At 33.6% G+C, this 144179-nt stretch overlaps 7 protein-coding genes across 7 annotated transcripts; 3 read left to right on the top strand and 4 right to left on the bottom strand.

The window, feature by feature from the left end:
• The first annotated feature begins 27266 nt into the window (after positions 1-27266).
• On the top strand, positions 27267-60596 carry LOC126775472 (ras-like protein family member 10B). The gene is made up of 3 exons (XM_050497444.1): positions 27267-27370; positions 49234-49382; positions 59972-60596. Exons 1-3 carry the CDS (start codon positions 27286-27288, stop codon positions 60593-60595), a joined length of 858 nt encoding a protein of 285 aa, XP_050353401.1. The 5' UTR covers positions 27267-27285; the 3' UTR covers position 60596.
• Positions 60597-73823: 13227 nt separating this feature from the next.
• On the bottom strand, positions 73824-76848 carry LOC126775692 (esterase FE4-like). Its single transcript, XM_050497754.1, has 3 exons — positions 76672-76848; positions 74483-75771; positions 73824-74147 (listed from the first exon to the last, which is right to left on the bottom strand). The coding sequence occupies exons 1-3, from the start codon at positions 76846-76848 to the stop codon at positions 73964-73966; spliced, it is 1650 nt and encodes a 549-aa protein (XP_050353711.1). The 3' UTR covers positions 73824-73963.
• Positions 76849-79835: 2987 nt separating this feature from the next.
• Positions 79836-91810, top strand: LOC126775476 (aquaporin-like). The gene is made up of 2 exons (XM_050497452.1): positions 79836-80791; positions 91755-91810. The coding sequence occupies exon 1, from the start codon at positions 79971-79973 to the stop codon at positions 80784-80786; it is 816 nt and encodes a 271-aa protein (XP_050353409.1). The 5' UTR covers positions 79836-79970; the 3' UTR covers positions 80787-80791; positions 91755-91810.
• A 1707-nt stretch (positions 91811-93517) lies between these two features.
• Positions 93518-96989, top strand: LOC126775436 (venom carboxylesterase-6-like). Its single transcript, XM_050497390.1, has 4 exons — positions 93518-93771; positions 94329-94512; positions 95106-96373; positions 96675-96989. The coding sequence occupies exons 2-4, from the start codon at positions 94336-94338 to the stop codon at positions 96856-96858; spliced, it is 1629 nt and encodes a 542-aa protein (XP_050353347.1). The 5' UTR covers positions 93518-93771; positions 94329-94335; the 3' UTR covers positions 96859-96989.
• Positions 96990-104241: 7252 nt separating this feature from the next.
• LOC126775477 (aquaporin-like) lies at positions 104242-105667 on the bottom strand. Its single transcript, XM_050497453.1, has one exon. It carries the CDS (start codon positions 105555-105557, stop codon positions 104751-104753), a length of 807 nt encoding a protein of 268 aa, XP_050353410.1. The 5' UTR covers positions 105558-105667; the 3' UTR covers positions 104242-104750.
• Positions 105668-112947: 7280 nt separating this feature from the next.
• Positions 112948-123626, bottom strand: LOC126775445 (odorant receptor coreceptor). Its single transcript, XM_050497402.1, has 11 exons — positions 123475-123626; positions 123290-123389; positions 122968-123178; positions 117616-117752; positions 117240-117400; positions 116798-116984; positions 116410-116626; positions 116007-116106; positions 114897-115001; positions 114408-114563; positions 112948-113017 (listed from the first exon to the last, which is right to left on the bottom strand). The coding sequence occupies exons 2-11, from the start codon at positions 123387-123389 to the stop codon at positions 112967-112969; spliced, it is 1425 nt and encodes a 474-aa protein (XP_050353359.1). The 5' UTR covers positions 123475-123626; the 3' UTR covers positions 112948-112966.
• Positions 123627-130284: 6658 nt separating this feature from the next.
• Positions 130285-131456, bottom strand: LOC126775478 (3-oxoacyl-[acyl-carrier-protein] reductase FabG-like). The gene has a single exon (XM_050497454.1). The coding sequence runs from the start codon at positions 131406-131408 to the stop codon at positions 130614-130616; it is 795 nt and encodes a 264-aa protein (XP_050353411.1). The 5' UTR covers positions 131409-131456; the 3' UTR covers positions 130285-130613.
• Between the last annotated feature and the right edge of the window lie 12723 nt (positions 131457-144179).

Raw genomic sequence — 144179 nt, 5'->3', positions numbered from 1 at the left:
AAATACTTAGTTTATTTTTAATGTTATTATAACTTACAATTCAATTTGATAATAACTGTTAAAGGCTTAAGTTTTGGGTATAATATAGTAAGTTGTGATAGCTTTTGTGCAACTTTTTGAATATTAAAATATAATGTACCGAGATGTAGTGATCTTACTGTGATAGTATACAAGCATCCTTGTCAGTTGAATTGAATAACTCTCTTTGAAGTACAAACTTTGTGATGAAACAGTTATTATCTAACCACCGTCTTTATAAAACTACGTTAAAACAAAAGAGCTAAACTAAACTTCTTAATGATTATTAAGTCCGTAAATACTTAAAGCCTTAACATGTCTATAAATTTCGAAAAGTGGTGTCAAGTGATTTATTAATGGAATATTTGTGACTGACTCATTTGGCCGGTATATGGTGGAAGATCTCGTGATAATGAATAACCTTCATTTTTTCGTATTATTAATTGGGGTTTTTTGTCAATTTATTCACAGTGGCAGCTCGGCATTAGGAAGTTGGCATTGTTCAGCGCCGTGGCATAGAAAGTATGTAAAACAGTTGGTTTTACGCCTGATCTAGTCGTAGATGGACTATGTAATTCAGGGATAGAGAGTGCGTCTTTGTTCACGCAAAACATTATACGCATTTAATATATTATAATGTGTACTAATAATATAATGACACAGGTTGGCAACCTGTTCGAAATTGGCTACCAATCTTGGGCCTGAATATTCAATCTACCCCGCTTTTAGTTTTTGAAAATGGTGAATGGACGAAATTTGGTCAGAAGTATATTTCATTTTCCTACATAAGTAAGAAGCCTATATAGCCTAAGCTAATACCCCACTGCTGGACAGAGACCCCCTGATCCCCCCTTTAGAAAGTGTGTGGATATACATGTGGTTGATTTTCAGGTTTCCTCATTCTCTACCATTTTATATAGTAAATTATATATATATATATTTTTTTTTATTAATAAAATCTTAATAATTTAAAAAGTGTCTGCGTCCCATATTTTCGATCGTGAGATTCACAAACGACGCTCGGTAGCCTTGTTATCTCCTAATTGCAAAACCAACCCTTATCCTTTGCTTTACAAAATATCCCATTACGCGAATCCGCTATATTTAATTAATATTATCTTGATTATGATTTATTAGCGTTTCTTTAGTATTTCGCAAATATACATTTGAAATATTCATAATCCATAATCAATCAACTAACTTTGAATAATCACCTCAATCAACAGCCAATCATTGTCCACTGCTGAACATAGGCCTCTCCCAAGGTGCGCCAAAGCTCCCTGTCCTCCGTCTTCTGCATCCAGTTGGTGCCGCTACCTTTTTAAGGGCATCGGTCTACCTGGCTGGAGGGCGCCCTACGCTGCGCTTGCCGATTCGCGGTCTCCACTCTAGGACTCGTCTGCTCCAACGGCCATCGGTCCTACGACATACGTGACCAGCCCACTGCCACTTCAGCCTGCTAATTTTGCAAGCTATGTCGGTGACTCCGGTTTTTTTCCGGATAATCTCATTTCTGATCTTATCCCGCTCCAAAGCACGCTGGGCGACTTTGAATTTGTGGACTAGTCCCGCAGTTAGTGTCCACGTTTCGGCACCGTATGTCATGGCAGGTAAGACGCATTGGTTAAAGACTTTCGTCATCAAACATTGCGGTATAGACGACTTGAGGACTTGACGAAGGTTGCCAAATGCTGCCCATCCTAAGCGAATTCTTCGATCGGCTTCCTTCTCGAAGTTGTTCCTACCGACTTGTATTATCTGTCCTAGGTAGGTATATTCACTAACAACTTCGAGAGGTTTCCCCTCGACGTATATCGGTCCCGGCACGACATGCCTATTGAACATGACCTTGGTCTTGTCCAAGTTCATACCGAGACCGACACACCGGGAAGACTCGCCTAGGCTACGCAGCATTTCGGTGAGTTGTTCCAGCGACTCTGCTATGATGACGATATCGTCGGCAAATCGAAGGTGTGAGATGTACTCGCCGTTTACATTGACTCCATACCTAGTCCAATCCAGCGTTTTGAAAACGTCTTCCAACGCGTCGGTGAACAGTTTCGGGGATTTTACATCCCCCTGTCTCACCCCTCTGCGCAGTTGGATCGCCTTCGTCTTACAGTCCTGGATGTGGACAGTCATTGTAGCGGCGTTGTACAGACATCTCAGTACCTCGATATATCTCCAATCGATATGACATCTCTGCAATGAGTCGAGCACTGCCCAGGTTTCGATGGAGTTGAAGGCTTTCTCGTAGTCCACAAATGCCATACACAGCGGCTGATTGTACTCTTCGGTCTTCTGCACAATCTGCCGAACAGTATGGATGTGGTCCACGGTGTTGTAGCCTGATCGAAAGCCGGCTTGCTCTGGGGGCTGGAACTCGTGAAGTCGTCTGGCGAGACGGTTCGTGACGACTCTTGAGAACAGCTTATACACGTGACTCAGGAGGGAGATTAGTCTATAGTTTTTCAAGAGGGTTTCAAAAAAGGTAATAACACCTTTCTTGAAAAACAGTACCACCTCACTCCCGCTCCACGTTTCCGGGGTCTTGTCATGTTGGATGACGGAATTAAAGAGGCTTACTAGCTCTTTCAGGACCGGAGTCCCGCCTGCCTTAATCAACTCTGTTGGGATTCCCACATCTCCCGGAGCTTTGTTGTTTTTAAGCTGTTCTAGAGCCACCCTAATCTCACCTTGGTCAACGACCGGGAGCTCCTCGGAGTAATGGCGCGTAAGATGGGCGCGCTGGTCATCAATACTGATTCCCACGGGTTTATCCGATCTTGAAGAGAATATCTCATAATATAATCTAGAAGTAACGACCCCACCATTTTCAGTTTTAAGTTTTGTCAGATGCGGCCTCCAAAACTTGCGAGCGAACACTTTCGATCCCCGATTTTGCTCAATCGCAGCCTTGATGGCACGGGTATTGGAGCGTTGGAGATCGCGTCGCGTCAGCGTTTTTATTGTTCGGTTTAAGGTCTTATCTGACAAAAACGATGGTAGCTCTCGTCGTTTTCTCATGAGCTCGAGTGTCTCAGCAGAGAGTTTTGGTGCGTTGTCTCTTCTCTGTGGCGGAAAACACTTGCGGGATGTGTTTTGCAGTATTTTGACAAGCATGTCAGTTTTCTCATCAATGCTGCTTACGGTTTCCAACGCGGTGAATTGATTTTGAAGTTCCATTTGGAACTTTTCGGAGCCTTGAGCAGCTTGGAGCATGGTAGGTCGGAGAGTAGACCTCATCATTCTCGATCTTTCGGATTTGAAGTCGATATTTAGAGTGCCTCGAACCAAGCGGTGATCACTTCCGGTATTAAACCTGTTGATCACTGAAACATCTCTAAATATGTGCTTATCATCTTTTATTCGAAATGATAAAGTCTATCTCGTTCCTTGTCACGTTATCGGGGCTTCGCCAGGTCCACCTCCTCTGAGGCTTCTTTTGAAAGAAAGAATTCATCAAAAAGAGCCCCTGCGCTTCGAGAAAGTTTACCCGCATTTGCCCCCTGTGATTTCTGCAGCCCAAGCCGTAAGGTCCGACTTTCGATTCACCGCTATCTTGTACTCCCACTTTAGCATTAAAGTCTCCCATAACAACATTGTAGTGGGCCTTCGAGGTGTCGTTGAGGGCCTTTGCGATGTCCTCGTACATCGCTTCGACCACATCATCAGAGTATGTCGAAGTTAGCGCATATAACTGTACGACCTTCAGGCAGTACCTGTCGGAAAGTTTTAGGACAAGGTACGCTACCCGGTTCGACACACTGTTTTCACAATGCTGCTATGAGATCCTTTTTGACTAGAAAACCGACACCAACCTGGGAGAGGTTATCACCTTCGCGGAAGTAGAGTAAGTTACCGGACTTTAGAGTTATCGTGTCCTCCCCCTGTCTTCGGACTTCAGATAACCCCAGTATATGCCAGTTTATATGACTTAACTCTACTTCTAATTCGGCGAGGTGATGGTCCAGCCTCATCGAGCGTCCATTATACGTTGCCATGTGCAGTCGTTTTATATGGTAGCCTGCCGTGAACCGGTGATTCTTAGCACCCCTTGCCCTGCCGATACCGCGACCGCTACCTTGGTCGGGCCTAGCGGGCTTGCCGGTAACTGGGGGCCTTTTTTTGGGCGCATCTGCCATTAAGAAGGGTTTGCCCATACTCGCCGCGCTGGGCAGGCGTGTTGGCGAGCGCAGTAGGGGGTAAGATGTTTATGGGGGGGGGGGGACGCTGCTGCCCATCTCCCCTTTTCCCCGTCCCTCAGTCGCCTCTTACGACACCCACGGGATGAGATTGGGGGAGTACTATTCTAAGCCGGTACTCCATAGCATATAATAATCACCTATCAATGTTTAATTAAATGTAAAATTATTAGTGGTTCGGGATGAAGGTTCCGCCTAGAAAAACTGTCAAAAACTTAATAATATCAGCAAGGAACAATGGATCACTTGTTTTATATAAAAGTTATTTTATTTCAATAATGTTAAAAAAACAACGTAAATAAATAAGAGGTTAAATTTCATGTAAATAGTAATAATTCGTCACAAATAAGAAGCCTCTCAGCTTATATTGTCCAATTGTAAGCCTATATATCATTTATGTACATCTGCCTCTTGACTTCAGTGCAATCCTCATAATAATGGACGAAAGGACATTATGGATAACTTTAAGTAATTATAAAATATTTATTATTTGAAGAGAAATATTTTTTTATTTTACTTATGTCATTAATTGTTCTCCTTAAAATTATTTTGTGTACGCTCGTACTTGCTAGTGATGAATTCACACAGAAGGAAATTATTGTACGCATAGTTATCTAAAGTTGGTGCGCAATTTATTAAATTATTATATTACTGTAGGTAGGGCTTTGTGCAAGCTCGTCTGGGCAGGTACCATCCACTCATCAGATATTCTACCGCCAAACAGCAGTACTTGGTATTATTGTGTGCCGGTTTGAAGGGTGAGAGAGCCAGTGTAATTACAGGCATAAGAGACACAACATCTTAGTTTCCAAGGTTGGTGGCGCATTGGCAATTTAAGCGATGGTTAATATTTGTGACCATCTTACTATCAGATGGCCCATATGCCCGTCCACCTATCTATTCAATAAAAAAAATATGTTAAAGATTTAATAAGTAATTTATTAAAGATTCAATAAGTATAAACTAATGAGTTTGTGGCTGTTTGGTGCCAAAAAATTACCTCAAGTTTAAATAGGGTGGAAAAGCCATGGAAAATACTCTGGACATTATATATATATAGCAAGTCATGTAAATAACCACTGAAACTCACGCAGAAGAATTTAGGCTTTGAGTTATAACGTATTTAATGTTTACTAATACCTAAATCTATCGTTATAGTGATTATTATATTCTGGTTTTTATTAATTAAATAACTAAATAAAAATATCTGTTGAATCTTAATAGTTTGAAATTTCGGTGATGTTCAAATATGTTTGAAAGAACGCTTAAGGAAAACTGGCGTAAGGTATGACGTACTAACTGGTACAGGCTGGCTGGCTGAGCGTGGTATTAAATCTTAAATCATTATTTAAAGTAAGACCAGCTAACTAATATGTATATGTTCATATATACAAAGTTATCTGCAGTGCGATCTGTTTCGCTCAGGGGTTGGAAATCTTGTTAGTAATATACATGAAGCGTTGAGCGCAGCCAAGCTGAAAAATAGCTCGCTTGGGATATCAATTTTGAATATAATATATATTCTGACATTTGTATTACGGAATGCAATATACAAATGTCTGAAAATGTATTTTTGATTGAGTATAATTTTATAATACATCTCGTGTAGCGATAGAACAATATTGTGAGGATGTGCCGGTTGAACTTCTGCCACATGTGAATCTACCAAACGGCGTTTAAGTAATGTGATGAAATAAGCTGCTTCTCAAGGACGAGGAGGAGGAGGTGAATCTTTGTTCAGCAGTGGAATATTTACTGGCTGGTAATCTGATTACACCTAAGAGAACGGGTATCGTTTAACAATTTCTCCAAAATAAGGTGTCATTTGAAAAAGATCTCCGAAAAGTTATTTCGAGAAATGAATACGAAAACTTATAACGAGATATAATTAATTTAAATAAAACCATTTAAAATTATTACGAGATAAAATTCTAACCTCCGATGCAAATTTGTTATAGCTTGAATGTGTGTATATCTCTTTGTGCATCGTACTCGTGGCTCTTAAGCGGATGAACCGACTTTCATTCAATATTTTTTTTATTTGAAAGGTGACTTGATCGAGAGTGCTTTAGCTATGATTAAAAAATTAAATGAATAAACAGTTGAAATATGTTTAGCTGTTTGAAGAATACTAACTCTTTTCTAGTTAATAATAATAATAAAAAATAAAGGGACGTGAGTAACTCCTACTGGTATGATCGAATTCAATTTATAATTCCGTGAAATCAATATTATTACAATAAAATGGTAAACATCATCATCATGATACCCAACTCCTCACCAATTTGTAAATGTATCATTCGTGCGCTCATTGGAATGGTTCCACTTAATTACCTTATACATTATATATGTATGTATTGAGACTTTTTTAATTTTTATTATTAGTTTTTTATCCTAAGTCAAGATGGGCAGTTAATATTGTCATAATGTAAAACATAACGCTGCAAATTGCTTGATATTTCAATAGCAATATAATAAAATCATTTGAGCGTTCAAAATAGAAATTTCAAATTTCCTTACAATTTTTCATTAAGCCAGCGGTGGGTGAGGAAATGAGTGCTTAATTGTCTTTGCGAGCTGGATGTCGCCGTAATTGCTCGCTATTGTAGTTTACTGTAGAATGTTCTATAAAAGTTTTTACCTATTGTTGGTCGAAAATATAAAATAATTCGACTCGAAGAAAGGTCTTATTAAATAATAATGATCAAAGAGAACATAAGACGCAGTGACCGATATTAGAAGATTTTATTACACCGAAGCAAATAAAGATAAGGACAACGGTTAAGGTGAGTTTTTAACTTTTAGGCAATAGGCTTTAACTTTTTCTGACATAGCAAAACTATAAACGTTATAAATATTCTAAATGACCAAAGAGATCTCAAGTAAGGAGTTCTGCCAAAATGGCAATAATGATCATGTTGAATTTATGGTTATTTATGCATTTATATTAACAACAATTAAACAAATATGTGGATTTAAAGTCCAATATAATAATTGTGCGTATTGTGCAATGGTGTTGATGAAAAACTTTTAAACTAAAATAATCAGATAAGAAAGAAAAGATTTCCGTTGACTTTACTGAATATTTTTAAAAAGTTATATAACAGTTTATATTATTTGCTCATGTCCACCTTTGAACCTGTAGCGGATTCCTTTTGAAAACGACGATAATCGTAGAGGCAGACAGACATCCAAGGCCCTTACTTTTGTATTAATCTTTTTAATATTAATCTCAAAGCTTAGATTATTATTTAAAAATAAATCAAAAGATGTGCACGCCTAAATTGTTCGATTATTGAAATTGTGGAAGAGCACAGTATAGTAATAGTATAAGTGTAAGGTCGCCGCGTATATTTTGGTCATAAGTTAATCAAAAAATCGAAAATTACTTTTTGATAATTATGAAGAATGTAGTTTATCTCGCTTACATGCATCTGTATTAATTAATTTAATTGAAGAACTAACAACTAATATCTATTTGAGATAAGAAATCATTTAATTAATTATGATATAATAATAGAAAAACAAATCTTGCCTGTTGCAAAAAAAAAAACTTATTGGTCTTGTCCGTTGAATACACAAATATATATTAAATACGCCTCGACTTCTTTTTCATAGGTAACCGGGCGAGATCATTTTAACCGAAGAAAAACTCCATCAATCGATAGTAAATAGTATTAAGGAAAATATCAGGATGAAGGTATTACTGCAAGGATACACATCTGTGGCTAAGCGACTGTGAAATTTGTTGTAGAATTATCTCGCATGATTACGTAGATGTGGTCGTAGCGTCATGATTACGTAGATGTGGTCGTAGCGTCACTTAGTTGCTTTCTATGTTCGAACAATAATGGTGCCCTCATACCGGTAGTTATGTTAGAAGAGCCGAGATGTCCTAATGGTTAGAACGCGTGAATCTTAACTGATGATTACAGATTCAAGACCAGGAAAGCATAACTGAAATTACAACGGCAATTAATTTGTGTATGTAATTAATCTCGTGCTCAATGGTGAAGAAAAATATTGTGAGGAACCCTGCATGTTTCTAGTTTCACTGAAATTCTCCTACGTGTTTATCAACCAACCCGCATTAGAGCAACGTGGAGGATAAGCTCCAATAACCTTCTCCTCTAAGAGAGAGGGAGGCCTTAGACTAGCTGTGGGGCCTTTTGATCCATGCAAAATCAATTTTATGATTTAGTACCCACTCAAAATTTCAATTTTCACATGCGACATATTAAGCATCTAAAGCTTGTTACCGTCATAAAAACAATTCGAAAGATTTTTACAAAAACCCTAATGACAGCCCTAGGTTATTTATAAATATAATTAATTATCCAGTTTTTGTCTCCACAATATCTATGATATTGATTGATTATATATTATATATGATTGTTGATTATATATCAAAACAATGTCAAGCTTAAAGATTTAATCTTATATTACAAATTGTTTATATAATAAATTAATATATACAAAGTAGTTTAGAAGATTTCGTGACTTTTTCTATCAAGTTTTTTTTTCTTTATTTATATATTTATTTTACCTTATTGTATTAAGTATTATATAACATGTAACTAAAACCAAAACAGGATAACACAATTAGTTTATGCATTTATTGAATTACTAACTAAAAAGACGGTAAGTAAAATAAATTTATTAAGAGATGAGAATCTTTGAATGACTGTGAGTGCGTGTGTGTATAACATGCAAATAATATTTTATATTTAACTTTGAAGTCTAACTACTTGGGTAGTTAGACTTCAAAGTCAAATAAAAAAAGTCATTTTGCTGTTTACACTCGTAATATACACGTGTTCAATCTTCACCTATGTCTTGGCTTTTCTAGTGATATTTTAAATGTTTATTATAACGACTTTCTTTGTCCTATTAAGTTCCCATTTCCGTGGCTCTCGGTCCTCAGGCTTGACAAAAGAATTCATTACAACGTAGAATATATTAGATTGCAAGAATGGATAAAGAATAATTACTTTTAAACATATTTTGCTATTCTTACAATAAGCAAGAATGTCTAAGCGATGTTGATTATAATTTGAAAGTTTTTCATTTATTTATAAAATATATTTTAATAATTGAAATAAAAAACAACAAAACAGATATCTTAAAGTGTAATTATTTTTAAGATTTTAATATCAATTCTTCTTTTTTTGAGAAAATGCCTTAGAGCATATTCAATGACGCTAATGCAACGGGATTCAGCAGAAAATCATCCGGCACATAATACGAAATAAATATAAATATAGTATCTCTCATGAAGTTTTTAAACAACGAGTGCGAAATGATTTAAAAATACAAACTAGTTTTCTCACTTGACTTTGCTTGTATGTTTTTCAAGTGTTTGGTATAAAAAATCTATGCCCTTCAAGCTCACTTGATACCATTCATAATCTGTTCAGTTATTTAGCGGTAGAATAGACAGACAGACAGACATACAGAGTAACTTTGGCATTTATAATATTAATAAAGCATATATAAATTCAGTGGTACTTTCAATATATAACTTGTTTAATTGTTTGGTGATATTAGAAGTAAATTTAAGGTTCTACGTGGCTAATTAAAAATTTCTGTAATTCCCCTCCGGCGAACGTATGCAACTGAAACGTGAGACTATAATTAACTTTATTAATAATTTTAATTTTTCTCGTGAAATATACGTTCAGAATTTTATAATGCACGCTAGATTAACATATAAATTGCTTTTTCAACGGCTTAATTACGAAATAAGGTGATAACAGATTAGTTATTAGTAAAACTTTTCGGAATTTACAATATTATTTGCTACTTAATATGCTTTATTGTTGTGTTCCCGTTTGATTGTTGAAGAGCCAGTGTGACAGTCGGTGTTTACCAACCTTATTATTGGAATAATATTAATTATTGGACCGCAATAAGAATCTTTTATTGATTTCGAATTAATAAAAGATACTTATTGGACCGGCTTTAAAACAAACATTTGACCGGATTGCGATAAGCTATATATAATATAAGCTATATCCACTTGTTTCCTCCATTAAGTTGTCATGGCATAGAATTATGGTTATGTGAAGACATTATCTGCTGCATAAATTTCATGCACATACACATATACATACAGATATATGCAAACAAACGCGCGCGATCTCTTCTATATTACGGTGGTAGGTGGTAAGTGGTGGTGGTAGGTGGTAATGCAAAAACTATTTTTATAATCGTAAAACCCCTTTGTCAAATAAACGTTATAAATATATATACTAGGTATTGTAAAATGTGGTCGCAGAAAATTCCTTTCGTACAGAACATGCGATATCAAGGGAGAATGGGATTTACGAATGAATGAATGGCTGCCGATTTATCATTCAGGTTAATGCTTAGCACTGTTGCAAACTTCTCTGATTTATAACTTCTCTATCTATTATTATTTTTAGATTTTAAATCTTTAGTGGTTCGGGATGTAAGCCTTTAAAAGCATTCTACTTTCAGCAACCGAAAGATTACTTTTATAATAGAGAAACGTCCACGATCAATCAAAATCATAACCCTTGCTATATTACTTTGGCGTTTTCCTTCAAGTGAAATTTGTTTAATAATAGAGACCTTTAGCGGTTTGCCTTTGAAACATAATAATGTGAAAACGTTTTCGGAATATTGTATCAGTAAAATTATAATAGATCAGCTATTATAACAGCTTTTGTAAATACTGGCTTGATTTATTATTTAAGGGTCTACATAGAACGTTTATATTGAGGGAGAGATATATAAATAAAAGGGTAGAAACCTTTGCAGGCGTACGCAGAATAACTCACCAAAGTTTTATCACAATCGGATCAAGGGTTTAGGAACACATAGAAGACAAACATAATTTCAAGATACGCAATTATTTCTGAACGTTGTAATTTATTTACAACTATGAAAAATATTAATAGGTAGGTCACTTAAAATTTAAATAAATAAAAAGATAAATAACATTGTATCTAGAGTAAAAAAAAAAAATGTCCTAAGTGGCTAATTCTGAAATATAGTTATTTTGAAATGTCGCTTATATCCTTTTCAAAAGGAGAAAGAGACCTGAGCCTAGCAGTGGGATATTTACACAAGATGAATTTTAAGCATTATTAAATTTGCAAGTACATTAAAATTCAGTGGGCCACCTTGATGTAAGTATGATACCTCCAAATTGAAACTATCCCACTGAGGCTAAATATTACTAATTTATAACGGTTTCGATACGTTTCTTCAAGAGAACTACTGGTGGTAGGGCTTTGTACAAGCTCGTCTGGATAGGTACCCACTCGTCAGATATTCTACCACAAAACAGCAGTACTTGGTATTGTTGCGTTCCGGTTTGAAGGGTGAGTGAGCCAGTTTAATTACATCGGACGATCGTTGTGTTAGTAAAATAGACTAAAGGGTAACGATTACATGCGATTCAAATGCGATAGTGATTTTTATTCAAAAAAATATTGTTTTTGTTGTTTGTTGTGAATTGATCTCTTGATCTGATGATTAACAGTTATGAGCATATTGAAATCAGAAATTCATGAAAAGCTCATTCTAACATCAGACATATTAACTGTCAAATTACCGTCAGTTTACCTGTCTGCTTTTCAACAGAAAATATCAAAAATACATGATACTCTCTATAAAATAGCTTGCTCTTCAAATAATTTAATTAAAATGTCTACTGCTATATCCAATCCCACGGAAGAAAGATAAGTTGGCAAGACCTTGAAAATATTATCGGCGCTGTCAGTTAATTTTGTTAAAACGTTCTAAAGCTAAAATTCCATCTTAAAACAAAAGCTTTAATATTTTAAGTTAAATTATTATTTTTCTTATAATATCAAGGGTTCAAAGTAAAATAGTTCGGCAAAACCGACTAATTTATCATGTTATTAATTTGTTTTATAATTAAGTAGTTTTCACCCGTGGATTCAGGGCAGGTGAAGAGATGTTAGGTGCAAAAAAGTAGCCTTTGATGAAGGTTTTTTTTTTTTTTTTTATATCGCCGGGAGGGCAAATGACTCTACTCCACCTGATGGTAAGTGGTAGTAGAGTCCAAACGCGACGACGGCCAGTACAGACGGGAAAAACGTTCTGCACTAGCCGCCTTCGCCTTGCCGGCCCGCAAGATGCCTCTTCATGCCTCGTTTGAAGGAACCCGGGTTGTAAGAGGAGGGGAATACGTGAGCTGGTAAGGAATTCCATTTTTTGGAAGTGCGACAAAGAAAGGAGTTGCCAAATTTCTTTGTTCGCGATGGAATTGATGTCACAGTTAGGCGGTGACATCGAGAACCAGCTTGCGTGGACTTAAGAAGGAAGGGGGAAGCAGGAATTAGAGAGAATAATTCCTCAGAGCACTCGCCGTGATACAGTCGATAGAAAGCGCTCAGTGCTGCTATCTCACGACGCAATTGTAAAGGTTCAAGGGTGTTTGTGACCTTTACGTCGCCAATAATGCGTACGGCACGTCGCTGCAACCGGTCCAAGGCCTCAAGTAGGTACTTAGCGGAGCCATCCCAAAGGTGCGAGCAATATTCCACGCAAGACCGTACCTGTGTTTTGTACAGCAGGCACAGTTGTTGTGGCGTGAAAAAGCGCCGCACCTTGTTCAGAACTCCGAGTTTCCGTGAAGCTGTTTTTATAACAGCCTCAATGTAATCCCTTGGACTAAGGTCGCAGCGAACGTCAATCCCCAGCATGGCGATTTTGCTTTGCATCACCAGCGGAGTACCACAGAGGGAGGGAAGAGGGGAAAATGTTGACTTTTTCGCCGTGAGAGCGCATACCTGTGTTTTCTTGGCATTAAACTCAACAAGATTATCAGAGCCCCATTTGGCGATGAGATCTAACGTCCTATCGAGTTCAATGACAAGATTCTCCCGCCTCTCCTCAGTTTCCACCCGCCCAGCCACTGCGCGTCCGTGGTATCCACCATGCACTGTACTATCATCTGCATAGCAATGTATGTTCCCAAGGGAGAGCATATCATTGATATGCAAAAGAAAGAGTGTGGGAGATAGCACAGATCCCTGGGGGACCCCAGCATTCACTACATAGAATTGTGAAGCGCAACCATCTTCTAAAACACGAAGGCTACGCTTGTATAGGAAGCTGGCAATCCAGGTGCATAGCTGAGCAGGCAGACCATATGCCGGTAGCTTGGAGAGAAGACTTCTGTGCCAGACCCTGTCGAAAGCCTTGGAGATATCGAGGCTGACAGCCAACGATTCTCCATGCTTGTCGATAGCTTCACCCCAGAGGTGTGTTACGTACGCTAGAAGATCACCTGTGGACCGTTTTGGTCGAAACCCGTACTGACGATCATTAATTGGACAGTGATCTTCTAGGTAATGGATCAGTTGGTTGTTTAAAATCCGTTCCATCACCTTACAAAGTACTGAGGTGATAGCTATTGGCCGATAATTTGCCGGGTCAGACCGATCCCCTTTTTTGGGAACCGCTTGCACATTAGCTCTTCTCCAAGCCTCCGGCACACTTCCCGAAGAGAGAGAAAGTTGGAACAGGCGCGTTAACACAGGAGACAGCTCCGCTGCGCACTTCTTCAGCACTATGGCTGGTATTCCATCGGGACCGCTAGCTTTCCGTACATCAAGTGATTGCAGCTCCGCACGCACATCACGTTGCCTGATTTTAATGTCAGGCATCGTATGGCCACATGCAGGTATTGTAGGTGGCAGTGCACTACAATCATCGATGACGGAATTGTCGGCAAAGAGTTTAGCCAGGAGATCAGCTTGCTCTTGCGGACTGTGAGCTAGCGATCCGTCCGGATTTCTGAGCGGTGGCAGCAGCAGGTATGATGTGTGCATCCCCTTTTTTACAAATTTAAAGCGTTGACAATTCCACATGAGCAAATCATAAAGAAATTTGTTCACCAGCTCTCTAGCCATTTGAGATATAGTTCATCCACCCATCAAAACTGACTTATATAAACATATCAGTTCGATTTAAAATATATACCTTAGTTTTTCATTATATTCTATTTATTATAAGATGAAATGATCTCACAACAATACGTCGAAAACGTTTTCAGTTTGCTTTCAGCGTGAAAAAAGGATTGCCCGAAAAAAATAGATTGATTGAATGGCGCTCTTTTATCCTGACGGGTTTTGTTGGGTTAATCCATTTTCATTTGCTTTGTCGTTGTTGCGAGATTTTTTATCGTTGCCAGTAAAAATGTTTTCCTGCTGATGGCAGGTAATTTCTGCTGAAACATGTGCCTCCTTTTTTATAACTCGTTTCGAACTAGTACATTTTGTTCGTGTTTTATCGTGAGACTCCAATGTTGTTAAGTGTTAAGAGGATTGCTTTGACGACAAAGAAACATGAAAATAACTATTGTCTTTAAGGTTTTCAAGTATTTCATGTAATACAAAGAAAAATTATTTTCTGTCAAACATTTTTTTTAATGCAATAATTACGTGGGTAAATGGGATGGATGTTAAGTGGTCAGCAACGCCATAGACATTAGCGATGTAAGAAATATTAACCATTCCTTACAACTGAATATACATAAATATATATCCTTAATAATCGCAGACTCAAGATAACGTTGGTAGCTATCCTGTACGTATTCAATGAGCTGGCAAAGATTATAATAGTTGATGCCACTATTTATGCTAATACCATTACGTCGTCTGTCAACTTGTCTAATATCTAATAATAACAAAACAAGTATATATATCCAACAAAACCAGTATATATAATAGTATCAATAGAGTTATCTTATAATAAAATATTATCTTTATTAAAATCTTATCATCATTTTATTATAATTCTCTTGAGAATACCCGATTTAATATATATTTTTTGCCGATCAGCTCGTCAACCTTCAGTGTTTATCGTTGAATTCTTTTGAGTAATAGAACGTTTTTATAAGGTCTTCCATTTTACTTAAGTGACTGTAAAAAGCAGTGGTATAATCAGTTGTAAAAAACACACGACTTGGATATTTGGCATATATTTAATTTATTAAAGATTTTGTAATTTAATTTAATCTATATATTGAAACGGAAAACCATATATTTTTAATAGCCGTAGATAATAAAAGTAAAATTTCGTTCGAAAATTCCCAAAAACGTCTAAAATTTGCATACCCTAAATTTAAAAACGGTTAATTAATCTTTATTTAGTTCGAAAAACAGCTAGAAATTGTAGGTAAATTAATGAAATAAGCCGGTAAAGGTGTTGTTTTAAGTTGTCATTGTTAAAATTTAATTTAAAATACTATCACAATAAAATAAAGACAAAATATATATAAGCAGTATGGACTGCACTCAAAGAACATCGCAAAATTTTAACCATTTCATATAAAAGGAAATCTAAAAGCGCTTTTTAAAGGCGCAGTTAAAGCTCTTTGTTCCGGTTAAGTCAATTTTCACGTTGTACTCTCAGTACATGCTATAACAAACCTAATGTTGTAAGCGCTTGGAATTAAAATCGTATATCACATTAAGTCCATTGTAAGTTATACGGCGATCCTTGACATGATTATATAGCATTGTACTCTTTATTTTTAGTGTTAAAAATAAAGTTCTCGAGAATACACCGTTTATTTCATCAACATTAAGGTTTGCTGAGAGTAATAATTATTAATTACAACGATGTTAAATTCACGCTTGTTACGTCAATAGTCTAAATTTAAAGCGGGTAAAACTGCAAAGCACAGCTACTTATATATTAACAATATATATTAATACCTTCTCCGAAACGCGTTCCAAATGATATATTTTATGTATTTTGTTTTAGTAGTACTTCTTATCTAACTAAATTTTTCTTTTCATTTATTAGTGTACAGCTTATATATTTTTAATATGTATAAAGTTAATTTTTAATAATAGACTACTTAGCCTAACAGTCTGATAAGTATCACTATCACACACTATCTTTAGTAACAGGTAAAACTACGTGCGAAGTTTCTCTCAGAATAATTATTATTTCGGAGTCGAATGAAAGAAGAATAGCTACAATGGTAATGTTATAATAAAATTATTTTTAAATTTAAATTATGCAATAAATTAATCAAATAAAACATTCTAAGTGTTTATCTTTCAACTTGGCTGTGCGAGTTGAACCTTTGTCTCCTCACAAATGACGTTTTTAAAAAAACGTGCACTATAACATGTTAATATAATGTCAGATTTGACAAATGATATATCAAATCGGGCCTAATGAAAAATACTGACTACCTTCTCTATAATTATTTTATTGATCTATCTATTTTAGGCATAAATAATTAATACTCTCATTTTTAACACCAAGTGCCAAAAATATTAAAGGAAATGTGATAAAAATAATGATAAAATATTTTATAAGTGATTTTAGTTCTATTTTTAAACGAACTAGCAAACCCAACTATATAGAAAAGGAAGTTAAACAAATGATGGTTTCGCTACAATAACAGACTACATATTTTGGTCGCTGAACAAAATACTTTGTCTTGGTACCAATCCTCAATAGAAAGTTCGGTTCTTCTTTGACATCTAAGTTGATTATGGCATTGAACAGGATTTAGAATACTTCTTTATTTTGTTTTAGCTTCTATCTTGTTTTAACGAAAAAAAAGTTTTTAATAGGCAGCCATATTTTTGTTAAGTAAACATCACAAGTTTAGATTTTTTTAATCGCTATTTTTTATATGTTTGCATGTTTTTTTTTTATCCATTCAGCATTTAAAAATATTATCATATATTATAATATCAGAATCGAAATCTATGTAACCTCTTTATCATTACCCATGCAAATCTGAAAGGTTGGTTAGTAAGAAATTCGCTGACCTCAAAACTTTTCAAATTGTTAGGTTAAAGGTTACTTCACTGCAGATCTTGTAAAGATAATATCATGTATAAGAAATACCTCAGTGACGGTGCGAATGAGATAGCAAATATAAATAACCATCAGTTAGAGTAGGATGAATTGATGATGATTTAATAAACTTCGCCTGCTATCTTGTAGAAATTCATAAGATAAAATACTGAAGTCTTGAAAGCCCTTGACTGAGGTGTCTTGATACTTGATTCGATAACCTCTCAACATAAGAGCTTATTATATTCAGAATACACCTGTATAAATATTGATTATATGCTTTTTTGTCTACGGTAGCTAAAGGTTATATCAACGTTGGTGTTAAGGGTTAGGCTCATTGTAATCGTAATTTTAAGGCCGTCAACGCACCTGCAAATCCTCGGGTTTTGGTAATCACTATCCATCGGGTGAGCCTCCTGCTCGTTTGCCTCCTCTTACATAAAAAAATGTATTATATTATGGAAAATATCTATTAGCATGCCTTCGAGATGAGAATATCTCGTGAGCTGTGACAGCAAACGGCTTGGCGCTCTCTTACGACGCCATGCCACCTCTCTGCCGCCGCACTTATCTCCTTTGTGTGCGTAGCGTGTATACAATATACTTCGTTGCTATATATAATTATATTAATAATAAAAATATATTTATAAACGAAACTCTTTGTTTTTATTTCTTTTTATTAATTTTTATGATTGACATACACATTTTTTTAGTTATGAGGCTGTTAATTACATATCCATTTATATATGTAAAACGTGTACAATTTATATATTCATTCAAACATTATTTTTTAGATGTGTGGTAATAATAAATCTCTCCAATATTAGCAATTAATGCATGTCGATCGATCGATCTATCTCATACTAACATCAGCTACGTACCGAATCATTTGTAAAATTACGATTCGAATTATTGCTTGAAAGCCTAAATATTAGTTGAGTGACTTATAATGATCTAGTGGCTTGATGTAAGGCCGCAGACGCGGAGGTTCTGGGTTCAATTCCGTTAAATAAACGTTATTGGGTTTTTCTGTCAGAAAATTCTCAGTAGCAGCCCGGAGTCTGGAAGTTGGAAGTGTGTACACTCCCGTGCCTCGGAAAGCATGTAAAGCCGTTGGTCCTGCGCTTGAACTCTTTCCGGTCGTGTCGGATTGCCGTCCCATCGGATTATGAGAGTCAGGGAATAGAGAGTGCACCTGTGTTTACGCACTTTTGCACATTTACTTGTGCACTATAATATCTATCTATAATATTTAGTTGACTAATCTCTCTTGAAATTGGTCGCCGTGGCCGAAATCGATCTGGAGGACATTATTATTATTATTATTAAATACTGAGGACATTATTATTATTAATAACTTTGAAATTGACAAATGCCTTTTTAATATGAACACCTGTAACTTTATGAGTCGTTTATTTGTTTTGGCAATAAATTATCCTGGAGATAAGAGGACTTAATAAACGCGAAGATGAAAATTGAGCTTTTCGAACCTATTTGGTTCCAATTTTTTTCTTAATTTAGATTATTACGTATTAAATTAATATTAAAATAAAAGGATCCTTCACAAGTCTCTAGGTATTATAGTTTATACTGGACGTTGATTGCTGTCAGTCAGCAGTCAGGATAAATACATTTTAACCTGTGTAGTATAATTAATTATTATATTAAAAGCGTTGGCTAATTAAACATTCATTGAAAATTCAATAGGATGCAAGATACTAACTAATTTGATTATATTAACCGTACTTCGTTTCATAGTTCTGTAATTAAATTAAATCTGTAATATATAAATATAGTAGCCGCTTCTTTCTTAAAAAAACTTATTTCCCTTAAATCAGTGTTATTCATCCTCTTCAGTTTCGTTGTCCCCTGCCAAAAACATTTAATAACTTTGGTTTATGAGTCCTTCGTTAGTTTGAGACGTATTGGGGCCGTGCCAAGACCGAAGGTGTCTCGAGGCAACTCGGCAATTTTGTTTCGTCCAAATTTGCCGATTTCATCGTATATTTTATTAATAAATTTCTCAAGCAAAGTCATTACGAACTGACGTAACTTGGGAAATAGTAATTGAATATGAATAGCTTTAATGAATGTATACAAATACTTTACAATTACTCTCGTAGTCTTACATATTATAGATGTTATCATAGTTTATCGATATTATAAGGCTTTATTTCACTAAAAAAGTATCATCAGTGCACCTTGCTTCTATTGATTTTTGTGATTTAAATCTAAAATATGTCAGATAATTCCGATTTCAAAAACGGTCTCTTGTCGCCAAAATCCAACATAGGGGATGTCATCTTATAAAAACGATTATAAATTGAACGCATTTTTTTATCTACGTTACTATTACTGCTGAACTGAGTGGCTAGCTTATAATATTGCAGACCCTGATATCCTGGGTTCAATATTCAGTTTGGGTTTATAAATTGTTTCTGGAAAGAAATTCAGTAGTAGCTCGAAGTTAAAAACCCGTGCCTCGGAGAACACGTGAAGTTGTTGGTCTTGTGTCTCGATTCACTCCAGTTGTATCTGATTGATTGAAATAATACATTAGTTCGCTTGCAGACTTGTACACTTTCAGCGATATTATTATTTTTTATTTAGAAAACTTTTAATTTAAACTCTCTACTTATGAATGAATGCGGAGAGGGAATCGTGAAAAGTTGATATATGCACTACTGAGCACTGGATTAAAAATTCAACAGACAAGTATTTATGTTTTCATAATATTTGCTACTCAGCATATTATCTGAGAAATTTTATCTCGTTCAGTCGTGATGAATTTTAACATGCTATTTTTAAGTAAAAAGTTATGAATTTTTAAAGCGCATTAATGTATGTTTATAATGGAAAAATTAAGTGCTCATTAGAGTTTTAATTTAGATGGAGATTTTTATTACCTACTACCGTTACTATTAGTATTATCTATGTTTTTTATTTACGTTTTTATTTAAGCGAAGTCGTTGACTAAATAATATGGTTAGACCCTACGTTATTGAATGCCACGCTTCGATATTTATATAGATTTTTTTTGAGATATTTTCATCGTCGAGCACTGAATAATAATTGATCAATCTTTCTGTATTGTTCAGTTCAAATCGCACTATTCCTTTATTTCATTTATATACTTTATTATTATTGACTCCATAACTCGAGTCTCTATTTTTTTGTGAGCCAATATTTTCGCTTTAACATTTCATGTGGAGAATTGGAGGTACTGTTGTTTATAATTCCGTAGAAAATTGTTAATTTTCCAATAAAAATATTTTAATTAAATTAAAGAACCAACAACGTAATAAGTTGTCACTATTTATAACAATAAATGTAACAACATCATGTTTATAGTTTTTTGTTTGTTGATGTTATGTCCCTTAGTTTTGGTAGTTACACTGAATCACTCACCCTTCAAACCGAAACACAATAATACTGAGTATTGCAGTTTGGCAATAGAATATCTGATGAGTGGGTGGTTCCTTCCTAGATTGGCTTGCACACAATCTTACCATCAATCTATATTCAAACAGTCAAAGGTTTTTTTTTTCAAATAATACGTGGCATTATCCTTTTTTTATATTTACAGATAGATAAAAGGAAGACAGATTTAAAAAGAAATAAATCGTAATAACAGAGATGTAATCTCGCTCCTCATAAAGCCTTTTATATTAATCCCCAACGGCCTCTCAAGGGCTCATAATCACAAAAAGAAGAAACTACGTTGATAAAGATAAAAGAATTATTCCAAAGACGGTAATAATATAATATTTTTTCTTTATTTCTGACACACAATATATAATTCTATTTGATGAATATTTTGTGAAGCGATATTTATTCAGCAATTGATGTAATTACTTTAAATATAAATAGAGGCTTTGGTGTAAAATAATATACGCACTTGCAGATACAATTAAGATCAACTATTCTCCTGTAAAATGTTCTTCATATACAAAAAAAAAAATCTAAAATAAGCTGTTATTTAAAATACATTGTTATAAATAAAACAAGTAAACCGCTATAATGGTTATTTTGTATGAATATATGTTTTTCTTTTTCTGGCATCACACGCCGCTCGATGATTATGTTTGACGGAGTTTTTAAGCAAATGGCAGGTGGGGTGATGAATTTATTGTGTAGTATTTTTAATATAGTAAATAAATTGTACGTTTTTTGCAGAGCTATTCTGTAAGTGCCGTGGAGTACCGGCTTAGAGTGCCGTGGAGTACCGGCTTAGAATAGTACTCCCCCAATCTCATCCCGTGGGTGTCGTAAGAGGCGACTGAGGGACGGGGAAAAGGGGGGATGGGCAGCAGCGTCCCCCCTCCCATAAACATCTTACCCCCTACTGCGCTTGCCAACACGCCTGCCCAGCGCGGCGAGTATGGGCAAACCCCTCCCTTAATGGCAGATGCGCCCAAAAAAAGGCCCCCAGTTACCGGCAAGCCCGCTAGGCCCGACCAAGGTAGCGGTCGCGGTATCGGCAGGGCAGGGGGTGCTAAGAATCACCGGTTCACGGCAGGCTACCGTATAAAGCGACTGAAAATGGCAACGTATAATGGACGCTCGATGAGGCTGGACCATCACCTCGCCGAATTAGAAGTAGAGTTAAGTCATATAAACTGGCATATACTGGGGTTATCTGAAGTCCGAAGACAGGGGGAGGACACGATAACTCTAGAGTCCGGTAACTTACTCTACTTCCGCGAAGGTGATAACCTCTCCCAGGGTGGTGTCGGTTTTCTAGTCAAAAAGGATCTCATTAGCAGCATTGTGGAAATCAGTAGTGTGTCGAACCGGGTAGCGTACCTTGTCCTAAAACTTTCCGACAGGTACTCCCTGAAGGTTGTACAGGTATATGCGCCAACTTCGACATACTCTGATGATGTGGTCGAAGCGATGTACGAGGACATCGCAAAGGCCCTCAACGACACCTCGAGGGCCCACTACAATGTTGTTATGGGAGACTTTAATGCTAAAGTGGGAGTACAAGATAGCGGTGAATCGAAAGTCGGACCTTACGGCTTGGGCTGCAGAAATCACAGGGGGCAAATGCTGGTAAACTTTCTCGAAGCGCAGGGGCTTTTTTTGATGAATTCTTTCTTTCAAAAGAAGCCTCAGAGGAGGTGGACCTGGCGAATCCCCGATAACGTGACAAGGAACGAGATAGACTTTATCATTTCGAATAAAAGGCACATATTTAGAGATGTTTCAGTGATCAACAGGTTTAATACCGGAAGTGATCACCGCTTGGTTCGAGGCACTCTAAATATCAACTTAAAAGCCGAAAGATCGAGAATGATAAGGTCTACTCTCCGACCTACCATGCTCCAAGCTGCTCAAGGCTCCGAAAAGTTCCAAATGGAACTTCAAAATCAATTCACCGCGTTGGAAACCATAAGCAGCATTGATGAGAGAACCGACACGCTGGTCAAAATACTGCAAAACACATCCCGCAAGTGTTTTCCGCCACAGAGAAGAGACAACGCACCAAAACTCTCTGCTGAGACACTCGAGCTCATGAGAAAACGACGAGAACTACCATCGTTTTTGTCAGATAAGGCCTTAAACCGAACAATAAAAACGCTGACGCGACGCGATCTCCGACGCTCCAATACCCGTGCCATCAAGGCTGCGATTGAGCAAAATCGGGGATCGAAAGTGTTCGCTCGCAAGTTTGGGAGGCCGCGTCTGACAAAACTTAAAACTGAAAATGGTGGGGTCGTTACCTCTAGGCCTGAGATTATCGGAGAAGTAGAGAGGTTTTATGGGCAGTTGTTCTCTTCAAGATCGGATAAACCCGTGGGAATCAGTATTGATGACCAGCGCGCCCCTCTTATGCGCCATTACTCCGAGGAGCTCCCGGTCGTTGACCAAGGAGAGATTAGGGCGGCTCTAGAACAGCTTAAAAACAACAAAGCTCCGGGAGATGAGGGAATCACAACAGAGTTGCTTAAGGCAGGCGGGACTCCGGTCCTGAAAGAGCTAGCAAGCCTCTTTAATTCCGTCATCCAACATGGCAAGACCCCGGAAACGTGGAGCGGGAGTGAGGTGGTACTGTTTTTCAAGAAAGGTGATAAAACCCTCTTGAAAAACTACAGACCAATCTCCCTCCTGAGTCACGTGTATAAGCTGTTCTCAAGAGTCGTCACGAACCGTCTCGCCAGACGACTTGACGAGTTCCAGCCCCCAGAGCAAGCCGGCTTTCGATCAGGCTACAGCACCGTGGACCACATCCATACTGTTCGGCAGATTGTGCAGAAGACCGAAGAGTACAATCAGCCGCTGTGTATGGCATTTGTGGACTACGAGAAAGCCTTCGACTCCATCGAAACCTGGGCAGTGCTCGACTCATTGCAGAGATGTCATATCGATTGGAGATATATCGAGGTACTGAGATGTCTGTACAACGCCGCTACAATGACTGTCCACATCCAGGACTGTAAGACGAAGGCGATCCAACTGCGCAGAGGGGTGAGACAGGGGGATGTAATATCCCCGAAACTGTTCACCAACGCGTTGGAAGACGTTTTCAAAACGCTGGATTGGACTAGGTATGGAGTCAATGTAAACGGCGAGTACATCTCACACCTTCGATTTGCCGACGATATCGTCATCATAGCAGAGTCGCTGGAACAACTCACCGAAATGTTGCGTAGCCTAGGCGAGTCTTCCCGGTGTGTCGGTCTCGGTATGAACTTGGACAAGACCAAGGTCATGTTCAATAGGCATGTCGTGCCGGGACCGATATACGTCGAGGGGAAACCTCTCGAAGTTGTTAGTGAATATACCTACCTAGGACAGATAATACAAGTCGGTAGGAACAACTTCGAGAAGGAAGCCGATCGAAGAATTCGCTTGGGATGGGCAGCATTTGGCAACCTTCGTCAAGTCCTCAAGTCGTCTATACCGCAATGTTTGAAGACGAAAGTCTTCAACCAATGCGTCTTACCTGCCATGACATACGGTGCCGAAACGTGGACACTAACTGCGGGACTAGTCCACAAATTCAAAGTCGCTCAGCGTGCTATGGAGCGAGCTATGCTCGGAGTATCTTTGAAGGATAAGATCAGAAATGAGATTATCCGGAAAAGAACCGGAGTCACCGACATAGCTTGCAAAATTAGCAGGCTGAAGTGGCAGTGGGCTGGTCACGTATGTCGTAGGACCGATGGCCGTTGGAGCAGACGAGTCCTAGAGTGGAGACCGCGAATCGGCAAGCGCAGCGTAGGGCGCCCTCCAGCCAGGTGGACCGACGACCTTAAGAAGGTGGCGGGCACCAACTGGATGCGGAAGGCGGAGGACAGGGAGCTTTGGCGCACCTTGGGAGAGGCCTATGTTCAGCAGTGGACAACGATTGGCTGTTGATTGATTGATTGATTGATTCTGTAAGAACAAAATCGAAACTCACCATAGAACATTATCGTGAAACGTCAGAAAGTTATAATATGTGGTTTTGACGATCATAATTATAACATTTAAAGTATATATGTATCACGAAAGCGTATCACTGTAGCCGGTTTTCAATATTTCACGAATGAGATACTACGTGAATCCTTAAAAATAGGACTGCTGTTCCTCACAGCAGTGACTAAGCATAGCTGACTGTAACACCCATCGTCTCATGGATACTTTATTCCAATGGCAGGCTAAGTATACATAAACGAACCTTAGATTTAGGAGTACAAACATATATATTCCATGCGATTTTCACACAGATCGACTATATTATGCACTACGAACAGTTCTTGATAATATATTTTCATTTATAATAAACAATCTTCTATTTAACTATTTATTTTTACTGCTTAAGTTCAAACAAGAACTACACCGAAATTCGAATCGCTTATCCAGTACACAGTACAGTACAGTAACAGCCTGTTAATGTCCCATTGCTGGGCTAAGGCCTCCTCTCCCTTTTTGAGGAGAAGGTTTGGAGCTTATTCCACCACGCTGCTCCAATGCAGGTTGGTAGAATACACATGTGGCAGAATTTCAATGAAATTAGACACATGCAGGTTTCCTCACGATGTTTTCCTTCACCGTTAAGCACGAGATGAATTATAAACACAAATTAAGCACATGAAAATTCAGTGGTGCTTGCCCGGGTTTGAACCCACGATCATCGGTTAAGATTCACGCGTTCTTACCACTAGGCCATCTCGGCTTTTTATCGCTTATCCACGAATTCATAATGAATATCATAGTTATTTGTTATCTTTATCAAATTTAATTAAATTCAGGATCAGTAAATAGTAACAGTAACAGCGTGTGAATGTCCCACTGCTGGGCTAAGGCCTCCTCTCCCTTTTTTGAGGAGAAGGTTTGGAGCTTATTCCACCACGCTGCTCCGATGCGCTGAGACGGCCCAGTGGTAAGAACAAGTGTATCTTAATCGATGATCGTGGGTTCAAGCCCGGGCGAGCACCACTGAATTTTCATGTGCTTAATTTGTGATTATAATTCATCTCGTGCTTGACGGTTAAGGAAAATATCCTGAGGAAACCTGCATGTGTCTAATTTCATTGAAATTCTGCCACATGTGTATTCTACCAACCCGCAATTCAAGGTCAACATCGTTTATTTATCTTTAATGCTCTATTGGAATCGACTATACATAAGTGGTACGTTTTAAAAATGTAAAATTAGATTCTGTTCACACTATAAAGTGATATGCTATTTCGACAATAATAATTATAGCATTTAAATGATATACGCATTAAAATGGCGTATCACAAATTATTATTTTGATTAATATCCTGTTGAATAATATCCTGTCCTATATATTATCTGCAATGCTAATACTACATGCCCAAATTAAATTTCATATTTCCATAAGCGAATATGTAGTTCAAAATTAACTTCTAAAATAGCTGAAATATACAAACCACTTCATTAGTAACCGCTATTTATATTAGATTAACCACCAGTTTTAAACATGTTGCCTTTGAACTATGTTGCAAACGGGCTTCGAAAGTTAAATTAGTTTTAATGCGCAAACATTATTTTTGCGAATAGTGGATTTAATAAAAAGTAAAGTCTCTCTAAATGTCTCACTGTATAACCATGTAATATATTATACATATTCGTATATAATTATTGAAACGTATGGTATATATATGTAAATATAATAACTATTATATACATACATCTCGTTCACGCATACACATAGTTAAAAATACTACGTATATATCAGTATTAAAATAACAATTATTAATTTTCTTAAAAAACCTTAATTAGTCGTAGTTAACTGTTAGATATTATTATGTTTGTTAAGAGCATTGACTTCTATAATACAGACTATAATCTAGTTTAAAAGTCAGACTGTATATTTGTTGTACATATTTCTTTTTTCGGACAGAAATTCTTAAACTTTTCTAAGTTACAAATTGACTAAATGGTATCTGTGCATCACCGACTTACCAATTATTCCATCGCCATACAACGAATACAATTTTTATTGTTATTTCGATTTGATAGGTGAGTGAGCCAGTATAATAAAGGGCATAACATCTTCACCAATCAGCTTTTTACCCTATCAATTTCTATGGAAAGTGCTGGACTACTACTAGGAAAACGACAACATACGCAATAATAAATAAAATATGTATATTATGTACATACAAATACGTCACCCTCAGTATAAATTTTTTGTATTGTATGTACATACATTCTCCCAATATAAGTGGAAGATAGATTGCTTTCACCTCAACATCTTGACAATCTATATTTATGTCTTAATACGTATGCAGTAAAGGCGAATATAGAATGACGTATTTATCCCGAACTTCCCTGATCCCGTGAGATGTCCAATTTAGTACAGGCACGTTAGTAGGTGAACTCTTCTCTCGGAGGACGGACGTTATTTTCACGATGAAATTTGCCGCCAAATTTACGAGGGTAAATGGAAATATTTTGAAAATAGAAGCGAGTTTTTAAAATAATTTTAGTGTGGCTTAGTTTTGCTGTTCAGTGTAAATAAATTACATATAAAAAAAAACAATTTAATCATTAATTAAAACAAAAGATAAAAAGTTTATTATGAATAAAATTATATCGGTGTTTTTGGAGAAATATTGATGACATAAATGTGGATTTCAGTGTGTTATAAGATTTTAATTCAATTGTATAATCAAGGATAAAAAATAACTACGTGTGAAATAAATATATATATATATTAATTTAGAATTATGTTTATATATAAATACGTGTGGAGTGAAGATTTATGTGATCAATTGAAATGAATAGATTGGATAGTTCGTCGAAACAGGATAAGGATGATGACAATGTCCGCGGGAACTGTACGAAACAGAACAAAATACTGGGTATGTTGGAATGTATGGCATTTTAATAAACACTAGCCGCACATTGGTCGAAATTGGACCTTATTTCATCGGTAAGAGTGAGACGACATCATAGAAGTAAAAGATACATTGTTTTCAATTCTAATGGATTATATTTCGTTTTTGGTTAAGTAATTCAAAAAATTTTGGAGGGTGTCTGTTGACTCTTTAAATATTTTTCTACGCAATCATTTAAATTTCTTTTGAAAAATACGAATGATAAAAAAATAAGGTTTAAAAGGATAAAAATTTAAAAGTCAAAAAATACGTTTTGGTTTACGTATTACGTATGAAAATTTAATATGAATGTTTCATTTTATTTTATATATTTTATATGATACATTATACATATAACACATAAATTTAAGCTTTTAGCACTCATACACATGAACTATGAAAAATTGAACACTCCTCCGTGCCCGCAATAATCTTTAAAAGGGGTATAAAGTTTTCTCTTCACGAATTAACATCTTTAATGAGATTTCATTAAAAAAAATAATAACTTTACAAATACTTACGACGGGTAAAATTTGAGGGGTCTGAAGTCTTCTATATAAATGGACGAGGACAAAACATTTCATTTACTTTTTCTTTTCTGTTTGTCAATTGATTTCGATTTATTGTATTAACTCTTAAGCCGAGATGGCCCAGTGGTTAGAACGCGTGAATCTTAACCGATGATCGTGGGTTCAAGCCCGGGCAAGCACCGCTGAATTTTCATGTGCTTAATTTGTGATTATAATTCATCTCGTGCTTAACGGTGAAGGAAAACATCGTGAGGAAACCTGCATGTGTCTAATTTCATTGAAATTCTGCCACATGTGTATTCTACCAACCCGCATTGCAGCAGCGTGGTGGAATAAGCTCCAAAACCTTCTCCTCAAAAGGGAGAGGAGGCATTAGCCCAGCAGTGGGACATTAACAAGCTGTTACTGTATTAACTCTTAACGATTTTTAGTAATACGAAAATAAGAATAAGTAAATTTGGAAATAGGAGTAGTAAAAAACTGACTGAATAATCTCAAATTTTCAATATATTATTAAAGAGTATAAAAAGCGAGGAACCGGGAGTTTGGTGCACCTTTATTAGGAAAGGCGTATGTCCAGCAGTGGACAACGATTGACTACATGACGACGATAAAAACTTTTGACTTTATTGTTACGTTTAAATTTAAAAAGGATAGAAAACCTTCACGTATTCTTTTTTTCGTGGAATAACCTTCTGGTCACACTGCTCCGGAATATTAGGATTCGTGTTTAGTTCATGTTGCGTTGTCGTTGTTTTGTTGTCGTTTCGTATGATTATTTTGAGTTTTTTCATTAATTTCATTAATGGATTGATAAAATTGAATAATTTGTGGCTTTAGGTTGCAATTATTAACTCGATTGTATTTTTGTTCTATTTTTATATTTTAATTTGTTGATAATTACTCTTTACATTTAAAGTTACCCATTCCTTAGTTGTAGAGTTTAATAAAGTTTGCATTAAATTGTTTAGTTTTATTATTAATAACAGTTTATTTTAATTAGAAAGTTTTGTTACTTTTTTTCTATAACTTTTTATTACATCTTTTATTTTTATCATTAGTTATAAACTAATCTTTTAGTTTTGAGTTTTCATTAATATTTTGCTTACATAAATTATAGATTTTATTAAAATTTACATTAAGTTGTTCATTTTTAACCTCATTTATAGTTTTATTAGATTAGAAGGGTTGTAATTTTTATCTATTACTTGCTGCTGCTTTACCCTCGTGTAAGACATGCTAATGATATCGTTGACCTATCAAATGGAAATACTACTCCTGATATAGTATATAAGGATAATACCTCCTAGCAAATCAAATAATAATTTAGCAAATCCATTTTTCTTTAAATACTACAATAAGAATGACACTCATCAATCATATCATAAATACGAAAGGTTGTATGTTGTATATATGACGCATTGTTGTTTTTCAAGTTTATCACGGCAAAAATATGACATATTTAACATATTTTGGCTGTTTAACTGGAATCTTGATTATGTCGCGGGCAAAGCCGCGGCTGAATCGCTTGTAATAACATCGAGACGCCGTCGCTGGTAATGTTAAAAATAATCATCTAAACGGCTTTTATTTTCTAGTCTATATATAAGGCACGCTGTTTGCTCCCGAAGTATTATTGGGGGATCAAATTTTGAATTAATCAATGAAAGTGCTTTCCTTCGCTTATTAATCTAATTAATTTGATCGAATTCGCAATTTAAATAACTCAGTAAGAAACATCTAGCTTGCGCAAATCAGGAAATAAATAGCGTCTTCTATCTGTACTTTGCAACGGAGGCAAATATTCTATATCTAAAAAACTTATCGATTCGTAGTCACTACTGATAATATTACTAAAAGAAACGAAGGTTCTTATAAGTTTGTCGCTTATGTCTGTGTATCGCTCTGTCTGTGATTTCATAGCTTCCAAACTGAGCCTAAATGAATTGAAGTTATTTGATGAACTAATTAGGATGGTTCTTTGTTATTGTGTAAGTGTCCGTATAATATACATTTGAAAGCCATGGAAGCATTTCATTAAATGAATCATGTAGATTGACTCGAATGCAAAATCAAAATATTCTTTATTCAAGTAGACCTGTTTTTAAAAGTTAATACTTTACATTAACTTTTAAATAACATGATATTTTATATAAGAAGGGGGCCTCTCAGATTAAAAAAAATTGAATGTAAACGGTTCAGAATCGGCAAGAAAGTCGTAAAACATCGTTCTGATTTATTATATGTCGTCCTTGAATGCATAAATTTATCGTTTGATTTTATATATTCTGTATTGATAAGTACGATCTCAACGCTTCTTATGACATACACGTGAAAAGCCTCCGCCCTGGCTTTTAGAATAAGAGGACATAGAACATACCATAAGATTTAATTTAATTAATAGGCAAGTTTGGTTCAATCAATCAATCAATCAACAGCCAATCGTTGTCCACTGCTGAACATAGGCCTCTCCCAAGGTGCGCCAAAGCTCCCTGTCCTCCGCCTTCCGCATCCAGTTGGTGCCCGCCACCTTCTTAAGGTCGTCGGTCCACCTGGCTGGAGGGCGCCCTACGCTGCGCTTGCCGATTCGCGGTCTCCACTCTAGGACTCGTCTGCTCCAACGGCCATCGGTCCTACGACATACGTGACCAGCCCACTGCCACTTCAGCCTGCTAATTTTGCAAGCTATGTCGGTGACTCCGGTTCTTTTCCGGATAATCTCATTTCTGATCTTATCCTTCAAAGATACTCCAAAGATAAGTTTGGTTGATGAATAAAAAAAAAATCAAATTGATTATCACGTCCTTCTATTTCATATTATTACACCTGACAAGCCTACGGGGTTGCCATTGGGAAATCAATTTTCATATAACTATTGAATGACATTATTACGTAGCGGCTCAATTTGTTTAAGTATTGCAGTGTAAGTGTGTTCTGCACTAAGTTACAATGATTTGTTCAGATTTCTGTTACACAAGCTTGTGCCTAACTTAGAAGCCACATATACCCCATATGTGGCCGTTACGAGACATAGAAATTGTAATTGTAATTTCATTAATACATAGGTAATATTAAAAAAAAAAAACAATAAATATAATATAATTCTCGCTATTATAATAGCTTATAGTAACGAAGGATAAATAGTATACGCGCCACGTAAACACAAGGGAGCAGAAAGTGGGGCCGTAGAGGAGGTATGTAATGGCGGTATGAGAGAGCGTCATGAAGTTTAACGCCATTTTATACGAAATGTTCATACCGCCGAGACGCGTTATTAGATGTTTTACATCAAAAACATTTCAAAATCAAACATTAATAATCATTTATATTATATTAGTGATGGCTAGTTTATTATAATATATATAATTGATGAATAATTTGGCAACAGATTTCATAAGTTTCTCTAAATATTAAATTTAACATTTGTTTCGATATTAAAATGGTAATGATAAGAATAAAATTGTAAAGATACGTCACATTTACGAACACTTCGTTACATGAGAGAGAAAAAACATATGACTTAAAAGTAAAGAGAAAGAGAGCTATATATTCCACGGTAGTTATCGATTCCCTTTTGCTCCACGCAAGTGACGGCGTATACTTAACGATACAAAGCGGTAGAATAAGATAGTGTGGCGCATGCGTGCGTTGATGTCCTTTATACGCCTGAGACGCTACATAAGAGTTACCGCGCAGGCGTTGTGTTATTTTTTAAGAAATTTCATTTCTATCACTTAACGGTGGTTTACGAGTACTTTTTTACATCTTTTTTATCACGTCTAAATAATATCTAATAGATAGATCACTAGTTCATATAATATACTTGCATTTATTATTAAATTCGCTTTCAAATTTGTAATCGCCTAAAGGCTGACAAGTATTTTAATACTCTATAATATTTATTTTATTAAATATTTGATGAAATTTTGTATGATGTAACCTTATGCCCCTATATATGCTACTTTTTTAAACTTTAATCTCTAACAGGAGGGCGAAGCCACGGGTGAAACATAGTTTAATGTAAATAGCAAAATGTTAAAGTTTTATTCCTTAAGATTTAATGCAATTTTCAACATCTTATCGCTCTAATGCTGTAATCTAATTACTCACAAGGAAGTTTCCTAAGTGCTTTTAAGCGTACCCTTCTAAGAGACAAGAATTACAATTAGTGTTACGTCTTTACGTGTATATGTTTATTTCCAGACGCTGGCGATTTTTTCATTGTAATTTTCATTGTCAGTAGCGTAAAGCAATCGAAGCGTAAGCACCAAATGACATACATTTTTTATTCGTTGTGAATACAGCATGCGTCCTTTCTGATGTACAAAATTTTACATAATACGATTAAATTGGAATAAATTGTATATATGTATTCTCACTTAACATATATATTTTTAATATATATTTGTAGAAAATCGTTGCTGAATACGATTGGGAAATGTTAGGAATGACAGACATCAGAATGGCGTATCATTGTAAGTCGTTTTCATCACGAGTGAGAAACTGAATGAAAAAAGAAATACTGTTGATGTGAGAAATGTACTAATGTTAATTTGGATTAAGGGCTGTGAGTTATTACGAGATAACATAAAACAAACGACATCAAAGAGTGCCGCTTCAAATATAAACTAATAATAGATAATTTGTATTCTATTTGTTACTTATATATATTTTAATTACTTAATTTTTACTAATTATGTGAGAACTGACTTCTTTTTTGTCAATATTATTAAATAAAATATATAATATAAATTCCCAATTTGTGTTCGTTTAGTTTTGGATTATATATACTTGTCAATTATTATATATAATATTTTAGTTATAATCTGTTTTGTGAAACATATATATATATATAAATAAAATATTAACAATGTCCCGAACAAATGAAATTGAGATGGAACAACCTTGGATCTAAGCCGAACCCAACGCAAAAAAATTAATCATCAAAACCGCTACATAAACAAAAAAGACCGTATATACCGACGGCATGAGATCTCGGATAAAAACAAATGAAACGTGGCTTAAATATTATTCCGATAACAAACGCGGTTTTAATTTTAATTGTGCCTGTCAATTTTTCTTTTTCTGTTTTCATGATTATTTTATTGAAAATTTTAACGCGTCATATAGTACTTACGCGAGCGTTTGTTTCTGTTGATTATTGTGAGATAAATTATGACAATATTTCACGTAGTTTTTTCTTAGGTAATACATATTTTATGGGTGAAGGGCAAGCTCTTTGCGCTAAGGATTAATATTGAGACACGACGTGAAGCGTAATCGGCCTTTAAAGACCGACCTAAAATGACTATAATCCACGTGCGTCTACTTCTGTACTAAGCGTACCTGCACCGTAAACTTGAACAATACAACTTATGTCGTTTTCGTAAAGAATTATCGCTTGATTCGTTGAATTCTAATATTATAAATGGGAAAGTGAGTTTATTTTATTTTGTTTGTTAGGCTTTCCCGTCTTAACAATACAACCGAAAAGTTATAAAGTACCTAATGTCTTCCTCCACTTAACAAGTGGTTGAAGCTACGGACGGAAACTGGTTTATTATACATATATATATGTTGATTATTATGAGATAAGTTGTATCATGTACATGATGATGGTAGTGGAATAAAACTTTGTGTACACCGTCCACTCACCAATTAATTTACTAGTAATCTTTAATATTGATTACACAAGGTTGGTTCTTCCCGAAGCAATGTTTTCATTTGAATAACAAATTTCGTAAACATTGATTTAATTTTGTTGTTGATCAACTAAATATAACTATATAAACGTTATACCGGTACATATACCGCCAAAGTTTATGTATACAGCCTAGGCCGTGGTGAACTATTTTTCACTACTACAAAAATATTATGGGATTGAAAATGTTACTATAAATTTTGTGTGGTTTTACCAAACATTTTACCTTTTATTTATACATGCATTTGAGCTGAAGTCCAGTAGTTTCATCTGCAGAATATATTAAAAAAAATCATATTTTAGTAAGCTTCCAATCCAATCATTTAATCTTTTTGTCAATAAGATAGGCTGTATAATTGCGGAGAAGGCTTGGAGCTTGTTTCACGACGTTTATCTAATACGGATTAGTGAATAAACATGTGACTGAAGTTTATCCGACACATACAGGTTTTTTCATGATTTTTTCCTTCACCGCTACGCACGAGATAAATTATGAACACAATGAACATGAAAATAAGCACATGAAAATTAATCAGTGCTTGCTCGGGCTTGAAACCGCAATCATGAACTAATTCACGTTGTCTAACCTCTTGGCATTTTAAATAATTGCTTAAACTTTTCACTATGTGGTAGGGCTTTGTACAAACCCGTTTGGGCAGGTACCCCCAACTTATCAGATTTTCTACCGCAAAACAGCAATACTTAGCATTGTTGCGTTCCGGTTTGAAGGATGAGTGAGCCAGTGTAACTACAGGTACAAGGGACATAACATCTTCGTTCCTAAGATTGGTGGTGCATTGGCGATGTAAGAAATAGTTAATACTTCTTATATCGCCTATGTCTATGGGCGGTGGTGATCACTTAACATCAGGTAGCCCATTTGCCTGCCCGCCTACCTACAACATTAAAAAAAATCCCTAAAATATATATTAAAAAATGGCGATAAGTAAGTAAAAGTTTTTCTTCTCAATCGATTTGTTGACTTCTTTAATAATAATAATATCCTGGGACATTTTACACACGACCATCTGATCCCGAATTAAGGTTGTACCGAGCTTGTACTATGGTAACCCGACAACTGATATACTACATATACTATTTTTCTTTTGTAAATACATACTTATATGGATAATTACACCCAGACTCAGGACAAACAGACATGTTCATGCACACAAATATCTGTCCTGGGTGGGAATCGAACCCACAACCTTCGGCGTGAAAGGCAAGTATCCATCAACCACGCCAACCGGCTCGTTGTTGTATTTATATGTACATTGAATATGTACTCCTCTTCAAATGGAGAACAGTCATTTGCTCAATCTCAGGATACTTATTAGCTGTAAGCACACCAATTGTTAGATATATAGCAAACGTTTCGGAATTTTCCGATCTATTTAAATTTCCTTACAATATTTTCCTTTGTAGAGGACGTGAAATGGAAATTGTGCTCTTGAAAACTCATCGACATCTATTTGAATTTGATTCGAATTTACGAACTTTCCTTTTTATATTATGCAAATTATTAATACTTGGTGGTAGTACCTCTCACAATCATATTCTAGTGACAAACAATATGTAATATCGTTGTGTTCCAGTTCAAAGGCAAAGGCCAGTGATGGGCGATGGTGGTTATCTACTATCAAGTGTCCCATTTGCCAGACAGTTAAAATATTTTTTGTGAGGCTCAAAATTAAAAACAAACAAAACTTACAAAAGCAAAATCTTTTAGACATGAATTGGTTAATGTTCTGTTACAATATTTAAGAAACGATTTGTTTTTTTTTACGGATGATAGAATTGTCAACGAAGCGTAATTCAAAAGCCTAGAAAGAGGTTTCACAAATTTCTAAGTGGCGCATAAAACGACTCTAATGGTTAATAAGTTAATCAAAAACGATACATTTCTAATATACAATAAGTTAAAAAAGGGAGCGGACGTTTATAACCACAAAAGGGCGTAAAACAAACTTTTTTTTTTAAATATAATTAATAATCACTAATGAGAACAAGTTATCGAATAAAAACCACGTGATGAAGTTAAGCGAAAGTCAAGTTTAATTACAATTTCGATTTATTCAACGCAAATGATATACGCAGTGCAAATTTTAACTAAAGAGACGGTCCCATAGTTATTAAACCAGAGCTGCTTTAAAAAACTTAAGCAAGATAAAACCAGGTATGTGTCTTGGATGAAGAGGGCGGTTGACAAATTACATACAAGTTTATTACTTACATTTTATAGGGTTGAAATATGTACTTGTGAAATTAAAAAAAGACAATATGATATATTCAGCTCAGTCTCACAGACAATAAACACACGTGCTAAACTATAAAATAAAAAGTCTATAAATGTTCTTGAGACAGAAAATATTGAAGCGCATCCCGCCAAAGCAACAGAATTCTGCTCGATAAATATTACCGAGCACGAGATGTGTATAAACACAAAGTCAGTGGTTGCCCGGGTATGAACCTGTAATCTTTAAAGACTAACATGTTCTTGCTATTGGTCCAACTTGGCTCCAAATTACAAAGATATGTAGCTTACAAAGATATATAGAATATATATTGTAATAACGAAAGTTAAGTTTTCCTTGTCGTGTTAAATTTTCATGGTTCAATTGATTCGATACATTTGGCAGGTTTTTGAGCCTGGCCGCTGCGCAATTGGCTGCCTTGGCCGTAATTCTTTAATAACATACGTAATTCGATCAAATACATTTCCGAGATGGCCCAGTGGGTTCAAACCCAGGCATCACTGAATTTTCATGTGCTCAATTAGTGTCTTAAGAGTACTTCGTCTCGTTTCCAACGTTTGAATTTGCTGCTGATTGTTTGACAATTTAAATTGATTCAACGTTAGCTATTTCATATTGATTCAATGGTTTTTCAAAATTCCAACACTTTTAGATATTATGTTTTTTAATTTTGAATTTATTATTGTTGTGTTGCTTAGAAAATCTGCCCTGGGAGTTTAGGCAAGTTATATATCGATTGACGAATTCAATTTTAAATAACAACGAAACAAAAAAATTACATTTGATCAGTGAAGACGAAAAAAGACGATTGAACTCGCTCTGACTAGAATCGATGCTTTTGTAAAAACACGCCTAGCTCGTTTTAAAAAAATATATATTAATAATTATAATAAATTATCATTATTGTCCAGTCGTGAGCAACTATATGTTATAAATACCCAAATTTGTGCATAAAATTCAAATAATAAGCCATTTTAGTTTCAACGTGAATTAAAGCATTTGGGTAAGTGGTATGTTCTTTGTTGTTATAATGAGATTATAATGTCATAATTTGCCGTGGAGTACCGGCTTAGAATAGTACTCCCCCAATCTCATCCCGTGGGTGTCGTAAGAGGCGACTGAGGGACGGGGAAAAGGGGGGATGGGCAGCAGCGTCCCCCCTCCCATAAACATCTTACCCCCCCTACTGCGTTCGCCAACACGCCTGCCCAGCGCGGCGAGTATGGGCAAACCCCTCCCTTAATGGCAGATGCGCCCAAAAAAGGCTCCCAGTTACCGGCAAGCCCGCTAGGCCCGACCAAGGTAGCGGTCGCGGTATCGGCAGGGCAGGGGGTGCTAAGAATCACCAATTCACGGCAGGCTACCATATAAAACGACTGCACATGGCAACGTATAATGGACGCTCGATGAGGCTGGACCATCACCTCGCCGAATTAGAAGTAGAGTTAAGTCATATAAACTGGCATATATTGGGGTTATCTGAAGTCCGAAGACAGGGGGAGGACACGATAACTCTAGAGTCCGGTAACTTACTCTACTTCCGCGAAGGTGATAACCTCTCCCAGGGTGGTGTCGGTTTTCTAGTCAAAAAGGATCTCATTAGCAGCATTGTGGAAATCAGTAGTGTGTCGAACCGGGTAGCGTACCTTGTTCTAAAACTTTCCGACAGGTACTCCCTGAAGGTCGTACAGGTATATGTGCCAACTTCGACATACTCTGATGATGTGGTCGAAGCGATGTACGAGGACATCGCAAAGGCCCTCAACGACACCTCGAAGGCCCACTACAATGTTGTTATGGGAGACTTTAGTGCTAAAGTGGGAGTACAAGATAGCGGTGAATCGAAAGTCGGACCTTACGGCTTGGGCTGCAGAAATCACAGGGGGCAAATGCTGGAAAACTTTGTTGAAGCGCAGGGGCTTTTTTTGATGAATTCTTTCTTTCAAAAGAAGCCTCAGAGGAGGTGGACCTGGCGAAGCCCCGATAACGTGACAAGGAACGAGATAGACTTAATCTTTTCGAATAAAAGGCACATATTTAGAGATGTTTCAGTGATCAACAGGTTTAATACCGGAAGTGATCACCGCTTGGTTCGAGGCACTCTAAATATCAACTTAACAGCCGAAAGATCGAGAATGATGAGGTCTACTCTCCGACCTACCATGCTCCAAGCTGCTCAAGGCTCCGAAAAGTTCCAAATGGAACTTCAAAATCAATTCACCGCGTTGGAAACCATAAGCAGCATTGATGAGAGAACCGACACGCTGGTCAAAATACTGCAAAACACATCCCGCAAGTGTTTTCCGCCACAGAGAAGAGACAACGCACCAAAACTCTCTGCTGAGACACTCGAGCTCATGAGAAAACGACGAGAACTACCATCGTTTTTGTCAGATAAGGCCTTAAATCGAATAATAAAAACGCTGACGCGACGCGATCTCCGACGCTCCAATACCCGTGCCATCAAGGCTGCGATTGAGCAAAATCGGGGATCGAAAGTGTTCGCTCGCAAGTTTGGGAGGCCGCGTCTGACAAAACTTAAAACTGAAAATGGTGGGGTCGTTACCTTTAGGCCTGAGATTGTCGGAGAAGTAGAGAGGTTTTATGGGCAGTTGTTCTCTTCAAGATCGGATAAACCCGTGGGAATCAATATTGATGACCAGCGCGCCCCTCTTATGCGCCATTACTCCGAGGAGCTTCCGGTCGTTGACCAAGGAGAGATTAGGGCGGCTCTAGAACAGCTTAAAAACAACAAAGCTCCGGGAGATGACGGAATCACAACAGAGTTGCTTAAGGCAGGCGGGACTCCGGTCCTGAAAGAGCTAGCAAGCCTCTTTAATTCCGTCATCCAACATGGCAAGACCATGGAAACGTGGAGCGGGAGTGAGGTGGTACTGTTTTTCAAGAAAGGTGATAAAACCCTCTTGAAAAACTACAGACCAATCTCCCTCCTGAGTCACGTGTATAAGCTGTTCTCAAGAGTCGTCACGAACCGTCTCGCCAGACGACTTGACGAGTTCCAGCCCCCAGAGCAAGCCGGCTTTCGATCAGGCTACAGCACCGTGGACCACATCCATACTATTCGGCAGATTGTGCAGAAGACCGAAGAGTACAATCAGCCGCTGTGTATGGCATTTGTGGACTACGAGAAAGCCTTCGACTCCATCGAAACCTGGGCAGTGCTCGACTCATTGCAGAGATGTCATATCGATTGGAGATATATCGAGGTACTGAGATGTCTGTACAACGCCGCTACAATGACTGTCCACATCCAGGACTGTAAGAGGAAGGCGATCCAACTGCGCTGAGGGGTGAGACAGGGGGATGTAATATCCCCGAAACTGTTCACCAACGCGTTGGAAGACGTTTTCAAAACGCTGGATTGGACTAGGTATGGAGTCAATGTAAACGGCGAGTACATCTCACACCTTCTATTTGCCGACGATATCGTCATCATAGCAGAGTCGCTGGAACAACTCATCGAAATGCTGCGTAGCCTAGGCGATTCTTCCCGGTGTGTCGGTCTCGGTATGAACTTGGACAAGACCAAGGTCATGTTCAATAGGCATGTCATGCCGGGACCGATATACGTCGAGGGGAAACCTCTCGAAGTTGTTAGTGAATATACCTACCTAGGACAGATAATACAAGTCGGTAGGAACAACTTCGAGAAGGAAGCCGATCGAAGAATTCGGTTGGGATTGGCAGCATTTGGCAACCTTCGTCAAGTCCTCAAGTCGTCTATACCGCAATGTTTGAAGACGAAAGTCTTCAACCAATGCGTCTTACCTGCCATGACATACGGTGCCGAAACGTGGACACTAACTGCGGGACTAGTCCACAAATTCAAAGTCGCTCAGCGTGCTATGGAGCGAGCTATGCTCGGAGTATCTTTGAAGGATAAGATTAGAAATGAGATTATCCGGAAAAGAACCGGAGTCACCGACATAGCTTGCAAAATTAGCAGGCTGAAGTGGCAGTGGGCTGGTCACGTATGTCGTAGGACCGATGGCCGTTGGAGCAGACGAGTCCTAGAGTGGAGACCGCGAATCGGCAAGCGCAGCGTAGGGCGCCGTCCAGTCAGGTGGACCGTCGACCTTAAGAAGGTGGCGGGCACCAACTGGATGCGGAAGGCGGAGGACAGGGAGCTTTGGCGCACCTTGGGAGAGGCCTATGTTCAGCAGTGGACAACGATTGGCTGTTGATTGATTGATTGATTGATTGACGGCGAAGGAAAATATCGTGAAGAAACCTTCAAGTGTCTGATTTCACTGAAATTCTGTCATTTATGTATTCCACCAACCCGCATTGGAGCAGCGTGGTGGAATAAGCTCCAAACCTTCTTCTCAAAAGGGAGAGGAGGCCTTAGGCCAGCAGAGGGACATTTTCAGGTAAATTACTTTACATTTCCAATCGATACATTATTTCTTTAAACTATTTATATATTTAAACATTGATTAAAGAATATTTTAAAAAATAAAAAAAACATTTAACATAAATTATTCAATTATAACTAAATACATGAGTACCTAACGCTACACACTTTTTTTATTGAATAGGTAGGCGGACGAGCATATAGGCCACTTGATGGAATGGTCACCAACAACCATAGACATTAGCATTTTAAGAAATGTTAACCATCACTTACATCGCCAATGCGCCACGACCTTGAGAAGATATTATGTAATCATTAGGTTTTGTTTACCTTGTGTTCAATATATTATATAATATTAGAAGGATATGCTCCACGTAGAATATAATTTGAGAACCCGATAATTAGATTAATAATAAAAGATTTTATGTAATTATATTTGAGCGTTGCAATATCCCAATATTTTAAATTTGATATGATCGTCCCGCTTGACACTTTAAAGTACACAACGATTTTGAGTTTTGTCAAACACGAAGTGCATACACTCATAAAATCACTCATAGAATCGCTTACATCGCGGATACGTAAAACAGCAAATATAATGCACCTTCTCCGTGTCTTGGTAAAGAGAGATATATTAAAATCTGTTTCTTCTTCTTTACTTCAATTAGAAAGAGCTCAGAGATTCTTGCTTAAAACGACGCTTTTAGGTGTCCGACTCAAAAGTTGTTTCAGGAAATCGACGTACTTTAGCGAGTGTGAATGATTCATGTTTATAATCATTGCTAAGGTTCATCAAACTATTTTAAATTTTTAAATTCGGTTGATTATCAAAATCTTATTAAACGACGAGTGTACAAAATTGAGGTTTTTTTTATAGAATAGGAAGGTGGACGAGCATATGGGTCACCTGATGGTAAGTGGTCACCAAACGCCCTTAGACATTGGCATTGCAAGAAATGTCAACCATCGCTTATAGCCAATGCGCCACCAACCTTGGGAACTAAGATTTTATGTCCCTTGTGCCTGTAATTACACTGGCTCACTCACCCTTCAAAACGGAACACAACAATATCAAGTATTGCTGTTTTGCGGTAGAATATCTGATGAGTGGGTGGTACCTACCGAGACGAGCTTGCACAAAGACCTACCACCAGTAACGTATAAACAGTCCATTTGCTAGATGCTTCGGTATAAAATTACCAGTTTGTGTAACATCAAAAAATGTAATATTAGCGAAGCAACGCGAATTAACGTTGTTGAACATCTTTTGGCACCATTGACTTAACTGCTACATTATAACTCAAGCTCTATTTTCATCAAATTAGCTACATATTTTTACTACAAATAAAACTTATGTTTCTTGTTATTTACACTGTTTTTTTAGGTATTATAAATATTATTATGTAATTCTATATGGGGATGAAATATCGCAAGCAACCGTTTTAACGTGTAACCCGGTAATTGGTACCCGCAAGACAGGTATGAACAGTGTGGGGCCACTGGATGTTTTGTGATATTGTTAATCCTTTGTGTTAATATATATTTTTTACTATTTTTACATGTAAATCGTTTAAAAAGAGTACATTATTGTAGTGAAAATAAAATTTATATAACTTTGCTTGACATATAATAAGTACAGTCTCGTAGATAAATAAAAAAACATCATACGGTAGCGCAGATTCGCTTACTCCAACCGCTATATCGTAGCAGCCGCAGGGCAACCAAACTTGCTGGGTAGGCATTGCCGCGGGTTATTCTTTGTTTATGCGCAATACAGACATCCATAGGGCCTTTTTTTGACTCAACTCTTGCGATTACTTTTGAATTGTCGTTATACAGATTAAATTAATTTTAAATTTAATAGCATTATATCTACTATGAATATTTAAAAATCCACTCTACAAGCTAATCCATTTCTATAGTTGATTATATCATTTACTAATTACCGCCTTCACGGATTTCTGTTTAGCCTAAAGGTTGACTGGCAGAGAATGTCTTCAGGCATAAGTCCAAACTACATATTGTTGTTGGCAATAAAGTTTTGTTTATAAATAAATATTCCGAACGGCTCTCTTAACTGCAAAGATCGAAAGACTTGGCGATCTCCGACCGATCGACCCGAAGGCGTCCCAATAAAGTCATTGACGACAAAATAACTACCGACAAATTACTATTGCAGGGTTGTTCAAAAAACCACAATTTACACTATACGGAGTCTAATTTCACATTGGTTACGATCCACAGACGGCTAGACGTACAAAGGCGTTATAATAGTTATATCTATCTTAAAAGTCAATACTAAATATATATACTATATATACATATAACCTATGTTTTTTTCTGTAAGCCTGACAATATTTGCAAATATTAAACGATGATCGGTTGAGTAGTTAATATGTTAAAGCGTAACAAACAAACAAAAAACAAACCTTCGCATATATTAGAATGAAAGCCGTTGGGAAGCACAGAAAACTATTAATATTTTTATATTTAAAAAAAACTCTGCTGATTAACTTGAATACGAAAACTATTATAATAAATGACGCCAATTTCACGATCGCTACCAATCAAGCGAAGGCCGTCTCACTAGTATTCCTAAGGGAAATAACTATGATTGCTGAACAAATGTTTGATTCTTTGACCTAGATAATATAATTTAGATGTGATTTTCTTTGTGTAAATACACACAAAGAAAATCACAAGTATATAGTTACCTATAAATTGTTTCATATAAAGATAATAAAATACAAATAGACCGATATGGAAGCTCTCCAAATTTCCTTTAAGGCTTAACATTTCCGCTTTTTATGAGTATTGTTCATAGTTATTTAAAATAATTCGGTTGGAAGCAGAATTTTTGGTCAGTAGTTTTAAATTATAATAATAAAAAATGTAATGAAGATCAATGGCAACGGCCGAATAGTTGATCCTTTAACCATAAAGGTTAGCAATAAAATAGTAAATTGAATTTTTGAATTTGCGATTATTAATTCAAACAAACTTTCTAATGAACTTTAAATCCGTTATTGGATATATATATATGGTATATACAGAAAATTGTTTTTTTTATAAGGCTTCTATTTATAAATAAGGATTAATTAAACATTTTCTCATTAATAATTTCCCAGAATGTTACATGATATTTAATAAATATTATTTTAATAATTTGCATAAAGAATAGCTCAAAGTTACTGCGTAAAAAGAAACTTGTTATTCATTTAAATATTCCAAGCGGAAAATCTCACAAAAAACAACAACTAATTTATATATTAAACTTTTTCTACCGTCTGGGAAGATATATTTCTTCCTGTTCCTTGTGCGCCAAAACAAGTCGATAAATTACAGATTTAGTGGTGTGAGAGTGTTTTTGTTTTCTCATTGACCCGAATCCATGTTTTTTTACTCTTTATTCTACCCTTGAAATATCAATACGTTGCTGCGTTGGGCTGGTGGCTCGAAGTTCAGATCACGAGGTCCAGTACATATTATAAAACAAAGTCCCCCTGCCGCGTCTGTCTGTATGTTTGAACGTGATAAGCTCAAAAACCACCGAACGGATTTTCTTAGAGTTTTAACCAATGGACGAAGTGATTCCTGATGAAGGCTTTGGTGTATAATTTATTTACGTAGTGTTTAAATTGGCTGAAATATGGCAATGATTGTACAAGATGTCGGATAAAAATGGAAGAAATAAATGTACATACATACTAACGTGCACCACATAAACCAACAAAAATATTACGATATAAACATTTTTTGTGAGTCTTTATTTTACTGGCGCGAGAACGGGACGGGTTGCTAGTTAATAATAATTTAACGTCATAGTTGTCTAATCAAATAAGATAATCCCATCTTATTGTTTACGAAGAAATAGTATCAATTTATTCAATAGTGTACCATATAGCCTATATGTGGGTAGAATCTATGCTTTTATTAAATACAGTATAGTGTACACGTAATTGTGTAAGAAGCTCTGTCTGATAATAATATAGTATGAAGTATCTAGCTCGTGTAATTATATATCCAGGGATCATAATATTTTAGATTTCATGGTTGGTGATGCATTATTGGTATTTAGAATGGTTTTTATTTCTTACAGTACGATTTTTTGTAATGTAGATAGGCAGACGGATAAATGAACCACCACCACCCATAGAGACATTGGTGTAGTTAAAAATATTAATCATTCCTTGCATTCGCATTATGAATTTGCACATCCAATGTTATTGTTAGTTCATCGAAATACATTTGAAAAATTGGAAGAAAGACTTTTAAAACTTTCCTATTAATTACGTCTCCTAAAATAGTTAAATATATAAAGGGAAGGAGCGGCATCGTTATGCTAATTGCTACCAATTATCACCGCTAAAGGTATTAAGGTAATTAGACCAGTATTTCATTTCTTATAGCTTTTACTTTCCTCAATTAATTTATTGTATAATTAAAACATAAAATTAGAAGAATTAAGCATTTTATTTATTTATTATTAGTCAAAGCAAAAAATACACCCACCCGTTGGTACCTGATGGTAAGTAGTGGTAGTTCCTTACTATGAAAGGAATGGTTATTGGCTATGGCCAATCCACTACCAACCTGCCTGTAGGTATACTGGCTCACTAACTCTTCAAACCGGAACACCATAATATTGAGTGATGCTGTATGGCGATAGAAAATTTGACGATGAATTTGACGAAGTATATTGTCAATTATTATGTATAAAATTCGATAATTACCTTAATATCTTTAAGCTTTATATTATCTTTTTTTTTTTTATATATTCGCCGGGAGGGCAAATGACTCTACATAAATAATTAATTCTTCTTCTTCTTCGAGTGCCACTCCGACGAGCGAAGGTTGGCAGTCAGCTTTAAATACTCCTTCTTGTTCTTCGCGAGGCGAAAGAGTTCGACAGCACTCGCGATTTCCGTCCATTCACGGATGTTGCACAGCCAAGACTTTTTTCTGCGCCCAACAGCTCTCCTTCCGGCAACTTTTCCCATCATAATCAGTTGCAAAAGTTCATATCTTTCATGCCTAAGCACGTGTCCGAGATATGCAACTTTTCTCTTCTTGACAGTCTCCAAAAGTTGCCGTTTTTGGTTGACGCGTCGCAGAACTTCCACGTTCGAGAACTTTGGAGTCCAACTAATGGCCAACATACGTCTATAAGCCCACATCTCGAAAGCTTCTATACGTTTTTTGAGGTCTTCTTTAATTGTCCACGCCTCGCATCCGTAAAGAAGTATAGGCCAGATGTAACAATGTAGGAGTCGTATGCGCACAGGGATCTTAAGTCTGCGATTGCAGAGTACTTTTTTCAACGTGCAGAAGGCACTTCGAGTTATTTCGATGCGAGTCTTTACCTCCTGTTCACAGCTCCAGGTGTCATTAAGCCATGTCCCCAGATATTTGTACTTGCGCACCCTCTCAATTTTTTGGCCTGCTACAATGATAGCAATGTCATCGAAGCTATGTTTAGATAACACCATGATCTTCGTTTTTGATAGGTTCATCCTCAGACCAGCGTTTTCACTGCACTAATTAACACGGCTCATAATTAATTGCAGCTCTTCAGGAGATGATGCTATTAGGACTGTATCGTCAGCGTATCAGATGTTGTTAATATACCATACCATTTAATTTGACTCCACATTCTTGGCCTTCAATTGCTTCTGCTATTATTTGTTCTGAGTACAAATTAAATAGCGTGGGTGATAATATACAGTCCTGTCGGACCCCTCTCTTTATTTCTACCTCATCAGTCTCCTCATTGTCAACTCGTACAGTAGCCTTCTGGTTCCAATACAGATTCTGGATAATACGTACATCTTTGTCATCTAAGCTGATATCATGTAATATTGCAATTAGACGGTCATGCAGTACTCTGTCAAAGGCTTTTTCGTAATCGATGAAACAAAGGAAAACGTCTTGTTGCATGTCTCTGCATTTTTGTACGAGAACCTGCATTGCGAAAAGAGCCTCTCTCATGCCCACTCCTATTCGAAAACCAAACTGACTATCTGCGAGATGTTCGTCGCATTTAACTCTTATTCGCTCCTGGATGATATTCAGAAATAGTTTCAATACTTGGCTCATAAGGCTAATCGTTCGAAACTCTTCGCACCTTCTTGCGTTGGTCTTCTTAGGAAGCGTAATAAAAGTTGAGGTTAGCCAGTCTTTGGGTAAGTGGCCAGAGTCGTATACCAAGTTAAAGAATTTAACCAAGAAGTCAATATTTTCGTCTTCAATAAGTTTGAGTACCTCCATGGGAACATTATCCGGTCCGGTTGATTTTCCCGTTTTAGCTTTTTTAAGAGCGTTTGTGACTTCATTTTTCAGGATAGGATATCCCTCATTTGGATCACAATTTACCGCTATGCTTCGAAAATTGTCGGCAAACATTGATGAAATGTATTGTTCCCATAGATAAATAATTAATGTTTATCCATAATTCGTCTATGGTGACCTAAATATCTACTATTAATGAATATTACTGAACTCGTAAAACTCCACTGGAGCGAAGCTAATACCACATTATGATATACTAAAAGTTTTCAATATAATGTTAACTAGCAACTTCTTGTAGCTTCACTTGTATAATTAATATTTAATAGAAATATATGCAATCGAAAATCTAAGATAAACATTATAATGCTTATAAGCTAGAAATATATCAACACAAAATATCCGAAATAAAAGCTTCTTCTTTATGACAGCGGAAAATATATCTAAATCTAGATTGTTAGATTGAGTTCTAAATATTTTGAATGTTTGTCAGTTATTTTATTAAAATTAATACGAAGAACACGAATTAAATATTATATAAAACTAGCAGCCCAACTTCGTCCGGGTTGAAGATTTATCTTTTAAACGCCGATAATTATTTTTATAGGAAAAAATGGATATCCCATTATTGCAATTTTCGTGGAGATCTCTAATTTTTTATTTATTTATTTTCAACCATCACAATATGTACTTTGAACAAAAAGTGGACTTAATACCTGAAGCCATTCTCTGCCAGTCAACCTTTAGGCTAAACAGAAATCCGTGAAGGCGGTAATTAGTAATTTATACTAGCAACAACTTTATAACATATAAAAAAATCAAATCTCTATAATATTAGTATAGAAGTAAAGATGAATATCGATATCTTCATTTAAGATCCACTCATTCTATTCTATTTCACACTTAAGTATTAAAATCAGATCACAAAATGGATTTATATGACCTGTTATGTAGCATAAATTCATATTTTCATTAGACTAAAATAATTGTTCCAATGTTAGTTTACGATGATGCGAAAGTCATTACACTGTCAGTAATGAATAACGTATCGGTTAGCTATTAATAAAGCTTTCGTGAAATATGAAGGGATAAATATGAGATAAATAGGTCACAAAGCAGATCAATCATGTATGTTGTGATTATTTATTATAAATACGTAGTTATAGATTTGGTATAGACCAGATTATCTCCTAAATTTAAGCAGAAATCTTTAGCTATAGTATAGGAAAGGAAGGTCTATTGAGGAATTCATTTAGCAAAATCCATTTACTCAGCTTTTATGACACTCACGGGTTAAGGTTCTATTCCATATCCGTGGCCGTGGATGGGAGATATGATGGCAGATGGGATGGCTTCATGCTGCCGCCCTCATATGGGAGATCTGCCGAGCCACAAGGGGAGCATAATAAGGGAGTATGTTTATTTAAAAACGATCGGCCAGAGTTCCGGATTCGTGTTGAAGACAGCTATCGCAAGGGTTTCGCCGTAAACGTCGCTGGGGCTAGGGGGCACTCTATATCCTGGAGACCCTCCTACGCACAAAAAGGAGTCGTTCTATTCTACCCCTCCTGATAACATTGATTTGGAGGGGAATCGGGATATAAGTAACTTCGAAACACACCATAATTTTTGTTTTATGAATATCATAAGGAAAAAAAAAACTAATGTTGTTGGCTATTAAATATTAATGAATCCAATGTTTTAGTTTTTAACCAATCTTAGTAATGTACTGATGACGTACTTAAATTGGCCTACGAAGAGTTACTGCCACTGTACGGTACTTACTGCATATAATATAATTATGAAAGCCAGCCAGCATAGTGCTGCAATTATTTAAAAACGCTAGAAAATTATTACAATAGCGTCGGTGCTTTATACGTGTACAGAAATATAAATTATTCGTAAGCCAGTAAAGGTGCGATAATTAAGCTACAATTTAAATTAATACAATGTGAAAATATGAACATGCTATAAATACTGCTTTTTCAATTTTATAAATATATCAGTTGAATTGTTTGATGATGAAATTTTTCATTGTAATCATGTGTATATAAATATTGAATGCAAAAATATTTTAAAATTTATAGTTGTGCTTTCAAAAATTGTCAATTACCTAAATACTCCAGTATCAACATTATTGCTATGTAAATGAAAATAATGATTACAACAAAAAAATTACACAATGTTATAAATAAATATTCAATTATGATGTCATTTTTAATTTAAACCTAATAATAAGTGTATTTGAATCGAACATAAATTATGTAAATCGTAATTCACCCTTTTTTGGACTAAAATCGTTAGTGTTTATGTCAAACTATGGACCATTCTCTTGAATTATATAAATTTATTTACTCACTTTTATATAATAAATACCTATTGTGAAAATGCATTTTTATAATATAGGCAGTTGAACAGGTAGATGGTAAAAATCACCACAGACCATAAATATTGGCGCCGTAAAAAATATTAACCATTCCTTGCATCAACACTGCGTAAGCTAATCTTGGTAACCAAGATGTTATGTCCCTCGAGCATATATTTATAAGCAAGTGTAACTAGAGAGTTACACTTGCTTATAAATTTCAATTTTTATAATCACGTAACTTAGTACTACGCTTAAAAATTACAATAGTTTAATTTTTAACAAACAATGTAAGGAAAAACTGGACATGATTTCAAATGTATCTTTTTTTTCCTAGAATTGGATCTGGATTACTTGGAACGCGGTGGAGTTGGTAACCTGACGGTGAGCGGCGCGCCCAGCGTGGAACCAAGTCCAGACAGCTTGGACCTCATTAAAGTGGTCCTGTTGGGTGCTCCAGCTGTAGGCAAGACTAGTATTATACAGGTAAATAATAATCAAATATATATATATAATGTTAACGTACAAATGAGATATATATGGTCTAGAAAGTTGTTATTACAGTGTTTCACCAACCGCTTGATTAACTATTCTTACTTAGATGTATCGGTAAGGATGATAATTTATTTACATGCTATAGTTAGAGTTAGAGCCGAGATGGCCCAGTGGTTAGAACGCGTGAATCTTATCCGATGATCATGGGTTCAAACCCGGGTAAGCACCACTGTATTTTCTTGTGCTTAATTTGTGATTATAATTCATCTCGTGCTTAACGGTGAAGGAAAACATCGTGAGGAAACCTGCATGTGCCTAATTTCATTGAAATTCTGCCACATGTGTATTCTACCAACCCGCATTGGAGCAGCGTGGTGGAATAAGCTCCACAACCTTCTCCTCAAAAGGGACAGGAGGCCTTAGCCCAGCAGTGGGACGTTAACAGGCTGTTACTGTACTGTTACTGTATAGTTAGAGTAAACAGTATTTTTATTATACTTTAATACGTGCACTTAAGAATCTTTATTTTGCAATATAAATTTAACAGTTTAGTTTAATGCAGTTTCCATAGAGAGGAACTGCAAGAAACTCAGTAGTTAATTGTTTTCGACAATTAAATTGCAAAGGTTATTAAAAACAATTATATTATACATGGAAAGCAATGAATACCATATGCAAATACCTTTAGTATATCTCCTTCTTTTAAGGCGAACATTTAAGGCTTATCACTCTGCTACAGTGTGGTTTGGAAGATACAGAGACGCAGAATATTATTCGACACATGTAGGTTTCCTCATGATGTTTTCCTTCAGCACTAACTTCGAGATTATTAACGCAAATTAATGGTATAAAAATTCTTGAAAGGACTTTGTGCGATTCTGTCTGAATAGGTAACACCAACACCCACCACCACCCATTTATCAGTTATTCTACCGGTAAAAGTCTGAAGGGTGAGTGAGTCAGTGCAATATAGGTACAAGCGATATCATAGCAACATCCTAGTTCTCAAAGTTGGTAGCGTATTGGCGATATAAAGAAGTGTCAATGATAATATCGTTATTGTCTGTGAGTGATGGTTACCACTTACCACCAGTTAGCTCATTTGCTAGGCCACCTAGCTAATACAAATAATAACAAAACTGGGAGGTGCTGGATTTTAAGCCGCAATTTTAAGTCTTACCCTTCTTGTCATAAGGATGAAATCAAGTTTCCTAAGTAAGTATGCATTAAAGTTAAATTACAGTTGAGGAGCATTCCAAAATGTAACTGCAAAAAAATGTCAAGAAATACCGGAAAATTAGTTTTGCATAAACTGTACCACCACTTCGGAAATGTAGTCAAAGTTTTCCCTTCACTACGCATGAAAATTTAATTTTCAGAGAGCTTTAAGCTCTGAAATTTTATTAAAGACTAGGCGTATTCAAAATATTTTATTTAAATTGACTTATAAATACGCTATCTCTTTTATGGAAAACTATATTGCTTCTATACACATACATACAACATATATATATATATATATATATTATATGTTGTAGTATAATTCTACGCATACTCTCTTCCCAGTCGTCTATATAACACGGCTCACACATATATCCTATTGTAATATGAAAGAGAGGGAATAAAAAGTGAATTTGGGCTTAAGAGGCAGATAAATAGTGTTAAGTTATCAGAGGCTTGGAACGTAATTTATACACATAAGAACCGCAAAAAACGTACTGCTTTGAATATCGTATCTTTGAATAACGTATTATATGGAAATCAACGACAACGATTTCTATTGTTTTTTAATTATCTATATATTCCTGTTACGTGTAGTGAACCAAATAAAGTAATATACTCATATTTTTTTAACATATGATTTTAATAAATTTATATAAAACACATACAAAAATAAAATTATAAACAGCTGCTGCATAAATCATGAAATGGTGTCAAGAATGCTAGCAGCATTTTCCTTTTGAATCGCAATTCCGATCCTCTGGGCGAAAATTGAACTAGCTCACGTATCATTAGTAGAGACAATAAGACAGGATTTTATATTTTAAATAAAAGTTCTTATATTATTAGTCCAAGTTCCAAGTGTTTCAACTACAAACGGAGAAAATAGATAATTTAGAAAAAAAAGAGACGATCACAGTAACGTTAGTTCGCTTCGGCTTTATCCATTTTATATCATTTTACTGGTGGTAAGGCTTTGTGCAAGCTCGTCTGGGTAGGTACCACCCACTCATCAGATATTCTACCGCAAAACAGCAGTACTTGGTATTGTAGTGTTCCGGTTGAAAGGTGAGTGAGCCAGTGTAATTACAGGCACAAAGGACATAAAATCTTAGTTCCCAAGGTTGGTGGCGCATTGGCTATGTAAACGATGGTTGACATTTCTTACAATGCCAATGTCTAAGGGCGTTTGGTGGCCACTTACCAGGTGGCCCATATGCTCGTCCACCTTCCTATTCTATAAAAAAAAACCACGGAGGCTCCGGCCTTTAACATTGTTCCACTGATATAAGAAGGGGCCAATCTGTGAATGCATGTAGCCTCTCATACTAGTGCCCGTAATCTCAGGAACCAGTGTCAGTCCATCCCCTTCTCTCTTAGATCTCTTACCTTCAAGACTAATTCAACGGAGCTCAATAAGAGCAGGAACGACAATCGTGGCAAGCGACCTTTTTATTGAATCATTAATATAATAAGGTTTTAATTTATGCATAGGAAAAGTAAAATTATCTCATCTTATCACTTAACGGGAGTGAAACTTCTTGTAATGAATTAACTCTTACCTCTCATGTTTAAATAAAAATATAAATTGAAGTCTCTGATTCTATCAAAACGATTAATACCTATCATTGCAAAATTAAATTAACGCATGCAATAATTTTGGAAATTTCAAAAATACAAATATTTACTTTTAATTGTGCCCAGCGAATGAAAAGTAAATATTTGTATTTTGCTGGTGAAAATTATTGGTAGGATCATTACGGTGAAAATTTAATTATTCAACACAAGAGAAAGTATTTTTAGGACTGTACGTCCTGCTCCAAGCACCAGCGGAAATTTCTAAGACCGGATACCTCGTCTTGTGACGTAGCTATTGATTAAAAATGTATCCAGGTTTTAGAATTCAAAGCAAATACCTGGAGTGATCTGAACATTAAATACTTAACTTTCTATTTCTTTTTATATTACAATGAAAGTATAATATATTTTTATAGGATTTATCGTCTGTATCCTTCTAGCCTTGAAATGCCGATAATAAATTTGGAAGAAATAGTGTTGATCACGATGTAACGTGGAAATAGCATGTCTATTTCTTCTCACAACCTTTTTACTGCAAAGTAATAGAGAATTAAAAAAAATATGTTAAAAACCAAAAAATCATGACAAACGGCCCGTGGAATGCTTAGTCCATACATTTGTTTCAATCGCGACACGCATTGCTGTTAGCACCGCGCGAATGTTCGCTAAGACGATTTTCCTGTGGTGGGTAAGGAATAATCTCTGCAGTGTTCTGTCTTATAGTTATTATAACTAACATTGAATTAGTAAATTCACTGGTTAAAACTAAAAAGTTATAGAAAATAATTGAGCATGAATAAAACGCGCCATATAATGTATTAATACTTTTTAAAAAAAGATGTTAGAATCTAAATTAAAAATATCAAAGAGTTCAAGCTTCACTTGCCATTTAAAAAGTAAAAAATAATTAATAGATCGAAATGAAATTTACGAATTTCATAATTTGCTTGAATATTTTATTTTTCGTATTTTATGAAGCTTAAACAACGTTCGCTTTGATGAATGCAATTATAAATGGAAATCGTACACTCGAAATATTATTGATTTCATGAACACGACAAATCCTTTTTTTTTAATATAAAAACGGCTTTTATCATAATTGTTTGACATTAAGCTAATTTAGCTACAATTAACAGCAATTACAATTAAACAGTTCGTAAATAAATAATACATTTAATAAAATAATAACTTTTATTCATAAAAACTACATTTCAATAAAAAAAATATATAATTTTATTTGCGATAAAATGACGATTTTTTACATAGAGAACATATTACAATATATATTTTAAATTACATTAATGAAATTTAAAAATAGAACACAGACAAGAAATACGTATAAAAGGCGGCCATGTCACCAAGACAGGCTCATCCAGGCACACTTAAGACACGGAAATAAAAAAAGGGAAAGGTTAGAGGTGGGGTTTGCTGAAGCAATAACTACGTTGATCCCGCAAGATATAAAATCATTAAAATTATATAATACGATTTTCTTTGCATTTTTAGAAAGGTCGTAATAGGGTTCCTTATGAAAAACCAAACCTTCTCAAATCATTGACTCATCCTACATAATTTTCTACTCTTACTGGAACAACGTGGTAGAACTCCAAATGCTTAGAGGGATTTTGGCCTTTGCGTTGTAATTGTTGCGGTTTTCACTGTTTAAGCAATATGGAAATGTGTTTAGAAAACGTAAATCTTACCCAAAAACTACAAGTTCAAATCCGGTTCAAATAAATTTGTGTTTATAAGTCATCTCGTGCTCTGCTGTAAAGAAAAACATGCAATCGACCCATCCGCATTAAAACAGCATGGTGGAATCAGCTCAAAATCTCAAGAAGCCTTTGCCCTGCAGTGGGACATTTACGGTCTGTTCCATGCTGTATTTTGATTTTAAGATACAAAACGTATGGTGATTTTATTTACAACTTAAGAGAAGGTTCATACAATATGTAACGAATTAGTTATATGTGGGTGAGGTTTACCGACTATTTACATAACACCATTAGAGGATCATTAGACAAGGTTTCACGTATTAAATAGACAGAAACAGCTTGAAGGATTAATGATGTGCACTGCACTAGTGTCGCTAAAGAAAGCACGGTACGTTTTTAGTTTCAACGTTTTCGTTCTGGAAATTTCGACCTTCAGAACCAACCCCGTGGACGGCCGGAGACCAAAGTGGAAAATGAAGAATTAAAGGCTATTGTGGAAGCGGATCCATCACAAAGCACTTCAGAGATAGCTGCAGGCTTCGGGGTAAGTGATAAAACTGTATTAATCCACTTAAAACAAGTCAGGAAAGGAAAAAAACTTGAACGATAGGTACCTCATGAATTGAATGAATCGAATTTGCAAACACGCGTCGATTGCTGTGTTATTTTGCTCAACCAACACAATAATGAAGGGATTTTATATCGAATCATTACTTGTGATGAAAAGTGGATACTGTACGATAATCGGAAGCGCTCGTCGCAATGGCTGAACCCTGGAGACCCAGCCAAATCCTGCCCTAAGCGATAATTGACTCAGAAAAAGTTACTTGTGAGTGTTTGGTGGACTAGCGCCGGTGTTTTTCACTACAGCTTTCTTAAATCTGGCCAAACGATTACGGCAGATATCTATTGTCAACTGCAAACCATGAAGGAAGAACTAGCTGCTAAACAACCGAAATTGGTAAATCGCTCTAGGCTACTGCTGCTTCACGAAAACGCAAGACCAAACTCTACACAACAAACAACCACTAAGTTAGATGAGCTTCAATTGGAATGTCTGCGACATCCACCGTACTCCTTGGACCTTGCTCCAACAGATTACCATTTTTTCCAGAATTTGGACAACTTCTTACAAGGAAAAAAAATCAACTCCGATGCGGCAGTCCAAGCCGCCTTCAAAGAATTTATTGATTCTGGCCCCCATGGTTTTTTTAAATGAGATGGCAAAAGTGCATACATAACAACGATGCATACTTTGATTATTTAAATATATTTTACAAAAAAAAAAATATTTCTTAATATTATAAAAAAAAGACTATATTCCTCCCGTACAAAACGCCAATTTCATATGTAAGGACCTAATATATACCCAGTAATGATTAAGTCCACCGGGGTTTAGATTATTATCTATTCTAGTATTATAAATTCGAATATAACTGTGTCAGTGTGTTACGTTTTCACGGCTAAACTACAGAACCAATTTTGATAAAATTTGTCATTGAAAACAACCTTGATCTCTAAGGAAGGACATGTCCTACTTTATATATATATATATATATATGATAAAAACATGCACGGGATAAAACCCTTATTTTACCTGTACGAAATCGGAACGGGCAGTTATAGAATAAGCGTAAAATATATGGAAAAGATTTTTCAAATCAAGATATAGGTTGATGGTAATATTGACCTACTATTCTATCGTAGAATGTTTTTTCTATTTTTCTACCAAAAATAACTACTGGAAATCTTGCTTGAGAAATTGGTAGTCATTTGGAAATCTTTCTTTTTTCTGTCGCTCTGTCAGCCTAATAGCTACTATGAAACTGTACCTTACTTGAATAATAAAACAGGAACGCAATCTCTGGCGTACATTGAATGAGCAATTTTATGGGAGATTGGAAGCCATACTGAAAGACTTAGTATTTTAGTACACATATAAACTGTCTTCCTTTGCTTTGATTAGTACCAACAGCAAAAATATCTATGCTTACTACTATTATAAATGCGAAAGTAACTCTATCAGTTCGTTTTGCTTTCACGGCTAAACTACTTAAGCAATTTTAATAAAATTGGATATGGAGCGAGCTTGAAACCCAAGGATGTACATGGGAATCCTTTTTTTACCCAATATCAGACTAACAATCAATTTTAAGCGACATAAATGAACGTTTGCAATTATACCTCACCGGCTTATTCTAGTATAAGGATTTGTTTTAGAATAAGCCGATAACATTGTCTGTTAGAGATTATTAAAGAAATAACCTATGTTGAAACAATTAAATACAAATACTCTTTATGGTAAGCCAAACACCTAAAAATAAAATAGAGATGAGGAAGATGTTCAAGAGGTTATCGATTAGCATTATCTTATTTACATACGCGTTGCAAAAAAATATGCGGGCAAAGCCCCAGTATGGAATTTATAATACAAATTTTAAAGGGCGGTTAAAGTAATTTAATGACACTTCAAAGTAATGTGATATTTTAGTTACCAACTTCTGTAAGTTTGATGCATTTCCTGACGACGAACGTATTATTTTACGTCGTAACCAACTTTTAGCTGTCTCGGTCTAATTTAAAGTTGGAAAATAATTTCTTGGACATTTCGCTTGAGGAGTTATTTGTTTAAATAATGCTATTTTAATAATTAAAATGTATATAGCTGTACAATTGCGTTTATTTCAAACCTTTAATAAGTAAACTAAACTTTTTTTTTTCTTTATTGTAATTATATTCGAAGTTGTTCAGGAGTATGTGTACCTTGGGCAAACTTTGCAGTTGGGTCGAAACAACTTTAAGAGGGAGGCACGAAGAAGAGTACAGCTGGGCTGGGTAGCGTATAGAAAACTCGGTCAAATCTTTTCGTGACGGATACCGCAATGCTTGAAGACAAAAGTCTTCAACGAGTGCGTCTTACCGTTTATGACCTACGGAGCCGAGACGTGGACACTGACAGTGCGTTTGGTCCATCATTTTAAGGTCACTCAGCAAGCTATGGAGAGGGCTATGCTCGGAGTTTCTCTGAAAGATCGAATCCCAAATGTGGTGATCCGACAGAGAACCAAGGTTATCGACATAGCCCAAAGGATTAGTAAGCTGAATTGGCAGTGGGCTGAAAACATATGTCGCAGAACCGACCACCGTTGGAGTAGACGTGTTTTGGAGTGGAGACCACGCCTTGGCAAACGTAGCGTGGGACGCCCTTCAGCTAGGTGGAGTGACGATATACGCAAGGTGGATGGCAGCGGTTGGAGATTGGCAGCTGAAAATCGAGCTCATTGGCGTGTCATTGGAGAGACCTATGTCCAGCAGTGGACGCGAAAAGGGTGACGATGATGATTATGATGATGAAATTTATTAATAAGAATGCAAAGGAAGTATAAAGTATCATTATAGTAAAAACTTTAAGGCACGGACGCAAAATTCTGTGTAGAAGAAATGGGTATGACGTAATCGAGAGTGCATATATTGAGACTAGCACACATAGAGTTATCGCTTACTCACTTGTACTTTAATAATATCTCTATAGAATACAGATATATAAGTTTTTAAGACCCCGTGACTATCCCGTCAGTCAGTGGCTAGATAAATAGCTGAAAATTCCGAGGTCCTGGGTTCAAATCCCAGTGACCGAGGAGGATGTTATCCATATACATCGATTCAAGGATGTATAATTATATTATTACGCTCTAATGGATGAAATAACATATAAAATTCGCTTACAAGTATATACGGTCAATTTTCCCCTCGGACCCTTATTAATCACGTTATTTACCTTTCGTTAGGTAACAACGAATTCTATAGCCTTAGCCATTATTCAAATTGTACCTTTATTTATTAACTCAGCTTCAAAGTAAACAATATCAATGAATTGTTTTATGATAAAACTGTACGATTAACATAGGATCCATATTTACTAGCGTTTCGTTTCAAGACAGACCTACATAAACTACAATTGTAGTTTGGTTTGTATCGTAATGAAATATTGAAGAAAGTGATTCCAAATATTTTTTATATGAATCGTTTGTTAAAGCGATGGTTAACATTTCTTACAATGCCAATGTCTAAGGGCGTTGGTAACCACTTACCACCAGGTGGCCCAAATGCTCGTCCGCCTTCCTATTATACAAAAAAAAATATTGGGGCTTGGAGGTAAGGGGCGACTTGTATGACGTGACAATGCGCCACCAACCTTGGGAATTAAGATGTTATATCCCTTGTACCTGTAATTACACTGGCTCACTCACCCTTCAAACCGGAACACAACAATACCAAGTAATGCTGTTTTGCGGTAGAATATCTGATGACTGGGTGGTACCTACGAGCTAACACAAAGCTCTACCTCCAGTTATTATAATAATATATGCCATATATTATTATAATATATATATATATATATACGTTTTCCTAAAATGGAGCTGCGTGGTACAGTAAGTTCTATACCTTCTCCTCTATGAGAAGAGTATGTTATGTCAAACTGCTGGGTAACTGCCCCAAGCAGTTGAAATTACATACACAAATTTCAGACTGTTACTTATTAACTAATTTTTAAGCTTTAAAAACGGTTAACGAACACTAAAAAGCTCATTTTACAAAATGTAAATGTATTAAATACGCTTAGAATTCTAATGATATCAAAATATTTCCTTTCCCGTCTCCACAAACAATTTGGACCGTAATAGATACATCGACACGTTCGTACAACCCAATTTATATGCATGACAGCCTCATTCTGAATATGATATAACTCGTAAATGTTCAGAATAATATGCGTAATAACGTCCCCTTACAGACCAACATTTGGTCCAATATTGTTCTCCTTCTCTTTCAGTGAAAATTTTGAGACCAATACTATTTCAATTATAAATATACAATAACCAATACAACAATGTTTGATCAAACATATGTGTATAAATAACACTTTTATTATCAAAGGGCATGAAGTCATTAGGCACGTAAGATTCGACTTTATGTTGCGTTATTACGAAACGTGACTTCGAATAAAGATAAATCTATTTTTATATCTTACTCTAAATTGATTAGAAATATTTGAAAATCTTACAACCGAGTTTTCTAGCTTTGTCAATCAACAAATTGAAATATGTATCTATATTTATATATATAGTAATATTTATATAGTATAGAAATATTTATCCGTAATCCGTAACAGCCTGTGAATGTCCCACTGCTGTGCTAAAGACCTCCACTCCCTTTTTGAGAAGAATATTTGGAGCTTATTCCACCACGCTGCTCCAGTGCGGGTTGGTGGAATACATATGTGGCAAAATTTCAGTGAAATAATAATACACATGCGGGTTTCCTCACAATGTTTTCTTTCACCGGAAAACACGAGATGAATTATAATAACAAATTAAGCACATGAAAATTCAGTGGTGCTTGCACGATCATTGGTTAAGATTTACGCGTTCTTACCACTGGGCCATCTCGGCTTTATAACGAGGCAAATTAATTAAAAATAGCTTATATATAATAAGAAAATGTGGAGCTATTACTTAATATTCGTTTTTATTTGTTTATATTTAATACCTTAATGTTAATAAATATTATGTATATAAATACCGTTAAAAAATAATACACCTATATAATTTTAATTGGTGGAAAAGATTTGTGTTTCCTTCCAATTTGTGTGTGATAGTTTTAGGCCAACTCTCCTATAGATTGCTTATTCTTTTGGGTCAGTTTACACCATAATACGGATTGAGATTCTAAAACCTCGATAAAATTAGACATTTGAAAACTGACAAGGGTTGCCTATCTCAAAACACTGGTATTCTGTTGGGTGGTTTTGTATTCTGCTGGAACAAAATGACTTCTTTCTTATACAAAATAAAATTACCAAATGTAATTCTACATTAAAAAAAGATAAAGAAATAACATACAATTTAGTATTTAATTAAAACAGGTTTGTTGTACCTTATATCCAACGTCATTTAAAAAAAATATATCTTGTTATGTAGGGGACCTACATATTTCACAGCTTTTCCTTTGTAGGCTTGTCTTAATAGTAAAATAAAATTTATTAAAATGTATTTTTCTTTGCAGCAATTCGTCTGGAGCGACTTTTCTGAAGAATATGTACCTACCGATCGCAAACATACATTCTATCCTTCGGTGATCATCAACGAACATTTGTATGAAGTTAAAATAACCGACGTTCCAGTCATACCTTACTTTCCAATAAATTCATACTACGAATGGGCTCATTACAGATTTTATGGATTACGAAATGCCACTGCTTATATCCTGGTATTCGATCTGTCAAATGTGGAAACATTTCAGTACATTCGAACATTGAGAGATCAAATGGTTGAAAGTAGAGATATGAGGAATGTACCAGTTCTGGTAGTCGGCAATAAACAGGATCTCTTGTGTAGCACTACACCTTCGGCAGCGAGTGGTCTCCAACAGCTGGCTATGGCTGAAAGTGCGTGTGGTGATTCTAGAGAAAAAAGAAGAAATATCGTGAACCTTGTTCGCAAACATTGGAAGTGTGGTTATGTTGAGTGCTCTGCTAAATATAATTGGCGAGTGATTGCAGTGTTCAAGGAACTGATGGAGATGATAGACGCCCTTGAATGGAGCGGAGGTGGTAGAAGTTCAGAACCACTTCCAGATTCTTCAACTGGAGGTGGCTCGTCAAATGAAAACCGCTGCACTATTGCTTAGCCCTTTTTCATGAAGTTTATGTTCAAAATATTTGTTTTCCAAAATTTTTAGAAAATTTAAGAAAAACACATTTAGAAAAGCATTGATTTTAAAATTCCGGACAATATGTTAGCAATTTGCAATACTGTTAAATTAGTCGTTATGCTGTGTAAATTGTTGCATAATATTTTTATAACCTGTGTGAAATTATAAAACATATATGTTCTTATTTTAAAACTTGTGAAAAAATATTGCGTTTACTAATATTTAAGAAATTCATACCTCAATAACCTTAAGGATTAAGCCATTTATAGCCTATTCCAACCACAACAGGAATAAGCCCAAATAAACAACTTTGACACCGATATCATTGGTCTTGAGAGATCTTGAATAATCTATGATATTAACTATGGATTCGCGAAAAGATGGCGTTTTCTTCAATGTCCACGAAACTTCGAAAGTTAAATTAATGTGGTTATAACTATTTAAATGGAATCGTGTTGTATTATAAATAAAGGTAAATTATTCAAGAGCTGTTTATAGTGGGTAATACAGAAGAATTATTAGAAAATCGTATGCAATTTGTAAATCTACCTACTACTTGTTGTTTACATTTAATCCTACTCCGATTGGAATAGGGCTTAGAAGATTAAAAGTTTTGTTTCTCTAAGTATAGTTTTTTAATTAAGTATTGCGATATAATTTTAACTAAATTATTATTTTCCGAACATTGTATTCAAGGTATGAAATAAGATTTTTTTACTTTAACGAAAGTGCAAAATGTTGTTTTCATTAAAAAAATACAATTAATTTCAATCGTATGTACGAAATGAAAACAATGAAATCCACTTCAGGGATTAATAACATTTTTATTAAAAAAAGGATTCATATAAAATTTCTTAGACATGAATTTGACGTTCATTTTTTAATTTATAGTTTTTTTTTATTTTTAATAACTAGATAATGAGTTATGATGATGATAATTTTAATAAATTCCGAGAAAAAATAACTTTACAGATATTTCTGTAATTTGATAAAGCTAATCAATAATCTTATAATAAAGGTAAAGACAATGGTTTAGCAACGTTTTTTCCTCAGAACTACTATTCTGTAAGAACTTCCTTCATCACTCGCTCGTGAAATACTGACAACCGAATTATCGTGATATACTATATTGATACGTATATTCTTTAAATGTAATAATTATAATGGTCAATATCGCATATCACTTTCTGTCATTTCACGACCGTTTTCTACGGTGAATTTCGAGTTTGTTCTTACAGAATAGCCCTACTGTTTGTCGATCAATTTTGTTTTTTTTTTTATTTGATTTGGTATCTATTTACGGCCTTTAGTGTTATTAGTAAAACTAATTAGAAATAAGAGTAATGATTTTTCTCAAATTTTCAATGTTCGAATTTTGATCACTGGCAAGTAAGAAAGTATTATTATAAAATTGAACAATATCGTTTTAATGATAACGATGTTTTTCATTGCGTAGATATATAGATATATATCTCTATTATGTTTACAATAAAATGAAATATTCATGACCTGACATGACACTCAAGGCTATAATAGATTACACTTTTTGATTAATAAAATTAAATAATTTTTGTATAGTTGTAAAGTTATATATATACATTACTGTGTAATTCACGATTACTAACATTTTTGGAAACGATTTTAATTTTAAAATATGAATATTTTATTGAAATTCGATAACTGTGCTCTTATTTATTCTCTAAACATGTTATTTGTCTATTTTTTTTATTGGAGGATAATTTAATACAAAATTAGGCAAATCGATATTTACAAAAGGCAATGTCCTGACTGACTATCAACGCACAACTACAAGAGAGACTTAATATTTGGAGATTGGTATGATTGGTATGAGGTATTGTAACGTTAAAAATTAAAAAAGGAATTGTAAAATTTCGATTTAAGTCGCTGAACATTTTCGACTTCACCCATACCGTTTAAAGAGTTATTCTTTTTAGCACACAAATATTATCATGAGGATATAATTTATTCAAATATCTATCAGTTAAAGAGCAGAATTTAAAAATAAGCAGCATTTAAAAAGCGAGCATCAAGGTTATTTGAATTGAATCAATAATTCGTTCCTAAAGTGGAAATCTTAATGAACAAAATTGTAGACAAAGTGTGAAAATTCCAAACACAATAATTTTTTTTACTTTGAATATTTTATTCAAAGTTACGTCTATAAATTACATAAGGAACACGTATATTCCTGAATATGTCAAGTTATATATTCATAATGTGATTGTATGTCACCCAATTGAACCAAATTTATAAGCGCCAATGAAATATTGACTTTCCACTAATTTAGTGGAAAGTCAATATTTCATTACAAAATCCGATATGCGCCAAAACGATATAAAAGCCAATTGGTTTCATTTTTTATTCTTTTTCTTTCTTTTTTTTTATAGAATAGGAAGGCGGACGAGCATATGGGCCACCTGATGGTAAGTGGTCACCAAACGCCCTTAGACATTGACATTGTAAGAAATGTCAACCATCGCTCACATCACCAATGCGCCACCAACCTTGGGAACTAAGATGTAATGTCCCTTGTGCCTGTAATTACACTGGCTCACTCACCCTTGAAACCGGAACACAACAATACCAAGTACTGCTGTTTTGCGGTAGAATATCTGATGAGTGGGTGGTACCTACCCAGACGAGCTTGCACAAAGCTCTACCACCAGTAAAGTATTCGATTTTGTATTAATTATAAACGTATAATACATAATAATGTGAGTGGCACTGAATCAATCATCCATTAAATTTGCCGCATAACATGGCTGTTTTGGTAAGAAATTGTGAAAACAGAGATGTAAGAGACTAATTTATTCCATCAAGCACATTGCTTTGTTACTTTGAAATACAGCCAATAGTCCAAGGTTGGTTATGACCATTTGGTTTTTACCAACTTTGGCGAATGCGGTGAAGTAGTGGTAATTTGCGCTAGTCTACTTGGGTTAGTGATAACCTATATCACCAACCCAAGCGGACTAGCGAAAAGATATAAATCATTCCTTACCGTGTCAGTGGCAACGTATTCATATTGGTACAAAGATAGCTCTGATCAACTAACGATAAGGTCCCCCCTCCCAAGATTGGCGATGTAAAGAATGTTTAATATTTCTTCAAACTCCTATTGACGGTGTTGACCACTTTCCATCAGGCCCATTAACCAAATCTATTTTATAAAGTGAACAGTGCACTTGTACAAAACACAAGGTTATTTGGTTATGTGATCTTTCGCAAACTTTTTCGCAAACAAAAAAAAATTGTCATTCTACTTATACTATTAACAAACAGTCCAGTGAAAAGGTTAAGTACATATTTGACCCATAAGGGAGTTCCGAATATACGTCTGTAACCAATAAATTAGCTTTCCAGCTCTTTGCTTTTTGTTTATTTATATACAATACAATACGCATTGTTTCTTTAATAATAAGACTTTTTAATCGTCATGTTTATAATATTATATTGAACATTTAACTGATACTAGTTCGAAATGTAGGTTATATAAAGAAGAACCGGCAAGATATAGTAGTTTGATCGTTTGTTTTTACAGAGACTGACTCAAGTCGTATCACACCAAAAATTATTGCACATTTACCTTAACAATTTTTAACATCTTTGGCTTCTATTTTTTTTTTAAAGCTGGACGATAACTTACTTATTAAGTTTAACTTTTATAATGAATCGCTATTACGCATATTTTTCGAACAACATTAACAACTACGAAAAATAAGAAGTCTTAGATTAAAAAGAAGCATTTCATTCAGGGTACTTTTACACTTTTCTACTTCTTAAATTACTTCCAAATTAGAATCTATGAAAACAATAAATTGTTTGAGAGAGATATTATCCGTCACGAATTTCACATTTATATTTGTAAATAAAAAATATGAAACCAACTGCGTATAGCGAAATGTGCGGTTTAATCGTGAAGTTATTCATAATCATAAATGTTGGTAACTGTTTCGCTTTTATCGGGAGGAATGCGGTCCTTATCTTCGTATAGGAGGAACCGAAATTATTGTCTATAATAATTATATAATAAACAATAACTCTTCGCTTAGTAGTAAGAATTACTTATCAGTAATATTAAAATAAATTAAAAAAATAATTGCGTTGACTGGTCATTGGAATAGGTAGGTTAACAAATGGCGAAAATACATATAAAGCTGATGAAAATATTAATATTTTTTTAGATTTCTGGAATATGTCATAGCACTAATAATGTACAACAGTGGCGTAACATAGGTAACCAGCATCCGGTGCGGGTCCCAAATTTGCTGCCCTTTTATTTTTGCAATTGATTAAGTATAAAAAATTTGGAGCATTGTAAAAATAATAACCTGAAAAATGGAACGACACTTGTTGACATATCAAAAACAAATATGTAAAAAAAATACAAATAAAAATATTGCAGATGATTGATGTATGTAACCTGTGAGATGCCGCCCCGACAATGCCCGGTGCGGACCGCTTCCTACCCCCACCCTATGCTGTGCCACTGACCTACACTAATGTTTTATATTACATTACTTATACGAGTTATCTTTAGTATTTTTAAAAATATTTTTTTATCTAAATTATTCTGTTTCTTAAGGTACACAGAATATAGATATTTTGATTATGTCGCGAATTTTAGGAGTGTCCGTCATATTATATCATATTTGGATAACATACCGTTGGGCCGTTGGCGTAGTTGGTAGATACTTGCCTTTCACGCCGAAAGTTGTGGGTTCGATTCCCACCCAGTACAAACATTTGTGTGCATGAACATGTCTGTTTGTCCTGTGTCTGGATGTTATTATCTATATAAGTATGTATTTGCAAAAAAAATGGTATATGTAGTATATCAGTTGTCTGGTTTCCATCGTACAAGCTCTGCTTAGTTTGGAATATTTGTGAATAATGTTCCAAGATATTATTATATACCATTTTTATTATTATTTGAACGACGTTCCGACATGGTCCGAAATAAAAATCAAAAACATTTTTATTCAGATCGAATTTTACAAGTAGTTTCGAATTGTTAAGACTTCCTGTCGTGGTTACGAGCTGATAAATTCAAACATTTAGTTTCCGTCAGAGGCTTCGCCCGCGTGTTAGGGGTTTGGTATCTTATGTTCCTTTCTGTACCCCTGACAACGCGTATGCAAAATTGATCGTGTAATACATGATGATCGGATGAGCAGTTAAGATGTGTAAAGCGTAACAAGCAAACTCCACTTTCGCATTTATGTATTCGTTAGGACGTAAACACATTTATCTATATACTGTATATTCACAACGGATTTCGCTAATGTATACGGGTTTTGCACGCTTGTAAATATTGATGTTGATGTCCTCCTGACCGATTTCAGCCAATATCAAGGGAGAAAACCCAACTGCACGGGACATATTATAGTGCACATGTGTATGTGCAAACACAGGTGGACTCTTTATTCCCTCATTCTTATAATCCGGTGGGACGGCAAACCAGCCAACCAGAAAGAGCTTAGGCGCAAGACCAACGGCTTTATATGCTTTCTGGGGCACACACCTTCAAATTCCAGATTGCTGGCTGCTGCAGAGAGTCTTTGATAGAAAAACTCACTAACTTTTTATCGGCCCGACCGGGGGCTTGAACCCAGGACCTCGGGGTCTACGGCCGTATTTCTAGCCACAAGATTAATGACGCAGTCATTTATAAATACTACTGTTAAAACAACACATGTGTTGCATGTCTTCGTAAAGTCTCGTTTGCTATAAATCAACTCCAATCGGTCGTAAATATAGTTTTCCGTGTCATATATCTCTGCGTATTAAGAGTAAATGCGCAGAACAATGCAATGCGACCTTATTTTTATTAGTGAAAACAAACTTAACTTTTTTGGTAAACATGGAATTCTAAAATAATAATTATATATACATAAATTTCGAGTTTGTAACAGCTCCATATAATTTCGCAATCTTAGATAAATTAGTACTAACTTTAATATTTAATTAAACTATTTCGAACGCTGACGATATTTAAACAATAATTGTGAAATACCGATAACTGATAGAGTTAGAGTTATATTATCGCGAGTATTATTTTGTTTCTAAGATTATAGATCACGAGAATGACGCGTTCTTCATTAAATTATATGAGATAAATATAAAGAATGAAGAATCTTCAGTTTTCATTATTATTTGCAAAGTAGAGGAATTTGATGATCACAATTATATAGAGAAACACCTGGTAAATGTTTCAATGCCGCGCAAATATCTCGTTTTCTATTGAGAAGAAGTTTTGAACATTATTCCAACAAGGCCTCACGCATCCACGGGCCAAGGGACAAGCCCTCCTATCTTTTAAGCCTCAGGCGATGAGGTTCTAGCCGCTCAGAGCATCTTTATACACGCAAAGATCTCGTTTTCTATTGAGAAGAAGTTTTGGACATTATTCCAACAAGGCCTCACGCATCCATGGCCCAGTGGACAAGCCCTCCTATCTTTAAAGCCCAGGGCGTCGATGTTTTAGCCGCTCGGAGCATCTTAGTCATTTTTATTTGATACATATTAAAATTCCATGCCAATATCGTAATTAGATGAACGTTACATTATCGTTCATATTTGTCGTCAAACAATTAATACGTCGTCTACAAATCAATTCCGTAACCGTAATCCGTAACAGCCTGTGAATGTCCCACTGCAGGGCTAAGGCCTTCTCTCCCTTTTTGAGGAGAAGGTTTGGAGCTTATTCCACCACACTGCTCCAATGCGGGCAAAAAATCGAGACATGCAGTCCTCACAATGTTTTCCTTCACCGTCAAGCACGAGATGAATTATAATAACAAATTAAAGCACATGTAAATTCAGTGGTGCTTGCCCGGGTTTGAACCCACGATCATCGGTTAAGATTCACGCGTTCTTAGCACTGGGCCATCTCGGTCTTTTCAAATCAATTGTCTATGGGATATTTGTTAATTAAATAATGATAATGAACTGACAGTTATCATTTTAAAGTTTTCTTTTTACGATCGCTATAACTTCAATAACGTAAGTTGGCTTCAGATTATTTCGTTCTAAATAATCAAGAAATTATATTTATTTGTCATTAAAAATGATTGTAATAGTAGATGATATTTTTAATGATTATGTGTGTTTTAAATAATGTACATAAAATTTTTAAATGTATATGTATCGCTTTAAGAAGTGAAACTGCCAATATTACGTGTAATTAATTATTCTTATGAATGTTGACTAATCCTATCGTTAGTACTCTTGCTTACTTTTAGCGTTTTGCTAAGTAGATTTAAATTAAATTTAAATTAAGAATAGTTATGACTAAAACAATAAGACGGTTTCAGTACCATCCAAAACTAGTTTGAGAAACCATTTCTCACATAATTCGGCGCATATATGCCGATGTACAGCGTGGAGATTACATGCGCAGATTTTAGTGAGATATTTGAGTCTGCGTGCGTAAACTCGTGAAAGTGTGCGAACGCATGGAAATATTTTTTTATTAAACCATTAATGTCAGGACGTAGTTCTTACACAAATTAGTCCACCAATCCACTTGTCTCTATCCTAGTGTTTCAATTATTTATTTGAGGTTTTATATCAATATTATTAATTTTAACCAAAATTACTCTACGCTGCGCTACCCAGATACACGCTTTCTAAAGCAATCTTAAAATGATGTGCTAAATTCAAGTTTACTGTCTAGCAAAATCTACTACTATAATAATATCCTATGTTTATTTAAAGTTCTCTGTGTTGTAATTAGAACCTTTTGCTTATCACATCGAAATCACGGTAGAGGACAAATTAAGTTACAAGTATAAGTACAACTTAAGTTTATAAGTAAAATATTTTTATTTATTAAATAAAATCTTTATTTTTTGAGATAGTTATGTAAAAATGTATGTCCAGGTATCAAATAGGTACTAAGTGATTGTGCAAAGACAAATGCACAACACGGAACCCTTATGCGGAAATCATAAATGAATGGCCGTTTTTAAAGTAAATTTCTTTGATAATAAAATAGTTGCTTAATATAATATGATATACTGAATCCTGGTAATATTTTTACGATGATCTGTCACTTTTTACAGTAATTCTTATGCACACACAGTTGCCATCTTGCAATTTCCTTTTAATTTACCGATACAGAATTTTATCAATACAAATCGACAGTTGTATTTTTTTTAATTTAAGTTTTTCTTATCTAGTATATACGATGGCAAACATAAGTTGCCATCGTATATCCTATCGTGAGGTCAATGTGAAAAGTAATGTGGTCTCGTTGTAATTATTTCATCAATTGAACTCTCGAGGTGTCTCGTACCCTAGTGCTTCCCCTCTAGATGTATATAGTTGTAACGTAAAATAAAGTTACTCGATCTCATGAATATATCATTGCCTGGTTGTAATTGTAAATAATAATTATTAAAGTAAAGTTTTGAATGTTTAGATTTTTAAGAAATAAATGTATTATTAAATAATAGATATATATTTTAATGTCCATACTGGTACTTCTTTGTACATTGTACACAGATTAAATAGAATCTATGTACCGTAACCGTAACAGCCTGTGAATTTCCCACTGCTGGGCTAAAGGCCTCCTCTCCTCTTTTTGAGGAGAAGGTTTGGAGCTTATTCCACCACGCTGCTCCAATGCGGGTTGGTAGAATCTATGTACATCTGATTGAATCTATGTATATTGTACACAGATTAAATACCAAAGATAATACCTTTATTGGCTCTACTAGAGTGATAAGATTGTCTAAGCGTTGTCTATGATTTATACATGGATTATTGCCATTACCGATATTTATCGCTATCTCAACTGTGTGTTAAACCAAAGTCATTGTGGATTTTGTAATGTCAAATTTATTAAGTTATGCATTTATAAATACTAAGATTTTAACTGCCGTCTCACTTTAATATTTATAGCGTTCACGCAATCTTTAAAAATGATAGAATAATATATACACATTGTCAGCTTATTGTCAGCTTTGTTTATAAAGGTTTAGCGGGTGTTAAGTTAAACACTGATTTGTCTCCATCTGTCTTTATTGATTTGACATTCGAGTGAAGAAGACAGCATTCCTTAACTCAATCTTCACTATATAAGCGTCCTTATTGGTAAAGCAATAAGATTCAAAATTAATTATTTTAACTAATTTAATAAGTGTTTTCTTACAATTAAGTATTATAAAATAGAAAATAAAACAAATTTAAATCTGAACTGTTAACGTGACTTAACACGGTTTACAGAAAAAATGAAGTTTTTTTTTTATCATGGTTAACTTAATCAAACTCCTGACGGTTGATAAGAGTTGTATATAAATAAAATATATAAATCATACCAATACATGATTCAGTAGAACTAAATTCTTAAGCTTACATCATTAATTACATATACAATTAAACAATACCCACTCAATACCAGAACAGCTTAATTAGTTAGGAATATTGGACGCGATCCGTCGTTTCAATAATTATTAATAAGAAATATACAATTAATACACATTACATTGCACGATCAGTTTGTGTGTGGTAATTAATTAGTTGTATGGTAAAAACATTTAATGCTTGATTCAAATCTTGCAATGACAGTTATCAAAAGCAATACAAAAAGTCCATTTTTTTTTAAAGAATAGGAAGGCGTATGAGTATATGGGCCACCTGATGGTAAGTGGTCACCAAACGCCCTTAGACATTGACATTGTAAGAAATGTCAACCATCGCTTACATAGCCAATGCGCCACCAACCTTGGGAACTAAGATTTTATGTCCCTTGTGCCTGTAATTACACTGGCTCACTCACCCTTCAAACCGGAACACAACAATAACAAGTACTGCTGTTTTGCGGTAGAATATCTGATGAGTGGGTGGTACCTACCTAGACGAGCTTGCACAAAGCTCTACCACTAGTAATATGTATTTACTATTATATATTGTAACTACATCCCAAAATTTGACATTATCGGTTGGCATTTTATTTTTGCAAACAATGCCAATCATAGTAAAACAAAGAAAAAAAAAACTAAGTACTACTCCATCAAGGCAACTTGGCACTCGGGTGGAATGCGGCTTCCCCGCTGAAAGTCATATTCATAATTTTTATTTAATACTTAAATATTAAATAAAATGTTTTTCATTCATACAGCTATTTAATTTTTTCTATTTAGTTTAAATATTAACGGACTTGGTCCACCCGTTTTCATTTTTTTGCTATTCGTACCCGAAACATGTGCGGATGACGTCACATTTGACAGGTGGAGTTTTATAGCACTGGCATATTAATATATACTTAACACAGTAATTAAATTTTTCGCACAAAAGTTTTACAATTACTTATTATTACGTACAATTTTCGAAGTCAGACAAGCTGTACTATTGTGAATTACGGTAAGTAGGTATAAAAGAAATAGTTCATAACAAATTTCATCAAAATCGGTTTAGTTGCTTGCATACAGGCAGACAGATTTAATTTCGCATATATAATATTACTATAGATTGAAAAGGTAGCTTAAATAAATTTAAACTTGATCTAGATAATGGCATGTCACATTTTGTAATGTATTATAGTATATGATTAATAATAAAATTTCGATTATAAACTACGACTTGACATTGAAATCTAATAACAATGAGTATAGTAGAGGATAATATGTACACAAATTGACTATAATACTACAAATTTAGTCAAGGATACCGACAACTTCGGACTACCGTAGGTGAGAATAATTCAACTCATCAGTTTACTATGGAAGTTTGAAATTTGAGAGTGAGCAGCAAGACCATATGATACCGTAACCGTAACCGTAACAGCCTGTGAATGTCCCACTGCTGGGCTAAAGGCCTCCTCTCCTCATTTTGAGGAGAAGGTTTGGAGCTTATTCCACCACGCTGCTCCAATGCGGGTGGGTAGAATTCACATGTGGCAGAAATTCAGTGAAATTAGACACATGCAGGTTTCCTCACGATGTTTTCCTTCACCGTAAAGCACGAGATGAATTATAATCACAAATTAAGTACATGAAAATTCAGTGGCGCTTGCCCGGATTTAAACCCACGATCATCGGTTAAGATTCACGCGTTCTTCCCACAGGGCCATCTCGGCTTTTTCCATATGATAGATACTGGAAAATTATCTTATAATATTGTTAAACGGATTTCTTTCTCAACGGATTTTATAAAAATATATCGTCTGTTTAGATTGTTGGGTGAAACGTTGTTGTTTCTTCTAGAGTTAATTGTTTACATAGCCCTATATTGTCATATTTAAGTTTGATGATACAGAATTGTTCTCAACGAAAAAAGTCTAATTTTATAACCATCTCAAATAACTGTAAGAAATGATATTATATTAGTATTCGGAAACGTTTTCTTTATCTATATCGGTTAAGGTTGCTCTTACTGCTTTCATATAATCCTTCTCTTTCATTTTTTTATAGTATTAAAATATTAAATAAAACTTTTATTTACTGGTATTAACATATGAAATTAAATGAATATTAAATTAAACTTTTATTTTATGTGGTAGGGCTTAGAGCAAGCTCGCCTGGGTAGGTACCACCTTCGCATCAGATATTCTACTGCAAAATAGCAGTACTTGGTATTGTTGTGTTCTGGTTTGAAGGGTGAGTGAGCCAATGTAATTATAGGCACAAGGGACATAACATATTAGTTCCCAATGTCGGTGGCGCATTGGCTATGTAAGCGATGGTTAACATTTCTTACAATGCCAATGTCTATGGTCGCTGGTGACCACTTACCATCAGGTGGCCCATATGCTCGTCCGCCTATCTATTCTATAAAAAAGACTAAAGTTAATAACCGAACTTTTTATTGATAAATAGATATTATATTTAAAATTAGTTTTCGATAGTCCATAACGAATACACCATTTTAGATTACGTCATTTATTTTTATAAACATATCATTTTTAATCTGGACAACTTGTATTTGTTTAATATTGTATTACTTTTTGTTATAGCTTAAGCGAATATAATATATAAATATGTTTACATAAAGTGCACAATTTATCTTTCAACAATAATATGGTAACTGTTTTTGATATAGAATGATTAATGTTGCTACGTGTGTAAATAAGAACGAGCTGTTGATTTTTAATATTTGTGATGTTTTTGTTTGTAAATATTTGTATGCGTGAAAACATCGTAACTGTTGCTGTGTGTCGAATTGGTATAAAACCATTATACAAATGTTACATGGTACAATATGAAGTTGTGAACACTTTTGTTATATGTGTTTTATTTCCCCCAAATTATTATTAAACTTTATTTTAAATGACCACATTGTTGTATTGATATGATGACTTCTTATTGTTTCTTTTTTTAAATTTTTGATTAGTGAGTTAGTAGTTACTGAGTTTCTTTCGCCGGTTCTTCTCAGGGCTGTGTGTTTCTTTTTCGAACCGGTGTTAGTTTATAGTTTGACTATCAATAAGCAAGTGTAATGCTTCAATTATGAATAAATCATTTTGTATTTGATTAAATCTGAATGCAATGAAAAATAACGACGAATGAAAATTATTTTTACTTTGATTCAAAACATAACTAGTTAATTAGTTATTGATAATTGAAAAGATCCATTTAAAAAACTTCTTGATTGTTCAGAACTTACAAACGATACAAAAAACAATATGCCAAAAAAGTTATAGCTTTTATTTTCTTCAGAGTTTCTTTACAAAATAGATCGAACTAAATTGTTTGTAAGGATTAAATACGTCACACAAAAGTCAAAGATACATAATTACCATATCACACTCAGAGACATTTATTTATTTATTAGGGAAACATACAATATGATAATACTTATAATAACAATAAAAGGACATACATAAGCTCAGTTAGCACCACACAATCACATAAATAAATATAGACTTTAATATATAAGAAATAATACATAAAACCTTCATATCATTAGTATCGATGGTTTTAAATACAAAGAAATAAAGAATTATATATTGAATGAACCAAATAAAAGTTTCGTAGTTATTAACAGTTCCAAAAATTTGGTAATGTCGGCGAAAATTCGTAACAAATCGTAATTCGTAAACAAATGTAATTATTTATTCTAGAAATAAAAGAACAAGAACCAAGCATTATTACATGGTAAATATTTATATTAACACGTTTAGATTTCAATATTTGTTTCTAATAATTTATAATTTATTAAATTAATTTATTGACTTTTTAATCTGTGTGAAGTATGATTAAAATACTGAGTATTTATTTGGATTCCACTTTGTAAAATAATTTATAATATGTCAATATATCAAATGAGACGTAAGCACTTTACATTTTATTTCTCTTAAAGTTTCGTTTTTTTAAAGCACTAGTAACGGTACGGTGGAATAGGTTCCCTGTAGTATTTATCATAAATTTCATCCCAGAAGAGAGCACGATCTTGGAAGAAACCCTTTTTCAATGTTAATTCTCTATCTATGAACATGTAGGGAGTTCTATTTTTACCGACGGGAGGCCATGGTGTAAGTGAAGATCCTTCTGGAACCGGTTTCCTGTGCACGAAATTAATGTGTTTATTGTATTTTGTTATGAATAAAATCCTACACTAAGAATTTATATATATTCTAAAAACATAATTAATAACAATTTAATATTTTACAAGTGTAATGTATTTAACAGTATTTATTGTTTGTGGTTTATATAAAAAAGGGCTTAAGGATTATTTTATTGTAGTTATGAGTACTATCGTATGTATTGTTTATGATTGTATTAGTGGCTCAAAATAAATAAATAAAATAAATAAGTAAATGACGTAACAATTACTAAATGGAGTGTGAGATAAATACATTATTAATAATAAGTACTTTTACGAAAATTAAAAGCTTACCCAGTTGTAATGAAATTAAGCCATAAATTTCTCATAAGCATCTTCAATTTTTTGTACGCATCTGAAAGGTTCTCTTCGTTCCCCAAATCCAACACCGCGTTTGTCTGCGCACAGTGTGTCGCACCGCGTGTTTTTGTGTGCACAATATAATCATTATTCTCATCCGCATATCCAAATTCGTACAAGTAAATTTGATTATTACCAGCTTCTACTTGTAATTTAACAGCTTTAGCTGTTCCATAAGTAAACAAAACATCACTAAAATATTGAACGTATTTCAAGATATTTTTTTCGCTCACTGGTTCATCTCCAAAGTAGAAATGCTTAATCTTGTTCGCTATGTTATCTCTCTCCTCTTCATTTCGGAAAATTAAATTACCCGGAAGAAAATCAGTAAAATTGTTATTCATCATAGTCTTCCACTCCTCAAAATTAGGTAAACGAAACATACCTTCCATTTCAGCGACACCATAAAGCATAGGAACTTTAGAATAGTTACCACTCTTTAATATATTTACTGGATTATCGTCTAGGAACATTTCTTGGCCTATATAACGTTCGATACATGGTGCAAATACTACACCGGAATTGGTTTCATTCACAAACGTTATGAGTAACTTTTCAAATTCTATATTCTTAAAGAAAGCTTCTAAAGAATCTATATTATCAACATCTTCGAAGTTCAACTTTTTTGCAATCATCTTGGCATTCGCAATTGGGTCAACCTGCACGGTATAAAAGGCAACGTTAGGACCACTCTCTGGAATTACTTTATGGAATAATCCTTTCGCAAGCTTAGAAATTATGAAAAGGTCAACAGAAGATGAACCTGCACTCCATCCAGCAATCGTAACGTCATTTGGATTTCCACCAAAACTTGCAATATTTCTTTGTACCCATCGTAACAATGCTACTTGGTCTTTCATACCGGCATTACCAGGTATATCTTCCGTTCCGAGACAAAGGAATCCGTGAGCGCCTAGGCGATAGTTAAAGTCAACTATAATTACTTTCTTACTGTTTAATACATTGAAGGCTGTCTTAATATTACTGTAACCTAATTGGTATGCTCCGCCATGGAAATAAACGACTACTGGCAAATTCCTATTTTCAGTGTCAGGTACATATACATTGGCAATAAGGCAATCCTCTTGTGGATTCAAAGTGAAATGTTCAGTGTCACGAATAAGATTTTCTCGACTAACATGCAAGCTTGTTTTTTGTGGACATATGATGTACTTCGGTATTGCTTCGAAGGTAACATTCCAGGTCGGCGGTGGAAGCGGTGGCTACAACATAATAATACAATTAAGTTACATAGCTTAACAGTTATCAAGATCGGGTATTATGAAACGAGTTTGTTATGCATGAACATTAATAATAATGAATATATTAATTGCACACACAAAATAAAAGGGGAAAATGCCTTAAGACTTATCACTAGTTAAGTGATCACTTCCAGACAAAAATAATTTTCACAGAAATTATCCGGCTCATACATAGATATATTTAAACATAAATTCATAGTACATATAGTATATAAATTATAATATAATACATAAAATCAACATGATATGAGAAGTTGGTTACAGTTATATCATAGATCAATGATCTTAACCGATGATCGTGGATTCAAACCGGGGCAAGCACCAATGAATTTTCATGTGCTTAATTTTTGCTTATAATTCATCTCGTGCTTGACGTGGTGAAGGAAAACATCGTGAAGTTTGAAACATTAGTTGTCTGGTTTCCATAGTACGAGCTCTGATTAGTTTGGGATCAGATGGCCTTGTGTGAATTATGTCCCAGGATATTATTACCGTAACAGCCTGTGAATGTCCCACTGCTGGGCTAAAGGCCTCCTCTCCTCTTTTTTGAGGAGAAGGTTTGGAGCTTATTCCACCACGCTGCTCCAATGCGGGTTGGTAGAATTCACATGTGGCAGAATTTCAGTGAAATTAGACACATGCAGGTTTCCTCACGATGTTTTCCTTCACCGTAAAGCACGAGATGAATTATAATCACAAATTAAGCACATGAAAATTCAGTGGTGCTTGCCCGGGTTTGAACCCACGATCATCGGTTAAGATTCACGCGTTCTTACCACAGGGCCATCTCGGCTTTTTTATTAAACAAATATAATATAATGTATAATTAGGCTTAAAGGGTTTATTAAAATCTTTACATACCTTAAATTTATTAGGACCGGTAGGTGTGGTAGCATACGGTATTCCGAAAAAAACAAAATGGCCACGATATGTCTTATAACCCTTGACAGGCCCTTGGTCTATATTTACAATGCGCCATGTTTGATCTGATACGACTATCTTTGCGCACGCACACAACACAAACATATAGCACCACATGGTAATAACTAAATATATAGATTACAAATCATTATATATATATATTAATAGCACGAGTAGATAACATAATGACATAAAATAATACAGTATAGTATTATATTTTATATACGTTTGTCAAGGTGTTTGTTATATTTTATTTTAGTGTGTCAAAGTATTATATATATGTATATATATATATATATAATAATAATAAAATATACATTAAGTGTCCTTATCAAACGCCAGGTACAAGCCTGAACTAGGCCGACCCTGTATCTCAGACGCTAATCTGTTCCGATGACTTTATACAATTTTAAAAGTGACAAACTTAAATGTATATATAAAACCTATGTTATAATGTATTTATAAAACCTATTTAAGACTCATGAAATTATTATACAAAGCTTACTCATATTTAGTTTTTTAAAATAAGTATTCTCATTATATCAAAATAAACTTTATTCATGAGTGCTTCTTTTAGGCGCACTAATTATTCGTCATTTCACGAGATTAAATTAAATTTAAAATCATCATCATCACCCTTTTCGCGTCCACTGTTGGACATAGGTCTCTCCAATGGCACGCCACTGAGCTCGATTTTCAGCTCTCAATCTCCAACCGCTGCCAGCCACCTTGCGTATATCGTCACTCCACCTAGCTGGAAGGCGTCCTACGCTACGTTTGCCAAGGCGTGGTCTCCACTCCAGAACACGTCTACTCCAACGGTCGTCGGTTGTGCGACAAATGTGTCCAGCCCACTGCCACTTCAGCTTACTAATCCTTTGGGCTGTGTCGATAACATTGGTAAATTTAAAATAAGCACGTTATTATTCACAATTATTGTTCTTAATCAGCCCTGCATTGAAACCCGAGCTTAAATTATCTAAATAGCATTATTTTGATAAGCAATGGGATTCAGTGATCAATTGTTTAAGGATTTTTAAAATTTTTAAATGGTAGATTAATTAATTCTATTTTTCGGTATTTTTTATATTATGCATTATTTTGTTATCTGTACCTTATGGAAACGAGAAGAAAAAGGTTCCAAGTTTGTTTTTCCTTTTTTGTCTTAATAGTCTGTAAATATCATCTTTTATGGAATATTTTTGAATATTCTTCCAAAATAATATATTAACCTAAGTATATTGTGAGGAATATTATTACAACTATTTCAGTATAGATATAATTTCAAATTTATTTTTAATTTAAATATATTTTTATACGACTTAATATTACTGTGTAATCTTGCTAACATAAATTACTATATCCAAATTTTTTTGCTATTTTTGTGTTTCAACGTACAAACAAAACTGTCTCTTGAATTTCTTAGAATAATAAGTGTTTCTAGGTAATTAATTCATAGTTATAAAATAAATAAAATACATTTAATATACGACAGTGTTAAGTAAATTAAATTATTTAAATATTTGACGACAAGTAATTGTATCATTGTATGGAGGCTCGACACCTCTTTTGTTTTATATAAATAGATATATTATGACGTCATAAGTAAGACGGCATGTGACCTAACATTAGCAATATTAACAAATTTTAAACGAATGTTGATTAAAGTTGATAATATTAATGTAATTAAATGTAAACTGATTTTTATTAATTTTATGATAAATTTAATTCTAATTATTATTTAAAGTAAATTGCAATATATTTTTATTTATAATATGGGACACCTGATGGTAAGTGGTCATCACCATTCATAGACATTGACCACGAAAAAAAACGAATCATCCCTTAAATCTATGCACCACCTATCTTGGAAACTAAGATGTTATGTCCCTTTTGCCTGTGGTTACACTGGCTTACTCTTCCAACCGGAACACAACAATACTAACTATTGCTGTTTGGCGGTTGAAGTTATGATGATTGGGCTGGTAACTACCCAGACGGACATAAAGCCCTATCATAAAGTTTTTCATTTTTACGTTTAAATCAAATCGGTATTTGACGTTTAAATATCTGAATAAAATATTAAAAATAGTTTCAATACTAATAATTTATTTATAAAACCACGGCTACACGTGTGACATTTAAAAAAAGTTTATAGTTTAATATTGTCAAATGATCACAGTTTATATCACATTTTACATTTGGGCCTAGTGGTTGGAATTTAGAACACGTGAATCGTAATCGAGATTTGCGGGTTCGACCCAAACAAGCATCTTCGATTTGTTATATGAATATATATATATATATGAATATATATATATATATATGATATTAAATAAATATTATATAAATTATATTGATATTAAATATATATATATATATATATATATATATATATATATATATATATATATATATATATATATAATATTTATTTAATAATTAACTAGCATATCGTTCCTAAGAGTCTAAATAAAACGTTTATATTGTAATACAAAATATAATTTTGTTAAGTCGTTATTATTATTACCTCGTAGTCATGATTTTTTCCTACATCTTCAACTATTAGCGTCATATTTCAGTCAATTTACATGAATTCATAATCATGAATTACTCTGTCCATTAGTGAAATCCATATGAAAACCGATTTCGCAGTTTTTCAGCTTAACGCGATCAGACAGACAGACGTGGCGGGAACGTTTTATAATATGTAGTGATCTCAGGTAAATGTGTATAAAATGGCGGATAAGACTCCAAATCTCCTTCTATAAACATATTAAGAAAATTATAATAATACTTTCAGCGATTCGACACTCTTTTCTTTTTCATTTAACAGTTATAACTTACTCATACAGTGCGGTTTAAGCACTCTAAATGTTTATTCTTCTTATTGGGGTACGTTAAAAATCAAAGTTCAATGACTCTTTTCGATAATGTCGCAATATTACCAATTCACGTTCAAATATTTGATACCAATAATATTCATTTATAGATCAGGTTTAGTTTGAACCAGTTTATCAAATTGTTTGTTTAAAAGATGACGCTCTGATAAAAGTAACATGCGAGTGTATAATTGCTCTGACATTGCAATAAATAATATTCTCTCTACACTGCACTTGTGAAACTTGTATCGTAAGGCCAGTTCTGAATTCTGTAAACCGTTATATGTCGATAAACCTGTGAATCATATAGCCAACATTGAGGCAGCTAACCTGTAACCAACTTATTGTTGAGATAAAATGGCTGTGAATACTCATTCCGATTGTGTTGGCAAGATTAAGGTTGTGGAAGAAATAAAAAGACGACCAACCCTCGAGATCTCATCCTGGTGGAACCGAAATTGGAGAGCGATTCTTGGTGAATTGGTAGCGACGACATTATTAATATTTCTTGGTTGTATGACGTGTATACCTATTGATGGAGTACCTCTAATCACACCCTTGTATAGCCCAATAGGTTTTGGGCTAATCGTTTTGTTCGTAGCTCAATCTTTTGGACATATTTCTGGTGCTTTCATGAACCCTTCTGTCTCATTGATTGCTGTTATTTGGGGTAAGATATCTTTGCCTCTTGGAATAGCGTATGCGATCGCTGAATGCCTAGGCGCAACCATAGGATACGGTATGTTAATGGCACTGTCACCGTCCGATTTGATCTCTAGCGGTATATGTATCACCGAACCTCACGCTGGACATACAGTATACCAAGCGTTAGGCGTTGAAGTAGTGTTTACTGCCGCATTAGGATTTGTTATTTGTTCTGTATGGGATCCAGTTAACGAAGAAAAAAATGAATGCACATCTATAAAGTTTGGTCTAAGTATGTCTGGCTTAGCAATTGCTGGAGGCCCATTAGCAGGAGCTAGTATGAACCCAGCAAGATCTCTCGGACCAGCTATATGGACAGCTAGATGGGCTTTCCATTGGATTTACTGGGTTGGTCCTCTATTTGGCGGGGCTCTGACTGCGACGCTTTATAAATTTGTATGGCTTAAGAAGGAACTAATAAAGCAGCCTCAACTACTTGCTTGGAATGATGACAACAGTGCAGTCTAGTGAAGGTATATTGTATCTGTGTTGTTTTTTATGTGAAAGTAAATTCCTTGAGACTGGTATTATGTGTCATTAAATAAGTTAGTTAATAAGTCAACTATTTAATTTTTTAATAAATAGATTTTCACATTTGTGTTGTTCCTAACTTTTGGTATTTATTTGGGTAATATACAATATATATAATTATATGGAATTGATTATTGACAAATCCTTAATTGATTATGATGCAAAATGGACAACGTAGACGAGTTAATCAGTGCAATTAAATTGCAAGAACTTATTTTCAAAATCTATGTTGCTACTGATTCGAATGAAATTGAAATTGTGACTTATTGAGCTGTTGATACCAACTGCTGTAGTTGGTTACATGGTTACAACTATTCCATCAAATATCAATGGCAGTTTCAAGCTATTGACTATGACTGCAAGAGCGATCCGTGTATATTCATCACTGGCTAACTGCTCGACCAGTATGACCAGCTTTAATTACACATTCATCTCTGCTATTATATAATACTGATATGTGAAATTGCTAACAATATTCACAAGCAGTTTGAACTTGTTAAAGATAAATGGCGTCTAGTAGTAAGTAAGACCGTTTTACAAACAGTATGAAGACAGTTTCCGTTTTCAGACAACTTAATTTCCAGTCGCGAGGAAATTGTCATACAGAAACATAAGCTTGATAAAGTTGCTTGGAAACCTAGTTGACAATGACTTTAAACTTTTGCAATAAATAATAAACTTATACATTTTACCCATAATAAATAGCTGATTCGGGCATTGGTTGGAATACTACTAGTGGTAGGGAAGGTTTGTACAAGCTCGTCTTGGAAGGTACCACCCACTCATCAGATATTCTACCGCAGTACTTAGTATTGTTGTGTTCCGGTTTGAAGTGTGAGTGAGTCAGTGTCATTACAGGTACAAAGGACATAAAATCTTAGTTCCCAAGGTTGGTGGCGCATTGGCGATGTAAAATGCTTCTAAAGTAAAGTAAAAATTTGGATACAGAAATAGTCTAAATCGAGAAGAAGCTTACAATTTTCTCTCAGAATAAGCCTAAAATTTCGCTCACAGCATAAACCTACAATTTTCTTAGTTATTTAAGACACCAGACACATGAAAAGCAAGTAATGATTACTTCGAGTACAAGACATCGTTATTAGTGAGTGCTGTAATTAGTAGAGACGTTGATTACACAGTGAATACCAAAATATGCAGCCCTATTAAAATTTCATGGTCCACGATTCCTTATTGTGGTAGGAAAATGGAATCCTTAGTTATATTAATTAAGAATTACAATGAAATAAGGATACAAGATAGCGTACCATACTAATTTTATATGCTTAATATATTATTTCGACTGCATTGTCGGTCTAATTATCAGATATAAGGGCGCAGAGGTCCTAGGATCAAACCCCTGGTCAGTGGTCTATTTATTAGGTTATTCTGTCGAAGAATAACAGCAGCGGCCCGGAGTCAGAGAGTTTTTGCCTTGGAAAGCGCGTTAAGTCGTCAGTCCTGCACCTGAACTCTTTACGGTAGTGTCGAATTGCCGTCCCATCGGATTATGAGAGTCAGGGAATAGAGAGTGCTCTTGTGCACTATATTACTTATCCCTGCGCAGTTGGTTAATCTCTTTTGAGATTCACCGATCTGGCCGAAATTGGTCAGGATTATATCACATGTTAACTTATTAATATTTATAAAATGAGTACACTAGATTTTATTGTTACCAAGATCCAGTATCCATATATTAGTCTTGTGTTTTTCTTTGACATCATAAAAACCTTACCCAATATTAACATATGAAAATAACATACAGTTCTTTCATTTCAATGAAACGAATTCTTAGATGTCTTAAGTAAGGAAACTTTATTTGCTGATGTAAATACGGTCTTTGATATGCAAATTCGAGTATTTCGTGATATGACAAACGTAGTAATCGAAAAATTGAAAAATTATACATAATATGTACGTATATTTAAAGCAAAAATAGCCTACATGCGTAGGTACTTCACGTCGCTATTTTTTTATTATATAAACATTATCCAATACAAACAAATGTTTGAAAAAATGTGCCGTATTTCATATTTATTTCTAGAAATTAAGTCAAGTTTAATAAAAAAAAATATAAACAGTGCCTTAAGTAATAAAATAGCAACAAATTTGAAATAAAATACTTTTTGTACCTCGGCGGCGTTCTAAGGCGTGAAACACAAAATATTTATACCTTATTTAGAAAATGCATGTAAGTAAAGTAACTGTATGTAAAGTAACAGCTACTGAATGTGCCACTGCTGGGCAAAAGCATAATGTATTGGAACTTACTTCACCACGCTGCTCCAATACGGATTAGTGGATACACATATTTCATCCGACACATAAAAGTTTCCTCGCGATGTTCTCATAACCCATTGAGCACGAGATGAATTATAAACACAAATTAAGCACATTAATATTCCGTTTACTACCTGGGTTTCAATCAGGATAAGATTAACGTCCTATACTGAGTCATTTCGACCATACTCGTGATATTAATTCTATTTGAAAGCGTTTAGTCGCTTATTCAAAAGCCTTAGCTGAAATGCATTAGAGGCGTATTGCACGGTCCAGTGCGGAAATGGTCCATCGAATATCAATCGATCAACGTCTATCTAGTCAAGATAACCAGTGGTAATTCTACTATTCTATAACGATTATGATAAGTTCCCGATTCAATTAAAATCCAACTTTTACTATTTTATATTTATTCGGGTCGTAACCGAACCGATATGATGTAACATATGCCGTTACATCAAACCCTGAGTTAATTGTAAACTTTTATGCCAATAGTCGATAATTAAATTTAAGAGTAAGAATAACGGATAAATGGCAACGTTCACGCTTCGATTTTATTGCGACAAAGTGACAATTTGTTAGCAGAATTGGCCCCCAGCCTAGATTAACTTTGATCGCTTCAAACGGCACAGCTTGAAAATCTTTATAACTGAATAGAAAATCGTGGGCTATTTTTAGATGTTAAATTAACATTGTCAAATTGCCTATTACCTCATAACGACTTTCCATTAAGATGGATAATGAGATAAGTTTATAAATTAAGGAATTTACGGGAAAAAATATTGAAACATTTATTTATTAGATAATCCAACAGCATCAGCATTTATCTTTTATATATTTTTATAATCTTGTATATAAAAAGATCATATCAAATATTATTTTACTACTAAATAAAGCACTATTAACACAAATTGTGCAAATTACTATATGTAAACGTAAAAAAAGCAATATATTTTTTTGCTACTATACTAGCCGTCGTTGTAGATAGAAAAGGCACAGAAATGAGATCGCGCACCGAAAAGGGCGTGTAAGGGACGCGCCTGTGAAATCTTAAATTTTATTCGCTTTAGGCGCCCTCTTAATCTTATCTTTATCTTTTAATATTATCTTATATTAATCTAATTATCTTGTAATGTACAAAAGTGCCTGTGGGAGCTTCCTTGAACAAAACTTTAATTTAATTTAATTTAATTGCATAGAATAACAGCGCTATACGTTTATTTTCATATTAAAACATTAAATTTCTATGTTTGTTTAACAAATTTATTTTTATTACACTTATTTCAAGTAAATAGCTTAAGATAGTAGGTAGTAGTTTTTTATCTACAATAAATAATATATTTCATGAATCCTTTTAATAAAAAAAGCATTCTCGTCCGCCATTTTACACGGTGTCGTTTATCACTGTCAGCATATTTCATAATTAAAACAATATGAAACCGGAACCTTTTAATTTATATACAAAATAATAGGTTTATGAAAAGAAATTTAAATATTTTAACAACAACTTTAATTATTTGTTATATAATCTAATATATTACATTATATAAGTATGTATGTTATATATATGTAGTAAATAAGACCGATACTTACATTTTTTTTTATAAAACAAGTATTTTTACTTGTTACTTACTTTTAGGGGTGAATTTAAAAATCCTGACATAATTTTTTTATTGAAAAGAAGAATCTTCTTTTATTACTCTTACTTAAAAATTAAGGGTACTTTTGTACACAAGCCTTTACCCTCATTTTATCCCCCTTAGGGAAAAATTTCCAACACCCTTAAAATTCACGAGTCAATAAATGAAAAAAGAAAAAACAAATACACTTAGGACTTTAATAACTTCAAAAAGGTATTTTCATACTTTCACCCTTTCATTTATTTTTATTTTTTTCTGATTTCTGGCTTGTATTTCACCCTTTTATTTAACTATAATAACGGAAATGAGATGTCAAAATATCTGCTATGTCAATGTTTGTTTGAAATAAAATATTTGAAAAAAGAAATAAAAAAGTAAACATTGAATGAAAACAGTATTAAAACCGTCATATTTTACAAAACTAAACTCTTATAAATGGATATCTTTTTTTTTTAATTAATTTCTTTTTTTTATTAATTTATATATGAATATAACGCTTCAAAGACAATTTATTTATTTTTTATCTTTTATTATACTAGAAGTTATTGATTTTAGAGTTGACATCAACACACTAATTACAAATGCAAAGTCGATTTTTCTAGAAAAATTAACTTTAATGAATCCATTTTTGAATATATAAATAAAACATCGTATATAATAACTAAGCCTGGCTTCACGTGGATTATTTTTGCATATGCAATACGGCTTTAGTCGCCGGCTTTAGAGATTAACGGTTACATTGGAATATCGAGCTGGGCTTATGCTCAAAACATAAATGCTCTATGGAGAACAGTGATGTTGAATTTATATTTACGATATAATAATAATAATAAATAACTTTATTCACCAAAAAGAAACGAAGACAAAAAAATTAAGGTACATAACCATAAAAAAGAGTTAACAATATCATAATTTGGTGAAAAGGTTGTAGTCTCAGCTAGGCTGCTTTTCAGTCTACGCCTTGTACATATGCTGCCAACACAAACGCTACATTCAGTGCAGTAAAAGGTAAAAGGAGATAAAATTACTTAAATAATAAATTTAATACAATTTATAACACGCACAATAAGCTAAAATAAAAGAAAACATGCAAGCATTACTAAAACAGTGAGGTTTTTTTTTTATTTTAGAAAAAGGAAAATATTTCATATTGAATAAAAAATGAAAATAAAATAATAATAAAATATTTAAAAAGTTTAAACAAATAGAGATATATGTTTTAATAAATTATAATCAAAGTAACACATTTGTCCCGACACATTGCATAGATAGAATCCATTGCTTGCATTGTGCCTTAAACTTATTTTGAGACGTACTTGTTCTTAATCGGAGGTGGGATATCGTTCCAACACTTAGAAGCAGCGAAACAAAAGCTACCTCTAAATGCTTGCAAATGTGGTCTAGGCAGTACTAGTCGCGGAACTCGGCTCAATCTACAATTGGATTCATTTGTTTAATCATTGGATTAATATGTCAGACCATTTAAGTTTATCCGCCAAATAATTGGGAATTTTACGATATTTTAAGGTGAAAGTGATATTATTTAATTTAAGTGTACGGCGATTTTTCATATTTAATATATTATTGGAATTTAAATAAGGTGTAATATGCGAATATCGAGGTATATTGTAACAAAATCTTAGACAAGAATTTTGTATCCTCTGTATTTTCCTTTCAGTCTTTTTATAAAGGCAGGGGCCATAAAGGACATCACAGTAGTCCAACTGAGATGGAACCAAGGATTCTACAAGTTTTGATCACGCTGATTCACTCAAAAATGGTTTAAACTTATAAATCATTTTGAGTAAAGCGTTACACTTTGAAGTAACAGATGATATGTGTTCTTCAAAACGTAATGACTCATCCAACTTCACCCCAAGATTCTTCGCTAGCTTAGACTCAACTAAGGAATGACCATCTATAAAAATCCTATGACACATTTGACCAAGCGATACCATTTGTCGTCTAGTACCAAAAATTATGTAAGTACATTTTTGTGGACTTAATGACAGGTCATGATTCTTCGACCAACTAAAAATTTGGGAAAGATCATCATTAACATTTTGGATAGTTTTATCATTATTTATATATGGATTGATGTTCAATAATAACTGTGTATCATCTGCGTACATGTGGACTAAACCAATATTATTATTAGATGCAGAAAGAATTTCATCAACAATATGTAATAACGCTGTAGTGGAACTGTTTGCATGCTGACAAAGCTCCATGATCACCAAAATATATTATCACATTTAAAAAGTAACAATAGCCAAAAATTATATATAAATTATATATAATAAATTTGCAACGACGAAGCCTTGAATCCTATCAGTCTAAGTCACCTCCTTCTTCACTAAAGTAATTTTTAAAAACTTATCTTAGTTCAGTATGCAGAACAGACAATTTAAAATTAATCGCAACCATGTCCTCAAATTTCAACTACATCAAACGGGAAGTTCAATGAACTACGAATAAATGTTCTTACAAAGATTTACGACCTCATATTTGCGGTATAGAAGGAATTATCTGTGGACCATTGGATATTGGAAACTGAAATCCCATACATCTTCAACTTAAAACTTCGATACGATCACCAACATTACTAAACATACATTGCGTGTTTCACCTTTAGCTTGTCTCGAAAACTTAAACAGGAGCAGCAATCAATGTGGAACATTTTGTTTGATTCACGGTATACCAAATCTCTATTAAGTTCAACTCGCCACTATCGTTGGCACAACTGCTACCTATAGACCTTTTAACTAAATTTGTGGTTGGAAAACGTTTGACCTATATTGATCAGTTTTCCGTATGACAGTTTGATTATTTATTATTGATATTCGTTAAATTATATCAAACATAGACATATTTTGAAATATTATTAAAATTATTACATATATATTAATAAAATATATATATATATTTTTTTTTTTTTTATAGAATAGGAAGGTGGACGAGCATATGGGCCACCTGATGGTAAGTGGTCACCAACGCTCTTAGACATTGGCATTGTAAGAAATGTCAACCATCGCTTACATATCCAATGCGCCACCAACCTTGGGAACTAAGATTTTATGTCCCTTGTGCCTGTAATTACACTGGCTCACTCACCCTTCAAACCGGAACACAACAATATCAAGTATTGCTGTTTTGCGGTAGAATATCTGATGAGTGGGTGGTACCTACCCAGACGAGCTTGCACAAAGCCCTACCACCATATATATATATATATATATATATATATATATATATATATATATATATATAGTTTTAACATCTTCCCGACTGCACTGGCTCGTCCGCCTTCCTTTTCTATAAAAAAAAAAAAAAAAGGTGGACCGACGACTTAGAACGAGTCGCGGGAAGCCGTTGGATGCGGGCAGCGCAAGATCGGGCAACGTGGAAATCCTTGGGGGAGGCCTTTGTCCAGCAGTGGACGTCTTTCGGCTGATGATGATAACGATAGACGTAGATTTAAGATCAAAAATCAAAATCAAAATACATTATTCAACATAGATGCATTACACTTACTTATTGATAGTCAAAGCAGAAGCTACCACCGGTTCGGAAACCCAGTCCTGAAAAGAAAATTTACAAATTTTCAATGTAAAAAAATAGCCAGGAGGCGTTTTAAGCTGATAATTGCAATTCAAGCCCGGGTACTTCGAAGTTTCACTCACATTGATTTTAGACTGTTGACGTGAAAAGCATGAATTTCATGTTTTTGTTCTTTTTTTAAACTACGTTAAAAATATACATCCGAAAATTTGGCCAGTTTGGCCAGAAGCTGTATGGTATGCAGTTAGATAAAGGCAAACATAACATGAATACGATAACTTATTAATATAGTATATTATGACAAATAATCTTTTTCGCTAATTACATACTAAAGGCCTGTAAATATTCCATTGCTTCTTCTTTTCTTGAGGAGTAAGTTTCCACCACGTTCCTCTGATGCTGTTTGGTGTATACACATGCGGCTGACTTTATTCGACACATGCAGGTTTTCTTTCATCGCCAAACATGAAATTAACCAACATTAATTAAGTTCATGAAAACTCCCAGTGAGCCTGAAACTGAGATCTTCGGTGAAGGTTCACGTGTATCCGTACATCCCGACTCCTCAGTATTTAATATTTTTTCAATAAACGCTAGACGAGCTTCTGTTCACGTAACTGCTGAGCTTATAAACACAATTTAAATTCATATTTTTCACACACGCTCCTTGGAAAGATTCCAAAGTTCATCCCGAGATTCTTTAGCTGAATTCCGAGCACCAAACGAAATATTTCACATATCGATGCGATACTTACGCATGATATTAGATCCTTGCAACGTATTAAACATATTTTTGATGTTTCCATAGGGTCAGATCGTCTATATTGATCGCATTAATCACTAGACAGTGATCTAAGTTTATTACATTCTTATGCAACATACACAAAGATTGGCTCATTACTAAAAATATATATTTGTTTTATGCAACCAAGTCGAGAATCAAAGTATAAATAGTATTTTTGTCCTTTTTACCAAATTTATTGGCGTCTTACTGAGTCAACCGAATATTGTAGTGCTCCTCCGTAAAAATAAATTAAAACAAAGGTAACGAAGATTTTTGTCTTCTGTAACGGGTACATATTAATAACGAGACAATCTTCTTGTGCTTTTAACTACTTCCTTTGAGTTTGTCGTTCTAGTGGTACTTGTGGACATACAATATTGTTTTGAACTGCTTAAATGGGTCATGCTAACTTGGTGCACTAAGAGGTACCTGAGGATAAATACAAGCCAATAAAAAACATACAACATTCATTGAAATCAAAGTATTAAGCCCACTTATTTCAAATTAATTTTTTTTTATATATAATTCGGCTACTGTTGTATATTACTTATTGTAAAATATGAGATATAAAAAAAACCCGCTGAGTTTCTTTCGCCGGTTCTTCTCAGGTCTGAGGTGTTTATTTCCAAACCGGTGGTAGATTTATGAATATCAATAAGCCAGTGTAACGCTTCTATGTTGAATAAAGATTTTTGACTTTGACTTTGACTGAAAATAATAATGCTTTAGTTAATGATAGCAACAACATTTACATATATTTGAAAATTTTAAGAAAATAGTGTATACGTACCAATATTTCAATTATTAAAAAAGTATTTTTTATTTAACTTCTCCCTTTAAATTTGTGTGGTTCAATCGGTGCCGTGGCGTAAGGTATATCATGAAATATATATACCCACGCCATAAGCAGATTGTTTATATCCTCGCATCGTTCCTTGAACTGTAAATAATAGTCGTGTATTATTGTTACAAATAATACGCTCAATCCTATTGGATTATATACTAGTATTTGAAAAAGCATCTTTATTTTCTCTAGTAACAAAAATTGTTCTTGTTCTTTTTTAAATTTATACTTAAGTTATCATGTGTTTATAAGATAAGGTTTTATTTAAGCACTTTTATCATTACAACCTAATCAAAAATAAAATGATTTATTATGTATGTGTGTTCTTAAGCTTTATATGAAATTGATAGAATAATTTCGATAAAATTACAATTCAATAATACATCATCGGAAACATTGACAGGGCAATGCCAATGTCTATCTGTGAATGATCTATAAATAAATAAAAAAACATTAAATATTTTCTGTCTTATCGCCTGAGTATTTGATTATAAGATCGAAGATTTTTATCGTTGACGTATTTCGATAAAATTTAAAATAATTATTACGATCGAATTTCGAAGAATGGTAAGAACAACAGTATAATTGAATCCAATGTAATACTCAGCGGGCGTTGCTTATACGTTAAAGTGAATTCAAATTCACTTTGACGTATCACGTTAGAATATAAATATAACCTAGAGAGTTAACCATTGCTTACATCGCCAATGCGCCACCAACCTAGGGAACTAAGATGTTATGTCCCTTGTGCCTGTAATTACACCGGCTCACTCAGCCTTCAAATCGGAACACAACAATATCAAGTACTGTTGTTTTGCGGTAGAATATCTGATGAGTGGGTGGTACCTACCCAGACGAGCTTGCACAAAGCCCTACCACCAGTATAATATTTAAATAAAATCAGTGCACTGTATTAAGTATTTATTCGTGTGAAGATTATGTATTTGTATCTTTATGTGTTTATTTTGTATGCGAGATGTGAGAGTTACAAATATATTATATACTAATAGTACACATTTTATATATTTACATAGATATCGCTCAATGTGCTTGAAGTAATCTCAATATCATTGATAGCTATCTATCTAGTGAAATACGTATATTGCGTAAACAGAATTACAGGAGATATTGAAAAAAACATTATTGACATTCCTATCGATTGCATTATCTATTTCACTGAGTTTTTTTGATAGACAAGCGATGAATTCAGCCATATTGATTATTATTATAGAATAACTGTGCCCGCGGTTTCACTCGCGTAGGTATATTAAAGAAATCACTAAGAGCAGACTTACAATATTTCAACATATACAACATTTTTAGTTTTATTTTCGTGGGATATTAGTATTTATTAAATTTCGCCGCACCCGGATCTAGATAGGGTAACATACATTGGCCATGGCCAGGCCATGATAAACAGCATTCCCTAAAATCTATTGTGACATACTTGAATATATTTTCCTGTGCTTTATTATTGTGCAAACGATACCTTCATAGGAAAAAATGTCCTTTTAAAACTAAAATGTAAATCTGTGTATTTAAAAAATAAATACTTATTATCAACTAATCGACTAAGTATAAACTTAACAAAAATAAAGAAAAAAATATATGCGGCGGCGAAACGAAATACCAACCTAACCTATAAACTTTAACTTACAAAGTAATTAACAAACCGAAAACTAGTAAATAATGATTTTCAAAGAAGTTACTAAATTACCTGTTGAAATATTTTGGAATAGAAAAATATATTATGAATGTTATATTATGATAAAAAAATATATGCAATTGGTAATTTACAGAAGAAACAACGATGTGGATGACGGGGGCAACTGAGCTACAGCATCGTAGATTGAAAGACATGTATAAAATAAATTTTGTTTGAACTCATTTAGGTCAATATAAATTATATTAAGTTAAAACAAAAATAGCTAGTGAAATATAAAGTATCGAAAAACAAATAAATGTATATTACATATATTGGTATTTTTTTAATCTTTTAACCTTCGGAAAGGTACCCGACTCCCATGGGGGGGGGACTGGGTTAAGTGGGATTCTTACCCACTAAAGTCACTGCGATGGCCGTCCTCGTCACGGATCAGAGGGGCTGCGGGATCGTGTTGATATACCTAGAAATGGTAAAAAAATTAAGTGAAGTTTGCCACAATACATTAGTGAAAATCTCACCCGAATAAGTTAAGCAGTTTCTAAGATTAGCGCGCACAAACGCACAGACAAAAATTTAAACGAGCATTGTTTTGGGTTCTATTAGGTTGATAATAGCCCCCGATAATAGTTTTACTCGTTTGTCTTCCATGTACAGACAGCGATCAGTCACAGATTTAATTTATGTACTATAGATTAAAACTTTGTAAAATAAAGCTACCATTCAAAGATCATTCTTTATATTCTTAATATCTTAGTAACATTGCCAGGTCAGACAACGTTTTTCTCGATTGAAACCCGATAATAATTCTTTTCAGTTTGACAAAATATTTTATTGTGAAGTGACAGATCAGATCATTGATCTGATACGATTGTGTATCTTCCAAAACGCCTGATCGAAAACCTACAACCAGATAAAGTTAATAAATCATATATATATAAACGAGTATAATATTTAACGCGCAGTTGACAAGAGATCTCTATCTTTATCTAATAAATCAATAAGCAAGTGTAACGCTTCTATATTTAATAAATATTTTTGACTTTGACATTGACTTTATCTCGACTGAGTACAGTAAGCAGTGAGGCATATAAATATCTTTACTATACTGATATTGGGCATGTTAGTATAGTAAATATATTTATTTGCCTTGTTTTATGTGCGTACTTAGTCCCGATTTATTTAGCCTTACTGTATAACTAATAAATTCGGCTAATTCTACACTAAATTGATGATGCTAGGACGATACCCCTTTAGGAAGGAGAAGCAATTTCATATAAATAATTTCTTGATTCAACTGAATTATATTCCTTCACTTACCAATTATGTAAAACAGATCACGAAAATACTATTTAAAACCCTACCATCTAACATTACAGTCGACATCAGCAATAAATATACAAGCAAAGACGAATAAGTTGAGTACCATTTTTTTCTCATTTGTTCTTGTTGTATCTTGACGGGTCAATTGGCGTGGTTGATAGATACTTTTGCCTTTCATGCCGAAGGGGATGGGTTCGATTCCCACCCCGGACAGACATTTATGTGCATGAACATGTTTCCTAAGTCTGGGTGTCTATATAAGTATGAATTTAAAAAAGAAAAGTAGTATATGTAGTATATCAGTTATCTGGTTTCCATAGTACAAGCTCTGCTTAGTTTGGGATCAGATGGCCGTGTGTGAATAATGTCCCAGGATATTTATTAACGAACTTTAGCGTAGAAGGGATTTTCGGAGCATGGTTATTTATACATGTATGTTTTTTATTTAGTAATGTTTCGAACACAGTGCGAACTAGTCATTATTTTTATCTCATTCGTTCGAGCGTGATGAAATAATAAACATAAAATGACCACATAAATATAACTGAACTTCCTTATACAACTTGTGGTTATTATTTATCAATATTTAAGTATCACATTGGATTTTTTTTAAGACAAGTGTTTTGTAATACAAGATTTTTTGTAAGACAAGTGTTGTGATGTCATGTAGTCAGTGAAGTGTCATCTTCGAGTGTCGATTTTATCTGTATCTAGATGGATTTGCGTGTGGTTATTTACACAATAATAATTTTGCATATTGCGAAATATTGTAAGCGTTAAATGTATTTAGTTCAGTAGTGCCGTGTTACTTGAGATTATATATTGTGAAGGTATTTTAAAATCTATTTTTCTGACTATTCTGGGTTCAAATCCTAAGTCAGCTTATTTCAATTCAATTTCTCTACAGACACGTGCGTCCGTCCGTGCCTTAGATTATATTGGTTTCTTAATTTACATCAAACGCTTGCTCTAATTTAAAAAATTACGAAAAGTTATTAAATAAAATTAAAATACTTTATTCAACATAGAAGCATTACAATAATTTATTGATTGTCAAATTAGAAACTACTTACCAAGCAAAAGAAACTTTGCACGTCCGCGACCTCATATATTCATGTCAGTATTTAATTACATTTTGTTACATTATTATTTCTACAATATAAATATATTGAGTAGCTGTGGATATTAAGCAACAGTTAAATTTATATATACATTTAGAGATACATTATTATTAAGGGATTAAATTGAACGTGATGAAAATTTATCTAATTACTACAGATATCAAAGCAAAGCGATCAGAAATTAAATGATCAACGATGAGTAATTAATGTAATTTTATCATATCATATGCGAGTATAAATAGAATTATTTCATTCGTTTCTTTTAGAAATACCATGTGGTTCGAAGGGCTTGTTGTGTGCGCATGCACGGTGATAGTCACAGCGGATCAACCATGGCGTATAGTCAGCACAGATCAAGGCCCCGTCAAAGGTTATAAATCACCTGAGGGCCATTTCGTATTTTACGGGATACCATACGCTACAACACCCATCGGCCCTAATAAGTTTAAGGTGAGTGAACACTTAAATTTTTGTTAATTTTATTTACTTGTTTTAAGTTAATTACTATGTATTGAAAAAAAATATTCTTAATTCAAGTAGTACCTTACAACAAATTCGTTGTGTTACATTATCAAATCAAAGCTTGGGAATGATGATCAGCAAGAAGAAGTGATAATAATAAAAAGAAAGAAAGTGTTTAACAAAAAAATCATTTAACAGTAAGAGTTAAAATGTATAGCTATTTCTGAATCGTTAAAATGTTTCTACTGATTTTGGTTACTCCTTAACTTGTGTGTGTTTGCAATTTAATTAGCATACTTATGTGAATTGGTTGAAAACGGGTAACTACCGAATTTCTTGTCGTTTGTCACCTTACTGTAATACGAGTAAACATTTTTTTGATTTAATTGAAATATAAAATTACTAGTACATAACTTACTATTAAGTTATAGCAAAATTACATTCAAACCATACATTTTCATGATACAATGTAAGTAATTTATCAAGACGTAATAATAAGCCAAGTATTGACAACTGTAAAACATAATGTTAATCTATGTCATGTTTGTCAGTCTGTTTAAATGATGTAATTATTTTTACAGCCACCACTACCACCTCCAAGTTGGGAAGAACCATTCGAAGCAGTTCAGAAGTTTGTAATATGCCCTCAAAACATCCGCGATAGGGATACCGAGAATTTAACATTGAATCCTCAAGAAGATTGTCTCATTACCAACATTTATGTGCCTGACACTGAAGAAACGAAACTTCCAGTTGTCGTTTATTTCCATGGTGGAGCATACCAATACGGTTATGGTAATATGAGAACAGCCATAAATCTATTAAATACAAAAAAACTAATTGTAGTGAATTTTAATTATCGCCTCGGCGCTCATGGATTACTTTGTCTCGGAACCGAAGATGTACCTGGTAATGCTGGTATGAAGGACCAAATAGCAATGTTAAGATGGGTACAAAGGAATATTGCAAGCTTTGGTGGAAATCCAAATGATGTTACACTCGATGGATGGAGCGCGGGATCTTCATCTGTTGATCTTATCATGATCTCTAAACTTGGAAGAGGATTATTCCATAAAGTGATTCCAGAAAGTGGTCCTAATGCTGCCTCATTTAGTGTACAGGTCGACCCAATTGCTAATGCAAAAATGGTCGCAAGGAAACTAAACTTTGACGATGTTGATAATATAACTGCTTTAGAAGATTTTTATAAAAATATACCATTTGAAACGCTATACTCTGTTGTAGTTAGTAATCAACCTAATTCTGCCACAGTATTTGCTCCATGTATTGAACGTTATTTAGGTCAGGAAATGTTCCTGGACGATTATCCAGCAAATATATTAAAAAGTGGTAACTATCCTAAGGTACCGATGCTTTATGGAATCTCTGAAAAGGAAGGTATGTATCGGTTATCGAATTTCAATAGTTGGAAGAATATGATGAATAATAACTTTACTGATTTTCTTCCGGAGGATTTGATTTTTGAAAGAAATGAAGAAGAGAAACACGTTATAGAAAAAATTAAGCAATTTTACTTTAACGGTGAGCCGGTAAGCGAACAAAATGTTTTAAAGTTTGTTCAATATTTTACTGACGTGATGTTTGCTTATGGAGCATCAAAAGCTGTTAAGCTACACGTAGAAGCTGGACATAATCAAATATACTTGTACGAATATGGATATGCTGATGAAAATAGCGATTATATTGTACACACAAATACACGCGGTGCGACACACTGTGCACAAACGACTGCAGTGATGGATTTAAAGAATGAGACCATGCTTTCCGATGCATACAAACAAGTGAAGGTGCTCGTAAGAGACTTATGGCTAAATTTCATTACGACTGGGTAAGAAATTATTTTCATAAAAATTAACAAGAATTTTTTTAAAACCGTTGTGGTAATAACAATTAATTTTATGTTTTAAAAACAAAACTTGCTTGTGTATAATTTAAAATTTGAAGAACACAAGTTCATTCTGACTTGAAAACAGTAGGCAGGTTTTGATTCGTGGATTTTTGATCCACTAGCATTAAAAGTAATTAATTAAAAGGGAGATAAAATATTCGTTATAGTAGTATAAGGATTGTTTTAATTAAGGCTAGTCGGGATTCATAAAATGTTATTAACGCATTATATTCTCTTACAGAAAACCTGTTCCAGAAGGTTCTCCACATATACCATGGCCTCCTGTAGGTCAAAATAGATCTCCATATATGTTCATAGATAGAGAACTAACATTGAAAAAGCATTTCATTCAAGATCGTGCTACATTCTGGGATGAAATCTATGAAAAATACTACAGGATACCTATTCCACCATTCCCATATTAATGATATAATGCCATAGTAACGTTACTTGGTTTGTTATTTTTTATAATATAAAGTATTTCAATAAGTTTTTCACCATTTTTTTATCAAAAGCTTAACAACGATACATAGGATAACTAAAAATAATATTTTAATATTTATATGTTATATAGAAGTAAAAAATATTCAAAAATATTTCTTTTATTTACTACCCCTACTATTATTTTGTAGCTACTTTGAAAAATTGCTTTGTACTTGCTTCAATGCAAATGATTTGGAAATGTAATTCAGAAAACTGATTAAAACACAATAATGACGTTCAATGATATTATCATTTTAGATAATCAAATATTCTTTTTATATTCAGTGACACTGATATCAGAAATAAATTCTCGTTAAAAAATTCTTGGAATTTCAAAGAAAAACGGCTAAGATTATACTAGGATATTATTATTATTTTTTAAATATTTATTAGATTCTTATTAATATATATAATACTGTAAATATATTATTGTAGTTGCGTCTTATATAATTATATATACACTTAAATGTTTTACAATTCATACAATCGTACACTTTTGCAAAATATCATATCAGCTAGCAATCATATATTCTATTGGGTATAATATCTCGAAATCCATATAAATGCTTTATCCATTCTTCATTCCTTTTCTTGAAGGACGACTTTATTACGAACTTCTCGTATGAAATTTCAAGGGATTCATGAATCTTCGAAGTTGGAAGATGAGAGATCGTATGAATGCAATAATAAAAATGTACTTGAAGAAATAATCTTTATACGGACATTTTCTTGATTCCTGTTGTGAAATCGTATTCATTGCATCACAAAAAACAACACAAAAATCCCACTCTTCTGGGTAGGTACCACCCACTCATCAGATATTCTACCGCAAAACAGCAATACTTGATATTGTTGTGTTCCGGTTTGAAGGGTGAGTGAGCCAGTGTAATTACAGGCACAAGAGATTAACCTATACAGTTGAAGAATTAATAATAATTATTCGCCTGTCTTGTTCCTTCTATTAATATTATTATGAGCAACTGCTTTGTTGGTCTTGTGGCTTGATGTAAGGCCGCAGACTCGGAGACTTGGGTTCAATTCCCAGGTCAGGCCAATAAAAGTTATTGGATTTGGAGTCTGGAAGTAGGAAGAATGTGGAGTGTACATTCTTGTCTCGGAAAGCACGTAAAGCCGTTGGTCCTGTTGAACTCTTTCTGGTCGTGTCGCATTGCCGTCCCATCGGATTATGGAGTTAGGGAATAGAGAGTGCACCTGTGTTTGCGCACACACTGGTGTACACTAATATCTTCTGTGTAGTTGACTTATCTCTCTTGAGATTGGCTGCCGTGGCCGAAATCGGTCTGGAGGACATTATTTATTATTTTTATGAGCATTACATTTAATATTATAAGAATATAATATTAATAATTGTATTAGGTAACACACGAGAAACTAACTGTTTATTATTTTTATCGTATTATACCTTCTCATTTATAGCAACTACGTTTAAGATTTTTTTTTTTATTTTGTTTTTTAACATTAAGAATATTAAATATTTAATTCTGACCAACATTTAATTCGAATTTAATGTAATTAAAAAAAAAACAACAACAAAATGATAACGCGATTCAATGTATAAAAAGCGCCATCTATTGACTGAAAGATAAACGAGTAAATTATTTGATAGCTCATACGTTCATTATTATAATTTTAATGTCCAGCTGATGTATTTATTTACCAACTAAATCTATCATGACATCTATTATTACATCTAGTTTTTGAAAGTAGGAAGAGTGTAGAAATGATTGAATGAATGACTGGGCAAAGACAATGGAGACAAGAATGGGGGTAGAATAAACGCTAAAAACGATGGACTGGTAATTTGGGTGCGATTGAGCTTATGAGTAAATGAAAACATTTGCAAGTATATATACGCATTTTATTGATAAATTAAGAAAGCTCTTTAAATGTTTGAATCGATATTTCTCGAACATAATTATTTTAAAATATCACAGAATCATTTAACATTTAACGAATTATGATTAAGGATGCAATTAGCCCGGTTAATTGATTTATTTATCGGCTATTAATTGAGCTTATAGCAAATATATATAAAAGAACACGTTATTTATTAGGTAATTCAAAAGCTTCAACAAAATTATACATTACTTTTTCGTAAATATAGCGTTATAATTATTCGTATATAAAAATAGTAATACACAAATATTTAAAATAAATATTATATTATAAAATAAAAGATTATTTAAATTAAAAGTAGTTTAATAAAAGTTTATTACTGTTTATTAAAGCAGAATTTTTTTTGGTGTTGCAGATGTCCATGACCTGTAGTAGTAGTATTTTCCATCAGGTGAGCCTTCTGCTCGTTTGCCTCTCTTACATAAAAAAACACGACCATGAACCAAGGAGGGTTAAAAGATACACTTATTTCGCTTTAAAACAAATCGACTGCTTTAATACAATCAGTGTTCATGTGAAGTCTATTTCTCCTGGGAAATTACACTCGCAACGAAAACGAGAAACGCGATCAGCTATAACACAAAGCTTTTAGATCGTTGTATTAGAGTCGTGTTAAGCTATATGATAATTTAATTCGATTTAATCGATTAATCTTGCAACCATAAACTGATGTAATATATAATTAAAATATAATTATTATATATAATGAAATACATAATTAGAAATACGTAAATTTTAGAGATTTATTTTTGTTTGTTTATCGTATTGTATCGGAGAAGTAAATGAATGTATATATATATAGTCTACGAATTCTCTATGTCTGTAGTATATGTATCTTAACCGAGGATCACGGGCTAAAATTTGGGCAAGCAACATTTAGATTTCAGTGCTAAATCTGTGCTTAAAATTGATCAAGCGCTTCTAGATGAAGCTAAACCTCACGAAGGAACTTGCCGAATGACACATGTTGTATGTAAAATGAAAATCCCATTCATAATGAAACTACTAGGATTGTGACCCAACACACACATGGGCGAAGCCCCATTTATTATATATATATATATATATAAATCATAACCGTTGTTAAACACTTAAAAATAACTAAAACTTAAAATAACTTAAAATAATATTATAGTATCTAATTAATTATTTTTGGAGTTATTTTTAGCCAAAACAGACAAGCAAATCTGCATTGATATGAACACATGAAACGAATGATTAAAACGATTATTATATCGATATGTATTGTATATAGATTATATATACATGCAATAATGATTATACATTTTATATTTTGCTTATATAGCGAGATTATGACGTATTTAAATAAAAGAATTGAAAAATTTATTATTACTCTTAAAAATTAAACATTTTTGTGTATTTCTTAGAGGCCGACCGAACCGAAACAGCCTGTGAATGTCCCACTGCTGGGCTAAAGGCCTGCTCTCCTCATTTTGAGGAGAAGGTTTGGAGCTTCTTACAGGCAACACATGCTTTTCCTTATTATTTTTTATATTTAATAATTACCAATACATAAGTACTGATCGAGATCTGCGACCTTATATCTAGCCGCAGGACCAACGTGGCAGTTATGATAAGTGATAGTTTTGTTTATAAATAACTGACACACTAAACGAATCTGTAATTGACAAAATGTTACGGTAAAACCAAAGTCTTTAATATCGTTTTAAAAACGGTACACCGTTCCGGGATTACTAAATCCCCATTGACAAACTAAAACATACGTTTAAATAATGTTAGTTTTGTGTTAAAATCTATGCTCTGCGATGAAGCAAAACTAAAAACTTATTTAACTTTCAAAATGAATCGGAAATAAAACGGACATAACTCAGACAATTTTCCGCATATTTTCTATGCAAATTTAAAGCGGTTTTTGTATGTTGAAATTAGAATCAGTCAATCAGCAGGTTCAGTATTATCAAAGACTAGTAATCACCATTGCATAAAAAGACTGAAGTGGATTGCGATAGCATCGAGAGAAAGGTGTCGCTTGCGGCCTGTTTCAATTTTAATCCGTAGACGATCCATAAATTAATCGATCCATAGTGATACGCTCTTTTTAACCAATGTAAAAAGGAGTCCCAGATTCGAATTTATCTGAATATTTACAGTTAAGCTTTCTTCCGCGGCTTTGGTCGCGTGTAGGAAGGACGGTGAGCGGGGGCTTGTTAGGGCCTGCTTTGCGGATATGAATTAGCACACGTGTCCGAATCCGACTAGTCCAGTCCACGTACCTATTTTATATATTAAAAAAACCATTTGAGAATATCGAAGTGACTTGAGAGAATTAGAGTTATGTGATTTCATTAATATTCTATCTTTAATATGTTATAGACTTTTTAGAGTTTAGTTAATAAATCTTATAAAGTTTCCGACTCCGCTATATCATTACATCCCTCATCCGTACTGTTCCTTGGTATTTTTTTATAATAATGTCTATCAATTTTTACACATGAATTTGAATTTTGAAACGTGGATAAATAAGACTTATTGTTATTCGATACAACTATATTTTATAGATGTTAAACGTAGAGTTAGTATTCGTTGATTTCCATTCTTGATATATAATAATTTAATTCAATTGAATTAACATGAATATGTTATTTAATTGATCGAAATAGTAACAATAGCAAAACAGCAATACTTGATATTGTTGTGTTCCTGTTAATATATAAAAATAAATGTGGAAATAAGTATCATTATATTATCATAAAAGATTAGTTAAGTAGCTAATTAATCAGTAGCGTTTATATCTCGAGATATTTGTAACTCATGACTGTTTTATTATTGTGCTACATTATCAGTGTTTTATGATATAGGAATTGTATTATTAAATTATTATTTATGCTTAATTGATAATAAAATAATTAATAAAAAAAAATCTTTAATTGATATAATTAAAGTATATTTATTATAAAAAATATAATAATTTTTAATTAACATTTACTGACTATAATATTATATTAAAAGCAAGTTATTCGATAGTGAAACTAATATAATAACATATCAGATTTAGTGTAGTCAATATATGAGATTATATATATTAGTTTAGAAAATATATTATATCCTTACTAATATTATAAATGTGAAAGTGAGTTTGTTTGTTACGCTTTCACGCCTAAACTACTCGTACACGTTATCAGGGGTACAGGAAAATATTTTTTTTTATATAGAATAGAAAGGCGGACGAGCATATGGGCCACCTGATGGTAAATGGTCACCAAACGCCCTTAGCCATTGGCATTGTAAGAAATGTCAACCATCGCTTATAGCCAATGCGCCACCAACCTTGGGAACTAAGATGTTATGTCCCTTGTGCCTGTAATTACACTGGCTCACTCACCCTTTAAACCGGAACACAACAATAACAAGTACTGCTGTTTTGCGGTAGAATATCTGATGAGTGGGTGGTACCTACCCAGACGAGATTGCATAAAGCTCTACCACCAGTAAATGATTTATAATTCCTATCGATAAAACGGGTAATAAACATAATATAGAAAATTATAGACCTATATCTAAATTATGCACTTTAGCCAAATTATTTGAAAAACTTATATGCGATCAAATCTTTCCCATTTTACGATCTATCTTAAATGAGAAACAACATGGTTTCATCAATAAAAGTAAACTGAGACCAATCTTTTTCAATTTGTTCATCATTTGACATCTGCTATGGAACATGGCTCTCAGGTGGACTTTGTGTATACCGATTACGCAAAGGCATTCGACAAAATACCGCACTTCCATCTTATTCTTAAATCCGTTGGTTTGCGTCTTATCTGCGTGAACGTAGTCAAGCTGTTACTATTAAAGGTTTCTGCGCGTCCTTTGTTCCTGTTACATCAGGAGTACCTCAAGGCTCTCATCTAGGACTATTTAATGTGTTCATTAATAATATTTGTGATATTTTTAAACATTCGGATATGTTATTGTACGCTGATGACATGAAAATTTTTAGAACAATCAAAACTACACAGGATTGTACTCTATTACAAAACGACTTAAATAGCCTTTGTCACTACTGTCATCAAAATGGACTTTCGTTAAATCTTAAGAAATTCAGTATTATAACATTTTCTCGTAAAAACAATAATTTAGTATTTGACTACAAACTTAATGAAAAATCTATAAAAAGGGTAACCAGGGTGAGAGACTTGGGAGTACACCTCGATCATAAGCTGCTATTTAATAACCATGTTGATAACATTGTTGGAATATTGGATGCTGGGATTTATCCTTAGAGTGGGTAAGGATTTTCACTTCAAATCCACACTCATTTTGCTAAACAATTCCTTTGTCCGATCCATTCTCGAGTATGCCTCACCAGTTTGGAATCCTATGTATAAAAAAATATCGATAAAATCAAAAGAATACAAAATAAATTTCTTAAACATCTTTTACTAAAAAATGATGATTCTCACGCTAATCCTCAACTCTCAAAATATTAACGTTAAAAGAACGTCGTATGGAAAAAGATGAACTCTTTCTGTTTAAATTGTTAAATAATTATATTGATTCTCCTTTCTTACTTAGTAATATATTCATTAGATGTGCTCGCATGCAAACACGCAATAAATTTTTGTTCGATGTTTCTATATATAAATGTAAGTACCTACGCAACAACTTCCTTTACAGATCATGCATAAATCACAAAAATAAATTTAATGATCTTGATTAATTTTTTATGTCATTGAAGGAAAAAAATGTAAAATAAAATGTCACCTACATTGTCACTTTAAATAGAAATTGAATTTGTATATTTATTATTTTTTACTAATTTATTAATTAATTGTTCATACTTCTTAAATTTTTAATAACCTTATTTTTTATTTTTATTTGTTATTATTATGTTACGTATATATTCTGTTATGTATTTTGATTTAATTATTTGTGAAGACTTAATTGGTATATGATGTTTTCTTAATGTGATAAATATTTTTGTACATGTTATAACTGTTTATCTTCCTTGATTAAATAAATAAATTAAATAAATAAATAAATAAGGTACCAAATCTCCACTCCCGAAGCCGCGGACGAAATTAATAATAATAATATGAGTCAGTTTTATTGTTTCTCCGTTCTATACCCATCAACCGATTGAATTGTAACTTTTTTTACAGCATAGGTAGGCGGACGAGCATATGGGCCACCTGATAGTAAGCGGTCACCAACGGCATTTTAGGAAATTTTAACCATCGCTCACATATAGGAATTATATTATTAAATTATTATCTATGCTTAAATGATAATAAAATAATTAATAAAAAAATCTATAATTGATATATTTAAAGTATACTTATTATAAAAAATAAACAAAATTATAAAAATGATTTTTAACTATCCGTTTTTAACACCTACAAATAAACTTTATAAAGAAACAAAAATTATGACAATCAAACAATTATATATTTATAATATATGTATTTATATTAAAAAAACCTAAAACAAAGCTATACATATACTGATACTGGCATATCCTTTAAAGAATTGAAAGAAACATCTAGTCGCATCATACGTAGCCGTCGTGCAAGTCTTCTAGTTTTGACAAAAACTAAAACTAATTACGCAAAAAATTATAACTTTTGAAGGCGCAAAATTGTACAAAAGATACCCTCACTTATAAAAATGTAAAATCACTTACCTCATTCAAAATAAAACTAGCTAATTATATTATGAACACCTTTTGACAATACAATGAGTTAGGTGGGTAAAATCTGTTTTTTAATTCCTAATATAAGGATATACATATGTATATGCATGAACAATCAGCGGAAACTTTTACAACTTTTTTATTGTTATTTAACTTAACCTTAATTAATCGGCCTATTTTTTTTATTGTATTTTTATGTAAGAGTAAGTTATTCGATAGTGAAATTCTTACTAAACTTGTTCATCAATCTTTCGACTGCCAGTCCGTGAGTATTTCCGGTTCCTTCACTCTTTTAACTCTTAACCAGACATATTTATAAAATAATACAGCAACTGCAGCACCAAGAAAAGGTCCCGCCCAGTATATCCAATGGGAATTCCAAGTATTGGTCCACAATGCTGGAGCGAGAGATCGTACTGGATTCATGCTAGCTCCAGTCAAAGGGCCACCGGCTATTGAAAGTGCTGCAATTGTCAAACCCAACTTGATAGAATTAGATTCATCCTTATTCTTATTGACGGGATCCCACACTGCGCAAATAATGAGCACTAGTGCCACAGTCAGAAGTATTTCAACGGCCAAAGCTTGGTATACTGTGTGTTTTGCATGGGGTTGGGTGGCGCAAATACCAGATGACATATCTACTGGAGATAGTTCTATTAAAATACCATACCCTATGACTGCACCAGCACACTGAGCAACGAAATATGCCGTGCCAAGAGAAAGGGACATCTTCCCCCACATAACAGCTGCTAATGTCACCGCTGGATTCATGTGAGCTCCGGATATATGTCCAAATGTCTGAATGTTCATAAGAACAACTAGGCCAAAGCCAATCGTGCCATATAGGGGTGGGTTCATTGGTAATCCATCGATAGGTATACAAGTCATGCAGCCGAAAAATAATAATGACATAGTCGACACCAGTTCTGATAAAACTGCTCTCCAATTGTCTGAGAACCTCGGACTACCATTTTTCATTTGTTTCTTCTTGATTTCTTTCATGATTATATCCTCTGGTGCGTTTACTAGATGCGAATCCACTTCCATTTTGGTAATAAAATAAGATCTAGATTTTTTGGTGCAAAGCTAAAATGACTTTGTACTTTTTATGTGTGAACTCTTTACATTTCAAATGACGTGCAAACACAGAGTCGCTTCAGGACATTCTAGTATAATAATTTATCTATAATTACAATCAAAGCGCAAATGATATAAATATTACGTTATCGTTATCAAAGCGCTTGTAAATCAACAAATTTGATTAATCGAAATCAAATACTTAGGATTTATACAATTTTATTCACTTTAAACAAATATATTTAGACATTGATTATTATATTTATTTTATAAACGAAACTCAATACTTTTGTTTATATACCCCAGAGTTGTTGATTGGTTTTCTTAAGCAATAAATTATTTTAATAGCCGTAATAAAATTAATTGTATCGCTTTATTCTTTATTCAGATATACTCTTAAAGTAGTTGATTTGAATATAGCTACTGTACGAAAATAAGATTCTTTCGATTAGAACTGGCAAGGAAATTAGTAGGTACCCTATTTCTCAAATGAAATACATAATCAACTATATATGTGCAACCTGACTGAATTCTGGTAACATAACCTCAATCTCAAATATAAGCTAATTGAATAGGAGACAATAAATGCACAATTGCAGACGCCGTTTTGAGAATGTACCCAAATTACACTCAAAATATTATTTTGTTTAAAACAGGTAGGCTGACTCGCAAATGGGCCACTTTATGGTCAGTAGCCACCACCACCCATAGACATTAGCAATGTAAGATATTTTAACCTTCCCTCACATCATAAATGCGCCATCAGTCGTGGGAACTAAGATATTATTTCCCTTGTAACATTTCGTTCTTAGTTACACTTACAAGCCCTTCAAACCGAAAACAACAATACCAAGTATTTGATGACCAGATAATGCTTATCAAGACGAGCAGGCCATGTAACAACAATGGGTAACAGCCTGTCAATCTCCCTCTAAACTAAGGTGTAACTTATAAGGAGAAGGTTTATAGTTTATTTCACCACTCTGCTCCAATACGCGTTTGTGGATACACATCTAGCAGATTTTCATTGGACACTATATTAATGGAATATTTAAAAGGAAGAGAATCTGAGAACCAATCATATCTGGTGGTAGAGCCTTGCATGTTCTACCATTTTCGAACCAGAACACAATAATACACACAGACAAACTTTTTGTAAAATCAACGACCAATAACGAAGTATTTATTTATTTGTTAATAAAACAGTTAACATAAATAACTTATTATATTAAGTATTGTATGACAAACTAAAACCTAAATAGGATAACAGCATTAGCATAAATATATATAAGGAATAAAATTATATACAATTTTAATGTAAAATATTTAACAATCGCATACCAAAAATTAAACAATCATTAAGACATCTCTTGATTAGAGTAAATAAATTAATTTAAACGAAGAGATGTTCCGTTTAATTAAAACGAAAGACTGGCTTAAGACTCGGCGGGTGAATTACTGAGCTCGTAATGTGATAAATTGATTGCGCGGAAACGCTATCCTTGTGAGATAATTTAAATATTTAAACACCTGTACTTTGCTTAGTTTTCTTTTTAATGAAAATATATAGCATTTCTATGTGAATGGATTTTCTTTAAATAATGGAGTCACCAATACAATAAAAATGTTTTTATCTTATTTTTATAACAATAATAATAATGTCCTTCAGACCGATTTCGGCCACGGTGGCCAGATCTCAAGTGAAATTAGCCAACTACGTAGGAGATATTATAGTGCACAAGTGTATGCGCAAACACAGGTGCACTCTCTATTATCTAACTCTCATAATCCGATGGGACGGCAAAACGACATGACCGGAAAGAGTTCAGGCGCAGGACCAACGGCTCTACGTGCTTTCTGAGGCACAAGTGTGTACACTACACTTACAACTTCCAGACTACGGGCAGCTATTGAGAAAAATCCAATAACTTTTTATTGGCCCGACCTGGGAATTGAACCCAGGACCTCCGGGTCTGTGGCCTTACATCTAGCCACTAGACCAACGAGGTAGTCGTATTATAACAATATAGAACATATAATTATATAGTATACATGGCACGCACAAACAAGGTAATATGTACAGCGATGGAAAGTCGTTTGCCACAGTGAGAAAATTAAAAAACCTGCGCGTATTTTGAATATTTTAAACACAAAAAATATATGTGTTATCTTCAATTATTCATTGCTTTTTTATTTTAAAAAGTTTTTCTGTATTCTTTATTATTATTTTTTTGTGTATCTACTACTACTACCTACATATCTTGGAATTGATTTAAAACCAACTTGCCGATATTATTCTCGCTAGTATCTACATTCCGAACTGGTGGAAGCATTCCATTGAATTTAATCTCGTAAATATACTGTTAAAAAAATCATATTTTAAATATCTATAAATATTTTTACTGGTGGTAGGGCTTTGTGCAAGCTCGTCTGGGTAGGTACCACCCACTCATCAGATATTCTACCGCAAAACAGCAATACTTAAAATTGTTGTGTTCCGGTTTGAAGGGTGAGTGAGCCAGTGTAATTACATAAAATCTTAGTTCCCAAGGTTGGTGACGCATTGGCTATAAGCGATGGTTGACATTTCTTACAATGCCAATGTCTAAGGGCGTTTGGTGACCACTTACCATCAGGTGGCCCATATGCTCGTCCACCTTCCTATACTATAATATATCAAATATTTGTGTTCTAGAGTCAAATAGAGCCACTATTATACCAAACACTATTACACAAGTATTGCTACACATCTAATTGTACGCAGGGGCAATCATCGTAAGATACCGGGTTCCTAGGGGAGCAGCGGGTCATATGAGATATTTATCGACTAAAACCCATACGATGGCTGTTCTCGACACGGAAGTGCTAGATATTTGAAATGTTATATTTATAATATTTGTCAAGTTTTATAGTAAAATAGAGCCGTCTTAACCCACAGGTGTAATACCGTTTATTTAAATCTTCATAAATCGAGAATGCTTGTGTTTCAACAGATTAGAAGAAAGCCCGTCTGCCATACCAACAGCTTTTTAAAGGAGTGGTAATGTAACCTGCCTTCAAAATCTTTTTTTTTCATACCGTTAAAAGACTGCGACTAAGCTAGGATAAAGACGAGGTAACGACGATAAAGACAAGAAGCTATGTCGTGAAATAATAATTAATTATTTTGAAATATTTATCAAAATTGGAAATACCATCAAACAAATAATGTCCTAACGCTTAAACAGATAATCATTTGAAAAGTTATCTAACGAATGATTAATCTTACTTTAACAAGAGGCTTTCTAATTACAAGCTATAAATAATGATTAAGTTCTTACAATAAGTGCCTTCATATCAAGCAACGTTATCTATTTGCCGATACTTTATATTGACATACTCATATATATACATACTCGAACGCGTAAATACATAGATGCATCAGATATCCAAGACACCTTCATGAAAGAGAATATCAGTTAAAGCGTTCTAGATAATGTTGTTATATTGATCATCTGACTGCCTCGGTGGTCTAGTGGCTCGATATAAGGCCACAGATTCCAAGGTCCTGTGTTCAAACTCTATGTGATCGAAAACTATTGGATTTTCCTGTCAAAGATTCTCAGTAGCAGCCCGCAGTCTGGAAGATGGAACACTCCCGTGTCTCGCTTCGGTCCCGGTTCCAGTCTTGTTGGATTGCCGTCCCATCGATTTATGAGAGCGAGGAAATAGAAATTACACGTGTGTTTTGTTTGGCAAGTCTCACTGGAGATTGGCCGTGGCTGAAACCAGTCAGGATCATCATTGCTGATGGAGGATGCAGGAACATCATAAGCCACTAGATCATTGAGGCGGTCATTCATTAACTACAACAAGTAAATGTTTTCTAATATAATTTATACCTTTTATTATATTATTATCTCTCAATATAGACCTAGCGTAACCTACTACTACTACTGTTGTTTATTGATACAGTATCGATATCTTGCATTTATTCACTTATACAGATAAGAAATGATTGAACATTTATTTGTTATATTTATATCATTTTTATCATCCAAGCGTAAATTTCAATAATATTCATAGAAAATCACGTTTTAATATGTCGAAATATGTCACATTCATAATTATAAAAAAATGTAAGCTAGTGTGAAAATATTTTATATTAAAAGTATTCGTGCGACGGGATCTCAGGATTGATCAGTCAGTGTAACAAATATTATCATTTCACCTTTTAATTTTACACCGCCAATGCGCCACCAAACATGATAACTAAGATGTTAAGTTACACTGTCTCACTCACCCTTCAAACCGGAACACACCGTTCTTAGTATTGCTGTTTGGCGGTAGAATATCTGATGAGTGGTACCTACCAGACGGGCAAAGCCCTACCACTAAGTAAAAATCTTTTGATTTAAATATTACTTTGCTTAGATTAAATCTACGAATTCAGAAGGATCTATTTCTCTGTTCAGTGAATCGCTAAATTGTGGATCCCTTTCGGATTAATATTTCCCGAAAATCCCTATCCTATCACTATAAATAAATAGGACCTTACTTATAAACATTGGTAGCGGATGTTTAACCCAACTCTGATTTATATATTTCCATTATCACGATTTTATATTGGAAAGAGGAAGTCGGCATTGTTTACTAATTACCCTGTAAATGTAAAGCCGTTTTTGTTTATTATATCGTCAATAAAAATTGAGATTACTCAACTACTACTTTGACATTAGTCAATTTTCTGTATTTACCGAATCTTTGTTATACATGAGTAACCAATCGTGTTTGAGTTACGACCTTTAAGCTCGTTCCTGTCTTCGTAACGATGACGTATGCAATTTCGAAACTTACGAACCGTTTTTTATTAGGATTATTTTGAAGTACGCCTCGTAAACAATTCTGCCATCTGTAAGTACAACGAATTGTTCATTGGATATAATAATTAAACATAATACGTGTAATGTAATAATGAGACGAATATAATTTTCACTTGTCTTGTAGTTAACTTCGACCAAAATTTTATTTCCATATAAATATATAAAAATAGTTATTTTATAAATATTGCTGTTTAACGGTAGAATACGTGATTGAGGGTGTACCTCTCCAGACGGGCTTGCACAAAACCCTACAACAAGTAACCTGACAATAATTAAAAATAATTGATTAAAAATTAAAATATCCGATTGATAGCATTATCGTTTTCACGTGAAATTATTATTAAATGAAAACCGCAACGGATTGTTTTCCAATCGAGGCCTGTCCGAAGCCCGATCCAATCTATTCGAAATGCTCACAAAACCGCTGTCGAATTTACTGCTTCGTATATTTCAATTTAAAAACTGTTATATTTCTTTACATAAATTAGGTAGGTGGATATTCAATGGACCGCCTGATAATTAGCATTTTAAGAAATATTAACCAGTGGACCGTGATTCTTGGGAACTAATCTATAATTTCAATTACTGGTACTGGCTCACTTATATTTTAAACCGGGACACAACAATACTAAGTATTGCTGTAGTAGTAGTAGAATAAGTAATAAGTGGTCATTAATACGACACGATTGTTTTAATAGAAATGAATATCTTTTGAAAAGAGTAAAGTAACAGTCTGTTAACGACTTACTGCCGGGCTGAGGCCCCCTCTTCATGGTTTAGAGAAGGTTTACTAATTCCACCGCTCTACTCCAACTGTTGGTATATAGCAGAACTTCAGAGAAATTAGATACATGAGGAACGAGAGGCACGAAATTAATTGTAAACACAAATTAAGCACAAAATCAGAAACATTTTTGAAACATTTTTTTAACAGTACAGTACAGTAACAGCCTGTTAATATCCCACTGCTGGGCTAAGGCCTCCTCTCCCTTTTGAGGAGAGGGTTTGGAGCTTATTCCACCACGTTGCTCCAATGCGGGTTGGTAGAATACACATGTGACCGAATTTCAATGAAATTAGACACATGCAGGTTTTCTCGTGATATTTTCCTTCACCGTCAAGCACGAGATGAATTATAATCACAATTTAGCACATGAAAATCCAGGTTCAAACCCACGATCATAGGTCAAGACTCACGCGCTTCAACCACAAGGCCATCTCGGCTTACTTTTTTTTTTTTTAAATCATAATATCCATTATAAGAAATAAATAATAGATACAAAGTATATCATTATCTAATAGTGTTGATAGTGTGGACGAAACAAATTACAACCTAACCAATATTAAACATTGTACAACAGTTACTATGTTTGATTAATACGTCTAAATCAACCAGTCATTGAATAAACGGAAACGACGGAACACATTACAGACTAATCGATTTTACAAACAATCGAGCCGACACATAAAAGTTATATATTTCATCAAAAACAAACAAGTTTTAGACAAACTAACATATTCTTCATAGATAGATACCTTCGTATTTGTATGTAATTTATTTTTAAATTACATGAAGGTGAGAAATAATTTAAATATTTTCAAATAATAGTGTTATTACATTTCTAATGAATGAGGTCACCCTATGTCACTTACTGTATCCTTGACAAAGTGTATGCAAAATTTCATGACGATCGATTGAATAGTCAAATCATGAAAACGTAACAAATAAACAAACTCACTTTCGCATTTATAATATAATTAAGATTTTGAGTTTTTTTTAACTTTCATGTATTTATAGCTTGTAGAGTGAAGTTTGTTGCATTTCTTTTAAAAATATATAATATATACGTTCATTCTGATTGTATCGAATGAAATAACTTTGATCTTGAACGACACGGTATTTAAAAAAAAGATAAAACTGTAATAGTAAACTTAGTTCATGAAAGAAATGAAAAAGGTTATTTTGCGAAGTGAAAAACTTTTTAGGGAGATAGTGCTCAATCGTATGTGACAATAAAAAACTAGGTCGCAGAACTTATTCGAGGTCACGCCGGTATATTACAAGATGACAGTTCAAGACGCAGTAAAAATATGAAAACGCCGGGAAATTTCTAAGGAGCCTTTTATACAAGCCTGTTTATTTATGAATGGAAACACAAAAATAAGAAAGAAACGAAATAAAATCCAAATAAAAATGAGTATTATTTTAGTTCTAAATGTAAATTCTACAAAGAATCTGGAGTAGAAACTCGGTACTTACCCTATTTGGCGATATCATTTACAAAGTTATGTCAAGTACACTTAAGTCAACAATACTGTCACACTTACATCACGCTACTTAAGCATCTTTAATCAGATATAATATTGTGTTCACTCAAGCATTTTGCATTTTATACTAAATATTCACACATACATAATAATATATTAAATAAATAAAACACATTTATCTTATAGATAATATTTATTTCATAATTTAAATATTTTTGAATAAATAATTTATGTCGACTATTTTTAAATTTATTTTAGTTGCACCAAAACCATGAAGTAAGTAACCACTGCACCGAGTACCTGAAAACATGGTAACAAAATTTTTCACTCAGTCTTCTTTACTAATATTATAAAAAGGTTAATTTTGTGAGTTTGTGAGGTTCTAGGGGGTCTCTGGATCTACTGAACCGATTTTAAAAATTCTTTTACCAATAGAAAGCCACATCACTTGTGAGTGTCATAGGCTATATATTAACCCGAAAAATTAGAAGACTTGGCAATCAGGAAATCAATCAGATTTCCTAAAGAAAATAAAAGTATTTCGAGTAATGTCTATTAAGACTGTATTATATACTATATAATATAGTTTAAAAGGGTAAGAATAATATGGGACGCGTGGGTAAGGACCTCTCTTGTACTATTTCAGTCGGCAGGTAAGAATCCCATATACCCTTGTTCCCCCGAGAGTACCTTTCTGAAGGTTTCCATTTTCAGTAGCAGAACATTTACACGCTTTTGCTTCACTTTTTAATAATAAAAATTATGATAAAATAAAAATAAAATAAACTTTAGTTACTTTATATTAAATACTTTTATATTAAAACATAGACCCAAAATATAGACAAAGGAAGAAAACTAATTATTTCCGTCGCTTTGATGTAATCAATCAACGGTATTTCGTTTTGAACGAGGCGGGAAATAGCGTTCTTATTTCATTACAGAGTAAAGGATACATCATATTTAATGGAAGCGAATGCTTAATATTAAATTTTATTGTACTTTTTTAATAAAAAGATAAAAAACGGAGGTATATCTTAATCGGAATAATATAACAATGGTTCATATGTCCAATAAGACACGTGCAGATAATCTCACGATGTTTTCCAAAACTTTCGGTAGTAGGGCTTTGTAAGTCTATTTGGGTGGGTACAACCCACTAATCCTTGCTATTATTATTATATATCCGGAATTTCCATTATCCCACATCGTCGGCTGGTTGTCCGCCGTTATTCTCAAAGTTAATTATATAATAATATTGATCTTACTACTTACATTAAAACTACATAATCGCTTTTCCTCTCAGCAAACCGTGAGCTTTAGATTCAAAATTAACAAACTTTGTAAAGTTTATGGAATCTTGAATTATTGGTTCTTAGCCAAAAAGCTAAATAGCTGTTTATTTACAGCACGTAATAATTAAGTTCCTTAAAAATTCTTGCGATTTTAATGAAAGAGTAAATGTATCTAATTTTTTTAAATACAAAGTTCAGTTTCTTAATTAAAGAGATTAAAAAAAAATACAAAATATGCAAGAGCGATTTCGGAAAGCATGATATGAAATATATAATATTTTAAGGGTTGAAATTATTGAGGTTACTAATATAATAGTAAACTAAATGAGGTTTCACTTTAAACTGCTTCTTTATAGGACAGATAATTTTGTATCTTTAGTCAAATATCAATTACTTACAGAAGCAAACAGATCCAGAGACACTGTGAAGAACTTGGCGCCAGAAATGCTCATGGCCTTCTGACACTGCTGACAGACAATCTGCACGAACGTCTTAGCTTCCTCTGAACCATCGTACCACTGACATGAGTAAGCGGCTTCCATTACAGATGAACTCTAAATATGTGAGATTTAAAAAAAAAATTAACTAAAAAGCTTTGATAAGGTGTATTGATTTATAGAATTGTAATTATATTTGACGACTGCCATGTTGGTCTAGAGGATCGCAGATTCGAAGGTCCTTGGTCAAACTCCAGGTCGGGCCAAAAATAAATGATTAGGTTTTTTTGTCAAAAATTCTCAGAAACAACCCGGAGTCTGGCAGTTGGTAGTGTGCACTATCGTGCGCTAATCTTTTTTGCGATTTAATCAATCTTATATGTCCATTATATTTTATAATATATTTATAATTGTATAATATTAGTCTTAGCAAATAAAAATTAGTAATACCTCTTCAATGAGTCTGTTGCCGAAAATGCAGAAATGAAACACTTGCCCGAGAGTATAGCTCAAATAACCAACAGTACTGAAGGCGTACACATTCAAACCGTCCACCTAGAAAAAAATTTAACAATTAAAATAAATAAGATTATGAATGTATAAGAGCCAAGATACTCAGTGTTTAGAATGCATGAATCTTAACGTTGATTGCTTGATTTATATTTATAATTCATATCGAGCTCATGAGAGAAGGAAAACGCCGTAAGGAAATTAACACATGCAACCTGCATGGCAATTTCACTGACATTCTGTTACATGTGTATCCACCGATCCGCATTGGGGCAGTGAAATTAGCTCCAAACCTTCTCCTCAAAGGGAGGAGATGAGGACTTAGGCCGGCAGTGGACTATAAATATCCCGATAGCTGTTACTTATTAACTATGAATGTCCTATAACAAAATAAGAATCAACAAATTGCATTGGTACACATAGCAAAAACAAATAAAAGTAATGTGAATTATGCAACGAATAGTTCTACGGCCAACTTTAACGATCTATTATATATATATGTAAAAGGCCGATAATATTCAAGTCCCATGATAATAGCGTATTAATAATATCTGCATCACTATCAACATCCCATTTGACGCTTCTAATTTTATTAGCCGGGATGCAAGGCAAGGCAAAATCTATTTAGGTACGAGTACATTGAACACCAACTTCAAGAGTGATTGGTTCTTTTTTATAAATAATTAAATAACAAATATCGTACTTCATTCAACTTAAATTTTCAAATCGTTAATAAGTGTTTAGGTTATGTATAAAATATTGACAGGCTTTTCCAAACTTAAAGACTTATTTCTTGAGCAAATTTAATAGTTTTCAACTATTATTTCTTGTTTTGGGATCGGCCTTATCTTTAAATAAGATAACTCCATTCTCTTATAAAACAACATTTTTAAAAATTATACGTCCACAAGCTTAATTCTTTCAGTTTCAAATGAGAAGTGTAATAACATCGAATTATTACTATATGGTTGGTGCAAGCGAAGACACATGGTCTTCAAATTTAATCAAGAGACTATTATTAATGACAAAAAATATAAATAAACTAATTACCTTTGTAGCTTGATAAGCCAATAACGTTAAAGTAATAGTCGACACCAACATATGGAAAAGAAGAGCCGTACCATACGTGTCCCCAATAGACGACACTAATCTGAAAGTAGGTTTTTATTGCAATTCGGTAATTTTTCACACACACTTGTCTGCAAGAATAACTTATAAAGATATATATCTTTATAAATTAATAAATTCATCCTTTAGAAAAAAACAAAAAAAAAAAACAAAAAATATCTGTTATTTAGCCATTTTTCATAAATAAATTAAAATGTAAGCGTTATTAATAAACTTTTTTTATACATTTACCTACCGTGTAGTTGCAATCACAAATACAACTCGTTGTTGTATAGTTGAAGATGAATTATGAAAACACGAATATTTTTATACAATAACTACCAACCTCACAATATGCTTGTGCCGTTCGACCCAATATTTGATCGCTGAGCGCGCTAACATCTCCTGTTTTTGGGACAAACCGTTTGGATTATTAAAATTTTGCTGTCCAAAAGTCTGAAGCCTTCCACCAGCGCCGCGAAGCGTCATACCAAAATCTTGTTGAGTCGAATAAATGCCTCGTATATCCATGTCAATAGGATCTGGGATCTTTTCAGATTTTTCTGGTAAGACCGAAATATTGTTTTTATTTTTATTTAAAATAAAACATCAGCTAAACTTAAAATATTGGAAAAAAAGAGTTAAATGTAAAAAAAAGAAACATAAATAATGGCACCAATCATTTAACGTCACATTTTGTTTCTTCCAACCATCATTTAATATAATAGGCTTACCTGAAGACGATACTTTAAATAGATCAGCTGTATTTGGCCTGTAAGTATCTAATGAAGCACTCAGTTCCATTAAAGGCTTCATAATAGCTTTGAGGTGTTGCAGCTGTTCACATGCAAAGATCAGCCATGAACAGAACATCACGTCCATTAGATTCGCAATTGCCATTGAGAAGAGAAGCCAGTAAATCTAAAAATATACATTCACTTTAAAGCTAAAGTTCAACTAATGGCGACAATGAAACTAAATGAGTCTTGTTTAAAAAAAAATTATTAAGTATTGTTTTACTAATAAGAACATCAGGAAGTATTCGTATATATGAAAGTAAGCTGAAGGACTTGTGGAGGACTTCCACCATAATATTGAATAGGCATATTTACTTTAACTAAAATATATGTATCTGTATATTTTTTTGAGTGCAGTTTTAATTTTTTTAAGTCTTACTTGAAAAACAAACGCGACGATGTACATAGTACCACTCATGGCGTCAAATGGATACCATGCTTTGAGAGGTAGCCTGGGCACCGGTTCTGTGAGAGTTTCATTGGTCTCTTTGTCCATTAGGAAACGAACTGAATCACCGAAGAACGTTATGGTGACCCAACCTGAAAAATAAAAAGAAGAATGGAATAACATTATAAAAAGAAGTTGACAAGCTATAAAAGGCTTGGTTAAATCAAATTAATATTATATGAGAAATACTCGACAAGAATGTGGACGTCACACGAACAAGTCAAATCGCTGGCGCATTGTGAATGGCACCGCAATTATCTCGATAGATGTCGTTTTTCTAAATTATTAAAAATGTAAATATACTTACAAATAACTGAAAATATTGTCATGCCGCAGATGAAGTACAAAAGTCTCCTCATCTTTGTGAGAGCGAGTTGGTGGTATCTAGCATCGGATTCAATGAATAAAGGGTGACTATTCGACTGATTCCACACGGCCAAGGTCCTAGACGAATTATTCAAAACACAATCAATGAAATGAGAAACAAAAATCAAGCGACTTTTTATCAAATATTTAATATTGTTAGTTGATTTCGAATAATAATAAGTTAATAAGTGAATAGATTTTTATATAAACAAAAATAATGGAAAATGGTGAGACACGTCGCCAAACTACAATGAAACTGCATTTTGTAAATATTCTAATTATTAATTATAGACGGGCCGGTTTGCGTGGTTGGTAGATACCTGCCTTTCACGCCGAAGGTTGTGGGTTTGTTTCCTACCCAGACCAGACATTTGTGTGCATGAATATGTCTGTTTGTCCTGAGTCTGGGTGTAATTATCTATATAAGTATGTATTTACAAAATAAAAGTGGTATGTGTAGTATATCAGTTGTGTGGTTTCTCTAGTACAAGCTCTGCTTAATTTGGGATCAGATGGCCATGTGTGAATAATGTCCTAGATAGATATTATACTATTATTATCATTAAGTGAAGAGAATACCGAAAGTACACATTTTTAAATTATTGAGCTGAAATTTTGTACACAAGTTTTTTTCTAGTCACAATGTACGATTAACCAAATGTCTTCATTTTAAATCCAATATGGCAGAAATGGCGATTTATCATTTCAAAAGTAACCGATATGGATGGTTTGATGCGATAAGATTATATAGTATTTGTTTATACTTATTTAAATCTTCAATGACAAAAAAAATCTTATAACAAATATCAATAATTGAATACATCATATTGATATAAAAAAGCCGAGATGGCCCAGTGGTAAGAACGCGAGAATCTTAACCGATGATCGTGGGTTCAAACCTAAATTTTCTTGTGCTTAATTTGTGATTATAATTCATTTCGTGCTTTACGGTGTAGGAAAACATCGTGAGGAAACCAGCATGTGTCTACTTTCACTGAAATTCCACATGTGTATTCCACCAACCCGCATCGGAGCAGCGTGGTGGATTCAAAGACCTTTTACGGTTATTGATATATTAAAATAAATAATTTGTTAATGCTGGCCTGAATGCAACAAACACCGTAATTAATTACATTCAATTATTTAATTCAATTATTCAATTATTGTTAATTTGTTTGAATGAAATTTTGCAACTGGATTTATCAACCCAAACAAATTAGTTGAAATGATAAACGCATTTGACACTAAAACAATACAACTGAGTACATTTTATGTACATGGATGAAATCAAGGTTTGTTTTTAAAAAGTTTTTTCCTAATTTGAGACTTATGTATATCATAACATATTTAACTTATGTTCATTCAATACTATTCGAAATAGACATAGTTATAATCTTTTCAACATATATAAAACCTATTTAACCTGTAAAACATACAATAAACAGAATGTTTAAGTGTTTTTGGAGAATGTTTTCTTAACAAACATACCCAAGGATACCCAAAACTTTTCGCTCCAAATAAAACTGCTAAAAACTTTATTTCTATAATAAGTAAGTTTGACCATTTGACCAAAGCATTTATTGATAAAGAAAATTTATATAATAATCTGGCATCTTATTAGATGATTTACGATTCTCTTGAAATAAATATCGGATAGTGAAAATAAAAAACGTGGTGGTAGGGCCTTGTACCACCCACTCATCAGATATTCAACCGCCAAACCGTAATACTTACTATTGTTGTGTTCCGGGTTGAATAGTAAGTGATCCAGTGTAATCACAAAGGTATAACATCTTAGTTCACAATATCGGAGCCGCATTGGCGATTACGGAACGATTATTATTTCTTACATCGCCAATATCTATCTATAGGCGGTGGTGGCCACTTACCCTCAAGTATAATAATAAGATATATTTCATTACGCAATATTGAAATAGTACAAATAAAAACGAAAAATTTCAGAGTACTTTATATAATACCACAAAACCGAATAATGTCTTCAAACATTTGATACAAGTTTTGTTAAAATTTAATTATACGAGGCTTAGCACGAACTGAAACTTATTAATATGGATTATTTCATAATTCGTGGTTATTCCTGAAAATGTTGTTGATGCATTTACGTGAATTATGTATTGAATACACACAAACACATGAGTGTATTATTTTACCTTTACTCTAGTGTCTTTTTTCCTCGTTAGTGTAATGTCCACTGTGTATTGCCGGCGTGGCTAGTTGGGTTCATGTCGCCTGTATGAGTACTGTTTAACAATATTGAAATAATATTGTGTTGAAGGGCCTTTAAAAAATATTTATACGTGTTAATATGGTTTGTTATTTTTTTATGTAAGAAGTAGCAAACGAGCAGGAGGCTCACCTGATGGAAATTAACGAGTGACTCGAGGGCTTGCAGGTGCGTTGCCGGCCTTTAAAGACGCAATACTAGAATTTATTTCACGCGGTAACTCAAAAACGGATAGACTTTTTTATAACCCAGACTCCGGAAGCTACCTTTTCTATGTATTACAAAACCGCTAATGCGGGTAAAAGCAAGTTTTTAACTGACTTAATAAAAATGTTTCATTGAAACGATTTGACCATTTAGGGTGATTTAAGCTGTATTTTATTAAGTTAAGCGGCAGTGGTCGTGGTGGTGAAGTGTTGAGGTGTTCTTAAATATTTTTTAAATTTAAAAAAAAAAAACAAAATGTATACTATGCTGTCATGTGTCGGTATGCAATGTGTGTTGCCAATAAGCTTTCCTTACTTTCTATTGTATAGTTTTTAATTTGTATTTCCCCTTGAAACTGAATTATTATTATGGGCACCGTCTTTCGATTAATAGAAAATATGACCTTATAATAAAAAAACCCAGTTGAGTCAATTTCCTTTTTAGTGCAGTGTTTTTTATTTGTTTTTAAGTCGTTCTTTTTTTGTTTTCGAAAGTTTCTAAATACAATATTAGTCATAATTCAATTTTTCTTTTAAAGTTAAAAATGAACCTGAGATACTAAACTACTAATATTTACTCATTATTTATACAAGATACATTAACCTAATAAAAAAAGTTCATCAACGAGGCACAACTCATGTCACCATTGATTGTTTTCAACGATCAGACTTCGAATTGGAAATTTAAATTTTGAAATCCTTTCAAATATTATCAAGTTGTGGAAGTACACAACAAAGAGAGCTTTAATTAAGCGCATATCAGTATCACAGCTCGATATCCGAGTGCTAAGATAAAAGAAAATTAAAAGCGTTCCCGTGGAAAATAATTTTCCATTTACAGCGCTTTATATTCGTCGGGAAATGAAACGTAAATTGGGTGAAAATGAACTATTTTAAAATCAGTTACTTGCGCGATGTTGAGTACTTCAATAAATTTGAGTGTCCGGTTTCATTTCACAATTAAATACGAATACGTTTATTAAAATTATACTGTGGTTGTTTTTTTAATGTAAATAGGAAGGTAGACTTACAAATGTGTCACTTGATGGTAAGTTGCTCTAGACACTGGCAATAAAATGTTATGCCCCTAGTTTCACCGGCCCAATCACCATTCAAACCCTAACACAACAATACTAAGTGTTGCTTTCTAGCATACAAATATGTGATGAGTGTGAGGGCTTTGTGCAAGCTCATCTGGATAAATACCACCCACTCATCAGATATTCTATCGCAAAACAGTAGTACTTGGTATTGTTGTGTTCTGGTTTGAAGGGTGAGTGAGCCAGTTTAATTACAGGCACAAGGGACATAACATCTTAGTTCCCAAGGTTGGTGGCGCATTGGTCATGTAAGCGATGGTTAAGATTTCATACAATGCCAATATGAGGGGCGTTGGTGACCACTTACCATCAGGTGGCCCATATGCCCGTCCGCCTACCTATACTATAAAAAAATACATTAAAATTATAGTAACGCTAATTGAATAGCAACAATTTATTTGTATCGCTTAAAGAACTTAGATATATATAATAGTTTATTTTGTAATGATAAGAAAATATTTTTTGTTTTTCTTTCTAAAACGTTTTTGATCTATGAATGCTCTTAACCCAAGATTTAGATTGCATTTCGTTTTCAGGCATTACAAAAAAAAATAGTGTGTGGTACCTGCCCAGACGGGCTTGCGCACACCACCAGTGTATTTATGATAAATATATTACTTTATATACTATTACGTATTCACCTACTAGATAACGATATCTCCTATAAGATGTTTAAGTGAATTTCGTACAAATCGAATTTCGTACAATAACCTTTCGAATAGTTTTCCACTGTTTTTTATAAAAAATCAACTCTCGGTGTTCACGTAGATATATATATATTTAAATGAGCTTACTCTCATTTATAATACCGTTACATTAAATATATTGTAGATTTTTAGAATTTTCATTAAACAATAACCTAAAGTTTATCGTTTAACTGGTGATAGCGTTTGGAACTACAAAATCAAATAAGTAGATAAGCATTTAATGACTAAATATTAGTAATAAATAATTTCATTCCACAGCTATAACAAGCCAACAATATAATTACATGAGATCGATTCTATATAACAGAATAAATAAGAAGATCAATATTTACTCACTTACGATTTACCAATTTAAAATGCAAATGACCAACTGTCTTCTCAATTTGCGCTAAGATGAGACTGAGTTATTACTCAAACGATTTACATAACATTTACCTAACTTATTTTTTCTTCCTACCTTAATATATATTTAGGTGTATATATTATATTTTGTTAAATTAAATTATATCTATTTTATGTTTGCATTGAACAAATAATAAATAAATGTGCCGTCGAATTTGCAGCCGAGATGGCCCAGTGGTAAGAACGCGTGAATCTTAACCGATGATCGTGGGTTCAAACCCGGGCAAGCACCACTGAATTTTCATGTGCTTAATTTGTGATAATAATTCATCTTGTGCTTTACGGTGAAGGAAAACATCGTGAGGAAACCTGCATGTGTCTAATTTCACTGAAATTCTGCCACATGTTTATTCCACCAACCCGCATTGGAGCAGCGTGGTGGAATAAGCTCCAAACCTTCTCCTCAAAAAGTGGAGAGGAGGCCTTTAGCCCAGCAGTGGGACATTCACAGGCTGTTACGGCCGTCGAATTGATTGTGATATGTAGAAATTGTTCAAAATAATTAAATAAAATATAATATACATAATATTATTATATATTGCTTTTAATTTTATATTAATTACTAAAACACAACAAAACACAAAACGCTGTCTGTAATAGCAAACGAACTAAAATGTTTTAAAATATAAATACCTATAAAAGTTCTTGGATGTGATAGCGAAGAAAGCCAGCTTGATGATTGAATGGGCAAAGAAGAGAACTGTAATCGTGTTAGCCGTGAGCTCGTTCACTTCATCAGAATATTTGGCCATGTTAACAGCCATACAGACGTAATGGACGACGATAAAAATAGCATGGACGCTGGCGTAGACCTTCCGTAGAAGGCTCGACATGCCGGAATTATCTGTAAATTCTTGGTATTTTAATGATGCAAAAACAATGATTATTTTTTATTAATATACGAGCTATTTATATCAAATTGTTTTCAGTCATATTAGTTACCAATTTTTCTTACCTGAATGATAATTGAATAGAAAATGTCCAGCCAATTGCATCAATTTGATATTCGGCATCAAATCGGACACGAGGCCCTGCGTTTTTATTTTTGTCATCATCTATAAATATATTAAAATCATTAATAATAAATTATATTTTATTTTAATATTAATTATTTCTTATTACAAATCAGAAAATTCTAACCTTTACAGATGTTTATTTTGCAATAAGTAATAAATTATTTTTAGTGCTATTTCTTTAGCATAATTGGCTTTAATAAAATAGTGCTTTAGTATATTGTTATATAATATTATTTATTGAAAACGTGTGCTTTGATCACCACCTATTGGTGAAGTGATCGATTTACACAAACGTATTTAAATTTCAAAGTCATGTGGACCAATGGCTGTTTATTTTCCGTGAGAGCTAACACATGGTGTACCGTGCGACCAGTCCAGCTTTAGCCTCTCCTTAAATATGAATGATTCTTGCCATGACGGAACACCTGCATTTATTTATAAGTACTGTCTCCAATATAAATTCATTACACGATCGATTGTGTTCGCAGCGCGGCTCGATGTTAGCTTTAGTTGTTTGATTTGGTGTTTGTATTTGGTATTCAATGTTCTTTTTATTTGTTTTAGTTGTTTACTTTAAGTTAAAGTTTTAAAATCACACAAATTATTTACTTTGAAATAGTGAAATACAAGGAATATATTTGAAACGAGGTCGAAAAAAATAATAATATTAAGTCGAATATTGTTACAATTCACACTGATTTTTTTTATTTTAATTTGTATATAAATTTAGTACTTTTCGTAATTATAGTGTGAGAATGGTGTGTCCTGTAATGGGGTTGTACATAATTGGTTTTAAGTAAATTTAAAACATATTTTACATGTATGTTATGTACAACTGGAGATCCAAATAAATAAATTCATAAGTTGGGTACATATGAACATTAATGTTCAAATCCAATTTCCCGAAACGTTTCACTGCGACAGATATAGAGAATTGAATCATGTGTCATATCCCTTTGTCTCGTACAAATAAAAAGATAATAACCATATTTCATCCTTATATTGTCTCTCGGGGTCGATGAAAGGATCCCATTTTATTATACGTAAAAAGTACTGCTTTTGCTTCACATACATTCTACTTGAAGTATAAAATATTTATAACATTAACAGATATGCTCGTTCGTTCATATTTTTGGCAATATTTTATACATTTCAAAAAATGAAAATGTATGCAGTATAATATAATATTATTATTATTTATTGTGTACTCGATATTTGCTATTCTTCCTCGAGAATGGTCACACGGTTACCAAAATAAGTCAGGGTAACATCATATAAGCCCCATTGGATGAGTTAGAATAGGAAGGCGGACGAGCATAAGGGCCACCTGTTTGTAAGTGGCCACCATAGACATTGGTATTGTAAGAATGTTAACCATCGCTTACATCACCAAGGGGCCACCAACCTTGGAAACTAAAATGTTATGTCCCTTGTGCTTGTAATTACACTGGCTCACTCACTCTTCAAACCGGAACACAACAATACCAAGTACTGCTGTTTTGCGGTAGAATTATTGGTGGTAGGGCTTTGTCCAAGCTCGTCTGGGTAGGTACCACCCACTCATCAGATATTCTACCGCAAAACAGCAATACTTGATATTGTAATTACAGGCACAAGGGACATAAAATCTTAGTTCCCAAGGTTGGTGGCGCATTGGCTATAAGCGATGGTTGACATTTCTTACAATGCCAATGTCTAAGGGCGTTTGGTGACCACTTACCATCAGGTGGCCCATATGCTCGTCCACCTACCTATTCTATAAAAAAAAAAGAATATCTGATGAGTGGGTGGTACCTACCCAGACGAGCTTGCACAAAGCTCTACCACCAGTGCCACAATATCTAAATTTAAATTTGATTGATCAGTTATTCTACAGCCAAATATTTTTAAATTGAGATGTGACAGATCATTTGACAATTTCAGAATTCCTAACGATGTTTCCCTTTACCGCGAGCACGAGATTTTTCTTTAAAAAATTAGCAGATGAAAATTCATTTGTGTCACAATCTTTGGTTAGGATTTAAGCGATCCAAATCTTGGCTCATATCCAGTCATCTGCCATCAATAATTTCCTACTGTAAATACAAAAAAAAACGGGCCAATAAACTATTCATCTCAATAATAATAACATAATTTATTTACATTAAAGCCTTAAATAAATACAAATAAAAATTGTTACTGTATTTAATTAATTAATTAATTTAATTAAATTTCAATTGATAAAGAATAGACTGATTTAGAGTACTGAGCCAAACTTTCTAAACGAAAAGGTAAGGTGTTAAACTTATATTAGTTTAGTAAATTTTCGAAACGTCGACATCAACTTTGTTAAGAAGTCAATAAAACTTTTTGAAGAGTTCTACATCCAGTACTCGAGTCTGCAAGAAGTTTGAAACTTATAATCCGATTTCTATTTCACAGTAAACTTACCAATATAGGAAGTTCAGTTTGAATTAAATGCTTGAACAACTCCGTGGTCCAGAAACGTTCCCTTCAGAACTCGTATCAAATTCGAGCAAACAAGCCTTCGATTTTATAAAAAATGCGGTAACTGGTAGTTACGTACTTTAACTGATGAGTTCAGTACCGTAACCGTAACAGCCTTTGAATTTCCCACTGCTGGGCTAAAGGCCTCCTCTCCTCTTTTTGAGGAGAAGGTTTGGGGCTTATTCCACCACGCTGCTCCAATGCGGGTTGGTGGAATACACATGTGGCAGAATTTCAGTGAAATTAGACACATGCAGGTTTCCTCACGATGTTTTCCTTCACCGTAAAGCACGAGATGAACTATAACCACAAATTAAGCACATGAAAATTCAGTGGTGCTTGCCGCCGGGTTTGAACCCACGGTCATCGGTTAAGATTAACGCGTTCTTACCACTGGACCATCTCGGCTAATAGTCAATAGTTCAGTGGAAAATATCAATGGCTTTTAATGTACATAGGTCTTAAAATGAAAGTAAAATATCCTTAAAATATATATTTTAACTATTTATAGCGAGCTAAAAATATAAGGAAGCGTTTGTGTGCAAAAGCTTATAATATAAATTGACATGTTCTTACGCCAGTATTTTCAAGTGAGGGTATTTTAAATTTTACAATCAATAGGCTTTAAAATTAAACAACAAAAACAATCAATAGGTAAGTCGTGATTGCTTCTATATTGAATAAAGGAATTTGAATTTGAGCTTATGCTCGGTGAATAAATATACTCATTGCAATATTTACTCATTTTTTCTTCTCGTCCTTTATTTTGAGATGACGGTGATAAGCTAAGCACCTTCATGCGAGTATCAACCAAAACCAAACATAGTTACAACTCAAAAAGCAACGTACACTATCAGTTGCTCTAGAAAGATCTTTAATAACAGTGTTATCCTTCTCAATCGTTTGTATTTAAGAGCCTGCATGACCTTTTATCATTCATACTCATCATTTTATCATTCGTACTCTTTTAAATTCAAATGACACATCACGCGAAGCTGCTATACTGCGTACTTCTCTATCGTATTGAACAGTACGCTCTATAGCACATCTGGATATTTATAGTCCAGATTTTGCAATTTTAAAGTTCATGAACAGTTTATCGGAGGTAATGTTGTGCTAGCAATAAAATAGTCTTTATTTTAATAAATTTTTCAATTTAAACCCAATTACTTGTGTCAACTTACCTGTTTATACCCTGTAGTGTACACACATCTACAATAATGTATTAATTAGTATTTTATAATATGTATATATATTACCTACCCATCTGTCATTTCGGATGACACACATCGGGAAAATAGAATATATGTAGTGGTATTGTCACGAAGTGACGACGGCGTGTATGCATAGCGAGCTTTTTTTATAGATTAGGAAGGCGGACGAGCATATGGGCCACCTGATGGTAGGTGGTCACCAACGCCCATAGACATTGGCATTGTAACAAATGTTAACCATCGCTTACATCACCAATACGCCACCAACCTTATGATCTAAGATGTTATGTCCCTTGTGCCTGTAATTACACTGGCTCACTTACCTTTCAAACAGGAAAACAACAATACCAAGTACTGCTGTATTGTGGTAGAATATCTGATGAGTGGGTGGTACCTACCCAGACGAGCTTGCACAAAGCTCGACCAGTCGAGGAGTATTAAATATGAAACAGTCTTGTGTACTATGAAAAAATATTAAGAACTAGCTGACCCGTGCCCACTTTGTTGGACGGTAAATATTTTTACTTGTAATGAAATTATGGTTGTTGTTCGGTTAGTACTGAGTGGTATGATTTATTTACTTGCTGCCAAAAGTCGCGTTCGCCACAACATCCGACTACCACGAAAAAGTGTTTTCATTTTTTGGGTTAATATATAGCCTTTGACACTCACAAATAATGTAGCTTTCTTTTGATTAAAGAATTTTCAAAATTGGTTCAGTAGATCCAGAGATTACCCCCTACAACCTTTACACAAACATTATTATAAAATAATAATAAATAATAAAAATATTATAATATAATATTAGTACAGATTTAAATTTAAATCAATATCAAAAGAGAAGGAGAGAGAGATAGTCTTTACTTCATGATTAAATTAAATGTAAAGGAATATGACTCTTCTAAAACCGCCATTAAACTTAGTAATTATTTACAATCGGATTTGAAATAAAATCTTGGAGTTTTTTGGTACGTTTTTGATTTTGGTACAGGCTTTACTTCGGCTATTAAATATCCTTGAAACTATTTTAAAAGGCGGTTAAACTTATAGAAAGAAATACTTATTGAATTTTTAAATTAATGATGTTATAATACGACACCTGTTTAGAGAAAAAACAATCTTTTTAAATTACTTCTATACCACTCATGTCACGTACACCCTCCTTCTTAGGAATTTAATTTCTGCCTTTTGTAAGAAAACGATGTCTGTACCTCACGCTCGTTTTCCGATTTCATCGTGAAATTTTCGTTTGAAATATAATTGAAAGAAAAACCTCGTGAAATACCAAAATGAAGGAATATTTTTATGTAATATCATTATAAGATTGGATTAAATTCAAGAGATATTTTTTTGATGTTATATATTTTTATGTGCTTAATTTGCTTATAATTAATCTCCTGAGATAACCTGAATATGTTGGATGAAATTGATAAAAGACATATTGGGGCAGCGTTATGTAATAAGCTCCAAGCCTCGTATAAAAGGAATAAAGTAGCTAAATCGATTTCAGGTAAATTGTTTTTTTTTTTTAAATATATAATGTAAATCTGTCAGCTTATTTAGAAATATGCCGTGGTAACTCAGCCATCTTATCAGCATCTGGAATCATAGTTATATTAAATAAGAAAGACAGTTCTCGAGTGATTTATGACGTCATATGCGGCAAACAACTGATTCGCGTGATTTTTTTATCTACATCTTTACTAGATTTTCATACATTTTTTTCAATTGACAACACTCTCTGTTTCATTCGAGTTACGAGGACCAGAGGATATAGGAAAACAATCCCACAAATTCTGCAAGAATATGATCGAGGTTTTAATGTGGAGCCCCTAACCCCTACATCAATAAAGGGGTGACTATTCTCTTCGGTTAGAACGTTTTTATTGTTCAAATATATAACAAATAAAATGTATATTATCTGTGGCGTCATTAATTACGCGACACATAAACGTATAATATTTTACCGACCTGTCCGTGTGAACGGACACCTGGACTAATGCGGGCTGATAAAATATTAAGGTTTGTGGCGCTGCCTATTAATTTGTATACCGTAATATATCTGTTCTATACAATAAGCTATTCAGCGAGCCATTGAGACTATCGCCCATATGACGTCATATTATGATGTTAATGAACTGCCATATACAAGAAGCAGGTCCTGTTTGACCTCCTTTTCTCCTTATCATTAGGTTCTATTATTCTAGTGCCTCGTTGGTCTTGTGGCTTGATGTAAGGCCAACAGACCCGGAGGTCCTAAGTTCAATTCCCAAGTCGGGCCGATAAAAAGTTATTGTGTTTTTTTATCAGAAAATTCTCAGTAGCAGCCCGGAGTCTGGAAGTTGGAAGTGTGTACACTCCCGTGCTTCGGAAAGCACGTAAAACCGTTGGTCCTGCGCCTGAACTTTTTTCAGTCATGTCGGATTGCCGTCTCATCAGATTATAAGAGTTAGGGAATAGAGAGTGCACCTGTGTTTGCGCACACACTTGTGCACTATAATATCGCCGGCCGCCGTGGCCGAAATCGGTCTGGAGGACCTTATTAATATTATTATTATTCTTTTTCAAAATAAAAACTTCTAATGTATATATGGAAAAAAAATAACTAACTGTCTGACTGACATACAAACACCCAGTCCAATTTACTGGGGTTACCATGAAAATTTTCATTCGAATTCCTTTTACATATTACGTTAGCAGAAGGGAGTTTTTTTTTTTAATTTAATCCCTAATCCATACGAAATTTCATCCCCTTTTTACCACAAAGGGCATAAAATTTTGTGATGAATGAATTTCCGTCATTTTTTAAGAAAGAGCTATGTAAATTGGGTTTTACCAATTCTGAATTATAACGTTAACATAAATAAACACTAAAATAAATATGGCTATTTACGTTCCGGAAAACATTACCTCTATGTCGTATGACGGTGCAAAATCAAATCAAAATATACTTTATTCAAGTAAACTTTTATACTTTTACAAGTACTTTTGAATCTTAAAATTAAAATAAAATTTTAATATTAAATATTTTGAAAATAAGCGAAATAATTTCAGTAATTTCGTCACTGTATACATTTTATTAATTCTTGGATATAATGTTTTTAGTATAATATATGAAATGAAAATTGATTTATTCCCGATGATGTTGTTTGTGTTTATTAATGTCCCAATAATTATTTCTTAGAAATAAATTCTAGAAAAATATTATAATTATAAACATTAAAAGATGAGAGTGCGCCCGAAATTCTGCACTTCTACCCTTTAATCCCATTTGTAATCAATATAATATTATTTATGCACAATGAAAACCTTTATATGATTCATATCATCATAAAAAGACATACGTACTCGTTGACTGTCTTAACTCTTATAAGTGATCTCTTCCAAGATCGCTAAAAGAGAGAGCGTGAGGTAAAAAGTGAGATGATTTCGTTATTATTCAAGGGTTAATTTATAGTTAAAGCAAAACGTTATACAAATTTTCATCATCATCATTCAATTAATGATAGCAAAATTATCTCAGACTTCTATACACATTTTTTATATATTACTTCATTTGTTATTAATCAAAAGCAGATCGAATCTTATCAATGGTAGTGGTACCACTCAAAGCTAACCCACCATCTATAGTAATACTGGTACCGGTTATATTTTTCGCCTTATCGCTTGCTAAGAAAATTATAGCTTCTGCGATATCTCTTCCATTTATTAACTTTCCAAGCGGAACCATTCTTGTCACATCTTCCCAAGGCTTTTTGTCTTCACATTTATACAGCTTTGGTGTGACGTTGAATTCCGTAAAACCTGGTTTAACGCAGTTCACTCTGATACCTTTATTCGCCAATTCTAACGCGGATGTTTTCGTTAAATATTCAATGCCTGCTTTTGCTATATTGTAGGTAACGTGACCAGAGAATACTGTATCAATAAAAATACTTCCGACATTGACAATGTTTCCTCTAGATTTCATTAGATGTCGTGCGAACGTTGTAGTCATTATATACATGGAACGCAGATTTAAATTTATATTTTCATCAAATGCCTTCAGATCTGGTTTCAGAATACAATCGGATACCATTCCACATGAGGCGTTTATAATGACATCGACTTTACCAAAATGATTAAGAGTTTCTCTTTCAACTTTCTTTACGTCTTCTTCTTTTGAAACATCAGCGATTATCAATAAAGGAATTTTACCGTGAGGTCTTATCAATTCATCCGATAACTTTTTAACTTCATCCGGATTGCTACTGACTAATACCAATTGAGCTCCATAACCAGATAAAAGTGTTGCAGTAGATGCTGCTAATGCAGAATTTGCACCAGTTAATATAACCACTTTATTAGAGAAAACCATCACGACCTCTGTGCTTGGTGTATGAATATTGATTAAACTATTGACCACATTTCGGAATCTCATAGACTTATTTTAAAACGTTTTTCTTATCACGAATCTATTATTTCATAGCTTATTGTTTGACTGGAAGACATATATTCTGTTATTCCAATAAATTTTATCTTATTGTATTTTTTAAAATAATTGTTGTTCCATTATTAGTATTAATTGTCATATAATTAATATATAACATATCACTCTCATTATTTTAAGATGAAACATTAATCACCAGCTAAGTCATGGCAAGGATAGCTTGTATTGCTTGGAAACCTTCTTAGGTATTAGACGCTCGCATGAAAACTGTTGCAGTGACACGGTAGCATGCGCAAGCGATCCCTTGATCTCGTCACATGATCCCAAGGAGACTACTTGAGTATCGCGAATTTTTAGTGGTTATTATGGCAGACTAGGTGCTGGTGAGTCGCACATATGGGAGACATGAGGATGAAACGCCTAAATACGTTTGTCCAGCAAAATATAAAGAAGGGATAGCTTGTACATAAAATGCAAAACCATTTACAAATGTTTCAGAATAAGGCACTACAGTAAACAATGGACTTTAATCAAAGAAAACTTATTAAGATTTACACGAACGTGATTACTTCTCGAAATTAGTTTATAAGAAGTGAATGTTTGTATTTATAACACAATTATTTTATATAATGAAATCATTAAAGTTCATTTGACGGGCCGGTTGGCGTGGTTGGTAGATACTTTGCCTTTCATGCCGAAGGTTGTGGGTTCGATGCCCACCCAGAACAGATATTTGTGTGCATGAACATGTCTGTTTATCCTGAGTCTGGGTGTAATTATCTATATAAGTATGTATTTACAAAAGAAATGTAGTATGTGTGGTGTATCAGTTGTCTGGTTTCCATAGTTATTTATTACAAGCTCTGCTTAGTTTGGGATCAGATGGCCGTGTGTGAATATCCCAGGATATTATTATTATTATTAATGTGTTATATTTTACTGTAGTTATAACTCGGTTGCTTGTATGTTTTTATTTTAGCAATGCATTGAATAAAGTATTGATAAGTAGATTCATTCACCACTTGCAATGCATTACCACGTTCAATGCTTGAATCTTTACAGTAGCGACCACTTTCTTCCATTTCAAATATACTTCTTTTGTTTCTTGATTAATTAAAATATTATTTGTATAAAATATATCTTTAAATATAATTTTACAATCAGCGATGCGACGGGTTTTATGTATTTTTTGTTTTATATCCACGCCTTTTAATGCAATACAATCTTCTGATACCCTTTACAAATCTTTGTATTCATGTTAATATGCATAATAATATTTTGTTTGAAAAAGCCGAGATGGCCCAGTGGTAAGAACGCGTGAATCTTAACCGATGATAGTGGGTTCAAACCCGGGCAGGTACCACTGTATTTTCATGTGCTTAATTTGTTATTATAATTCATCTCGTGCTTGACGGAAGGAAAACATCGTAAGGAAACCAGCATGTGTCGAATTTCATTAAAATTCTGCTACATGTGTATTCCATCAACCCGCATTGGAGCAGCGTGGTGGAATAAGCTCCAAACCTTCTCCTCAAAAGGGAGAAGAGGCCTTTGCCCACCAGTGGGTCATTCACAGGCTGTTACTGTAACAATATTTTGTTTATGTAGTAAAACATGACTCTATGTCATATTAAATTAATAATATTGAGCAACCCATCTAGGAAGGTAACACCCACTTATCATCTACTCATCCGTCAAACAGCAATACTTATTTTGTGTGTTCCGGTATGAAGGGTGAGTGAAACAATATATAGGGACATAACACCTTAGTTCACAAGATTAGTGGCGCATTTGCGTTGTAAATAATATTTCTTACAGCACCAATGTAGCGGTGATGATTACTTACCATCAGATGGTCCATTTGCCCAACCGCCCACCTATAAAATAAAATAAAAACGTTATCAAAATCTCTTCAGCCATTTAACAGTTAAAAGAAAATCACTGAATACTGCTTATGAATAGTCTTATCGCATTGCTGCAATATTTCTAATTTTTGCGGACATACTTGTGCACTATAATATAGCTACTATGAGTTTGCGACAGTTGTAACCAGAAAGGGTCAGTCCTCCTGTAGAAGAAGGCTTACATTGACCGCAATATCAAAATTATAGGCACAAAGAATCTTTATGCTTAAAAAGACAACATCACTTACAAAAGAACAACATGATAACATAAAGAGAAACTAATGGTCGCAACATAAGCAGGTACTCTGCTAACGAAATATTAAATAAGGTATTGTTACAAAATATATATTTAAGTATATTGTACACAGTTTCTTATATTAGGAAGGTATTAATTGTCCAAAATATAGTTTGAGATCTGATATTCGAATTGGTTAATTGAGCTTACATTTTTTTATAGTTGGTGGTAATTTATAATACAATTGTGATTCAAATGTTATATTTCCTTTCTTGCATACTTAGTTCCAATTTTTTGGGAGAACTAGTAAACTAAGGTTAGCGGGTCTAAAAAATCTACACTTACTAAAATGTTTTATTCAGATTATTTTGAGTAATATCCACTTATTTTGTTTTTTGTAACTATTATTAAGCATAGATTGTTTTAATCAATTTACGTTTCTTATCTGTTTTCGCAATCAGTATATTTTGCGAGCACTAAATAACGTGTTTACTTCTAACAAATGGATAACGATCGTCCATTCCATTAACAGTCTTATACATGGCAATTTAAGAATCAAAATCATTTGTAGAAATTATGTTTCGTTTAACTTTCACACGAATGTACACAAACTAGCGAACCCAAACAACCCATTGGATCTTGTTTGTTCGTTCTCTTAAACAAGTTTATAACTTAACTAGAGAACAGGGAAGCAGCGTTTTCGACTTTGGGGAGGAATTTGTCTGAACGAAATGCAGAACCTAGTTTGTTTTGTAATGCCTGAAAACGAAATGCAATCTAAATCTTGGGTTAAGAGTATTCATAGATCATAAACGTTTTAGAAAGCAAAATGAAAAATGTTTTCTTATCATTACAAAATAAACTATTAGGTATCTAAGTTATTTAAGCCATCAAATAAATTGTTGATATTCAATCAGCATTGCTATAATTTTAATGTATTTTTTATAGAATAGGTAGGCGGACAAGCATATGGGCCCTCTGATGGTAAGTGGTCACCAACGATAGACATTGGCTCTGTAAATGTTAACCATCGCTTACATCGCCAATGCGCCATCAACTTTGGGAATTAAGATGTTGTGTACCTTGTGCCTGTATTTACACTGGCTCACTCATCCTTCAAATCGGAAAACAATAATACCAAGTACTAGTGTTTTGCGGTAGAATATCTGATGAGTGGGTGGTACCAACCCAGTCGAGCTTGCACAAAACCAACTAACAGTGTTATTAATATATATATGTTATTTACATGGGTGAAAACTAAAATTTAAAAATTAAACTATTAACTAAACAAAATTTTTTTTTTTGCTTTTAAGCCCTCATATAAGCATGTAATGTCCACATCGAGAAGACTCAATTGTAAATATTTTCAGTTAAATGTATTATTGTATGTCATTGTTGATTGTATAATTGTAGTCAGTTTTGTGTACTAAATAATAATAAAAAAAACCTACTTAATTTTCCTTAACCTTCATCCTTACGGAAGGTACCTTAACACGTTATCTTGTAAATTCAAAAGGGCTTCTAAGAGCCCTCTCGAATAAATATATTTTGATTTTAGAGGAATTCAAGCAAAATGTTGCCACACGCATGCACATGTCGTGTCAAGTTTCTTCACTTGGTAAGTGTGACCGTATAATAAACTTGAAGTAACAAGGCTGATGTTTTATGTATGAAATAACTACCGTTCCTACCCGCGACTTAGACCGAATGTACAGACGGGGTGGAGGGAGTGTTAACTACCCTATAAGCTTTTCTGTACCCCATAACGCGTACGCAAAATTTCATGACGATTGATTGAGTGGTTATACGTGAAACAGAACAAACAATCAAACTCAGTTGCTAACCACTTCTGTTACTGTACTGTAGAGTTGGGGGATAGAGGATAAAAATGTTGTAGAATTATTAATCTGATATAAATGAATCATATACATAAATTAAGGCTAAAATGTCAAACCAAATTCGTTTTGTATTTTGAAATATATTTAATATATAACCAAAAGAAATATTTCTGTATATTAAAAGAATTATAAAAATCTTCCAGGTGTTCCAAGCCAAAGTTTCTCGTATGAATATATGATGAGAGCGTAATGTCCTTACCCTGACATAAACTCAAGGTTTGTACGATCCTATGTGAACAACCGTCTTGACTTTTAAAATAATAGACTTTATACTTTTAGATAACAATTTTGATGACAGTATTTAATTTATTCAATGAGAGTATTTATCTCAATAAACGCTATTTGTTTCATTTAATCGTTTAAGTAAATTTCCAAATTGTTTTCTAAGTTATATTTATCAATAAATGTTTTTGCCAAACAGTAAAACTTATTTATTTCTATAGCAGTTTTATTTGGGTCGAAAAGTTTTGGGTTGTTAAGAAAGTTTTCTCAGTAAAACGCTTTAACATTCTGTTTGTCGATGTTTGTACGGCCTTGCTGACAAATTTTTTGTTTGAAAATCAGTACCTATTCTATGAGAACAAAGTCGAAACTAATTGCAGAACATTATTTTAAAGTATCAGGAAATGACGTCATCTCAGCCGAACAGGATTGACCCTTTCCCGTTTCCGCTTTGTCTTCTCTTTCTGGACCATAACGGTCTTAAAGAAGAAAGGCAACGGTCCTCCGCGCCGATTCCCTGCGGAGCATCGCCGGCACGATTGCTCGCAGGGAGAGGTCTTGTCCGACCTCGCGGACCAGGATTTGCCTCTCCGCGCTCCATGCGGGGCACGTCTCCAACGTATGCAGAGTGGTGTCCTGGTCCGCGCCACAGTGGTGTTGTATACACACTAGACCAACGGAGCGGTTATTGTTTTATCCAACCATGTACTAGAGTCATACTTTTAATATTGAAATAGAGGTGTTGGGTGTATATTTAATTGTATATATTCGTATATAACGTGCAACAAGACAGTCGAAAATAACGGACTAATAATTGTTCGGACCAATCTCTACGGGGCTTTGTAGTTGCCATATATTTCCTAGATCCTGTATATTTTGCTACATGACGAGAATATACCAATATCTAAAAAAATATTATATTATTTAACCTTGATTTTTATATACTCCTTGAAATACTTAAGAGCTCACACCATATATTTTGAATATTTTCCATAATAAATGAATACGCCATTTCTGATATCTTATTCTGTGGTAGTTCATCTTAAGTAAAGGTCTGTAACACGTTTTTTTCAAATCTCAAGTTACCTTTCCTCTTTTGCTAGATATAAGCATTACGGGAGCTTCGGTCACGTATGTCTTTGAAACTTGTGTGAACGCGTGCCTCGAATGCCAAACTGGACATAAAGAAAATATGTATGGTACAATAAATACGAGCTTACAAGTGTATTTGAGACAGTTTGAATGTATTTTTTTTATGATATTTTCCCCATATGAAAAGTTTAATATATTCAAAAAAACTTAAAAAATATATATGTATTAAACAAATGTATATAATTTAGAATTTATACGTTGCTTTTAACTTGTACCATGTTTAGCTTGATCTGTCCGTAAGGAAAGACGCAATCGCACTGACTACCTCTAAAGGAAATTGAATCAATCTCCAGCAATTTGTCAAATAATATGAGTGAAACGCCAACAGTTGTCTGTTCGAATCTGAAATGATATTTGGAGTAAATATAAAATATTTTAGCTTAGAAAAAAACGTCTTTAGCTTGTGTTATATTTGTTAATATATAAATTACAAGAGCTCCATCTTGTCATTATGTGTATAATATGTATGTATATATAAAAAATCAGAACAAAAAACTAATTAAATCAAAATATGATGATAAGTGGTCACCACCTCCGGTAGACATTGGCTCCGTAAGAAATACTAATCATTCCTTATATCTCCAAAGTGCCACCAATTATGACGACTCACTTGGAGGTAGGGCTTCGTGCAAGCCTGTGTGGGCAGTAACACCCACTCATATTCTATCTATTAGTATTATTGCATTCCAGTTTAAAGGGTAAGTGAGCCGGTGTAACTACAGGCACATGAAAAATACCGTCTTAGTTTCCAAGGTTGGTGGTGCATTGTAACGGATGACCAATATTTCTTACATTTTGTAATTTGGACATATTCATTAATTTCTGTCTTTGTTGTTCAGAAGCTGAATAAAACTTCTAGCCGTGCATTGATTTTACTAACAGAATTTTCCTTAAATAAGTAAACGAAATATTTTAAATAATAGCAGTACTTGTTTTTTTCACAATTAATTAATTTATCAGAACTAACGAATGCATAATTTCCCTAAGGAAATAGGTTATCAAAGCGTATTTCCCGTAAATATGATTTTTCAAAAACGACTTCTCAGTATTGGTATTATTACTTGATGCCAAAATACAAATATAAGAGCAGTTTTCGAAGTTCATTAATTACATTAATTGTTTCGTACAAAGCATATTATTGTACTCGAAAAATTCGCCAAACGAACCACGAATAATTCGATATTTAAAATTAAATAAATCTAAAAACATGAACTCCATGAATCAACATAAAACGAAAGAAGAGAATATAATCGCAAATACATCAGATAAAATGGAAAATCCCGCCAATAATACAGGAGCAGATGAAGAAGTTGTTGAAGCTCTTCCTATTCCTTTAAAACAAGTAATGAGTGTTGGGAACTGCCCAGCAGGTAAACACAGATTTGGACCAATATGTATTCCACCATGGAAAAACAATAATTAAACTTATTAATAAATCAAAATTCTTCACCACACAAGTTCATCATGAAGCATGACGTTTTTTATCTATTATGCTAGTAAGATATATTTTATATTATTTTATATTGAATGCAATGAATTATTTCGCAAGAAGATCTTTTATTTCATACCTCGGTTTTTAAATATCTTTGAACTAAAAGTTATAATTTTTTATAGTCATGTTAATTTCAGCCTTACTTATAAACGCGGCGACTGTTTAGTTAATCACTAAACTATCTCTTTCTGTCATTATTGATTAGACATTCGAAAGAATAAGAAAGAATTGTTTAACTATATAAGGGCGTATAATACCCGTTAATAAATATTGCACATCGACCATTAAAAAGTGACTATCGACTAATTTCGGCTTCGTAGAGCGTTATCTTTGTCGCACACTACCTATTTGACGTTTCTCAGTAATTTTTCAACAGCGCTAGAGTGCTGTCACAGGATGCGTTGTCGATAACCAGTATCGATGTCTATATATATATATATATATATATATATATATATATATATATATATATATATAGACATAGATGTATAAGGTTTTTGCTTATTAACCGACATTGTTTTTTTTGCGTTGGATGTAGCTCTAAAGCGTTCTCCGTCTTAAGTGTTTATATGAAGCTTCCATTCAGGCTAATTAAATATATATATATATAAATTTGGAATGCCTTGACATTAAGTAATTTTGTAATTTTTTTTTATTTCATTTGTGTTGAAAAATTATATAGTAATTGTAATATACTATCAAGTAATATTATGTAGTATTATATAATAATAAAATATTAACATTTATTCATTCAATATTATATTCGATAATTTTACATTTTACTTCTTCCTTATAAATATAAAAAATAATAACAATTTTCCTTAAGCTTTTAATTAAGTCGAAACGTTGCGTTAGTTTATTTAAGACTCTTGAATTTGAACATGAGACTAATATTATAAAAATATTGTAATAATACTTTAGAATCCTCAATGAAAACCAGAAGCATAAGACGTTTTATAAACAACATAAATCCTTCCTGTCACCACAGATAAAAACGTCAATTGCGATAAAATATTTGTAGATCGACGAGTGAAATAACCTTGCAGCAATCGCTATTAAAAATACTATAAAATAAATAAAAACTTACTTGAGAAACCTCTTAATTAACTGCTACGCCTAATATTAATTGTTTCTTGGGAAGCCAATTATAATAAAATCCATCATATTTACTGGCCTCGTGTAAGCTCGTCTGGGTAGGTACCACTCACTTATCAGATATTATACCTCAAAATAGCAGTACTCGGTATTTTTGTTTTCTAGTTTGAAGGATGACTGCGGCAGTGTAATTACAGTTACAAGAGATATAACATCTTCGTTCCCAAGCTTCTTGGCGCAATGGCGATGTAAGTGATGGTTAACATCTGTTACAATGTAAATATCTATGGGTGTTGGTGAACAGTTACCATCAGGTGGCCTATTTGCTCGTCCGGCAACCTATTCTATAAAAAAACCAACGAAATGCATTACTATAAAGTACGCGACTAACCGAGGATAATCTTCTAGCCTCTGTGTCCATGCTATTATGCATTTTTGATGTTATATTATGAAATTTTCAATGTAAAAAAAAAAAAAATTGTTTATGTCCTTGAGGATAACTTTTTATATGATTACACACGTTGGGGATAAAACGTTTGCCTCCCAGCCACTCCTTAAATAAAAATATTATAATTATAATAGTTTTATTGCGAATGATAACTTTGACTTGATATGCGAAATCTAAAATGTACCGTAATTTTAAAGTTAAGCCAGTTATAGATATTATCTTATTCAGGAAAAATAAACTCATATTTTCTTGTTATTTTTTTATTATAATAGGTAGGCAGACTTTTACAAGGTTAAATATTTTTACCTTCAGTTAAGTATTATAAGAAATATTAACCATCCCTTATAACGCTAATGTGCCACCAACCTTGGAAACAAAGGTGTTATGTCCCTTGTGCCTGTAGTTACTTATTCAGGAAAAATAAACTCATATTTTCCTCTTATTTTTTTATAATAATAGGTAGGTAGACTTTCAAAAGTTCAAATATTTTTACCTTCAGTTAAGTATTATAAGAAATATTAACCATCCCTTATAGCGCTAATGTGCCACCAACCTTGGAAACAAATATGTTATGTTAGTTGTAGTTACACTGGCTCACTCACAGTACTAATTAATGCTGTTTGGCGGTAGAAGAAGAGTGAGTGACCCCTACCCAGGCGGGCTTGCACAGAGCTACCAGCTGAAATTAGTGAGAATATTCTTTAAAGTCGTGATTATGTGCATTTTTTATTGCTTAGTTTTAGTTTAAGGATATTTAAGAAATATATATGTTCTTCTAAGAGTCACATTGGTTACGTTATGCTTGTGGCTTGTACCGTAGACATGAATAGTCAAAATGATTCATCCGGCGAAGAAAGACGCTATCACAATGACAAACGTCTGCCGAGAAAAGAAATTGGATCAATGCAAAACAATATTTCAGGCTCCTATGGTAATATAAAGTAAGGTGCCGAATAGAAGCGTCATGACGTCATCTGGTATATAAATAGTATATATAGTTTAGGAAAATAGATTGTTATTTATACGTGTTGTTATAAAGTATATATGTAATCTAGCACGTAAGCATATTTTTGTCCACTTTAAAGTTTTCTTATGTAAATTTATTTTTCTTATATAAAATAAGTCACTCAGATTTTAAGCGCAATTATGAATCTCACCTGACTGGTCAGCTCGTTACTACGACAGAGACGACATCTGGCAACATATATAATAAATATTTTTGTATTGCGATCAAAACACGAAAAATATAAATAAATATGGACTCACATTTTGTTTGACAAGAGAATAAAAGACACCAGATACCATATAACGTTGGTAAATTGTTATAAGCCTATTGAAAAATATGTACATATATACGAATTCAGAAACAATAATTAAATAATTCAGAAAAATACCAACGAAGTCATTGTTTTTTTCCTGTTTTTAATGTTTATTTAAAGCATATTAGGTAATATAAATAATATTTACCATCTGGAGTCGTAGATATAAGGCCGTAGATTCGAAAGCTTAGGTTCGTATCCTGGGTCGGACACAAGGGTACAGTGTTTTTCTGTCAAGGAATTAACGGTAGCAGTTCGGTGTTTGGAGGTCACCTGTAAGTACACTGCCATGTACTGAGCCAGTTGGCGTGGTTGGTAGTTACTTGCCTTTCACGCCGATGGTTGTGGGTTCGATTCCCACCCAGGACAGACATTTGTGTTCATGAACATGTCTGTTTGTCCTGAGTCTAGGTGTAATTATCTATATAAGTATGTATTTACAAAAGTAAAGTATTGTAGCATATCAGTTGTCTGGTTTCCATAGCACAAGCTCTGCTTTATTTGGGATCAGATGGCCGTGTGTGAATAATGTGAAGACTTTGACCTAACGCCTGAACTCTCTCCGGTCGTATCGGATTGCAGTCTCAAAGGATTATGGGAGTGAGAAAAGATGCACTCTGTGCATCTGTACTCAATAATATCTCTTGCAAACTTTTGAGTGTTGGATGCTTGTCTCCTAAGAGGACATTATTGTCATCATAGGTATATATAAAAATTAATTTTTAAATATTGTCAATCATGATAGACATATAAAAATTGTATTAAATTTAAAATTCAACTACGACACATTTATGTTTCATCAAAGCAATAAAACTATTAATTTTATTATATACTTATTTAATTTCGATTCGAATAGAAAAACACATGACACAAAAAAGTTAAGCAATACTAAATTAAGATATGAACTTTCAATTTATCTTTTATATACATGTACGAATACTATATACTTTATATTTATCAACTCATCTTGTGTTTTCAGATTGTAATGTAAAGCTTTCTTGTTTGTTGCAGTTGTCAGATTTTAGGGAGTGATTAGCTAAGCAATGCTTCGTCCTTTTCCGTCGAATGTCAAATCAATAATATCAAAAGAAGATAAATCAGTGTTTAGCTTGTAAATAATATTCAATGAATAGTTTAAAATTGAACCATGGTACATTATTGAAATTATTATTTCGATATATATATTTTTTTCCTTCAATTCAAATATTTATAAATATATAACATTCGATATAAACAACAAACGTCAGATTCTTTTTTAATAAATTGTTATTGTAAAAACCAAATTAGTCACTATCCATTGGAAAATACATAAATTTGTTTACGAACACACTCTTCATTAAATTACACTTACTCTCCAAGCCATAGTTTCTAAAATTCAACAACAAAATATTTCTGTTCTCATTTCGTACTATAAATAAAACAATTCAATGTATGTACGGAGACCATTTCATTGACGCATTTAAGACAAGCCACATGTGTGTTTCTTTAAATAATCAGTACAATTGATAGATTTGAAAATATAGTTAAATATATTAGAAAGAAGAAAATTCAATCAAAAAAAAAAAGTCACGTAAGTTAAATCAATAACAGAATCTGCCATATAGAAATGGATTTCGCTAATCAAGAAAAGCTTGAGAATGAAAAAATGAATGCAATACAAGCAACAAATCAATCATCTAGTAATACAGAAGCTATTGATGAAACTGTCAAAGCACCAAAAGTAGTGGCAGCAGTTGAGAACTTCGTGACACATGGCGGATGTCCTGAAGGTTATCGAAGAGTGGGACCAATATGTATACCAATAATTTCGGAAGAAACTGACAATTAAAAGGAAAACCTTAGAAATAATATAATTCAAAAAGAAGAATTTCAGCCCATAATCATATCAGCGTTTATTGAGAAAAGTACAGTCAGCATAAACATTAGTTAGATATATTTTTGACAAGACAGATCAATTTCAATGTAATTGTAATGTATATATGTAAAACCTACAAACACGCAGCAAATTCACATAATTTATAATATTTATATACTTCGTGTTATTGTAATTTGTATCTCTGAAAGTTTTTATGTATTATAATAATTAAATGCTTTTTTATTGCTGATTATGCATTTGTATGGTGTTGTTAAAGCGATTGCAATATCAAAATAAACTATGCGTCACAGATTATTTCAATGTGATGCCAAAAACATGTAGAATTGTAGTTTATTTATAATAGCATGTTGTATACATTCATTTTGAGAATTCGTAACGTTGTTGGTTAAATTATATATTTACATATAACTGTGCTTTAAAACAAATCGTCAGAATGTTATTAGTTAACCAGTATAGTATACCAAAACCATAGAATAGATACATACAGTCTGTTTAGACATCGTTGTCTTATTTCGCAATTTAGCGTCATCAATGGTCTGGTTGAGCGTGAATTTATATATGTATTAATATGATGAATTTATATATGATATGAAATTGATATATCAATAAAAAATCATATAATATAAATATGGAAAAATTTTATGTCACTAAAAATTTTAGCACAAAGATTTAAATATACGTGGATTACGATCTCTTATGATAAATTCAAATATTAAAAAAAATAATAATTTAAAATGAATATCGTTCTAGACATACATCTATAAACATTTTAAATGGCAATTCATGTGTGCTTGTAAAAGCCTTCTTGAATAAAGTATATTTTGATTTGATAATATTTTCAAGCAGTTAATACAACTAATGTGAAATGTGGCATGCGTTTTGGATTTTAGTTTCAACTATGCTATGTTGTATATATATGATTAATCAAACAATGCTGTGTCTTCTTCTTTCGACTGTCAAATCAATAAAGATAAGAAGAGAAATCAGTGTTTAACTAAACTGCCACTTAGTAACGATTATAATTAAGGGCGTTGACTATCTAACTATTCGTAAAAACG

The sequence above is a fragment of the Nymphalis io genome, chromosome 18, assembly GCF_905147045.1.
Source record: "Nymphalis io chromosome 18, ilAglIoxx1.1, whole genome shotgun sequence".
Classification (NCBI taxonomy): Eukaryota; Metazoa; Arthropoda; class Insecta; order Lepidoptera; family Nymphalidae; genus Nymphalis; species Nymphalis io.
This window is presented reverse-complemented; position numbering and strand designations above follow the sequence as displayed.

What these genes read in the sequence shown, in the direction of transcription:
- LOC126775472 (XM_050497444.1), top strand. Translation starts at nt 27,286, where the DNA reads ATGAATAGATTGGATAGTTCGTCGAAACAGGATAAGGATGATGACAAT. An exon ending in GAAACAGAACAAAATACTGG is followed by an intron (nt 27,371 to 49,233) that starts GTATGTTGGAAT and finishes TTTTTTTCCTAG; the next exon opens with AATTGGATCTGGATTACTTG. An exon ending in GCAAGACTAGTATTATACAG is followed by an intron (nt 49,383 to 59,971) that starts GTAAATAATAAT and finishes TTTTCTTTGCAG; the next exon opens with CAATTCGTCTGGAGCGACTT.
- LOC126775692 (XM_050497754.1), bottom strand. Translation starts at nt 76,848, where the DNA reads ATGTGGTGCTATATGTTTGTGTTGTGTGCGTGCGCAAAGATAGTCGTA. An exon ending in CCGGTCCTAATAAATTTAAG is followed by an intron (nt 75,772 to 76,671) that starts GTATGTAAAGAT and finishes ATTATGTTGTAG; the next exon opens with CCACCGCTTCCACCGCCGAC. An exon ending in CTTAATTTCATTACAACTGG is followed by an intron (nt 74,148 to 74,482) that starts GTAAGCTTTTAA and finishes TTTCGTGCACAG; the next exon opens with GAAACCGGTTCCAGAAGGAT.
- LOC126775476 (XM_050497452.1), top strand. Translation starts at nt 79,971, where the DNA reads ATGGCTGTGAATACTCATTCCGATTGTGTTGGCAAGATTAAGGTTGTG.
- LOC126775436 (XM_050497390.1), top strand. Translation starts at nt 94,336, where the DNA reads ATGTGGTTCGAAGGGCTTGTTGTGTGCGCATGCACGGTGATAGTCACA. An exon ending in TCGGCCCTAATAAGTTTAAG is followed by an intron (nt 94,513 to 95,105) that starts GTGAGTGAACAC and finishes TTATTTTTACAG; the next exon opens with CCACCACTACCACCTCCAAG. An exon ending in CTAAATTTCATTACGACTGG is followed by an intron (nt 96,374 to 96,674) that starts GTAAGAAATTAT and finishes ATTCTCTTACAG; the next exon opens with AAAACCTGTTCCAGAAGGTT.
- LOC126775477 (XM_050497453.1), bottom strand. Translation starts at nt 105,557, where the DNA reads ATGGAAGTGGATTCGCATCTAGTAAACGCACCAGAGGATATAATCATG.
- LOC126775445 (XM_050497402.1), bottom strand. Translation starts at nt 123,389, where the DNA reads ATGATGACAAAAATAAAAACGCAGGGCCTCGTGTCCGATTTGATGCCG. An exon ending in ACATCCAAGAACTTTTATAG is followed by an intron (nt 117,753 to 122,967) that starts GTATTTATATTT and finishes TAATTCGTCTAG; the next exon opens with GACCTTGGCCGTGTGGAATC. An exon ending in TGGCTTATCAAGCTACAAAG is followed by an intron (nt 115,002 to 116,006) that starts GTAATTAGTTTA and finishes ATTTTTTTCTAG; the next exon opens with GTGGACGGTTTGAATGTGTA.
- LOC126775478 (XM_050497454.1), bottom strand. Translation starts at nt 131,408, where the DNA reads ATGGTTTTCTCTAATAAAGTGGTTATATTAACTGGTGCAAATTCTGCA.